At 44.8% G+C, this 142712-nt stretch overlaps 4 protein-coding genes across 9 annotated transcripts; 3 read left to right on the plus strand and 1 right to left on the minus strand.

Annotated features, from left to right (window-relative positions):
- Window positions 1–425: 425 nt before the first annotated feature.
- On the plus strand, window positions 426–5676 carry UBA52 (ubiquitin A-52 residue ribosomal protein fusion product 1). Of its 3 annotated transcripts, none has more exons than XM_007438014.3 (5): window positions 426–444; window positions 1484–1605; window positions 3227–3313; window positions 4168–4270; window positions 5442–5676. In XM_007438014.3, the coding sequence occupies exons 2-5, from the start codon at window positions 1503–1505 to the stop codon at window positions 5533–5535; spliced, it is 387 nt and encodes a 128-aa protein (XP_007438076.1). In that variant the 5' UTR covers window positions 426–444; window positions 1484–1502; the 3' UTR covers window positions 5536–5676. The 3 variants fall into 3 exon arrangements, with proteins under 3 accessions (XP_007438076.1, XP_025028828.1, XP_088005540.1); XM_025173060.1 differs by having other exon boundaries at window positions 441–464; XM_088149414.1 differs by lacking the exon at window positions 426–444 and adding an exon at window positions 478–584.
- Window positions 5677–8871: 3195 nt separating this feature from the next.
- Window positions 8872–22550, plus strand: REX1BD (required for excision 1-B domain containing). Of its 4 annotated transcripts, XM_015889800.3 has the most exons (6): window positions 8876–9031; window positions 9141–9288; window positions 14346–14429; window positions 17954–18158; window positions 19549–19637; window positions 22148–22550. In XM_015889800.3, the coding sequence occupies exons 3-6, from the start codon at window positions 14353–14355 to the stop codon at window positions 22218–22220; spliced, it is 444 nt and encodes a 147-aa protein (XP_015745286.1). In that variant the 5' UTR covers window positions 8876–9031; window positions 9141–9288; window positions 14346–14352; the 3' UTR covers window positions 22221–22550. The 4 variants fall into 4 exon arrangements, with proteins under 4 accessions (XP_007438083.1, XP_015745286.1, XP_088005541.1 ...); XM_007438021.4 differs by lacking the exon at window positions 9141–9288 and having other exon boundaries at window positions 8872–9031; XM_088149415.1 differs by lacking the exon at window positions 8876–9031 and having other exon boundaries at window positions 9052–9288.
- Window positions 22551–22552: 2 nt separating this feature from the next.
- CRLF1 (cytokine receptor like factor 1) lies at window positions 22553–66187 on the minus strand. Its single transcript, XM_007438022.4, has 8 exons — window positions 65906–66187; window positions 38598–38879; window positions 36334–36463; window positions 35660–35829; window positions 32425–32582; window positions 27902–28070; window positions 24844–25019; window positions 22553–24049 (listed from the first exon to the last, which is right to left on the minus strand). The coding sequence occupies exons 1-8, from the start codon at window positions 65955–65957 to the stop codon at window positions 24026–24028; spliced, it is 1161 nt and encodes a 386-aa protein (XP_007438084.1). The 5' UTR covers window positions 65958–66187; the 3' UTR covers window positions 22553–24025.
- Window positions 66188–95548: 29361 nt separating this feature from the next.
- Window positions 95549–135163, plus strand: TMEM59L (transmembrane protein 59 like). Its single transcript, XM_088149417.1, has 8 exons — window positions 95549–96628; window positions 110267–110372; window positions 111738–111835; window positions 122699–122845; window positions 124307–124415; window positions 127553–127670; window positions 130284–130401; window positions 132311–135163. Exons 1-8 carry the CDS (start codon window positions 96410–96412, stop codon window positions 132470–132472), a joined length of 1077 nt encoding a protein of 358 aa, XP_088005543.1. The 5' UTR covers window positions 95549–96409; the 3' UTR covers window positions 132473–135163.
- Window positions 135164–142712: the final 7549 nt, after the last annotated feature.

The following is a 142712-nucleotide window of genomic DNA, read 5'->3' on the forward strand; positions in this document are numbered from 1 at the left end:
TACATTAGGAGAAAAATCTCAGAGAAAGGCAATGCTGGGGTGAGCAGATTTGACTGGCCAGTCTCCAGGCGACCACCAGATGACAGCAAAGGGATGCAGAAAATGCCAATTATAGAATAGCATTGCGCTTTTAGATATTTGAAGATCCCCCCCCCATCCTACTTCTCTTACAAAATAAGTTCTTAGAGACCGAGATGCATAGCTTCTGTTCTTGAGAAATGAGAAACTCGCAATCCCCTTTCCAAAAGCTGCAGGGCACTTCTACATTTCATAACTCTAAGAAGCGCGTTGCTTCCGGAGGCGTGGTTGAGGCCAGGCGTTGTCGTGGCGACCAGGACAACGACTGTGACGTAACTGCAGACAGGCGGAGGTTAGAGGGAGGAGTGATTTGGCGGAAGCGTCCCTCGTTTCCGCTTCCGCCCGGGGCTCGCTCTTTTCCGTTCGGTAAGGAGAGGCTGCTGGAGGCGCGTGGAGGGTGGGTGGTCGGGCTGGGCCTTGCCTCGGAGGCCTGCTGCTTTCTCGGCCTGTTTACAAAGCGTCCTTTCGTGGCTCTACAGGGAGACAGCAAGACAACTTTAATACGTGTCTGTCTATATAAACAGATCCTTTAACTATATTAGATGGTCGAGCTCGACTTCTGGGGAGTTGGTGGACTCGATCATGTGGTTCCCCTGGCAACAGTAGGGGTGTCTTGTCGTGGCTGCCTTCTGGGAAGTTTTAGCAACTCCCTCGTCTAGACCCCGCTCCTGGGGTTTCCTGGTGGTCTCCCATCCAATTTGGGTTGGGGTCAGCCAGAGTTGTAGCTGCCACTATGTGGATGGTATATTATATAGTTATAGAGACAAGCGATGCTTAAACTGTTTTAAATACATGAAGGGATTTTGGTAGAGATATATCATGTTTATGAGGAAAGGGGAGATGTAGTTTTAGCATTATAAGTAATAGGGATATAGGTATAATGGAGAAGATATAGCAAGAAATGTGAATGTATAAGTAGTCCATTCTCACAAAATATATGTAGGAAAAGAGAATGAGAACATGGGTAATTTGTCATGCAGATAAAACTGTATTCTAAATATAGGCATACAGGTAGGGGTCTCTGTGGGTGTGTAATGCGTAGAGTGGTATTTCTCAACCTTGGCAACTTTAAGATGTGTGGACTTCAATTCCCAGAATGCTGGCTGGGGAATTCTGGGAGTTGAAGTCCACACAAGTTGCCAAGTTTGAAAAACACTAGCCTAGAGGAATATTTTTATAGATCTAAATATGGAGATGGATATGAATTTAAAAGGCATGAACAAATGTAAATATCTGTTGTAGATGTAGATAAGGAGGATTTACTAGATTAATACATAACTGTATGTGTGTTGTGTAAGTCAGAATTGCAATCTGCTTTTTTATTGCCATCAATTGCTGCCCCCTACTGGGGGAAGAGATTAAAAAAAACCCCTTGATTCACAGGTCACTTCTCTACATTCTCCAGGTAACCCTCAGCTGCCACAATGCAGATTTTTGTGAAAACCCTGACTGGCAAAACCATCACCCTTGAGGTGGAGCCTAGTGACACAATTGAAAATGTCAAGGCAAAAATTCAGGATAAGGAAGGTGAGCACTGACCCCGAGATTAAATACCATCTGACTGGATAGCTTGCATGTCTCAAGGAGACTGACAGATCGCCTGCGCTGGAGGCGTTTCAGAGCTCTGGTGCTGCCATCTGGTGAATGATGCTGTTGTGGGAGTTAATTGGGCTTCTGTATACATTTGCCAACTGAGCTGTGCTTTTCCAAATTTCTTTGAGCAAAACGGTTATTCATCCTAACCAGCATGGCCACATGGTCACAGTTGTTGTATCAAACATTGTCAGGAATACAGCCTGTTGGGGAAGGCTGGAAAGAGTCAAGACTGCTAGTGCTAAAAAAAAGCTTGACTTCTGCCTAGTTGTACTCCCTCTGAGCTGCACATTTCTCTATTCCAGAAAGGATTCTTGAAGTATTTTATTTTGTTTTTTTCTCGAATGTGGCTATTACAATGGATGAAATCCATAAGAAAGCAAACTGATTTGAAAAGGCAGCAGGAAGAGAACGATTAAACGTTGGAATTTTGAAAGGGTCAGCCTTTAAATGAGGGGATAGGCTTAAACAAGGATTCCGGAAGATAGAAAAAATAGGTGCCAAAACAAATATTTGGGGAAGAGAATCCTCTCTTATCCAGAGTGCTTCCAGAGATAAGCCCAAACCCAAACTAACCTCCCCCTTACTTCAGAGTAATGCAGATACTTCCCAACAAGGCTTTTGATAAAGTTCTTATGAAGCAGACCCACTGATTCATATGTGTACATCCTTCTGTGTATAGTGGGAAGCAAGATGCAGTTTAGAATCAGAGAGGGAAGTAGTTAATGTAGTGGCTAAGACTTTGTGTCCTCAAAATTTTAGAGTTCTCCCATCCCCACTATGGATAGCTTTCAGATTCCTCCTCCTCTCATTGTGTGGGGGTGGGGGGACACCTTTAAAAGTATTACTGTTTCAGTAGGTTTCTAAAGTGTAAATATTCTCTTGAGAGGTACAGCATGTTGAAACTAAGAGACTCCTGCCTTGGCCTTAAGCAAGCTACTCTTCTCTTTCTGTCAGGATCTGCGCAAGCTAGAAATTAAAGCTTAATTAAATGTAGACTAGTGATGCATAGTTGACAGGGTTAAATGTTATAATTGTTAATTGGAGGCCCGCTTGCTTGTTCCTGCCATCAAAGTCAGGAGAGAAGGGGGAAGAAGCCAAGCCAGGTGCTACCATTATCTCTGCAGAGGCACCAACAAGGTCAAGCAACCATGAGACCAGGAGAAAGGCGCGAGGAATTTCAAGCGGGAAAAGAAAGTAGAAGGGGGGGGAAGGGTTAAAAGGAAGAGTTTTGCTTAGAAATGCTTAGACTCAACAATCTATAGATGCTGTGCATTTCTCTCAATAAAGAAATCTTTAATGGAACTAATTAGAGTCCAGAGGATTTACTGAACTTGGGAAATGAGTGTGCAGACTCTTGACACTTTCATAGCATGGAGAAGAATAATACTAAACTTGTCTTGCATGGTTGTTAAGGTCCATCCATGATCTAGTGCAGCTTTACTTGAGAGAAGGACCTGTATGAAACCAGTTGTTGTTTTCTGAATAAAAATGGAAATTGTCCCCCATGTCTGCCTTAGATAATTGATTTCCATTCAAAATCTTTGCTTTGTAGGTATTCCTCCTGATCAGCAGCGTCTGATCTTTGCGGGAAAGCAGCTGGAAGATGGACGCACACTCTCAGACTACAATATCCAGAAAGGTACGGTGCTCTTCCTCTTCCCCACTTGGAAAAGCCCATCAGTTATTCTTGGTTTGCTATATAGGATATTGTATTTGCCAGAAGCACGATATAAAGCAGAAGTCGAACTCAAGACAGTTTCAGTGCCTCTACCCATGCCACCTGCAGCTAGTAGGAAAGAGGGGGCTTTTATTTTTAATTTAAATATTTTGAGGCCACAGCAGTCCTGATTGATTGCTTCCGAAGTATGACTAAAAATGAACCAGCGCTGTGACATCAGTAGCAAACATCTGTAACTATATAGGCCTCCAAGATGCAGTCAACTATCGAGATGGGCTTAATTTTCCACTGACTTGACTAACAGTCAGGAGTAAACCCTAGGGATGGTGACTTTGAGTTAGATCATGGTGGGGAGGGTAAATGGATACCTCCCGCTGAACTTGCTGTGTTTTCTCCTGAGAATATTTAGATGTTCCTGCTTTCCACATTGTGCTCTGTTATTCCCAACATAATGCGAGGGTAGCTGGTTAGACTGAAGGACCACAGAAAACCCCCTTCTCTGGCAGGGAGCCTGGAGAGCGACTGTCACATTTCTGTTTGTCCAGCTAGCTGCAATTCACAGTTGCTCTCCGAGGTCCTTGCCAGAGAAAGATCCTCTCCAGCCCTGAATACCTTGCCAAGCTTAATATGGAACGTTGCTATTGAAGACCATTTTGTGCTCTGTGTTCTTGGGGGGTTCAGTTTCTCCTTCCTGGTTTCTGGGGTCACCGAGCTCTGGTTTCTAGGCTGGGAGCTCCCAACCCTCCCCTCTGCCAGAGATTCTGCAAACCCCAGTGTGTGTGTTAATCTGGTTTCTGCCTTTCTCCCCGCCAAAGAGTCCACCCTTCACTTGGTGCTGCGTCTCCGTGGAGGAATCATTGAGCCTTCGCTCCGTCAGCTTGCCCAGAAGTATAACTGCGACAAGATGATCTGCCGCAAGTATGTCCCGTGGGGTGGGGGTGGCTACGAGAAAATTAGGATGTGGCCTCTTAATTACAGTGAACTGTAGGATTTCGGCTATACTGATTTACACCCAACACATCTAGGGGGCTGGAAAAGGCTTGGCTCATGATAGGGCACTTTGGTAACATCAGCTGAGATAGAAAATGATTTTTATAGCCTCTTTGCAACGGCTGTGGCTAAAGGACTGAAAGGCAATCAGTTTACTGTATTTCACTTCGGGTTCTGGACTACATCTTCATCAGTAAGATAATCTTTTCAGGCTACATTTTTCACAGCAGGTTCCTTTATACCTTTTGGTCTTGACCAACATTATGCCATCCAAGGTTAATTTCTTGCTCTTGATAGTAGGCGGACAATTGTTCTCTGGAAGATCCTAGTGGGGAGTGTGAATAACGAGGCACCCTGTGGTTTGTTTCCAGCATTTGGTTCTTGACGGTAGATTGTAGAGGTTGCACCAAGCATTTCAAATTCAAGATACCCCATTTCAAGGCCTTCCCAACCAGAATCGCTTGGAGTTGGGTAGCATATAAATTTAGATTATTATAAATAAATAAGCAAATTATTATTCCTGGAACTGCTCTGATGCTGCCTTGACATTCCTGGAAATGCACCGAAGCTGAAATGGTGTTGTTTCAAGCTTGAAACAAGGCTCTTTTGAGCTTGGGCAATTCCAGGAGGATTGGTACAATGCTGGAATACTTCCAGTGAGGTCCAGATAAGCCACTTCAGACTCAAAAAGGTTCTGTACTCCACTGAAAGATTCCTCCTGAATACGTATCTTCCATTATGTGGTGTTTTGGGTAGTCTGTACGGTCATGCAATAAACAAAGATGGTATGTGCTTAGGACAGGGGTATGGAAACTGCATCTTCCAGATACTGTCCTTTGGACTTCACCTTCTCTCAGGTCCAGCTGGATGGTCAGGTGTGGGTAGCTGAGAGTGCGTGGACCTTTCTCGGAGTGTTTCATTGATTTGTCTGTGTCACATCAAGGAGGGGGTGGCTTTTGCGACTACTGTTCAACCCCAGTGCAAAATGGAAAGTTTGAGTGCTTCAGTGTGCGCCAAGAATCCTTTGCACGAGGATTCCAGGGAGACCAGAAATGTTGGGCAGCCTCGGCTTCACCCTTGTCTTTTTTCTCCCTTCTAGATGCTATGCCCGCCTGCACCCCCGTGCCGTGAATTGTCGTAAGAAGAAATGTGGCCACACCAACAACCTGCGTCCAAAGAAGAAGGTCAAGTAAACAGCATGGCGGGAACTGCCCCCGTCCCTCTTCCTCCTACCTGGCTTTGGTGCTCCTGCAGCAACATGATTCATCTTTCCTCCTCTCCTGGGAGGCGTTTTTTCCCCTGCCAGTTGGAATAAAACATTCAGTGCACAAATAGTGTGTCTCCCTCTTCATTTTATGCCTGAATTGCAGCTATATATTACATGCAAGGCCCCCAGATTGTAAAAATGATTTGGTATTTGGGTGCAGGTCATCCTCCTTTTAGAAACACCGTGAAGCACAAACTAGCCTGATTTGGTAGTGGAAATTATCTGTATTGAACTAGAATACACTTCTCAGGAAAACCGCCCAGAGTCACTTCCTCATGAGATGGGCGGTATCTAAATTAGATAGATAGATAGATAGATAGATAGATAGATAGATAGATAGATAGATAGATAGATAGATAGATAGATAAAAAAAGAAAAAGAAAAAGAAAGAAAAAGGAAAGAAAAGAAAGAAAGAAAAGAAGAAAGAAAAGTGGTAAGATTGTGCTTTACATAATTCCAGTTCTTTCGGGTAGCATATTCCAAAGCTGCATTACAGTATTGGGATAACGGCTTCCTTACTAATATATTGTGCTTCTGCCAATCTAAATAAAATACTACTTAAGCGATTTTTCTTCATGGTAAAAAAGGCTGCTGCAGCAGCTTCCAAAGGTCAGTAATGAATGGGACGTTAAAATGCATGGGCCAAAAAGAAAAGGATTTAAAAGAAGGAAAACAGCACATCCATTATTAGAAATGCTCTAGATGTTGAGGAAGCTGGTGGTTCACCCTTCATCCACGTAGTTCTAATTCAGGTGTTGATGCCACTTGGGCCTTTTGGGATCTACCAACCTCTGTCTAATACCTGCCATTTGGGTAAGATGGTGGGGGGGACCATAAGCCGCAAAGTAAAGGCTGACTAGTTCCACTTGTTAAAATGGGTAAGGAGAATTTTTCTTGAATAATATTTGAGGAAAGCTGTCCTACAGGTTTACTTAGGAGCATTGTTTCTCAACCTTGTCCACTTTAGCACCTGTGGACTTCGTTTCCAGAATCCAAAGAATACTTGATCAAGGAAGCACTGAAAATAATAAAGCAGCAAATAACAGCCATACCCAAAGCATCACCATATATGAACCTCCAATTTCAGTCGAATCAGAAACATTTCTACCAATCCATCAATGGAGAGACTGCAATAAACCAGTCAACACCTGACAAGAAACTGCCGTTTTGGGCGCAGCTATGGAACAACCCAAAGAAATACAACAAGAATGCAGCTTGGATAAAGGAGGTGGATAAGAATAAAAAGCTGAAATGAAAGAACTTGTAATAACAGAAACGGAGAAAATGGCAAGGAAGATCAAGAATTGGCAGCATCAGGTGAAGATGAACTGCATGGTTTTTGGTTGAAACATCTGACTGCTCTGCACCCACTCATTGCCAAGTAGTTTAACAACATACTGCAAGGAAGCGAAATTGAAGATTGGTTAACATCTGGCAAAACCTACCTGATAAATGAAAGATCCAACAAAAGGGGCAGCACCAGGCAACTATAGGCCAATTACCTGCTTATCAACAACTTTCAAATTGCTAACTGGTATTGTAGCTGATGCAGTCCAACAGCATCTAGTTGAAAACAAGTTCTTTCCATCTGAGCAGAAAGGAAACTGCCCAAAGAGGAGAGGGACAAAAGATCAGCTCCTAAATGACCAGATGATTTTGTAAATCTGCAAGAGAAGGAAGACCAACTTGAATGTAGCTTGGATTAATTACAAGAAGGCATTTGACTTCCTGCCACATGACTGGATAATCAAGTGCCTAGAAACAACACGAATCAATAGAAACATCAAAGATCAATGGCAAAGATCAATGGCACAATGGAAGACCCAGTTGCTGGTCAATGGTGATAGACTAGGAGAAGTTAATATCAAGAGAGGACTCTTTCAAGGAGACTCACTATCACCACTGCTGTTTGTCATTGCAATGATTCCTCTGCCAACAATACTGAACAAGTCAGGCCATGGCTATCAAACATCAAAAACATCTGCTGGGCTATTCCACCTCCTTTACATGGACGATCTGGAGCTGTCTGGAAAAACACCATCTGAAATAGAATAGCTGCTCAACACTGTCCGAATATACAGCCAAGACATTGCAATGGAGTTTGGACTGGACAACTGTGGCACCCTTACCATCAACAGGGGAAAAATAGTGAAAACTGAAGGAATCAAGAGGCCCAATGAAAATAACATCAAGAGTCTGGATGAAAAAGATCTCTACAAATACCTGGGCATCCTTCAAGCTGACAACATCAAGCACACTGAAGTCAAGAAGAAGGTTAGGGGTAAATACATCATGAGAGTGAAGAAGAGCTTAAAGTCCAAACTCAGTGGAGGGAATACCATCAAGGCAATTAACACCTGGGCAATTCCAGTCATTAGATGCACAGCTACAGACAGCAACAGACAGCAAATGCCACCTCTGCAAAGAAGCTGAAGAAACAATGGATCGCCTAGTTAGCTGCTGCAAGATCGCAAGACTGGCTACAAACAGTGTGACATGACAAAGTAGCAACCATGGTGCATTGGAATCTCTGCAAGAAATACCATCTGCCTACAAGCAAGAACTGGTGGGACCACTAAAACAGACAAAGTAATAGGAAATGAAGAAGCAAAAGTGCTCTGGGACTTTAGAATTCAAACAGACAAGCCCCTGCCACACAACACCCCAGACTTAACAATTGTTGATAAGAAAGACAAAAAAAGTCTGGATAGTGGGCACTGGAGACAGCAGAATAGAAGAGAAAGAATTAGAGAAAATCACAAAATACAAAGAGCAGCAAATAGAAGCAGAAGCAGAACCCTAATCCTAACCCAAAAGAAAGCAAAGAGAGTCCCAATAGTCATAGGCACCTTGGGTGCAACCCAAAACATCTGGAGCACCACTTGACCACCCTCAGCCTTGATAAAATCAGCATCAGTCAATTGCGAAAGGCAGCTTTACTTGGAACAGCTTCCATCCTGCGACGATCCCTTTAACCCCATCACACAACCACATCTGCCTATCCCAGGTCCTTGGGAAGGACTCCATAGGTGGACCAAAATGCCAAACCCAGTCTAAACCTCTGGCGGACTGAGTGACCAACACTAATATATAGGATGAACCCTGGGATGCTTTTATCAATGGGTATTTCAGGTCAGTGATTGGTCCTGAGCCTGTGTGGCCGGCAGGGGGCAGCAGAGGATCCTGCTGCAAAGATTCGGGCTCAGCTGGGTGAGCCGGAAGGAAAGACAAGGCTGCCGAGGGAGACCGTAGACTTTAAGTGCAGAAGACGCCGCCACTTGTTTGCTTCATGGCTTTCAAGGCCGTTTTTTGCTTCTTTCCCGGGGAAGACAACGTTGTCCGTGGACTCAGTGGAGGGATTCCAGATTTAAAGCGATGGCGCTGAGGCTGCAGTTCAGAAAATGAGCGCTGGAAGAAGCCAGGTGCGCGGCCTTCTTCTTTTGAACGCAATTCTCATTGTCTGTGCAAACCTCCCTAGGGAAAAAAAAGGGGGCACGTGAACATTTAAGTGGGTTTCACGTCTGCTTGCAGAACTGGCTGCGGCGGAGGGCGTTACAAGGTTACAACCTTGGCGACTGGTCAAGAGTGCCTTAAAAAAAAAAGATTTGGAGAATTCAAAGTAGCCCGTTCAGTCTCTGGGCCTTGCAAAATTGGCAGTGGACTCCCCTGCAGAATTGGGGTAAGTTTCTCTGTTTTGTAATATTTAGAGAATGACAACACGGGGAGATCCTGCAGAGGGATCCGTTGCGTGATCTCCAAACTGGAAGCAGAGCTGAAGATACTTCGGTTATCTTGCAAAATTGGGACAACTCTCTCCTGTGCGATCTGGCCTATGGATTACTTTGCAAGCGCAACAGAACGGTTTGGGGATTATTTGGGGGGGGGGGGGATATCCGTTGCAGGCATCCATATATGCATTTATCCTTGCCGTGTTCCGGGCCTCCGAATCGGATCAGATGGGGTCCAACGGAGCTGGCACCGTTTGTATAAAATATTCAGCACAAAACATGTGAACGACTCACGTCTTGGAAGGGTCGCCGGGGTGGGGGGAGACTGTTGGGGCCCACTGTCACGTCTATTAAAATTCTTGAGCAGCTCGTTGAGTTAATTGCAGAGTTTTCCCTTTTTTCCCTCATTTTTATGGGGATTCACCTAATACATCAGGAAAAAGACTGCAGCCACGCCATGGCTCTAGCTAGTGTTTCTCAAACTTGGCCGCTTTAAGACGAGTGGACTTCAACTCCCAGAATTCCCCAGCCAGCAGGGCTGGCTGGGGAATTCTGGGAGTTGAAGTCCACCCGTCTTAAAGCGGCCAAGCTTGAGAAACGCTGCTCCAAGGCCTTTTGTACCTCTGTGGTTTAACCAAAGCATCTGGTCCGCCTGCTGCAATGGTGAGTGAAATGGGGGTGCTTGCACCCGAGGCTCGTAGGCAGGTAGGGGTGTGTGTTTGTGTGTGGGTGTGTTGCAACAGAGGCGCCTTCATTAGCACGAGGCGGCTGCAGCAGCTGCAGGACAGCCGTTGCAAAATCAATAAGGAGATCAATAAACCCAATGCAAGAAAAATTGGCGGAGGAGAAAAGCGAGGCGGGGGGGGAGCTCAGCGCCGCGCCGGCTAATCCCGGCCATGCCCACAAGGGGGCGCGCGAGGACCAGAGGTGACTCCTTGGGGACCTTGAGAGCCAGATGGTTGGAGGAATTCTGCAAGGTCTTCTTGGCTGGTGGACTGCAGTCCCCATCATCCCCAGCCGGCACGGTTCCCCAACTCCTCTGAAGAGGACCGGAGGGTTTAGACCTGGGAATGGCATAATGTGGGGATTAACGTGTTGGACTTGGAGGAGGGAGAGACCAAAAGGCTGCACTGAGTTCTGCAGCTCCCTGAGTCACTTTGGGTTAATCCTGCCCTCTCAGTCCAAACTACCTCACAAGGTGGTTGTTGGTGGAATAAAATGAGGGGGGGAACCTCTGAGTGACGGCATCTAGCCGCCCTTGGTTGACCGTGGCAGGACCAGGCCTGGGAAATACTCGGATGGGAGACCACCAGGAAATGCCAGGGCTAAACTGAAAAGTGGAAAACAGGAGAAAAGGCTGCCCAGAAAACTCCATGGACGTGTCCGTGAAATTGCTGGAAGTTCAGCTTGACTCAAGGGGGGACTTTATCTTTTAATAATAAGAGGAATAAGAATAAATAATATTTTGTGTGGCGTTTTTTGAGCGGAGGGAAGGATAGTCTAAAAAAGGCAGGATGATATTATTATTATTATTATTATTATTATTATTATTATTATTATTATTTTATTTATTTTATTTTGCTTGGGAGCTTCACAAAGGCATCTAGCTGTGGCAGACCAAGGGCTAAGTGGGCCCCCCAGCACATCCGAATGGCTTTTGTTTAGAGTCTGGCCTCCATGGTTTGGGCCTTTAAGCCCTCAGAGTGGATGGATGATTAGAGCCTCTCTATTTAGGGGCAGTCTGCCTTAGAATCCCCAGGGCTGGAAGACAGACAGCAAGAAGAGGGCTGCTTCAATTTATTATCAGCGAGCTGTTTCCGATCATTTATTTATTTACTGTTTTGATAGGTGGCCCAGATTCAGAGTCACTGGGCAGGTTACAATGGAGTAAAAATATAAAATACAGTAGTATCCAAGTATAAATGGTTAATTGTTCATAAAGTGATTAACAATTAACTATGATTGAAGGCTTGTAGTTAGAAGTGCAGGAGCTGGCTTCATTAGTCTGATCAGCCCGACTTTTAATGGATTACACAAGACAAATGGAGGAAATTAGGCTATTAGTCCCAATAATATCTTTGGAACTTTCTGATTCAGAGGTTGAGGAGAAAATTGAACCTCTATGTAGTGGCGCTCTGCCTTCAATCTCTACATGCTGGAGCGGTGTTTCTCAACCTCAGCACCTTGAAGATGTGTGGACTTCAACTCCCAGAATTCCCCAGCCAGCCATGGGAATTCTGGGAGTTGAAGTCCACACATCTTCAAGCTGCCAAGGTTGAGAAACACTGTGCTGGAGACACACGTGGGAAACCTATCAGATTCTGCTTGTGGCCTTCTTGGAAGAATATGGCCACTTCAGGGAGAAGGATTTTGGATTAATCTGCCTTTTGTTCAGAATTGGCAGCTTTTCTGGGAGGGGAAAAATATATGAGCTAATTGGATCCTGTGAAACTGACTTGTACTGAGCCACAGGCACAGTAACCATAGGTTTCATATTGTCTGTAAACCAAACATGGAAAATTCTTTCACGCTTATGATCATTACAGGAATCCTGTAAAGTCCAGCCTTATCATAGATGGGGCGCGCTAGGCTGAAAACCAGAGGATGCGGGAAGCGCTTTGGGGCTTGGGATACAAAGGGCAGGAGGGGGGTTTTCTGGAGGCTCCCCCCTCTTGGATTAGGGGAAGGGGCTTGGATTATTTTTCCTTCATGGTTGAAGGGTAGAGTAAACCAACGGTGAAATTTGAGTTCTGTGTGTTTCCTTTGCTGGAGCCTCAAGAAATGGATGGGGATTTTTGGCAGGGGGCCTTGGGGCCCCCCAAATGTCTCGTATTTCCTTAAGGGCTGGAAAACCACTCTTCCGACCTCATATCTTTGAGAGGCAGTCGATTAATAATGTAAGGTGGTGGATCTTTCATCTCTGGAAGGTTTTTGAGAAGAAGCCGGACAGCCCCTTCTTGTGGGTGATTGTAACTGGTTTTCCTGCCCATTGCAGTGGGTTGGACTCGATCGCCGTTTCTCACCCTTGGCAACGTTAAGATGGGTGGACTTCAGCTCCCAGAATTCCCCAGCCAGCCATCTTGCCCATGCTGGCTGGGGAATTCTGGGAGTTGAAGTCCACCCATCTTAACGTTGCCAAGGGTGAGAAACTCTGGATGATCCTTGGAGTGTCCCTTCCAACTCCTCATGTTTGATGCAGTGCATCGCTGCAGAGTGATTCATCCCAAAGACTGGATCATGCCTCAATCCTCTGCCGGCTGGATCCATAAAATCAGCCTGACCATTGAGGTTCATAATCTTGGCTCCGGTGTGTCTGAGGCCGTGTGTGAGCCTGGATGCTCCAGGTGGGGCCGGGGAGAGACGCTAACCAGCCATTAGTGAACTTCCCTTCCCATCTCACCAGCGTGCAGATTGTAGCCATGGCGGTGGTGCATCTGACGGGCCTGGAGACCACATGGATCCTGTCAATTTTATTTGTGTGAAATACTGGGGTGGGGGGAGAACTCAGCTGTTCCCGTTACTGAGGCTCCTGTTACAATGCAGGTTCTCCCCCGTGTTCAAAGTGTGCCAAAAAAACCCCGTGCATGTTGGAAAAGCCCAGGAAGATAGATACCCTTTCGGTTGCAAAGCCAGAAAGGCAGGTAATGGGTGACTTTGGGCCAGTCCCCCTCTCTCAGCCCAACTCCCCTTACAGGGTTGTTGTTGGGGAAACAGGAGGAGGAAGGAGTATGTGGTATGTTCCCCACCTTGAGTTATTTATAAAATTAAGAAAGGTGGGCTAAAAAAAAACCTTAAAAAAACTTTACAGCAGAATATCTCAGGAGAATGGGGACAAGTGACTGAGAAGCTGGCTGGAGTGGGGGCTGACAGCAGGAATGGGGGGCCCTTCAATATTGCAAGCCAGCAAGAGTGCTGTGGTTTGGCCCTCGCGTGGCTACACGTGCTGTCAAAGGGAAGGGTGCTTCACCCCCAGACTGCCAAGTTAAAGGATGCAGCTGTTGAGTATTGTATATGCACATGTGTGTGTGCAAGAGAGAGAGAGAGAATGAACGAGGGGGTGTATTTTGGAGGGGGTGTGCAAAGGGAAGCAGGAACCTCATCAACGCCACTTGCGTAGTGCAAACCCCCCGAAGTTGGCTCCAACTGGGAGGCCCCGGCGTGCCACACCATCGCACGGCCAGGATTTGCAATTAAAGGCCGGGGTTGAAAGGGCCCGGTGGAAATTCCTTACCGAGGGCGAGGAGTTGGGTCTTGGCAAAGGAGGACGTGAGGAGAAGCAGCCAAACCGGACGCTGCCCGTTCCAAGCACGCTTTTGGGGCGGGAAGGGGAGAAGAGGACGGTGGGGTTGCCAACTTCAAAGTGGGCCCCCCTTGATCAAAGTTACCCACGCAGTTGCACGTACACACGCGAGGGCAAAGAAGCACGCCTGCAGTCAGTCTCTCTCTCAAAGGCAGGGTGGCCACCAAAGAACTGTTTCCAAATTGTGAACTGTTGTTTTGATCAAAGCGGCTTCGGGATTTCAAAGGACGGGCAGGTTCGGGTTGTGGAGGAACGCTGTTTCTCATTCCCCGAAAGTGGAAAATTAAAGAAAAGCACGTACAAGCTCTCTCCCTGAGTTGGGCCAGCATTTCAAAGTCCACCAAATGCACACAAGGTGTTTTATAGTCAGTGCTTAATTCCTCTGCCTCATTCCCACTCTTTTGGCAGCTGAAGCTAGACTGCCTTGAGACACGGGGGTTCCATTTCCTACCCTGAATGACCTCCTTTTAGTAGCTCTTTCCCCCCATAAAAGGGGGCTACGTCTTCCTTTTCTTTTTAAAGGCCAATTAAATATAAAGGACTCTTGATCAAGTGTGGGTGAATGGGTATGTAAAAACTTTGGGGAATTGATGCTGGTTTAGGGTGATAGTTGCCCCACTCCGGTCCCCCCCAAGGAGTTGTTCTTGGAATCGCAAAGTTGGGCAAAAGTCTTCGATTACCTCTGACAAGCCCATCTCCTGTTTTCAGTTGCAGGATGGACGTGCAAAGTTTGGTGCACCGTTTTTACACCTTGCAGACCGAGCGGGTAGAAGCTTACCATCTCCTGGAGGAGTAAGTGTCTAAGGCCAGCACGTTGTTTTTTTCTTACAGCCTTTGCCAGTGCTTTTCTTTCGCAGTCAGGCGATGGTGGGGGATGTTGGTCATTTCAAATATGGATGGGTCAGCTACTTTGGCAGAAAATCACGACGCCCAACTTGATGAAAGAGGCATGGGCCAGTCGCATAAGCCAGTCATTTCGTGTTGTGGTTCCTGGAATGTTCCACTTTATTTCTATTTTTTGGTGGAAAGAAGACGCAAGGTAGGTGCGTGGAATCAACGGATAGGGTTGAAACACAGGCTGAGTTCACAGAACAGATTAAACCCTGACCCAGGGCAATGGAAAACAGTTGCTGTTCTCACAAAATATGCTATGGCCAAACCTGTAAATCAGATTGAGGTTTAATGTGATGAGTTGTACATGCTAAGACAGTGTTTCTCAATCTTGGCAACTTTAAGATGTCTGGACTTCAACTCCCAGAATTCCCCAGCCAGCATGCTGACTTACTGGAACGCATCCTAAAAGCTTAGCAGAATCCAACTGGTTTAGTTCTTGGATGGGGCACCACAAGGAAATCCTGAGGCTATAGACAATGCAAACTGCCATACTGTCCACGAGACCATCAGGAGCTGAAGGATGCTTCAGTGTAGTGCAGGAACCCAGCCTTATTTTATTTATTGCTTCCTGCTAAAACTTTGCAGAGGAAAAAAAAGGAAGGGTGAACATTTGGGCCTTCCCACTTCTGGTGACTTAACGGCATCGAAGCTGCAACTGCTGTGGCCCTTGGAGCAGCGTTTCTCAACCTTGGTCACTTCCAGATGTGTGGACTTCAACTCCCAGAATTCCCCAGCCAGCCATGCTGGCTGGGGAATTCTGGGAGTTGAAGTCCACACATCTTAAAGTTCCCAAGGTTGAGAAACACTGCCTTGGAGGCTTTTAATATTAGTGCACCTGTTATTACTGGGATAAAATGCCTTCTCTGCTAGAGAGCTGCTGTGAAATGGGGAGTTTCCCAGGCTAAACAAATAAGTAAAGCTCTCTTTCCATACACAACTCCTAATTTCAATCTAGTGCACCATCTCCACTTAGAACAGTGGCTCTTAAACTCTTTGACCCAATTTCCCCTTTTCCCAGTCTTGAATAATGTCATTAACCCCCCTCCCCCAAGAACAGAGTCTGTTGTCGTACACAAGCATCTCAGCCACTCCAGCCCCAAAACGGATCCTCGACTCAGAAAAAGGCAATTGCAAATTTATTTATTTATTTATTTATTAAATTTGTATGCCGCCCATCTCCCCCGAAGGCTGTCTCTGGGCAGCTCAGGGTGATCGTTTTGCTCCATTACCCCCAGAATATGCCGAAATTACCCCCTAGGGGTTAATTCCCCCCCCCCCCCCCGGTTAAGAACCACTGCCTTAGAAACTCCTCCGTTCACAAGGAGTGGAAAGGCCGGTCTCTGGGTGAGTACTTGGGCATGTGATGTTATTCAAAGGAGATGTAACTCCAGATTTGATGGGCTTAATATAAGATGCCTTACAGGTTTCCTATTAAGCACTCTGGACAAATCCTGTCTAATTGAAGCCATTCTGAGCTGCCTCTGTTGCCCAATAAAGGAGCCATGGTTACTAGCTGTGTGGGGAATGATTCCTGCTCCTGCGCCTTCCTGATGCTCTGGACCAACTCCCATCATCCCCACCACCTTGAGGCTCCAAGAGAGCAAAGGGAATAGTAGATTCCTCCTGGACCCAGTTTTGGTGGGACGCAATCGTAGGAGCAGGACGCTGCTTTCCGCCTTGACTTATGGGCTTCCCGGAGCCGTGCGATTAGTCAGGGGAGCAGAGAGAAGGCCAGACTGGAGAAGCCTTCGAGACACGGGTGGGAGACCCTCCTTCCATCATACTAGATCTCAGTGAGGTCATCTGGCGAAACTCAGTGGATGAAAGAAAAGGCTGATCCATAGAGCTAATTGGTAGAAGGTCCTTCAGCAAGGGGAGCTGTCGTTAGAGATGTGAAATGGAATTGTCTTTAAGAAAAAAGAAGAAGAATCTAAAAAGGCTGAGTTTTCTTTGCAGCAGACCGGGCTCCTACCGATGGCTCTGCAGGCATAAAATTTGCACACCACTCGGCTCAAGGGGGGCCCAGCAGGAGACCTCCTCCCGTCCTCCCGCCGCCTTCTTCGCCCCACCCAGGCTCCGGGTGCCTGATGAAAACCAGATGGGAAAAGGGGCAGCGCTGCACCCAGACACCTGTCTTCTATTTGCAGAGCAAAACTCCTTGTGGGCTGGCGTGGGGGGCGGGGCTGGTGTGCAGATAATTTACTTCTGGGGAGTGGGAATCAGATGCCTGACCCAGCAACTCCCCACAACTCCAGCCAGGCAGGCTTTTGGTGCTCCAGGAGATGGGGGCGATGGCCCTCGCTAGGCAAATGTGTCTCCGGGAGGGGAGCCATTGATGAATCAATCAAGCCTCCCGAAAACCCCGCTCGGAGAACCCTCTCCAAGGTTACATCAAGGAGAGGCTCCTTGTCTGAATGAGCGCCCAGCATCCTTAGTGGGAAGCTGACGTATTAACCGATGCGGTCATTCTACGGGGGTTCCCAAGACCCAAGCCAAATTTGTTAAAAAGGGGGGGACAAGTGAGGTCATCCAGTCTGACCCCCAGTGCTGACATGCAACTCACTGTCACCAGCATTGGCAGGGGCCACCCTTTTAGAGGATTAAAAGAAGCAGCAGCAGAAACTGCCCAGATCCTTAGTAGCAAGCTAAGTTAATAGTGGTTTACAAATCTTGAAGCCAACAAACTAAATATGAGTTCTCAGATGGTGAAAATCAACGTTCCCATAGAGGGAAAGAGACAAGAAGCTGGTTAGCTACCCATTGGGAGGGCATTTCAGAGTTTAGGCACCACTATCGGTACAGAAAACGCCCCGATTCCTACTCACATCAGGAGAGAGAGTAGCTGTGCCAAGGCTGGTCCTCTGATTACGCTCTCCAAGTTTCAGAATTGTTCCCTTCGCTTCATACTACTTTTTAAATATTTTTCAGGAACAGCAGTTGCCAGGGATCAAACCTTGGGCCTGTTGGAGATGTTGGACAGATTTTAAGAGTGGAAATGGATTTTGCCTCCAAGAATCTTAGCCATTTAGAAGATTGGTCATTTTCCGCCCCGAATTTCATTTGGGGTGCTGCAGGGAAGGGGGGGCTTGTGGCCCACGGGGTGCAGGTGGCTGACTTTAAGCTTCAAGCTATTCCTCCTCCTCCCGCACATCTTTGTATTGGTTGGGGGGGTCTACCTGTCTTCATGGAGCAGTGTTTCTCAACCTTAGCAACTTTCAGATGTGTGGACTTCAACTCCCAGAATTCCCCAGCCAGCATGGCTGGCTGGGGAATTCTGGGAGTTGAAGTCCACACATCTGGAAGTTGCTAAGGTTGAGAAACAGTGTCATGGAGACTTGGTGGCTAAAATTGCCGCTCTGTCCCCCATGCCTGTAGGAAAATCTTTCTCAATTCTCTATGAACCTCCCCCTCCCCACCAACAGGGGCCACCAGGCGTATCTCCGGAGCGCCCCTGATTACGACTTTCTCCGATATCGCCAGCTGGTGCACGAGATCACGCTGGCATTCAGTGGCATTTCCCAGGAGATCTTGCAGATCAAGGAGAAGCTGGAGGGGGCCCACGGCCGGAGAGACCTGGCTGAGCACCTGGGACGCATCCAGGAGAAGGAGCAGGAGAAACTGGAGCTGGTGAGCAGGAAGGAGCTGCCTTGACATTTGAGCCCACCCAGCAGAGTTAAATCATTTTTAAGACCCATTTTCTTGATCCCGCTTCTTGGAACAGAACTCAAGGGCTCTGCTCTGAAAACAATGGAGAAATCCCTACTTAGAAATCTAATCTTTGTAAGGTAGGGTTGGTGGTTAGGTGGAGATTTATTTTGATTTCAACCTGAAATCTCTATGCTCTTCATTCCAGTACCTCAAACTCTATGATTCGTATCGCAACATGTTCATTAAAATATAGCAGTATCAGAGGCTAACTGAGATGCCGTTGCTTGGCTGAGCTCAAAAAGCTTAACAGGATCAGGCCTGGTTAGGTCCTGGATGGGAGACCACTAGGAGATCTGAGGCCAATAGGTAATGGCAAACCGATTTTATGGCACTGCCAATAAAACTACATGGATGTTTTCCATGAACTCATCAGGAGCTGAGCTCCACTCAACAGAGACTTCACCTTTTTCCTCCCATTCTCTTTTAGAGTATTTTTCTTATTGTTGTTCTGCAAACCTTGGGTGTTTCCTGGAGCCGATAGGCACTCCCAGACCGAGCTTGGAAAATTGAGAAAAATAACATAACAAGGCAGGAGATTTTAAACTTCCTTAATAGTGTTTTTAGGGGCAGGTTTTAAATTTGCACGGGGCATCTGCAGAATCTTCATTGTACCATTATTCCTTTGTTCCTGTGAAGGGGACTTGGTTCCCAATGCCCCCAATTTTATGCTCTTTTAGAAAGGTTAAGCCAGACGTAGCTGATGGCAAAGGTGATGTGGAGAAAAGGATGTATTGAACATTACAGGGGATCTGCTCAGTTCTAGATTAATACTTTAACCCTAAGCTGATATCCTCCAGATGTGGGGAACTTCAGCTCCCCCAGTTCCTAGCCCAGCACACCTGGAGGACATCAGGTTGAGGAAATTGGCTATCGTCAGCTGTCTTCACACACACCATGCTTAGCCAGATTAAAGAGACTTAGTTTCTCTACTTGTGCAACACAGTAAGTTTGCTTTTAAGTCTTGGTGTGTTGTCCAAACCTAGTTTATTTGATTAGTTCAGTGCTTCTCAACCTTGACAACTCTAAGATGTGTGGACTTCAATTCCCAGAATTCCCCAGCCAGCCATGCTGGCTGGGGAATTCTGGGAGCTGAAGTCCACCCATCTTAAAGTGCCTAAGGTTGAGAAACACTGGATTGATTTATTGTTCAGAGTATTGCATAAAACCAGAAAACAGATTAATTCATTGACCAGGTTAAGCATCTTCCATGAATGCATCTAACGCTGAAGGAAAGGGGATCATTAACCTTATATCTTCATCCCTGTTTCTTTTTTTGAGGGGGGGTCTCACATTCTCCTTTTCCTCCCAGACAGCACAACTGCAGCTTGCTAAACAAAATGTCCAGGACCAGCCCGGGGTGGAAGCACACACACAGGAGGTGCAAGAATTGAAGCACAAGTGAGTAATCGAAGCTGCGGTGCAAATACAGGCTTTCTGGAAGCAAGGGGTTACCCTTTCACCTCTGTAAGGCATTAGCTACGTTCCCTAGTTAAGCATCACTTGTTGCAGTAAGTTTTGTTTTTTGTTGGTGTGTGTTTGTAAAGTAAGGATGCACAACTTTCTTTGGACTTAAGGCTGGATCACCGTTTAACTGGTGTGTCAGGAGGGACCAAGCTCCAGGCTAGAACAAGGCCAGAGTGTGAGGGATAGAGAAAATTTAATACGACTTTGAATTAATTCCATTATTTAACTGCTCACCCAAGCACGGTTGTAGCCGTTCCCATCCTTTCTTTTTTCAGTGGGTTTCTCCTCTGTCCTAGAATTTGGGACAGATGACTTTTTCCCGCCTCGCTTTAAGGATCTCCACTTGCAGGGGGGGGTGGCAGGAGGTGGTCAAAAAGGTCAAGATGGCAGCTGCAACGGTGTGACCACAACTCCATTGTTTTTTATGTGCATCGCGCACACCATGTGCATAAATAACAAAGCAGAGCTTTGGTCGCGCAATTCCACTGGTTGACGGCCTTTACTACCGGGAAATTCCTCCTCGTGTTTCTGCACTGGATCTGCTTCCATGCAATGTCAGCCCACTGATTCAGGTCCTGCCCTCCGAGGTGACAGAGAACAAACCCAGACCTGCTTCTACATGGTAGCCCTCCAGATATTTGAAGACAGCTGTCATGTCCCCTTTCAACCTTCTTTTTTGCGGGCTGAACATACCCAGATCCTTCACTTGGTTTCTAGGCCCCTCACCATCTTGGTAACCCTCCTCCAGTTTCTGGCTAGCCTTTCTGGACTGTGGTGTCCAGAACTGGACCCCGGACTCAAAATGGGATCTCACCAGGGTAGAGGAGAAGTACCGTAATCTTCTGCGACCTTGACTCTCTGTTCCTGTTTTGTGTGTAAGACTCTGTGTATGTGCACGCGCACGTGCATACATCTGATATTGTGACGAAGCAGCAGGACAAGGCTGGGGGGGGTGGGCTGGGGTGATGGAAATGTATTTATTTAAGCCGTTTATACAGTCGCCCTTCTCCCTGCAGCAACTCCGGTTGGCTCATGAGAAGAAAACAATGGAGCAACAATCCAAACAATTAGAAGTGACAGTCAATATGAGGCTTGCCGAGCTCCAAATAAAATCCTTCGTTTTTACCAATACCGCAAAAGCAATGGGGCTCACCTACCCACTTGGCCCTAACGCTGGAGGAATTTTCCCTCCGTGGGTGGTCATTAGGCCACAGAAACATAAGAAGGGGGGTTATAAGTGAGCCATGTGCAACCTCTTAGGCTATGTTTCTCAACCTTGGCCATTCAAAGATGTGTGGACTTCAACTCCCAGAATTCCCCAGCCAGCCATGCTGGCTGGGGAATTCTGGGAGTTGAAGTCCACACATCTTCGAGTGGCCAAGGTTGAGAAACACTGTCCTTGGGTGTCAATGGTGCACTTCAAGTGTAGGGGATCTGTAACAAGGTGAATATATCAGACCATTGAGGGGCAAAATTCCACTTTGGGGCTGTATTTGGTACAGTATCTTTAACCTGGTTGCTGTACTGTATTAATCCATGTTCTGGGTTCTCCCAACTGGGCATATGCTATTAACCCATACCTTTGGCACAACGCCCATCCCTTCCAAATAAGGCAAACCCTACCAAGCTTCGCAAGTTAGCAAGCCAGCTGCTTCAGTTTTCCTTAAGCTGGGCAGGCCTGTTGTGTGAACACGGGGGAAGAGCTGTACTAGAAGCAGTTCTGGTTTTAGGAAGAACCGGTAAGCCGAGCAACGTTTCCAAAAAGCAGGAGTCCGATTTATGATACAGTTTGGGTCCATTTTGCGCTAATGCCGTTTTCATTCCCCCTTCCTGTTTTTATTCCCCATTCCCTAAGCCCCCTCCTCCAAACTTTCCAGGAAGAGGAACCGTTCATGCATCTTGCACCCCTTTTTTCACCCACTGGGGATATTTGGGGGACAGGAAACTGGATCTCATCGCCGGCCTTCCAAAGCATCTGAGCTGAATTTCCCACAATGCTTAGCGAGCATGGCATCGTGGGAAACTCCCTTCTTGCAAAGCAAAGAAGGCCGTGGGGAAGGGACCGCTTACGGCGTCAGGGGACAAAGAGTCCCGATTTTGCCCCCAAAGGGGTCCTTTCCTCTCGCCAATCGGGGGGGGTGTAAACGCAAGCAAATTGGAAGCAAGGGTGTGGGAACATTTTCCCTGCCCTCCCTCTTTCCTTGAATGGAAGAGGCCTCGCTCAGGGTCTTCAAAGGCCACATTCTACCCGCCAGCCCCCTTTTCTGCAGATTGTTCCATGTTGGCTCTTTGAAGCCTAACCTTTACCCCAAGCCCATCCCGGCACCGGGGTTGCCTCTCTCGCAGCATTTCATAAACAAGCATCGGCTGCGAGGGGCGCGGGTGAGCGCGGCTAATCGGCTCCATATGGCGCTTTATTTATCGTTTCCATCCGGCTCACGCAGGCTAATTCAAACCATCGAAGCAATCAGCGAAATTCTTCAGGATTTCAAGTACGATTCGGAAGAAAGCAGTTGACAAGCCATCCCGCGGGAGAAGGCTGAAGAAAGGCTGGGGGGGGCAGCCGGAGACGCAAGAGCCCCCCCGGCTAAGGCTGGTTCTCGTCTGCCCGCCTCTCGCCCACCCCGGCTTCTTGCGTCGTGCCAGGCCGATGCCCGTGGGCAAGACACCGCAGGAGGTGCTGGGCTCGATGCTGGCTGGCTGCCTGCCCAACAGAGCCGGTTCTCAGAAAAGCTTCTTGGCGCTTGGTCTCGACCGCCTTTATGAGATGGGGAAAATGGCTTGTTTATGTTCTGAAATAAAGTGGGTTTTTTTTTTACCCCTTCAATAAAAAAGGCAGACTCCTTTTACTAGTCTCTTTTTTATTATCTTGACCATGCCAGACCTTTTCTTCCTTAGTTAGCCCCAGATGGGCACCCGCTGGGGGAGTTCAAAAAAGTCAAGATGGCAGCCCTGGGTCTGTAGTTGCAAACCCCATTTTTTTGGACACCCCTCCCCCCGCGGGCCTGAATCCAAACCTCCATTGCGAGGAGAGAGAGGTATTAAGAAAGGCATGCACAGACTGGGTTTGTGGGGGGGACGGGAATCACGGGGGCATTTTTAAAACCTACTTGGGTGGTCACCCTACCTATCTGAAGAGGGTATTCCAGTTCCCTCCTCCTCAATTCTGGATTGTAAACCTAAACTCTAATAACTAGCCCCAGATAAGTCCCCAGCACAGGGCTTTCCAGTTTGCTGAACTACAAAGTCCATCATCCACCACCAGGGCCACGTTGGTTGGGAGTGGCAGTATTTCTATCCGACGCTTCTGGAAGGAGTGAAGTTAGGGAGGCTGGTCTATTCTAGATGCTGTAGAAAATAGAGGATAAAATATGAGGAAAGAGGGTCTGCTCTGTCTGTCTTCGCTATGGGAGCCAAATAGAGCCTCCATGGTCAGAGGCATATAACTTTTGAACTGTTGGAAGCAACGAATAATGGGGCTGTGGCCTTTGCTCCCATCCTTTTGCCTTTGTTGGTCACAAGGATGCTGGTTTAGCCTGATTAAAAGGGGAGGCAGTGGAGTCAATTCAAAGGATGGGAGGGGCGTGGGTTTGGCTCCGGGTGCAAAACCTCACAGACTTGCAGAGGAAAAAACTAACACCCTAAATCACAGCTTCAGAAATGACACAGATATTGAGCGTTTGATATTTTTCACAAGGTAGGAAAAAAAAATGTGGAATTTCACAACCCATTTGCCCATTCTCCTCTTCCCAAATGTGGGGGTTAAATGTAAACCTTTTTTTTTTTCCTGATTCCACAGCACGCTTCTTTAGCCATTTCTGCTCTTCAATCAGCTGTTGATTCCAATTTCATTATGGAGGAGTGTAAGATGGAAATGAATTTTCTGAAGCAGCAGAACCCCCCCCCCCCCACGGCATGGGAAATGGGAAAACCTGGATGATCTCCAGCTTTTATCTTGGCACTATAAAAAAAAAATGGCACGAAAAGCTCTTCTCCCCACAAAATGCTCTCCAACGAGGGTGAACAACTCCTCCTAGAATAATTAGAGAACTTGTAGTCCAACTCGGCTGAAGAGCACCATACGGTGAGAAGCTGGTTTAGAGTTACTCTGTCTGGGGGAAGAGGCGCGGAGGGCCTTCCAGCCAGCTTCTTGCTGGTGTGCAGAAAGGGCATTTGTGGTGGTGATACAGCCTTGGCAGTGCCACACAAGCCACCTGGATTATGGCTGTCCTTGTGCTCCCTTGCTTGTATCCTTGGCAGGCCCAGATCCAGCAAGCGGGTTGGCTTTTAAGAGAAACTCCTTGTTCCACTATCCAACAAAGCTACAATTTATCGCTGGATAGGACCTGGCGAGAAAAGAGAGGGTTAAAACCAGATGTGGCCAGCAGTGGCAGCAGCAGGACACCTTATCCCGCCTCCCCCCCCCCACAATTGACAAAGCCTCAGGCCTATTTGTTTATTTGCACAATTATTGTAGACCACCCACTTCTACAAAAGTGTCTGGCTCTTCAAAGCAACGTCTGCATTTTCATTTGTTAACCACCCTTTGGTGAATCTTGGGCCAGTCTCTCTCTCTCGGCCCAGCCCACCTCACAGGGTTGTTCTGGGGAAAATAGGAGGAGGAAGGAGTATTCGGTACGTTCACCAACTTGAGTTGACCAAAATACAATTTTTTAAAAAGAGGGATAAGAATCTAATCATCATCATCTTCTGTAAAGCGGTGGGTCTTTTAACTCATAATGAAAGAATTTGCAAGTGCCTGTTTACAAACCCATCTCCTGATTCCCAAATCAGGATTTGCATGTGAAAATGGGCCACTTGTGCAGCCGTAAGCGCCAAAATGAGAGATCCGTCTACAATTTGAGCATGTCTTGTCTGCCCTCTCTTTGATGTGAGCTAAGTTCTCCATGTATCTATAAGGTTCTAGTCCTCAATAATTTTCACTAGACAGCCTGGTTGTCATTTTTACCTCATCCAGTCTCCAAAAAACCCCCCAAAACCAGTTTAATTTCAGTTTAGCAAAAATGCCTTCCAGCTTGTGAGCAGGTAAGTAATCACTTGGAGTCACTGAGTGGTTCACCCTGGACGCGGGGCTGAATGGCCCCCCGTTTTCAGTGAGAACTCAGAAGTCCTTCTCTACCTGGTTCCGGGTCTTGTGGGACTTCTGCAATGCCACCCGCCACTGATCGTACATTTTGATGCTCAAATTGGCACAGGTTCCATGTTTGCGCATCCACCCAAAGAATTGCTTGAGCTCTCGGCGTAGCGTGTTGTTATGCTCTCCGTTCTTGGGTTCGCAAACCCCCGGCGTCCGCCCTGAAGGAGACAGAGAGGGGATTGAAGATGGGCACGGGCTCTTTGGCCAGGAAAAAGGTCCACAAAAATCTCCATGCACAAACGTGACCTATCTTTGAATGCTGTAGGGTGAGGATAAAAATGATGATGACGGAGGAGGAGGAGGAGGAGGAGGAGGAGGAGGAGGAGGAGGAGGAGGAGGAGGAGGAGGAGAAGGAGAAGAAGAAGAAGAAGAAGAAGAAGAAGAAGAAGAAGAAGAAGAAGAAGAAGAAGAAGAAGAAGAAGAAGAAGAAGAAGAAGAAGAAGAAGAAGAAGAAGAAGAAGAAGAAGAAGACTTTATGACATAAGAATTGCTCTGCTGGATCAGAAACAAAGATTTATTTAGCCCAGCTTCCTTTCCATTTCCTGCAACAACCAATCAGATGCCTCTAAGAAGTCCACAGACAAAGTATAAACCAGGTTACGAACCTACTCACATTCTCTGCTCCAGCAGTACTACTACTGCTACTTCTACTACTACTACTACTACTAATAATAATAATAGAGGAGGAGGAGGAGGAGGAGGAGGAGGAGAAGAGGAAGAGGAAGGAGGAGGAGGGGGAAGAGGAGGAGGAGGAGGAGAAGAGGAAAGAGGAGAAATTTGCAGAAGTTTACTACTATCCAAGAAGAATACCACAGCTACTAGAAGTAAATTTACATACTAGGCTATATCAATTTAATCAATCAATTAATAAATAGACCCTGTAAGAACAGCCCTGCTGGATCTAAAGGTACAACTGCTACAGCTGCTTCCAGATGCTACACAGGTGCCTTTAAAAGGCGCCATGTAGACTGGCGTGCAGCTCTGCCTTCTTTTGGCTACAGGCTCGAAACTGGCATTTAGTTGCCAGCCCCCTCAAAACCATTAAAATCTGCAGGAGGGTCCACAGAAGGGCTCAGGGTGACTGCACAACTGTTTTTTACATGTGTGGAACATATTACATCCATGTAAAGCAATGTTTCTCAAACTGGGCAACTTTAAGATGGGTGGACTTCAACTCCCAGAATTCCCCAGCCAGCCATGCTGCCTGGGGAATTCTGGGAGTTGAAGTCCACCCATCTTAAAGTCGTCCAGTTTGAGAAACACTGCTGTAAAGGCAAGGCTTTCATTATCCAGTTGTGTCTACCATCTTGATTTTTCCGACCTCTCCCCAACGATGCCCTGAAAATCTGGTAAGACTGGGGGCCTGCCTGGGCCTGTGACATTACTAGCTGCCCATCCTGCTGTTCTGAGAGGCAATTTTTAAAAAATTCAGCTCTTCACCCCAGCCAAGTTATGCACCCTTGTTCTAAGGCAGTGTTGTCCAAACTTGGCCACTTTAAGATGAGTGGACTTCAACTCCCAGAATTCCCCAGCCAGCCTGGGGAATTCTGGGAGTTGAAATCCACTCATCTTAAAGTGGCCAAGTTTGGACAACACTGTTCTAAGGCATTCTTCACCAACCTGTGCCAGTCAAAAGATGCTGGACTTCACCTGCTATAATTTGAAGAAACAAAACGCTGGACTAATGTTTTGGAACTGGCAAAACAGTTCCTACATTCAGCAAAGTGGTATTTTTTAAAATGCAGCGTCTAGGTCCTGCAGGAAGCCCATTCCTTCCAAACTGTCAAGTAGCAAGACATCGGTGAAGATTTTTTAAAGAAGGCTACTCAGCAGCTGCATTCACAAAATGCTTTTAACCTGACTGTAAGGAACCTATTCCTGGGTTTGCATTATACACTGAATTATATAGTAACTGAAACACACCAAAAAACGAACAAATATTAAAATTAACCAACTTTATTACGGCGTGTAAATAGGGCATCTAGGCTTCTAACCCATCTGGGTAGTCGTGCTATGGGATAATTGCTATTTTAATTTCATACATAAATTAATGTATGCATATGCACATACATCTAATGCAGTTTTTCTCAACCTTGGCAACTTTAAGACGTGTGGAATTCAACTCCCAGAATTCCCCAGGCTGGCTGGGGAATTCTGGGAGTTGAAGTCCACACGTCTTAAAGTTGCCAAGGTTGAGAAACACTGATCTAGTGTATGGTATGTTGAAAGGCTGCTTTAAACCATTGATTTGCAAGCTGTCTTACTCACTTTCCAAGATAAATCAGGGTATATCAAAATAAAAAATAGCAAACAATTTTATGGACAACCTTGGAAACTCAACCATCATTTTCACAGGGAGAAATCCACATGTGGCTTGCCTGTTTCATTCCTTTTTAAAGAAGTTAGATTGCATGCTTTCGTTTACCTCCCCAACTTCACCCTGAAATCATCTCAATTATCTGTTCTTACACACGCGATTCATCCTCACCCCGTCCTCAGTAACTAAGTCATCCCGACAGAGATTAATCTTGTGCATGATGAAAATGGGGAATAGAATATATGTTCTCTTCAGGAAAAGTGGCGGATCGTCCCTCCTTCCTCCCCCTCCCACCATCAGGTGTCCTAAAAGCCAGGATTTGAGCAGAAGGATGTGGGAAGAATGGAGGAGTTGGTGCCGCATTTGATGTCCAAGTACTTGTGGACTTCTCAGCTGGCTTTGGAACAAGAAACCCAGGTGCAGGGCATTCCACAAGACCAGGATTTCTTCCAAGGCTCTAAACACAGCACAAGCCTACTTCTGACATATAATCAGATTCTCAGGACGTCTACTCAGATTTCTGGAAAGAGGAACGTGACAGAGGCTCTGAGCTGCGAGCTGGAAGGGTTCCCAAGAAGCTCGCCAGGAGAACGCAGGCACCTGGCGAAGCAGCAGGAACTCCGCTTGGGGGGACCTCTGGTGCTCCCCACGGTGACCAGACCACTAGCCAGCAGAACGCCGGCACATTTGCAAAGGTGGGGACAGAGGAATGGGCCTATTCACCATTCCGAGGTGTGGAGGCTGCCGTGGGATTGCTCCAGTCGCTCCAAATGCCGGCTTTCTTTGAACCGTAGATACCAACCGGATTGCAGCGGACTTGGACAAAATACACCGTCCCGGGTCTTAGGCCCGCCAGCCGGCACGAAGTCTGGTTGCTCACATTGTCGACAACCTAGCAAGAGAAAGGAAAATTTCAAGGCTTTCAAAAGAGACCTGGTCCTTCCGTCCACCCAAGTGTAGACTTTGCACGTAACTGTGTAGAAGTGAGAAGCTCTCTAGGTCAGGGAAAAAAACAATAAAACCTTTTTTGAAAGCCTGGAAACCTTATATGGACTTTTGGTTGAAAGAAGAAAAGGCTGAATGGATGATTTACGGATCTGAGGACTAAAAGGGGTTAAAAGGGAAGGAAAATGGAATTTCAAAGTAAGAGGGAAAAAAGAGGGAGGAGAAATGGTAAAATGGATAGAAAAAAGGGTGGAAGTCATCATATTTCTTTTTTTGTTTCTTTCCTTTTTCTTATTTTTTTTCTTACCTTTAATTTTTTATACTTTTATGGTATTTTAAAATTCTAAGGGGGAAAAGGTGAATTCATTCATAAAAAGTGGAAAACTCTCCCTGATGCAGAAGAGGTGAGTTTTCTCATTCCCGGGACTGCAGTATAAACGTAAAATTGTACCTGAAATCGGATTTTTGAGAGTTTAGGACTTCAAGGGACCCCAGGTGATTCTTATGATTCTTAGCCTTTTTTGCACATAAGGCGCATTGGAACCGAAGGGAGGAGAACACTTTGATCGGGGGAAAGCAATCACAACTTGGTTTGTAAAGGGGGCCTGTTTTTCTGGAGGGCAGACTTCTGCCAGAAGTTTGAAATGTGGAAATGACGGAAACTGGGAGCCGGGCTACAAAAAAGATGCAAAAAATATAAAGGATGAAAGAAAAAAAATGCAAAGAGCATAACTAAGAGAGATTTTGCTGGCTTACCCTATGTACTAAGGCAGTGTTTCTCAATCTCAGCCACTTTAAGATGGGTGGACTTCAACTCCCAGAATTCCCCAGCCAGCATGCTGGCTGGGGAATTCTGGGAGTTGAGGTCCACCCATCTTAAAGTGGCTGAGATTGAGAAACACTGCACTAACGCATGGTTTGTTTTAGCCAGCTTTGACAAACCACCGTGGAGAGTTTGCACAATATGCGAAGTCCAAGTCAAACATTATGGTTTAATGCAAAGTGTACACTCAGTCTATTTGGGGTGACCTCATAAGTATCCTGGGACTTGAAAACATGCCAGCCCCTTCTGATTGCCCCTAAAAGTCATTTACCAAAAGACATACAATTCTAGAGCGGTTACTGAATCAGAGCGGGACTGATCTGAATTCCAGAGCTCACTTTACCACTTCCCTTGGCTTTTAGGTGTCCAAAAACCTTTCGAAGAATTTCATGACTATTGTGGCTTTCCCTCTCCTTCCATTTTTGAAGCTGATCCTGGATGTTTTTTTTTAAGTTACCCCCTTGGGGCAGGATGTTTGGCTCATAAACAATTTTTAATAGATCTGGTTTTGATAGATTGCTTTTCTTTTAAACAAAACTACATTTTATTTTTGTTTATTCCCTTGTGAGGCTGACATTTCACCATTCTATTTTCAAACTCCCCCTCCTTGTTATCTTCTCGATTTTCTGGGATAATCTTCCTCAACTTTAATCTGAGTGCAAGTGAATCTGTCACATCTGCTCGGGATTGGCAATAATTTTCCTTTCCAGTCCCCTTCCCCTTTCCTTAATCTTTAGGCCAAATTGCTATGCAGCTGGGAACATACAATCTTTAACTAAAGGTCTGATGGAAGATTAGAAGCCAATATATAATTTTATCCATTCTAAGTTTTTTTTTTATTGTAAAACAGTTTACTGTTTTTAAAAGCCACTTCATTTTATGCTTTAATCCCAGTTCTACATTTTTTCCTTGTAATTACTGTATTGTTTCCATTGTATGTTTCCAATTAGCTTTCTTTCTGTAATGTGCTTTTATTTTTCTCTATTTATTTGTTTATTCCTTTTGTATCCTGCCCCTATCTCAAGACTCTGGACAGTTGACAACAGAAAACAAGGCGGAAAATATAATCAATAAAAGCATGTATTGTATCTCCTAAATGCTGAAAAATAAATACGTAAACAAAACAGATCGATAGCCTAAACCTGGCTCCTTTAACATCCTTATTATTCAAATCCCCTGTAGAACAAAATTGTTTTAACCAACATCTTAAAAATAAAAAGGGGGCAATCAGACCGCATACAGGGTGGGAATTCAAAGCAAGGAAGACTGTACTGGACAGGCAGATTTTTACTCGCAAGAGGGACTTATACAGATGTGATACATGTAAAAAAAGAGATGGGACCTCAATCATTCATTCCCCATCTTGATTTTTTTTACACTCACCCCCAGCCACCCCTGTCTAGTGCCTTTATCTCCCAAATCCAATTCCTATTTTTGCTGTGATTTAAAGAATTCTTTATACTATATTGCACTGACACTGTCTGCACAGACTATTTTCTTAATATTCTTTTTGAAAACACTCTGCTTAACAACTCCATCAGATACTCCAGCCATTTTATGGGACATGCCTGCAGTCTTTTGTCTCATTATATTGGAGTAAGTTCTATTAAATCTAGTCACGCTTACTTCTAACGGTAGGAGTTCAACTCGTAAAATGTACCAAGGTTAAAGACAGGATAATCAGTCTGCTGAAACAGGCAGTTTTAGTTTGAAAGAAAACAATTTGACTCAGAAGTATTTGTTAACCTAAACTTTGACTATATGTTGGAGCAGTGTTTCTCAACCTTGACAGATGTGTGGACTTCAACTCCCAGAATTCCCCAGCCAGCCTTGCTGGCTGGGGAATTCTGGGAGTTGAAGTCCACACATCTTCAAGTTCCCAAGGTTGAGAAACACTGAGTTGGAGGGTCTTCAAAGAAGAGACATCCAACTTACGCTTTAACGTATTCCTTCCCAATTACCTGATTTCTACCATCATCACAGTCAAAAGTAAAAATCGAAACCTTGTTCAGAAAGGCACTGTAAGACATGCCACTCTTCCTGTCCTGGAAAACATGTTCAAAGCCACCCTCGTATTCCCTTTTCCTTTACAGCTCTCTTAATCCATTCCTTTCCGGCTCCTTTTGTTCAGGACTGGCCCAATGTGGGCACCATCCTTGGGGGGAGTCAAAAAAGTCAAGATGGCACCTTCAACCTTGAAATCAAAACCCCTCCCCTTTTTCACATGTGGCATAGCACATAAAAAACACATAGGTCTCCAACTGCATGGTTAAGGCTGCCATCTTAACTTGTTTTAACTCCCCCATGAAACCCCCTGCCCCCAAACCACTTTTTTTTTTTTTTTGCGATCCCCGAAGACCCTTGGACTATGCAGTAGTAACAACATTTATTCATTTCCCGCCCCATATTTTCGGCACGGTTTTCCACCATTCTTAGGCAGAAAAGAAGAAAAATGGCTGAAGTCTTAACATGAGTGGCTGCCAACCCTTCCCGCTCTTTTCAAAATTAAATAAGGAAAGCAGTGTCAGCATAAACCCCCAACGGGAACATTACAAACTCAACCCCACCTATTTAAAAATGATGCCTTACCCCAGTGCCCCCAAAATATGCCAGCCCCTGGCGTATTCCACTATGCCATGCCCTTTGTTCCTCCAAAACTTGTTTAACAGGTAACCTGTGCCAGGGTGTTGGCACAATGCTCCTTGGAGCCTCATCAGCTTGGCCAAGGCATCGCTACTCAAGAGTTCATGGCATGGTCTATGCTGAGTCCTGTTTCCTCGACTTCTTGATCAGGTCTTAGGTCTGTCTGGCAATGTGCTGAAAATCCAGTATTATGCAACGTGTTGCACAATAACCAAACACTGAGTTGGTCCTCGAGATCTCCCACATGGCTCACGTGGACATCTGAGGGTGGATCGGTTGGGACACTTGGCCCTGTTCGTTCGACAGTCACAACTGATCCACCCTCGGTGAGCCATGTGGGAGACCTCGGGCACCAACTCAGTGTTCAGTTATTGTGCAACACATTGTCCCCACTTGGCCCTGATGTCCAACATGTCGATGAACATAAAAAGGGAGAAGGGCTTTCTATGTTTTAAGTCCACTCTTCACTGCATGCCACTGCAAGTGTTTCACTTTTAACACTCCACCCCAAATATACAGTATGATTAGGTGGGCTGTGCCACAGAAAAGAGAACAAAAACCCTGTGCCAACTTCTTGTAGCCCCTCCCTGAATTGCAAACTTCATCTGTGCCCTCCCTGAAGCCTGCAGCATGGGAAAGAAATGAGAGGTGCCAAATGGAGCATGGAAAGTCAAGAAGAGAAAGAAAACCACGGAAAAAGGGCACGGCGGGAGAATGTCTCCCAACCCCTTTGTGGCTTGCTTCAGCCCCACCACTCTGCAGTTCCTCACTGATTACTCCAGTCGATGGTTGTCCTGGTGCGGAATAAATTGCACACCCCATCAAGGAGACTCACCTTCCACTCTGAACTGTCCTCAACTCGGTACTGGATCTGATATTTGGCTTGGAAGAGAAAATCCTTCAGGGCAGGCGGCGCGCTCCACCGAACACTGAGTTGGTCCTCAAGGTCTCCCACACGGCTCACGTGGACATCCGAGGGCGGATCGGTTGTGACTGTCGAACAGACAGGGCCAAGGGGGGACATGTCAACACTTAAACACAGAATGAAGACTGGGAAACCCTTCCTAAGAAGAACTGGAGGCAAGCAAGGTGAAATAGATCCTGCAGCCTTGATCTGATTTCATACAGGGTGGTCATCTCCTGAAATGGCTGCCTTGCGTGAGTGATGGGGTAGGCGGACTTCGTTCAACATGGACTTGGTTCAGCAGTTGGGATGCTCATGGAAAGTGCTGGTCACCTCCCAGTCATTTGTTGGAGGAACTCATAATACCTTGCCTCCGAATCGGTGGACTACATAGACCATTTGCAAAAGAAGCCATGCAATGAAAGATTTGGAGATTTCTCCCCATGGGGAAAACAAGGGTGTTGTGCGTGGTGCTCACAGCGTGAACACATTGCATAAGGATCAGTGAGACGTCCCATGCACCTCCCTGGGACTAAAGGCTGCGTGTGAGCCTATAAAGCAGAGAAAGCCGGGATCCGCAAGTTTCCCCAGATGGCCCTGCTGATTTCAAATTTTAAATGATCACCCATTTTGCCACCAACTCTCACCAGATTTCAAAACTCTCTTGCAAGATCTCAGCATTCTTGGGCAAGAGGGCCAACATTGTGTGGTATTTGGCAATCTTGTGAGAGGCCAGTGATTTAATTTACATTTTAAATGATTTAAATTTGCTTTAGGAAAGCCGGGGGGGGGGGGAGGCATTTGGAGTGCAATCAAACATCTGGCATTCAGAGCCCAGACTGGTTTTGTCTGTTACATAGGAAGCCAGATGCTGGAGCTGGATTCTGATTCAGGTGACTGCAGGATGATAGGCTTTGTTCCTCCATTACCAACAAGCAGCTTGTGAGTAAACAAATGGCACAATCGTATCCAGTAGGGAGTTTATCAGCAGGCTGGGAGCCAAATAGAGCCAAGACAATGTAATGGTTAAAGGGATGGACTGGGAGCAGGGAGACCCAGGTTCTAGGGCCCCGCCCCTCAGCTGCAGAAGCTCATTGGCTGAATTTGGGCCAATCCCTCCTTCCCTCTCAGCCCAAGAGCCAATTAGGTGTAGCAGGGAAGCTGCTGGGCTAGGAGCAGGGAGACCCAGGTTCTAGGGCCCCGCCCCTCAGCTGCAGAAGCTCATTGGCTGAATTTGGGCCAATCCCACTTTCCCTCTCAGCCCATGAGCCAATTAGGTGTAGCGGGGAAGCTGCTGGGCTAGGAGCAGAGAGAACCAGGTTCTAGTCCCTGCTCAGCATGGAAACCCTCACAGGGTTGTTGTGGGAAGAAGTAGCAGGAAGGAGCAAGGACAAGGAAGGAGAGCTGTGTATGCCATCTTGAGCTCCCAAATGAGGTGGCATATAAATCTAAAATAACAATGATGGTGATGATGTATATCATATTGAGACAATATTGAGGAAGAGGGCTATACGGGGGACGTGCTCATAGCTAAGGAGTGCTGACTGCTGACAGCCCCTCTACGTCGCAACATTTTATTACAGGGGACCACTTGTCCCTAGCTGAATACTTCATTGGCAAGCGACAAATCTCTGTGCTAAGTGGGGTCCAGGCCCTGCATTCTTACAGGACTAACTGGGAATGGCTGCTGCAGGAAAACAGGGAAAACCAGAGCAATGTTTCCTAGAAGAGGACAACTGCTGTCCTCCGATTCTTGTGGGTTTTGCAGGAAGCGCCTCAAGGACTCAGCCCTAGCTGCTCCGGACGCATCGTTGGACAGAAGCAGGCTAGAAGAATAAGGCTGGCCAGGATTTGGGCCGAATCTCCCAGAGCAGCTGCATCACCGTTGCTTCTGCCGTGCAGAAAGAGCGCTGGTTGGAAGGAGCCCCAAAAGAGCAATGGATCAAGCAGAGATGCATCGGGCATCTTCCTGGATGGCAGGGGGGCTTTCAGCTCCTTGTCCCACCTTGTTACCAATTTTAGAAGAGCTGAAATTGAAGCTCTAATCCAGTGTTTCTCAGCCTTAGCCGCTTGAAGATGTGTGGACTTCAGCAAGGCTGGCTGGGGAATTCTGGGAGTTGAAGTCCACACATCTTCAAGCGGCCAAGGATGAGAAACACTGCTCTAATCTGTGCTGAGAGGTTTGATTGCACATGAAACTAAAGAGATAACTGGAACTGCCTTCTCGCCTTACACGAATCGGATCGCCTCCTTTCTACAACGCAGAACCTATATATCTATCATTGCTCCGTCCCATCTCAGCCCGTCTCCTATTAGCGGTTGGCTGGGGCTGGCGAGATTTGAACTTTCGGAAGGGCAGGCTGAAAGGGAAGGAGTTAAGAAGCAGCAGATGTCTGGAATGGAGCAAAAAGCAGTGGAAAAAAGAAAAGAAAAAAAACCCGATCCTAATTAGATTAGGAGCAATTCCACTCACATATAACCTATTTCCTGCTCTCTACTTCCTTCCTGAGATGTCACAGACCTGTTTCTCCGTATGCCTAAACTTCTACTTCTGCAAATGAATCCGTCATATCCCAGGTGAGATCACAGCACCTGGACGTGACATTGCATGCAAAGAACCGCTGTTAGGGGTGATTGGCTAGAATTTACCTCCTGCCACTCAGGGCTCAACCAGCTTCCTCCTAGTTTCTAGGGTATCTTTATTATTTAAAGCTGTTTCGCTTCACAGGTGGGAAAGACAAGTCAGCATCTTCCTCTAGAGCACAATCAAACCCAAAGTCTACATTTCTTCCCAGGAACTGATGGAGTACAGAGCCACGTTTAAATGGGACCTCCATGTTTAGGAACTCTACCCACCTGTTAGAATCAATGGCTGGAGGCTAACAATGGGGCCATGGAGGAAGATGACTGCCATCGTAAGGATTTACCCCCTCATTCTCACACAGAAGTAATATCCAAGCCTAGTTGCCCAGAGAAAACCAACTGCATTCAAAGGATACAAAAGCTGAACTTTGCACCATCTGAAATTGTTAAGGGACAAGTTAGCCTCCCTGGACCAGCCCGTGATGGCTTCATAGATGACCAGGGGAAGCATCAAACAGCTTGGCCATCCAACTGTGAACAGTTGCCATCAAGAAGTGTTGGCCAACTGCAAGGACCTTCTTACCGACGTCCACAATGTCCAGCATCACCACATCCGAGACGGCCATCCCAAGTCGATTGGATGCTTCCACCCAAATTTCGTAAGGTGTGAAAAGGGCCAAATCCTTGGGAATGTGGCAGGAATATGGGCCAGCAGTGTGATACTCTTGGCAGATGTTGTCACGACCATACCACCTACAAAAGAGGGGTTCTTTAGTCCAAAACAGTCCTGGGCGTTCTCTCCAACCCTCCAGTCGTAACTAATCTGGAGAAAAAAGAGCAGTCTATCTTGCAAAAAATCCAGCTCTAGAAGAACATGCAGACAGGAGAAGCTCGCTGAGGATTAGGCGTTACCGCATCATGGAAGGCCTCCATGTTTAGAAGCAGTCTACCTCTGAGTGCCCAACACTTAGGGCAAACAAGAGCTGAGAAGGGCTGCTGAGGTTCCTCCAAGGGCAGAGCCGCAAGGCAGCAGCTCTTAATGTAACGGGATAGGTGGACTTCTTTCTTCTAGATACTAATTCCCTAACCGGGCTCCTTCACCGCCACCCTAGCTGGGAGCGAGAATCGAACGCATCAGACTAAGCATTGTCTGAAATCCAACATGACTACAGAAATGCAGCTCAGGGTGCGTCTCGTTGTTCTAAAAGACGGATCGCCAGCTTTCCGTCCCTTCTGTGCCCGGGTCATTCAGCCTACCTGAGTTTGTATTTCAGGGTGTAATTTGTATGCAGGTACGTCTCGCCCTCTGTTCCAGGTGCCCATCTACAGGTGAGGTCTTTCAGATTCTTGGACCAGCAAGAGATGTTGGTTGGCTTTTCGGGGGGCACTGAAAGATATAAATAAATCCATATATCTCTACAGCTGGGTACGTATATTTACAGGGAAACCCAAATGCCAAAAGCTAGGAAATAGTAAAAGGACGGTTTTGTTTGCTTTTTCAAACAGCGGTGCCGCTCTCTTTTGGCACGGGTGAGAAATTTTAAACCATGGCCTGCAGTTGTCCTTTGCATAACAACAAGGCTGTTCCCCCTGAAGTTTCCATCCTTCCAAAACCCGATCTTTAAAAATAGCCTGTGATAAAAATCATACATATATTGATTTGGACAACTGTCATGGTCCAAATGGAGTGTTTTCCTCTTCCATGGCAGCTCCCAAGAGCAGAAACTTTCTCATATCGGTTAAAGGTCTCAGAAGCTAAGCTGGAAAGACAAAGAAGTGCTGAACACGTACAAAGAGCTAGTTTAAACCTGGTCAAAGGTTTAGCTTTTCACGGCATCCAATCCTGTTCAAGAAGGCCTTTTCCAGCTTTTAGTACTGTATTTAGTATTTTAGCTTAGCTTAATGGGTAGAACACCTCCTCTGCAGTCTGAAGGTGGCTAGTTTAGTACTCTGCAGCTTCAGGATCTGGTTTCAGATGATGAGAAAGGCCTGGGATCCATCACCAGTAAAGCTAAACAGTGTTGACCTGGATACCCAGTTTTTCAGCACCACAAACATGCTTTAAACCAGTGTTTCTCAACCTTGGCAACTTTAAGATGTGTGGACTTCAACTCCCCTAATCCAAGAGGCGGGAGGCTCCAGAACCCTCTCTCCTGCCCTTTGTATCCCAAGCCCCAAAGCGCTTCCCGCATCCTCTTGTTTTCAGCCCTAGCACGCCCCATCTATGATGGGGGTTCATACTACGTGACTTTACAGGATTCCTATAATGATCATAAGTGTGAAAGGATTTTCCATGTTTGGCTTACAGAAAATATGAAACTTACGGCTACTATGCCTGTGGCTCAGTACAAGTCAGTTTCACAGGATCCAGTTAGCTTATATATTTTTCCCCTCCCAGAAAAGCTGCCAATTCCAAACAAAAGGCAGATTAATCTAAAATCCTTCTCCCTGAAGTGGCCATATTTTTCCAAGAAGGCCTCAAGGAGAATTTGGTAGGTTTCCCATGTGTGTCTCCAGCACAGTGTTTCTCAACCTTGGCAGCTTTAAGACGTGTGGACTTCAACTCCCAGGGGAATTCTGGGAGTTGAAGTCCACCCGTCTTAAAGTTGCCTAGGTTGAAAAACACTGTGCTGGAGACACCCGGGAGGAACCCTGTTCTCCCTGACCGAGGGCCTGTAGAAGGCAGCAGAGGGATGCAGAAAGCAGGTTGCTGCCCTCTAGTGGTTACCTGAACTTTTACAGTCCCTAAACAGCATTGATCCACCATGTACAAGAGGAAGCCAGTGGCTTGGAATGAGACGGGCGGCTATAGACATGGCAGAAATCAATAAGTAAATAAATAAATAAATAAAATAAGCCAGTCACAGGCCCGATTACAAAAGTAAAAAGCATCTCCCTCCCTACTCACTCTCTCTGGCACACACATACATGTACACAAAGGTCAGTCAGTCAGTCAGAACTGGGTGCACTTAATGGTTATGGGACTGAGAGGGGGAAAAATAGGAGTGGGACAGAATAGGCTTTTGGAAGAATGCATGATGGACAGGCTGGCTGACAGTGGGGAGTAAATGGTGAGGCTGGCTGGCACAGGGTTGGGGGGGGTGTCGTAAAAGTGGCAAGACGATGGCTAGGACATCACCCTGTCAACCTTGCCCCTTTTGGGAATTAAGGCTGTGAAGCACTTCAGATTCAAAAGGGAAAAAAGGGCTTGGGAGAACAGGGGGATGCTTCGATAGGGTATTTTCCCGGCCTTCTGCAGCTGCAGTGCAATTCCAAGAAAAGGTGGGTTTGGTTTAAGAAGCTGCAGCAACCCCTGCTCCAGCGTGCCTTTTTGCCCTTGAACCCGAAGCATTGCACAGAAAGTCCTGCAACGGGGCACGGTTCAGCTCACCAGCTGGGACCTTAAAGGAGAGGGAATCATGATTTTTGGAAGGATTCCCTGCAGCTCCCATTTGCACATCTATATGTGACCCAGGGAATGGGGGCGGTGGGAATCCCATCTGATCAAGCCTCAGACATACGTCCTACATAGAGACACGACCCGGCCAAGATGCTTCCGCCTTCCTTGCTGTGGCACACCAGGTTATCCCCTGACTGCTGCCGCGATCCGTTCAGCTGGGAGAGGGTGACGCTCAGGGTGGTGGCCCCCAGGACCTTGTAGGTCTCAGCTGGGAGCTTCCGGCCATTCAGGGTCCAATAAAGGTCCTCGGCCTTCAGGCCTGAAGTGGCCGTGACGGAACAGTTGGCCGTGAATGAAGCGCCAATGTGGAGCGTTGCGTCTTGGGGAGCTATGATGGCTGGGTCTGCAGTGAGAGGGAAAAATAAAAAAAAAAGATCAAATCAATCTCTGCGGTTGGTTTGCTTGTTTGGTCTCTGGGTGGCATCCAAAAATAATCTCGAATATGAGATGTTATGCCTCTTGGTCAGTGTTGTCCAAACTTGGCCACTTTAAGATGAGTGGACTTCAACTTCCAGAATTCCCCAGCCAGCATGGGGAATGGCTGGGGAATTCTGGAAGTTGAAGTCCACTCATCTTAAAGTGGCCAAGTTTGGACAACACTGGTCTTGGTCATCAGCAATGGTATCAGCACCCCTTGTTTCTCCAACACAAATAGAAAACAATCATTTTCTATTGTGTCTATCCAAAGTTATAGATCAGGGACTATCTTTCTATTTATTAAATTTGCCCACTGCCTGACTCCCGACTACTCTAGCTGTGCTGGGAGGTAAATTTATTTTTGGTTTGCTTCATTCATTCTTTCCAAGTATCTTGCTGCATTTTTATGTACGTTTGTTTTAGCTGTGCCTTTTGAGAAATGCTTGTTTTATCTCAATGTGCCGGGACCGTTAACTACTTTGAGTAATCAGTACAGAGGCCAGTCCTAAATGTAGTAATAATTGAAGGCATCTGAGAAGCCAAAGCGTAAACCATCAATGCCATATCATGTTTTTCATATCATTTTTGGAGGATTCTAGTCCAGGAGAAACAGCTGGAACAAGAGAGGCATAGAAAAGGGAGAAAAGTCGCCCCAAAACACTGGTTGCACATCCATGTTCAAGAGAAGCCGCTGCTCATTCGGCTGGTAGGAATCATTTGCAGAGGAGCACTGCACTTAGTTTTTGGCAGCAAAACAACAAAGAAAGTAGGTTTACAGTTCCTACTAAATCTCAGATGGCTGGGATTACACATAACACCAAAAATAAGAAACCTATTTAAATGCCTTCCCATCAGTTAGGGTTTTTTTTAGATTTTTTTATCCCGCCTTTCTTATTTTTATAAATAACTCAAGGCGGCAAACGTACCAATATTCCTTCCTCCTATTTTCCCCACAACAACAACCCTGTGAGGTGAGCTGGGCTGAGGGACTGGCCCAAAGTCACCCAGCCGGCTTTCAGGCCTAAGGCAGGACTAGAACTCACTGTCTCCTACCCCCCCTCCAAAATTTAAAATGGTTGGAATCTCACAAGATGCAAATCTTTTTAAGATTTAGAAATGAAGCCAAACCCACCAAGATTGCCAGATTATTTTTGAAGCGATGACGGGGGTAGCCGTTTGCCTGGGATGGTCAGAGGATTCCTGCTCTGGGGAGCGGGTTGGGCCAGATGACCTCCAACGCGTCTTCCAACCCAAGGGTTCTGTGGCTGAAATCTTGCAACCCTGCCAAATCAAGATTTGGCCCTCTCCCCCTGAGATTTCAGCCTTTTAAAAAAGTAATTAAATTAAGTAGATAAAACTTCTTTTTATTACTTCTGCAACCCAGAGATGCCGCCTAAGGATATTGCTGTGTTGGGTTCAATGCAACATTTAAGCCAAATATGCATTTATTTTTTCTGGACTAACAATGGCACTTTGTCTTTGAATAATGTGCTGGGGGGGCAGTGTCGTTCTCCGAAGTATTGGGTGAGGCCAGGAAAAAAAATAATAAAACTGTTGTCATGTACATTTAGACGTAATTAAAATATGGTTGGTATAAGTGCCCTTCAGTCATGCACTTAATATTTATCTCCTGGCACAGTAACATTTGCAATTTGCTAATAGCTTTGGGGGAACATGGACAGGGGCAGAAGTGAGACCACAGGGCTAGACTAAACCAAAACACATTAGCGTCTTATGTAAATTGGTCTGGAGGTTTGCATACCATAAAAACTACAAATTTATCATGATACAGATGTCTTTGGTCCATGGCCTGCCTTGGACTGGAGGTACTGTATGGGGAAATCCCACTCTAAGATATTCTTAAAAACCTAAATAATCATTTTGCTGGGTTAGAGTGGTGTTTCTCAACCTTGGCAACTTTAAGATGGATACACTTCAACTTCCAGAATTGAGGGGAGTGGCTGGGGAATTCTGGGAGTTCATGCTGGCTGGGGAATTCTGGGAATTGAAGTCCACTAAACACTGGTTTAGTATCACAACATCAGGGTATCTGTGCCGGGTAGGGAGACATCAAAAAGTCAACACGGCAGCTACGAATCAGCAACAACTGATTCCTGCTTCCTTTTTTGCGCATCACAGGTAAACTGGTAATCCTGGTGTAATCCTGTAGTTAATTTGCATTCATAGAAGTGATGGTGATGATGATGATATTTTAGGATGTGAACAATCAATGGCCATGTTGCCTTTCCCTTAAATGATGGCCAATGAAGTGTCAATTAAAAAAAAAACAATAAATAAATACATCCTGTCATTTTCCCAGCAAAATTGGATTTAGGATCCTAAAAAATGAACGAGCAATGCACCTTTCCTGAGAATGGAAGAGAGGGGTTCCTTCTCCAAGCTTAATGCAGGCTGTAGTTATCAAGGTCTCCAACTTGTCTGTGATGGAGGATTTCTTTGGTCAAGCACCACTAGGTGTCACTCCAGACACTCTTTTTCCTGGGGGCAGGTTCAGACATTCACCTGATTTGGGCTCCATTCCCATTGTAGGATGCTGAAAGGCAGTAGGCCTTGCTGGGAGGGTTCAGTAGGGAACTTAGGAGCGGAAGGATTCCACCATCTGAAACAACAATGCTTTTGAATGCGGCGCATCATAGCATAAAAGCAGCATTTTATGGAAGTGCCCTGTAGGAGCACCTGGGTGAGACACGGATCCTATTTCAGAGGAGACAGTCTTCAATTCAAGGACAGATGTCAAACAGGAGCTCTCCTTTTGAAGATGTCCTCTTCTCAGAAGTCTATCTAGTCCAAGTGCACTTTAAAAATCAAGATCCACAGGGCAAATTGTAGCCAGATCCACACTAGTTTACCTGGAGGAGATGTTTTGCATTTCATTTTAAATTCTAATTCAGCCTAGTTCTTACCCCCCAACTAAGCCAAAATACTCTCCCTTCTTATTTTATGTAGCTTTATATTCTGCCTCTGCTCTAAAAAGTAAAGTGGGGTATTCATGGGGATCTCTTTTCACTTTATCCTCAGAACAACCACCTTGTGAGGTAGATTACCCCAAGAGACTATGAACGGTTCAGAATTACACAGGGAGCTTCTATGGCTAAGGATGGACTTGAACCCCACGCCTAGTTCACCACCTTGACCACTACACAAATGTATTTAGAAATAAATTCAGGGTCTTTGCAACATCCATCCATCCATCCATCCATCCATCCATCCATCCATCCATCCATCCTTTGGTTGAAAGGAATCAGAATTCAACCCCAAACATCTGGTCTCACTCAGGCAAAGAACAGGAGCTAAATTAATTTGGTCTGTTAAAATATCCAAGAAATGAGATCTAATATTGATTCTATAGAGCAGGGTTTCTCAACCTTGGGATCTTGAAGATGTGTGGACTTCAACCCCCAGAATTCCCCAGCCAACATGGCTGGCTAGGGAATTCTGGGAGTTGAAGTCCACACATCTTCAAGTTGCCAAGGTTGAGAAACCCTGCTATAGAGTTTTCTCTCAAGGCAGCTCAAGAAATGATAAAAGGGGCAGGTTCAAGTTGTATTTATGTTCTTATATTATTAATCGTACATCCAGGGGAAGCCATGTAGCGAGTCAAAAAAGTGAAGAGGGGGAGTCTGCAACCACACCCAATTGCAGCTGCTGTTTGCACATTTTTGACCCAGTACAATTTCCTAAATCGAATCAAATCAAAACAAATGCAATAAATAATACAATATAAACAACTAGCTATTAAAATCCAGTTCCAGGCAGCACAGAATCATTCCCCAAAGACCCCCGCACCCCAGCAGAGGACAGTCTTCACTACCTGTGATGGAATGGAATTATGAAGGCCAAGCTCAGGGAGATAAGCATTTTCCTAACTCGCTGCAGGAACGTGGGAGGAACAAGAGGATGAGACTGGCACCTCCCTGAGGAATTCACACTGTTGTGGCTGGAGGACTTTGGGAACTGGGGTTTGAGTCTGGGAAGATTCTTGCTAGAGGTTGTAGCTAATAAACATAACTGGACTGAATTTGCACTGTCTCTTGGAGTTCCTTGGGCTAGGCCTGACACTACCTTCCCAAAAGCCATCTCCAAGCAGGTCAGCCTAACTTCTAAAAGGAAGCTGTTTCTGAATACCGGCACCATGATTGGCAGGTAGGGTTTCTTCAGCACCCCCAGTTCAAGAAACTGGAAACGACAAACAGCTTTTCCCAGGAAGATCTCCTTGGATGGGTCACCTGTGGTTGGAGTAGGTCATCCTGAAGGACCAAGGTGCTAAACTGTCATGGCTTTGTAAGTCAAAATGAGCACATTGGATTGTATCTGGAAACCAGTGCAGAGCCAGCAAAGTAGGAATAACATGACTATAGTGACTGCATTTGAACCAACTATAGTCTCATGTAGAGAGCATTGCAGAAATTTAACTCTGTGGTGATAAAGGTATGAGCCGTTCTAGCCAGGTCCTTCCACCTGAGAAAGACCGTAACTGGTGCACCATCCAAAGATGGGAAAATGGGCTCCTGACTGCAATCTCCATCAGCAGTGGCCATGGGGTGGTCAGAAAGGTTATGATGGAAGCTGTGACTACATGGCAGAAGCCCCATTCCTTTTTCATGCATGTCCATGAACTACATGGTCATATTCGCCACCTTGACTATTCTGACCACCACTGCAGATGTTCCTGCCCCAACTCATGGAGCTGCTCCCAGCCTTTTCCACAAGAAGCATCTTTAGAGCTGGAAGAGAACCTTGATGAACAAGTAGCTTCCTTTGCCTCTTGCTTTAATTTCAGAGCTCATCTTGATCTTCACCAAAGCTCTGCAAAAATGACCCCCATTAGCAGAGAGATAGGAGTATCAAGGTAGGGTGGGGGGAACGGAGATGAAAGAGTGGAACAGGACATCTTTAGAAAGGCAGATTTCGTGCCTTTTTTTTTAATCATGGATCAAACAGGTCTTGTACATTGTTCAGGTCCAAACAAATCATTTTTCAAAATGTATGGTCTAGGCCAGAAAACACACACACACACACAACACACACACACACACCTGGCCCTACCCAAACACTTTTTCTGTACTAACTTATGAACCACCATCCTATTATGACATTATAACTTTTCCCCATAGACCAGTATTTCCCAACCTCAGCAACTTGAAGATGTGTGGACTTGAACTCCCAGAATTCCCCAGCCATCATCCCCCTAACTGGGGAATCCCCAGCATGCTGGCTGGGGAATTCTGGGAGTTGAAGTCCACACATCTTCAAGTTGCTGAGGTTGGGAAACACTGTTCTAGACAATGCCAAGCGATGATATTCAGCAAATGTCACGATGCTGAGACATGTTTTACCAAGCAGTGAGCTATATATGGAAGGGGAAAACACAATGCTGTACGCTATTCCTCTTTCTGCATTTAAGTTACCCACTCAGTTGCCAGTTTAGCCCCAGGCAAAAGACAAAAGAGAATTACATTGCCCTCCTCCTGGCCACAGTTTCTAAAACACAATGATTCATCTCCATCCAAACATTTTTATACTGGGTGATGCACAAAATGTCTTGCAGAAAAAGGGGTGTTCCGGATGGTGGAACCAAACAAAGAATGGCTACAGTAAGAAAATCCAACCCAACAATTAGCATACCGAGGGGAGGTCACGTTTATGTCTGCTTTCCAGCAGGGCCCCAAAAAGACCACAAAGTTTGCCGGTGGTACCTGACGATGCAGGCCAAATTTCCGGATTTAGAGTTGGGCACTCCTCCAGAGCGAAACTGATGTAAAGACAGGACGCCTTTACTGCAGGCTCTCAAACTTCAGAAAGTGGGTTTTCTGAACAAACAGCTGATTGTAATCAGCTGATGGGATTCCATAAAAAGCCTTTTTCTCCCCAAGCAACTGGCCTTCCCTTCCTCTACACCAGTGTTTCTTAACCTTGGCGACTTGAAGATGTCTGGACTTCAACTCCCAGAATTCCCCAGCCAGCGTTGCTGGCTGAGGAATTCTAGGAATTGAAGTCCAGACATCTTCAAGTTGCCAAGGTTGAGAAACAGTGCTCTACACAGATGCGGAGTAGAACGTGTATTTTGAAAGGGAAGGGTGTGAACGCTTCAAATTGGAGAGAAAAGACTTGGTGGAAGGGCAGGGAGAAGGGAAAGAGAAAGAGATGCCCAAGATGTGGAATATTTATACCTCCCAATGTAGTAAAAATACTCCATTTTTATGGGATATTTGGTGGGGCCCAGGAGGAGAGCCTTCTCTGCCGTTGCTCCCACCCTTTGGAATATTCTCCCCCCAGAGGTCCGGCGGGCCCTACCCGACTCGCCTTCCGTAAAAAATTGAAGACCCGGCTCTGCCAGCTTGTGTGGGGGGATAACAACTCTACCCAATCCTGGGGGTGGCTAGCGCCTCGATGACACTCTCTGTGTCATCGCCAATTACTTTGGATCTTTTTATTTTGTCTTTGTTATTGAAATATTGTAATTGTAATTGATTTTAATTGTTTTGTAAACTGCCCAAGTTGTTTAACAAGATGGGCGGCGACAAATCTGATAAATAAATAAATGAATGAATGAATGAATGAATGAATGAATGAATGAATGAATGAATAAGTCTTGTAATATATTTTATGGCTTCTTCTTCTTCTTTTTTTAAGATATTTAATGGCCAGGTGTTAAGTGACATTGGAAGGCGAATTCCGTTTTCCAAGCAGCCAGAAAGATTCTTCCTTCAAGTGGCTGGATTTTATTGGATTCCTTATTATGGGTTCTTTAAGCAGCTGGAGAAGGCGATAGCAATGAGAATTTGATAAAAACGATTGGAATGGTACGTTTTTCCACCCTCTCAACTCCAGTAAGCATTTAAACCGAAAGGGCAATAATGATTTCCTAGGAAATGCTAGGTATTTAGCTGAATTAGCTCAACTTGGTACCCAGTTCAGCTGTAGACCCTCAAATGATGGCGTCGATACCAGCAATCTTCTGCTTATATTATTTGGGACTGAAAAGAGGTCAGCATAATGTGTGCAGAACAAACCCAAGGCATGTCCATCGAGGGAGGGCATCTGCTGAACCTTATTTATAAATTGCTAGTGATTATGACTCTAAAACCGAACAAGTCAATGTATGATTAAATGGATGCAGAATTTAGATGCAATAATAGATATGCAACAATGGGAATTTCAGTGGAAGAAGCATATTGAATTTACACTAAACATTATGCTTTAAAGAACAGTGTTATAAGATGTTATAACATTGGTATATTAGCCCAGTCCTGATTGTTAAAATAGATAGTTTATTTCTAAATATTGCTGGAAAGGCAATGATCAAGTCAGATCACTCTTTTGCATCTGGTGGTAATATTGTGAAACTCAAGAGTTTTGGAAAATGCTGGTGCGACAGTTTGTATCAGTCATAAGTACGAGTATAGGTTGTAAAGCACTTTTTCCAAGGCCGTTGTGACTTTGAGCTATTTTTAAATGAATGGTCATTAAGCGAGGACCTATGCTATGCTGATGACCCTACCATGATAGCTGAAAATGCAAAGGATCTGCAAGCCCTAGTACTAAAAGTCAAAAAGCACAGTGGAAAAAAAGGGGACTAAAATTCAATATAAAGAGGACCACATTAATGACAACAGGTAGAACAACCAGCCTCAGAATTGACAATGAAGATATCAAAGTGGTGGAGAGCTTCTGCCTTTTTGGATCAACCATCAACAGTAAAGGAACAAGCAGTCAAGAAATATGCCACAGACTAGCACTCAGTAGAGCAGCCATGAAGGTCTTAGAAAAGATATTCAAATGCTGTGATGTGTCTACACCTACAAAGATCAGCATCGTGCAAGCCATGGTCTTCCCTGTGACCATCTATGGAAGTGAAAGTTGGAGCTTGAAGAACCAGGATAGGAAGAGTATTGACACTTTTGAACTTTGGTGTTGGAGAAGAATCCCAAGAATACCTTGTTACCAGCCAAGAAAACAAACCAACAGATCATCAAACAAATCAACCCAGAGTTCTCACTTGAGGCACGAATGACCAGGCTCAAATTATCCTACTTTGGACACATTATGCAAAGACCCAGCTCTCTGGAGAAGTCCATAATGCTGGGAAAGGTGGAAGGAAAGAGAAGAAGAGGACAACCAGCAGCAAGGGGGATGGACTCAGCTACAGAGGCGATGGAGGCACCATTAGGAGATATGAAAGACCACGTTAGGGACAGATCCTCCTGGAGAAAATCTATCTACGTGGTCTCTAGGAGTCGAAAATGACTTGATGGCACATAATCAATCAAAAATAATGTTTCTGACTCATTTGTTTAATTGAGTTCTCTTTAGCTAGTTTTAGAACTGGTGTGGAGAACAGATTGCATTTTAGGTCATACTGATGCAGAAATATTGAAAATTCCAAAGGGTTCACAAGCTTTAAAGCACCGCTGTATAAAACATTGAAATAATAAACAAAATAGGAATCCACTCCTTTTAAGCACATTGATCATCCGTTGGATATATCAGCTAGGAAATTGTGGAAGCTGGTTCCATTATCTGGAAGGTGGAAAAGCTGAATTCAAGGAGAATATTTGGGTAGGTTTCATACAAGTGTCTGAGGCCAGGCAATGCCCTTTCTAATCATTCAACATTCACACTACGATTCATAAACTAACATCTCCTCATTGACCTTGATTCCTGGTGACTGCAAGGATGCATCGCTGTAGATTTCTTGGCCAAAATATGGAAGTGACTTGCCATTGCCTTCTTCCAAGACACATTTTTACTTCCCAATCTGAGCCTGCATTGAATCATGGAATGTATGAGTTGGAAGGTTTAGAGGTCATCCAGTATAAATCCTCCATTCAGTGCAGGAATTGACTAAGTCATTCTGACAAGGGGCCATCCAGTCCCATAGGAGTGAGATTGCGTCCCCCAATGCTCTAGGCCAGTGTTTCTCAACCTTGGCAACTTTAAGATGCGTGGACTTCAACTCCCATGGCTGGCTGGGGACTTCTGGGAGTTGAAGTCCACGCATCTTAAAGTTGCCAAGGTTGAGAAACACTGGCCTAGAGCAGTTGCTAAGCTTGAGAAACACTGCTCTAGGCAGACAGTTCCACTGTTCAACACCTCTTAACACCTCTTAACATCAGGAAATTCCTTCCAATATCCAGCCTGAAACTATTTTCTTTTAATTTTATCCCATAGGCTCTTGTCCTGCTCTCAGCTTCAACAGAGAACGGATCTGTCCTATCTTTTACACAACAGCCTTTTTGATGTGTCTCCTTACAGACCTGAGATATCCTAGTGGTCTCCCATCTAAGCATTTATCAAGGGCAACTCTGTCTTTCAAAGATTAACCAAGGTAGGCTCCGTGTTGCCACTCCCCCCGATGGCTAATCAATATTGGCTAAGAATAGTTTAAGTATTGTTTTTGCTGCCCCACTGCACACTTTTACTTTATGAAACAAAGACAGAGGCCAGCGAATCAGACAAGAATTTTCATCGGCTTCCCACCCATAGTAAACTCTGAACCTGCTAAGCAGACTCACTCCATCAACCGTAATACTTTCTTAAAGCAATTCAGCCAACGTGTCCAATCCCCAAACGACTCATGCTTGTTTGCTCTGCCTGTCAATGCTTATCTACCACAAGGCAAAGATCCAGATGGTTCAACTGCTCTGTCTATGTCACATCATAGCCGGCCTGCACTGCATTTGGCTGCCTGACCTCCCGCACAGGATTTTTACTCCAAAATCCGCCAAGAAACTAGACTGAGATTGCATGCAATGCTGTAGCTGTATAACAGAAATCACAGAGTTGATATCTGGGGCCATCAAGTCCACACACACACACATGCGCCCTGCTCAGGGCAGGAATTTCATTAAATTAAAGCAACTTTGAGATGCTTGGACTTCAACTCCCAGAATTCCCCAGCCAGCATGTGTGGACTTCGATCAATCAAATCTTTATTACGGTCATAGACCAGCATGTGTGGACTTCAACTTCCAGAATTCCCCAGCCAGCATTCATGGACTTCAATTCCCAGAATTCCCCAGCCAGTATGCTGGCTGGGGAATTCTGGGAGTTGAAGTCCACACATCTTAAAGTTGCCAAGGTTGAAAAACACTGAATTAAAGCATACCAGACAGACGCCTGCGCAGCCTCTGCAGGAACACAATCAGCAAAGGAAGCTATTTCTAACATTAAGTCAGAATCTGCCTTCCTTTAACTTAAATCCATTATTCTGTGCCCTGCCTCTTGGAACGATGGAGAAGAGCTTTTGATCTTCTCCCACATGACATCCTTTCCTATATCTGAAGTGAGCTACTATGTCCCCCTCACACTTCCCTTCTTAAGGCTCAAGATATCCAGCTCTTTCCAGCTCCTTTCACGGGACTTATTATTTATTAATATTATTTATTAAAGGTACAGTAGTCCTCACTTAATGACGGTTCATTTAATGAAGGTTCAAAGTTACGATGGCCTCAGAACAAGTGCTTTACAACCTATACTCTCACGACCATTGCAAACCATTGCACCACCCCTGAGGTCACATGATCACAATTTGGGCACTTGGCAACCAGCTTGCATCTATGACGAGTTGCAACATCCTACGGTCACGTGATTGTGATTTGCAACCTTTTTTGCCAGTTTCCAGCAAAAAAGTCCATTCGGGATGCTGAATTCACTTAATGACCATGTGATTTGCTTAACAACCATGGTGATCTGCTTTACGACCATCATAAAAATGGTCGTAAAATCAGGTCTGGTCATGTGGTAACTTGCTTAATGACCACCCCACTTAACAACCAATTTTCCTGTCCCTATTCTGGTCATTAAGCAAAGACTACCTGTATAGGCTGCCCAGCTCCATCACAATTCGGGGCTGTGCTTAGTATACATTTAGTACAATATAAACAATACAAAAAGAGACATCCAGAAAAAAAAATAACACAAATGTTAGCAAACCAATCGTTTGTCACCCACTCCAGCCCAAGGTCTGGGGGAAAAACCAAATTTTAAGGGCTTTAAATAAGGTCAGGATGAAGCCATGGGAATCTCTGGGGAGGTGTTCTGGCAGGCAGGTGCTATAAGAGAGGGCCCACTTCCTGAGTCCTATCAGATGACACTGTTTAATCAATGGGACCTATGCCAAGTCTGATGGATGCCCTATGCCAACGGGAAACATGCCAAGTCTGTTGGGTCATATGAGTTAGGGTTAGGGGATGGGACAGGTGGAAATTATGGAAGACAAACAGTCCCTCAGGTAACCAGACCTATGCCATGAATGGCTTTATAGATAATAACCAGCATCTTGAGTTGCACCCAGAAGCTTATTGGTAACCAGTGCAGCTCATACAGCAGAATTGTCCATAACTGCCCATGTCCATAACTGCCCATGCTGCTGTGTTCTGGACCACAGAAACTTCCAAGAAGTCTTCAAGGGCAGCCCCATGTAGAGCGCACTGCAGTAGTCCAAACAACAGGGACCAAAGCATGAGCGGCTATCTTAAGAGTCTCCTGGTACAAGCATGGATGCAATTGGCACATTATATGAATTTGTGTGAAGGTCTTCCTGGCCACAGCTGCCACCTGTGGCCAGGAGCAGGAGCTGAGAGTCCAAGAAGACCCCCAAACTGGGGACCTAAATCCCAAAGGGGGAAGTGCCCTCCCCATTTTAAAGTTTAAAAGAACTGCATATGTCTCCTGGCATAATAATCATGGCTCCTGGGTATTTGAAGTCATTAATCTATATCTCCTCTATCATTATTAGAGAGTCATCAGCATACGTTCTCCTTTCTTTCTGGAATTACTGTATTTTCAGCAGTATAGCCCCAGTAATCTGTTGAACTAAAACAAAGCAAAGCATTTCTGGCACCTGAAAGATTAGCCCATTGATTACAGCATGTAAAGGAATATTCTAGGTTGGAGAAGGAATATAAGATATCTTGATCATGTCTCCCAAAAAGAAAGACCAATGACTGCCCTTGGCTTTGAATTCTGGTTTCGGGAGAGGACAGGCGATCATGCCAAACTGAAGACAAAAGAGAACTCTGACGATTTGCAGGAATGAATTCGTAACATGTACAATTTACAAATCTCTTCTCCTTTTCCTCCTCCCCCCCTTAAAAAAATGAACAGGACTCTGTCTTGTCACGTCGTTTTAACTTTCGGAAGCTACTTAAACCCTGGAAGGGTGACTGAGAAAGACTCCTTTAGATTAATGAATTGATGAATGAGCAGCAGAGCGCACGGTGCAATTGCTAGTCATAATAAATATATATTTAACTCTGTGTTTATTTAAAATGGAAACATTGCCTAATCCCCGGACATTTACAGTTCTGTAAAACCTAATGGACATCCTTAGCTTTTCTCAGATATATTTTTATGTTTGAGTTATCCTTTAAAAAAGAACAAGGAAAAGCAAAGACATATGGGGGGGGGGGAGGGAAATATGAACAAGCTGGGAGAGTGGAAAGAATTAAGATGGGAGTTGATGCCAAAATCATAACAACTGGTGCTGTGCATTTTTTAAAACCATGCATTTTGTTTATTGTATCGATGTACGGGTAATGTATATGAGAATGTGTGTCTGGACAGAATAAAATGACAAGGTGTCCTATTTTACAGAGGATTGCGATTCTTTTGGAGGAAAGTGGAATAAAGGATTTTTTTTCTTCGAGAGCATCCTCTATTTTGGAAATCCACGGTCTGAAGCCTCAGATTCACACACGTAGTTGGGGCTGTTGGTGGAGGGGTCCAAAAAGTCAAAATGGCGGCTGCTTCTGTGCAAGCAAAACCCTGCCCCCTTTTTTGCATGCCTTCAGTCCCAAATCCCAGATGCCACTTCCATTCTCCCAACGGATGGCCTGGCGTTATTCCCGAATCTTGCCTACGGGTTTTAGGTGTAATTCTCAAAGCCCGTCTAAAAAGTATTGAGTGAAGTGTCATTGTTGATGTGACCGGAAGGGGGAATGATTAAATATATGGAGGGTAATCCTATCAACTGTAGAACAAGACCATTGAGCAGGGGTTTTCAAACGGTTTCAAGCTGCAGAACCTCTAACGATAAAAAATTAGCTTTGCTTGATTGAACTTTTCTTTGGCCCCTAATCCAGTGTTTCTCAACCTTGGCAGCTTGAAGATGGGTGGACTTCAACTCCCAGAATTCCCCAGTCAGCATAGCTGGCTGGGGAATTCTGGGAGTTGAAGTCCACCTATCTTCAAGCTGCCAAGGTTGAGAAACACTGCCCTAATCTCTGAAGAAACCCCACCAGGCTTTCAGGGTGGAATCCCAGGTTGTGGGGAATACAGTTGGCAAAACCCCACCGTGGAGTTCAGTTGTCTATCTGGGCTAGGTGACAGAAGATTCAGAAAATCTGTCTGTCCTCTGTCACCTCCCCTTGTTTGTTGTCAAAGAGGGGCTCATCTGGGCCACATACACCCATGGCATTTTGGATTGGGCCCAGAAACAGACTAGAAGGTGGCAAAGATGACAAACTATTGGCATCATATTTTGATTATGGCAGCCCCATAATCTTTTGATTATTGCATCCTTGCGTACAGGATGTAATCCATATACATTAAAAGAAACTACAGGCAGTCCTCGCTTAATGACGGTAACCTCTGGCGACAGAGATACAGAAAATCTAACTCTTTCCTGACATTTGGGCAGGGCTTCTCAACCTTGGCAGCTTGAAGATGCGTGGACTTCAACTCCCAGAATTCCCCAGCCAGCCATGCTGGCTAGGAAATTCTGGGAGTTGAAGTCCACGCATCTTCAAGTTGCTAAGGTTGAGAAAGACTAATCTAGGGGATATCTAGAGGTTTGCAGCTCAGATATGGCAACCCCGAAAGGCTGTATTTGTTTGATTCCTTGTTTATGACTTTACATGCCTTATCTGCTGTTCCAGCCAGCGAGACTCTGAGCAATTTAAATTTCCTTCTTACAGGGAAAGCCTTAAAATACAACAATAAACAGTATAATAAAAGGACAGCAAGAAATCACAAACTGTCGCTAAAAAGAAATGAAGAGTGCTGAGAACAAACATATCCAAACTCCACCCGGGGAGGGGGTTATACCAGAGCCCCTCCTAGGGGTTGCTTAAAAAGCCAGGTTAACAACTCCCCTAAAACAGGGGCAGGCTAGTCCGATCTCGGGCAGGAAGCAATTCCACAGAAGCGGGGCTGCAAGAATCAAAATAGGAGGCCAAGAGTTTGGCATCTTTGCTCCCTGCCAAGCTGTTTCTGGGCCCAATCCAAAGGGTCATGGAGGCATATGACCCACATGAGCCCTTCTTGCACGAAAAGCAAGTGATAGATGGTAATTGGGACCGGGAATTCCATTGCTAAGCGACATGGTCATAAAGCATGATGTCATGTGACTGCGCCAACTTATGACGGCAGTTCCAGCAGTTCCAGTTGCTGTCACTGGGCAAATCCCGCACAGTCATTAGGTGCAACGTCATGTGACTGTGACTTGCGACCTCCTGCCGGCTTCCCCATTGACTTTGCTTGCGGAAGCTGGCAGGGAAGGTTGCAAATGGCGATCCTGTGACCGCGGGGACACTGCTATGGCCACAACTTTGAGGCCATGAATCTCCTCGTTCAGCACTGTTGTAACTTTGAACAGTTGCTGAACGAGTGGTTGCTGAACAAGGACTATCTGTCAAAGTTACACATAAGTGATGCTTACGGCATTCAGTCAAGAAGCATAGGTTTGTCAATGTACCCCTAAACAAAGAGCTTATATCTTAAACCAGTGTCTCCCAACCTTGGCAGCTTGAAGATGAATGGAATTCTGGGAGTTGAAGTCCACACATCTTAAAGTTGCTGAGATTGAGAAACATGTTCTAGGAGAAAGATCTGCAAACAAGTCTCTTAATTCATCTACACGTCTATCGATTGTGTTAGAACTGGAGGAGCCAAGATGGCAAGGAGTTGCCTAAGTGCTCTTAAAGTTCTTTTTAACTGAATTTTATCCTGTTTTATCTTATTTTATTTTATGATTTTATAATTTCTTTCGACCAAAGATATTAGGACAGGCTGCCTAGGTTCATGTTCAATAGTGAACACTTTTTTCAGAGTCACGTTCTGTGAGATGGGCAGCTACAGAAATGTGAGGAAGAAATAAAATAAATAAAGCACTTTGTGGAGCAAGTAAGAGAATGGGGAAAATCAAAAAGCGACATAGAATAAATTGAGCAATGACTGTCAGTTCAAAGGTTCCAAAGCAACTGAAAATCATTGACTGTTGAGCACTGAAGAATGACCTAAATAATAATAGTAACATCAGTAATAGAAGAAACTTTACTTGCATGAATTGACATATCTAAAAGCAAGACCTCCTCCAAGTGACTTAGTAGGTTACGCTAACAGGTAGTGACTAGCCCAGATCATCCTATAAGATTTTAAACCTGAGTCCCCCCCAATATTAAATTCAGTACAACAAATCTGTCTAGCTACTGTTGGGATTTTAGATCAGACGGAGCCCGGGATGGAATAAAACTACATATATTCTTCCTTCTTGTCTTCCTGGTTCAAGGCAACTCACTTTTCTTTTTTATTTAAATGATCAAGAGTGAGAGCATGGAATGGAAAAGTATTGTGCCTGTGATTCTTGCAGGACAGCAAGGATGTATTCACCCATAGCTGACCCTTTTAGGTTAGCCTACATCTAACCTTGGTAACCTATTAACCGTATTCACCTGTAGTTGACATCTTTTGAGAAAACAAAAGATATGGGGATGGGTCCACTGCACAGGAGAGATCAAAGGGAAATCCCAGTTAAGGTGATGAAGAACTTCTTGTAATCTCTAAATGTTATATCTCCTTGAAGCAAAATGTATAAAAACCCTGATCTTTTTGTGTTTGGGAAGCCTCTTTAGATAGAGGTATCCCCTTTACTGCTGCACACCAATAAAGGAATTTTGCTCTAAAGAGTTTCTCATGTCCGGCGAAGTTATTGGCAGTCGTCTCCGGGCTAAGAACCCCATTTTGGGTGGTCCAACAAGAGGTTTGCCTCTGAGAAACAGCCTGATTCTAGACTGCGGAGAATCATTGCCCACCAGCGCCATTGACGTCTGTGAGCATGCTGGCAACGTTTTAACAGGCAAAATTTCCCTCTCTTGTCTCTTCCAGATCCTGCTATGAACCCAAAGAATTGCAATACCTGAGACAGCTTGATTTAACTGGGGAATTGGCCAAGTCTGCTAATTGGGGCCTTATGACCTCAATAAATAGAAGGAATTCGCTCAAACTAATCCAGGTGTTCAGAATCCAGTCCTTGGGAGGTTCGTGGAAATGCAGAATGGAAAAGCGAATACTTTGGCGGTCTTGGATTCCCGTCTACCAACAAACTGTAACACAGCCAAGGAATGCTGCATCGAGCTATAAAATGGCAGGCTTGCTATAACGACGTCTTTGTGCTGTTTTACACAAGGCGTTCCACATGTGGGAAAAGCAGACTTTTCTTTGGAGGTGCCCGATTGGTGGAAACAAAGCATTCATCAATTGACATGCAGGTTTGCCGCACGCTGAAAAGATGTTTATTCGCCTTGTTGTTTGAGCCTGGGGATACCCCCTTGCTTCTCCACTTCTAATAACTGCTATTGTCTGCATCAGCTCCAATACAGTATGTTTTAAATTTTTTGGCCTTTTGGTATGCTTGGTATTTGGTATTTTTTGGTATGCTGGCTGGGGAATTCTGGGAGTTGAAGTCCACCCGTCTTAAAGTTGCCAAGCTTGAGAAACATTGATCTATTCTAAGGTCATGCACTGCTTGCAGACACGTGACAGAAACATTTCAAAGGTATAAATTCATGCTGGCACCCATTACATCAAAACACAGGCCTGCACAGGTGGGGGTCAAAAAAATCAAGATGGTTGGCCACTTGTGCAATGCATATGAAAGAGGGGCAAGAGTTCACTTGCACAGTTGTGGCTACCACATTGACTTACAGCAGTGTTGTCCAAACTTGGCCACTTTAAGATGAGTGGACTTTAACTCCCAGAATTCCCCAGCCAGCATGGCTGGCTGGGGAATTCTGGGAGTTGAAGTCCACTCATCTTAAAGTGGCCAAGTTTGGACAACACTGACTTACAGACACACAGACCTCCCCCGTGGACATTCCTGCATCAAAAGTTTTGTGTTTTGGGTTAATTTGTTTTAACTGTTTTAACACGTTTGTAATGGTTTTTGTTACTGTTGTTTTTGGTTATTTATTTATGTGAGGGGTTTTTTTTTGTCTTTTTAACTTCATTAAGTATAACAAAATTTATTAGTATAGTATAGTATAGAACAAAGTTTGTCTTTAAGTATAATAAAGCTTGTATTTATAACTTTGTAAGTATAACAACCAGAGGATATGATGAAGTACAACCGAAAATATAACCATGCTAATAAAATCAGAAAAGTCTTTTTAACTTTATGAGTCACCAAGAGTCACACATGTGAGATGGGCGGCTGTATACATTGAATAATGTTCTTCTCAGCCAAATAATTGTTTTTTCCCCTTATACGCTTCTTGTTGAAGATTTTCAGCAATTAATGAACACAAACTTCCATAATGCATTGATTTACAGTTCCTTGAAAAAGGCAACTATTTTATTACTATAGAAATCTGAGAGGAAAGCCAGATTTTAGCATCCAGGAATGGAAGAGGGCCAAGCACAATTGAGTTGCCCATCATGCAGCTCCCCCCATTGTCCTATTCTCATTCATCTGTACTTTCTGAATGATTTGGGGGTGATTCTTGAGGGCAGACACAAGAAAATTCCTTCTCCTGGGATAGGAAAAAGGAGTGGTAGAATTTATATCACACGTCCTTCTATACTGCCCTTTCTATAGCAATATAGAACATCTTAAGACTCCCAATCTATTGGCAATTCCTATTTTTTTGGATGCCAAGCATTTATTTGAGGATCCACCTGCCTAAAATATTATATTATAAGGGGTAAAGTTATTCCTGCCAACCTCCTGGATGAGATGTTGTACAAAGGAGAAGGAAGATGCTCTAACCATCAGGAGAGTAGAATTTGAGCATCTCAGTATCTCAGTATCCTAGTAATCTAATGTTCTAGTATTTAAATAATTTAGTATTTTAATAGTCTTTCCCTTTGATGCCTATTTAGACACACTGGCTTCAGCCTTGGCCAACGCCTTCTCTTCCCACTCCTTCAAGAAGCGTCCATATTTGTCTGCATTTAAGTATTTCACCTCTTTGATGGCCCTTGTTTGGGTGCTTCCTATCAATGCCAATCACTCTAGCAGTATACTGCAGAGCACACATTCAGGGTCCCGGGACTGAAGTATGAATCTTTGAATTCTGCACATATTATGCCGAGGCAAAAGATGCTTGGAATGTGCTGTTGAGTCATTAACATTCAGAGAATGCCAGAATCTCTGCTTTCTAGCTCCGAGTCTCCCTTTTCTGAAATGATGCTCGCAGGCATCTCGCCATCGCCCACTGAAATCTCAAAAGCCACTGTGGTTGGGTGCTCGGGAATAATAGGACGTTGCTATCGTTGCTCCCTCTCTGTGACAATACGTGAAATAACAAGACTATGGCTAAACTTCCGTCTGTGACTAGAAGACTGGCAAGTTAAGAAAAATCTCCCTGTTGTGCTGCGTTTTTTTCCCATTTACAGGAAATTCTAGGTTTGTCGGTCGGGAGCTACCACCTACGTGGGGTATAAACTATGGTTTGTTTGGCCGGTTCAGGATTATACTAAGTATAATTATATACTAATATACTTAGTAATATACTAGTAATAAAAATATACTAATTTTTAGACCCAACAGCTATATCGATTTGATACCATTTAATTTTTTTTCACAGTGCCAAGCAAGGAGTCCTATTCAACCTTCTCCACGGTTTCTCCCACTTTGGGGCGAATTCCCAGCATCTTAATTGCATACAAAAAGAAAGAAAAGAAAAGAAACAGAAAGGTCGTATTATTCATTCATTCATTCATTCATTCATTCATTCATTCATTCATCATTCATTCATTCATTTGTCCTTTTTCCCAGAACACCTCTGGCCCATATAAAAAGACAGTAGCTATAATCATATTCTGGTGTTACATTCCACATTAAAAAGAAATCATTCTGGGACTGGTTTATTTGTAAATGTGGACCAGGCGACCAGCTTAGCTTATATTTAAATTTTTAAATAATGATTCTTTCCTGCTGTGTTCGCAAGTGCTTTCCTACAACTACGCAAAGCAGTAGCTTAGACTGAACCGGGTAAAACAAAATAAATCCAAAAAACAAATTCACACCAAGCCATTCACCCTACACAAGCAGAACCTAAACCACCACCTCCTGCTTCAAAATCCTCAAACAATAAAGAGAATAAAAGAGAAATCCACCCTTCAGCGTCGGGAAATGGAAATAGCTCGAAGATGCAGCCAGACAGTTTGATTGGCTGGGGTGGAGAAATCAAGCCATGCTTTCAGGGTCCTCTACATGGAAGGGGAGGGGGGGTTTAAAAAGTCAAAATGGCCTTTTTGATGTGCACACCCCACAGATGGCCCAGCGTAGTCTTGTGCTCATCTCTTACCTCTCAATCAGCAGAGCAGGCATCCAAAACGCAGCCAGGTTAATAACCCCAAGAACACCAACCAGGACACGAGTTAGGGCGCTGCAAAGTTTAACGCTTTGGGGGGGTGTCCTCCTCCTTGTACAGTATTTTAGGGAGGGGGTGAATGGTTTTGTGGCTGGGGATGCAGAAGCTGAAATAAAGATGCAAAGTAGATACAGTGTCTCATGCACAGGAAAATGCCAAGATTTTGCACGTTTTCCTGGCTTTGGTGGGTGACGATTGTTTTTTTCTTTATCCATTCAGCTATGCTAAGCTCCTTTTAGGACATACCTTCCAGCTTTATCTGTTTCCTTTTGTCTGTTGGATGTGTCATCCCCGTCCACCAAATTGTTTCCTTCCTGGTTTAGAATAGAGGAGGGATCACCTGGTGTCCTCCTTTTCATTTCTATCCTGCTCCAGTTATGTACGCAAAAGGGTTAAGCCTGGAATAATCAAGGCCACTCCCTTTGAGATGAACCATGCTAATTACCCACAGTATTATTTCCAGGGACTGGAAAGCCTTGTGCCCTTTTGATATATAGATAATGTAAATTCTTGCCTGTTGTTCATGTCTTTCACTCTCCCTGCTTGCCTTTATCCTTGTTTTGCCAGTGAATTGCTTTTGATGTTTGCTGCTAATGTATAAAGGAGCCTCAAGCTATATTTTTGCTAGCTAATCTGAATGGGGTATGTGCACTGGCTCTGATCTGAAGCGTGCTGAGTGCCAGTTGATCTGGAAATTACCCACGGTAATTTTCCAAAACTTGCCACAAAACGGGGAGGGGACTCATTTTTAGCACGGGGTCAGAGAGAATTTAATAGGGCTCCCAAAAGTCAGGTAACCAAGTTGGGTTGCAAACCTCTGCGTGACTACGAGATAGCAGCAAAGAGATGGGGAGAGGGCTCTTTGTCCCCCTCTAAGTAGTGGTGTGGGTATCTGCGAGACAAATAAAGGCAGGATAAAAATCAAACATATAATGAATAAAATGTGGCTCCCAGCTCTATGTAGCCTTAAAGCTTCAGGCGATGCTCGCATGTTATAGCACGTTCTGCACTAATTCACGCCCGTGCAAAAATCGTCAGCCAGCTTGCTACGTTTGGGGAATGGCTGGACGCCTCTAACAAAGCAGATTATCCTATAGCAACATGGCTTCCTCTTCAGGCTGCCCCCAGGCCCTTTGCTTCCCCCCACCCAGAAATGGGAAATATATAAAAAGTGAATAAAGATGGTGGCAGAAGATAAAAAGAAGAGGCTCCAGTGAGTCACCTGCACACCATGGCCTTCTGGATGGATGGATGGATGGATGGATGGATGGATGGATGGATGGATGGATGGATGGATGGATGGGTAATGCCCCAAACGAGGGAAAAAAACCTGCTCTGGGTTGGCACTGCAAAGCAGAAGAAGAGGTAATGGTCTTAACAAGCATGAGAATGACCTTCGGCTGAATATTAGGAGCATCTTTCAAATTAATCTTCCCCAATTTGGCTTCCTCGCAGTGTGCTAGAATCGGGTTGGGCCAGAGCCAGGATCTTCTGGAGACTGAACAGAGGTGCCTTGCTGCTCTTCTGAGTCTAGATCAGCATTTCTCAACCTTGGCAACTTTGAGATAGGTGGACTTCAACTCCCAGAATTCTCCAGCTGGCTGGGAAATTCTGGGAGTTGAAGTCCACCTATCTTAAAATTGCCAAGGTTGAGAAACGCTGATCTAGAAGGCAAAAACAACTGCAACCAGATTTGTTTTTGCGTTAATCATCTCAAGGTCTGGCTTTTGGTTGGCCGCTAAATTGCGAGTTTTAATGAGAGAGAGAGAGAAGAAAAAAAGGAAAATTGGATTTGATATCTGGGGAGTGATGAGAAGTCATCTTAGGGACTATATATAATTCGTGAAATCAAATCAATATTAGTTTAGTTTTTTTGTCCTGCAGGCCCCATTTCAGGAGGAGAGGTCTTTCAACCCCCAGCCTCCAAAATGTTGCCTAGTCCAGGGTTCCTCAACCTTAGCGACTTGAAGATGTGTGGACTTCAACTCCCAGATTCCCCAGCCAGCATGGGAATTCTGGGAGTTGAAGTCCACGCATCTTCAAGTTGCCAAAGTTGAGGAACCCTGGCCTAGTCCTGCCTCACTATCGCAACCCCTACATGTGAGTGACACAGACGGGGCAGTTCGAACACATAACCTGGCCTTGGTCACGTCCTCTCATCTCCAGTGATCTTTAAAGAATGTCATCTGGACAGAATGGGGTGCAAAGAGAACATGAGAAAGAGTTGGAAACGAACCCAGGATCTCAAAATAAAGGGTTCCCCCTTACAGCTTTGGGGAGGGTCAGAATACAGATTGAAAAGCAAAAAGAAATGAAATGAAAGAATTACTCCACCTATTTTAGCAGTACAATTCAATAATAGGTACATATTTAACCAATTTCCTATCTTTTCGTTCATGCATATGAAGGGAAAGAAACCCTAAGTTGGAGCCCAGGAGATTAAGCGGGTGGGGGGCCTTTGGTTGCAAATCTCCACGACGGGGCCCAGCCGCACAATGAACATCCCGAGCGCAAAAGTGGGCTTTTTTTTTCTCCTGAGCCAATCCTGTTCAGAGCCTATTCTAGAAAGTTTCCTTCCAGACTCTTCCTCTTAAGAGCAAAGGAAATGCTTTACCAAGAGAAACTTTTTAGCCTGGGGGAGGGGGGCAGTGCCAGGCCCCCCAACCACAGCCAGAATTTTGTTGGCCTGCTTGAGGCAGAGCACTCAGTGTGTGTGTCTGTGTGTGTGTTTAGCTCAGTGTTTCTCAACCTTAGCAACTTTAAGATGGGTGGACTTCAACTCCCAGAATTCCCCAGCCAGCCATGCTGGCTGGGGAATTCTGGGGGTTGAAGTCCACCCATCTTAAAGTTGCCAAGGTTGAGAAACACTGGTAGCTTCTCTTCCCCAATCATCCCTCCTGTCTTTGGGCATCAGTAACATTTGCTCCAGAAAAAAAATGCCTAATATTGCATTTACAAGACTCCGGAGCATACAGTGAAGAATTGGTGGACATCCACTTGTGGTGGCCGGTATGCACAGGCATGCCTCTACGAAAGGACCGAGGATTCCCTTCTTGCAAAATTCCAAGATGCCAGATGTGTTCGGTGTTTTGTTTTTTTTCAAAAATATCACCCGGCACTCTGTTTTGTTTCATTCTTGTCTCTTTTGACTGAACCCCCAATGAAACCAAGGGCCCCCCCAGAGGAATACCAGCAAAGGCCTGGGGCGTGGATGGGAAAGGGAGGGAGTTAATTTCTCTCCCCCCCCCCCCAGCAAATAAGGCGTTAAGTTTTTCCAAACCAGCAACTCCATTTTAGTTTAGCCTAGGGAAGAGTTGTTGTTTTCTGTTTGCCTTATGCTACCATTTCAAGGCGGGTCCCTCTCTCACACACGCACACGCACACGCACGCACACTTTCAGCCGCAGCAAAATTGGGGCTCCATCTTCGCTGTCGTAAATCACCCCGTTCTGGGGGCAGAGATTTCTCTCGTCTTTCTACTCCGGTCAAAACTGCCCCGAGTCACCCCACAGTGAGATGGGCAGTGACAAATTTGAAATATAAATAAAAATAAAATAAGGAACTACCGTGTGTAAAGGGATGGCTCCATATAAATAGATGGGTGGGGAAGTGAGGTAATGGAGTGCAATAAAAGGGAATCCGACTCTCGATGGGGATTCGTACATTTACGACGGTCATCTTATTTACAGCTGCCTTTTCTAGGCTGATAGGCCAGGGCAAACGGTGCAAAACTGGTCGTTCGAGGGCTTCCCAGTTTCAAAGACTGTCACCACGCCATAGATAGTATTGGAACAGAAGGGGAAATGATTCCGTTACAGCTGTGCAACGTTTTGGAAATAATTCGGAAAAGTTGCTTGGGAGCACAAATTTCTGGGATCGCGGAGCTACCCTCCGCAGCGGCGACAGGATGCCGGGAAAAGATGCAGTTGCTTTAAAGAGTTGCTTCGTTTGTACATCCCTCAGCAACAAAGAACGTACCTTTTGGGAACGTACGCAGAAGCGTTTGCATGGCCCTGCGTTAAAAACGTGGGAACATCATATGAACTGCATTGAATTAATGGCTTGTTAAGTGACAGGACATTTAATCAAATTCCCATTCCCTTGGAATACAGCCTCTGGGTGCTGTTCAGAGGCCTGGTTGCAGCCCCCATCCCCAAATCAGTTACAGGCAGGGAAGGACAAAAGCTGAAAGACGTGCGGAAGACACCTCTTTTGGGAAACGTGGGGATGTGTAGAGAGCCGGAAGGGTGGGGAAGTCATCTCATCCTCAGGCAACTAAGGGGAATTGTATAATCCGTGTCCTCTGCACAATGACATCCACCACACGGCTGCTAGCAGATGTCTGTGCTGGGAAGGCCACTCCGCGGGGTAGGATATACGTTCCCTGAATGCCCTTAGGAGCAAAAGAGGTAATTTATCTATTGCCTATGCAGAAGTGGATCACGGGAGGCCTCAGAGGTTTGTGGACTGCATCTCCCATCATCCTGTGCCATTAGTTTTCTGACTACAGCAGATGAAAATTAGAGATCGTATGTGGCCTTTTGCTATTCCATAGGATAGGTTTCCCTAAACTCTCTATCTAAAATAGTGTTGCGGATTGTCTACGTCATTGTTTCTCAACCTTGGGAACTTTAAGATGTGTGGACTGGGGAATTCTGGGAGTTGAAGTCTGGCTAGCTGGGGAATTCTGGGAGTTGAAGTCCACACATCTTAAAGTTCCCAAGGTTGAGAAACGCTGGTCTACATTCTTCAAAAGAGAAGAAGAAAAAGAACAAGAACCTTTTACTGAAGTCTTGCATGGAATGGACTACTGTGCTGACCACGACTCGTTTTTTAAAAACAGACGTGCAAACCAGGATCGGGAGGGGGGAAATACACAAAGGCAGAGGGAAACACAAGTTGAAGCTTTTATTCCATAACATGCCTGGATAATTATTTGTTTTTTTATGTGTTTATTCTTCTTAATTGTTGTATGCCACTCAGAGTCCCTTTTATGTAAGATGGGCGGCTATATAAATACAATAAATAAATTAAAAAAACACACAGGGTCTGTGCAGTGGGATTTAAACTGTTAGGAATCAGAGGGGTCGAGGGGTGCTTCACCAGCGTCCCTTTTAGAGAAATCGATCTGCAAACCCTTTCTATAGCAATCATTTCCCCCTTTTCGGAGAGGAAAAGATAGCACAGATATAATAGCCCACAATTTAAAAGTTAAATTTCTTGCATTCATTTTGGCGCAGTTCTGTTTTCTTGCAGAAATCATTTATTCCTGCTGTCTCTTGTTTTGATATGGGAGTTAGGTTATTATTCGGGCGGATAATAAACAGAAGATTCACTATTTCTGACCACACTCTGTGGAAAATGGCATTTCTGTGTCCAATCCCTGCCCCCCCATTTCAAGATAGCTTCATACATCATGCTTCGTCAGAAAAGACCTAACCAAGGTTTATAGGTGACCTGGTTAAGCATGGAACCTAGTCCTGGGTCATCCTTTTTGCTACGGATTAGTGCTGGCCAGCCTTACAAGGCATAACATTGGGGCTGGGGGTGGGGGGAGAAAAAGATGAAGAAGGAAAATTAATTCTTTCTAAGATTGGCCTGCAGTGAAAAAGTTTGCTTAAAACCAGAGAGTGAAAAATTTCCAATGGCTAAAAATGGAACAACCGTACAAAAATCCTAGATTTAATATTCCTAGATTTAATGCATTAGAGGAGATTTAGGGTTAATTTAGAGTCTCCCAATTAAAACACAGAGAGAAGGAAATTTGAATTTTTTCTCCCCGGTTAGTACATCCACACATTTAATTCAATAAATGCAGAGCCTCCATTTGAGAAGGAGGAACAAGCTTTCTCTTCCAATTTTCACAATTTGTCTTCTACACATCACAAATCTTTTTGTCTAAAATAGCCTTTGGGTGGTAGCCTTGAATCTTTCCTACCTCCTTAAATAAGTAGCTTGTTACTCACAATACTCTCCCCCTCCCTGGCCTGGCACAGAGACATCACCAACAATAATTCAAGAGAAGGACATTGTGTTTTTCTACTATCAGCTCAGAGCAAACTTTCTAAAAAAGAAGACAAGAGGATGTGTACAAGTCTCCCCCCACATATTTTGGGTTTTGCTAGATGCCCTTTTTTTCCAACTTCTGACACATTGAATGAATTATATATATATAATTATATATATATATATAATTAATTGAAGGAGGAGAACATTCATGTCAGCCAAAAGTACAGGACATTTCCAGCTGTAATCTGGAAGTGCACTGAAGAAGAAAGAATTTTTCTGTACAAGTGAACACTTGAAGATGGAGATATATGTCAAATAGGATTCTCTCGGGGGATGTTGGGGCATGAACAGTAAAAGAGGACACCTAGCATTTGAATGCCTTCCCTTAAGCAAAAAAACCCAAAAAACCCACACCATTTTCAGATCTAAAATTAAAACATTCCTGTCCCCCCCTTCCTTAATTTGTAGACAGACAGATTGTGTGTGTGCATGTGTGTGCGTGCATGTGCGTGGTTAGGCAGTTCTATTCCTTTCCACCCCCTCCCTAAGGAACTCCTCTCCCTATACCCACAGATGTAAAGGGGCTTTCCAAACTTTTTTTTAAAAAAAACCCTTGCAACACACACACACACACCTTGGAGACAGCTTATAATTTAGAAAGAAGGGAGAACTCAGATCTGGAGGAAGGGTGAGGAAGGATTAAATTAATCCCTAGAGGCATTTTTTAAAAAAAGATAACCAACGAATTAGCAATGGAAGGGAGGACGATTGAGAGGAAAAGGGGGGAGCCCAACTCTGAAAGAAAGTTGGTGGCGGAGAGAGGATTGGTTTCTTTTCCGCTTTTAAAATGGAACAGCTACGGTTCAGCGCCGGTTCCTTTCTTTAAAAAAAGATTTACTCCTATTATTATTACTGCGGTTACTGGTATTATTATTACTCCACAGTGACATGTGCCAATGTTGGAGCCCGAACTGTACGGTTAGAACAGCCTTGAAAGAAAGGAGGAATCGCTCCCCGTATTAAACCCAAACTAACGATCTTTGCGTTTCGTTTTCAGGTGGGTAATGTGGACGACGGGGGGGCGGGTATTTAGGAAACCAGAGCTCGCCCCCGCCTGGCATCTTCCCGGGGGACCCCTCCCGTCCGATCGCCTCCACGCGCCCGCTGCTCCCGAGCCCCCTCCCCGCTTTCCGCCCGCCCTGCTCCCATCCCTCGGATGCCCCGCCGTCTGCCACCACCTTCGTCCTCCGCTTCGAAAAGCGGCCGCTTCCACGGGAGAGCAGCCCGAAGGAGCGAGCCGGAGCCGCCGAGCGCGCCGCCGTACTTACAGATCAGGGCATCCGCTTGCAGGACGAGCAGCCAGAGGGGCAGAAGGTTCATCCTTGCGCAAAAACGGGGCTGGGGGGGGGGCGAAGAGATTGTTTTAATATCTGTCTATCTTGGGGGACAGAGACGGTTCCCCCTTTTTTCCAAGGACCTTCTTGGGGCCCCCAAAGTTTTCTTTAAGGTTAATCAAGGGGGGGGGTAGTTTTTTTCCTTCTACCCCAATTTTTTTTTTTTTTTTTTTTGCTCTTTCTTTCCTACTCCCCCTTCCCCAGGCCAATACTCTCATCGAGAGACAAACAAGGGTTTATCCGAAGCCAGTCTGAGCAGTTCGAACTTGACAAGTCCTCTAATATGCCTTTTTCACTCCCCGCCCCACCCCGCCCTTCCCCGCCCCGTGGGCTTTTGGTGGAGCGGGGTGTGTGTGTGTGTGTGTGTGTGTGTGGAAATGAACTTGGAATTAACAAACCCTTGCTAAACATCTCATCCCCCTCCCCCCCCAACTCCTTGCTATATAGAAAGCCAGCCTGCTCCTTTCTGATTTGCAGGAGGAGAGGCGGAGGGGTTAAGAACCGAGCCCCCCTCCAAAAAAAATGCCCATCTTCCAGCTCATTTTCCCCTTTTCTTCTTCGTTTGACCTCCTTTTGCCTCTTACTCAACCAGCAGCTGCAAAGAGCGTTTCTGAGTCAGTGGAAGAAATATCTACCCCGGTTGTTGGCTTGGATGGTGATTTCTTTGCTGGGTGTGATATTTTCCTGCCCCCCTCCCATTCCCGCTCTCTTTCTGCTTATTTTTGACTGCTGATGCTCTTCTTCAGCATGCACCCCCCAAAAGTGGCCTTTCCCCCCCCCCCACAACTGTTCTCTGGGCGCAAGGACGGACAGGTACCTTAAAAAAAAGTGCCCTCTAGTCCCGCAATTGTCTCACCTCACCTCACCACCACCACCACCATCATCACATCTGAACGGCTGGCTTCACAAAGACCCCTCCCAGCCAATTCATTTCAAAGGTCCTTTATGGTCATGATAATGTCGCCTAAGCTGAAGTATAAACTTTTGGTGGGCATATTCAGCGGTGCCAGCTTTGAAGTAACACAGGATGCCACAACGGAGACTGCCCAAGAGTTCTGTGTAAGTCAAAAGCTTCCACCTTGATCCTTCCTTCCTTCCTTCCTTCCTTCCTTCCTTCCTTCCTTCCTTCCTTCCTTCCTTCCTTCCTTCCTTCCTTCCTTCTCTTTCCTTTAAACTCTTCTCCTTTTACAGCAACTGCCAATCTATAGAACTATTTATCTATATATAGATCTACCTTTGACAAAAGCATAAGGAAATAAAGAAATAGCAGTGATTTGCCATTCCCTTTTGGGATGATTTTCAACTTCCCAGGCTAGTCTACAGCCTTGGAATTTCCTTGTGGTCTTTCATCCAATAACAATCATCATTGCCAATCCCCTCTTGGAAATACTTTTAAGCGGCTTGCTATAAGGAAACTGCAACTTCTTAAAAGATATTTTCTAAGAAGAAATGGGCAACAATCATAACTATCAAGAAATAATATTTATCAGATGTATAAGACTTCTGAGTGTTTGAAGCAGTTTCCTTTTTCCTTTTTTTGCACAATCAGGAAAAAAGCCCTGTGAATTGGGTTCTCCAGATTGTGCATTTTTCAAACCGAAATCAAGCAGTTTTTGAAGCAAAATTCAATTGCCTGTTGATCCCACGCTACCCCCTCCTGCCCTGTGAGAGAAAATAAAAGCTCATATTGGCTGAGAGAATCAGAAAAGAGGATTTTTGAAAGGGTGCCATCGTTTGGGAAAAAATCTCTGCTAGCTGTGGAACAATTATTATACCCTACACACACACACACACACACACACACACACACCTATCTAGGAAAAAAAAATAGAACCTCCGCTCCATCTTACACAAAAGGATTACATGTACAGTGAGCAAAATTAAGGATTTCCTGCATTGGAAAAGGATAATTGCTGTTTGTCTGGCTTCACTAAATATGCTTAGATTATGTAGCAGAGATTCATCCAGGGTTCAGAGAGGAAACTCTTCTGAGTCATGATGGAATACTTCTATCAACATAGAAATTGTGTTCACACAATATATATATCCTGAATTAACCCATTTTCTGGCTTTGCACAATGCACCAAACTATATACTAGCCAAAGAGGCTGGGTACACAGGACACCCTAAGCTACAGGGGGGGGGGGGGGGGAACTAGTGGACTTTAACTTTAATCAGGCTTCACAGATTGGACAAATGTAGCTTTTAGGTTTTTAACAGACGGGGTCCAGTGTGTTCTGCGAACACCATGAAAAAATGATGACCACATCTCAGGAATGTACATACCAAGGCAGCTTAGTGCATAAGGGTGGTCTGGATGACCTTTGAGGGATCCTTTGTGGTTCTAAGTGTGCATTTATTATGTGTAATGCTATTTCACCATTTCCCAATATAACTGGCACTCATTCTTCTGGACTTCCAAGGGTGGGCTGGAGATGACAAACAGGAAGGACAATTGTCTTCTTAAAGGCATCTAGCTGGCTAAATTGATAGGGCTTGTTGGATCATTGATCAGATCCTGCTTGCCTTCTCTCCTTTACCTCCTGAACAGCCCTGCAAGGAAGCTAAGCCCGAGAGAGGGGCATTTTCAAAGACTTCTAGACAAGGAGATGGCTAAGTCTAAGTTGAATGGTTGAAGGTCATTCCGTGCTGATCTCTCTGGGGTTGCACCCTCTCCACCACCATGGCGTTTGTAGAACCTGACCCTAAGGGGCTTCCAAACTCATCCCATGCAAAGACAGAGGGTTGAGGAGAGGTTGAAGAGGAGAAAAACACGTGTGCTGGTTTAACTGCATGTAGTTATTCCTTTCGGAGCCAGTTTGGTGTAGTGGGGAAGGCACCAGGCTAGAAACCTGGAGGCTGTGAGTTCTAGTCCTGCCTTAGGCACAAAGGCAGCTGGGTGACCTTGGGCCAGTCACCCTCTCTCAGCCCTAGGAAGCAGGCAAGGGCAAACCACTTCTGAAAATCCTGCCAAGAAAACTGCAGGGACTTGAAAGCACCTAAAAAAAAACAAAAACCCACCCTCTCCCCCACACGCAGATTATTCCACCATCCCTGGGCCCCAGAAACAGAAACAGAATATGTTTCGATTCAGCTACGCATAGGTAGTATTTTTCTTCTATTGTTGTGCCTTCAAGGAGGTCTTGACTTCTGATGACTGCCTGGACAAACCCCTGCAATTCTATTGGCAAGATTTTCAGAAGTGGGTTTCCCTTCCGTTCTTCCTCGGCTGAGAGAGAGGGACTGGCCCAAGGTCACCCAGCTGGCTCTGCGCCTAAGGTGGGACCAGAACTCACGGTCTCTGGGTTTCCAGCCTGGTGGCTTCACCACGATGCCGAACTGGCTTAGAAAGGTAGCTCTCAGAGAGGGCTTAAGAACGGGAAATTGTGCCAGGGGTTTCAGGGAAAAAGTGGGTTTGGGATCAGATGACAGCTAGCACAGTGGGAGGACAAGAGTGAAATCCTAGTGACCTGGGGTGGCAAGTCAGAGCAGTGAGTCATAGAGAAGGGGGGGTCAGGCAGTTTCCTCTGCCAAATCGACAATTCTCCTGTCTCTAGGTGAGAAGCTGTTGAAGGATCCCGTCATTGTCAATGTCATTATTCCAGGAAAGGGTAAAAGAAATCTAGCTTGAAGCAGGGACCTGTGCAAAATTGCAACCAGGAAACTCCTTAAACTTTGGAGACTTTGAGCTTGAAGAAATAACTGGAGGGTTCAGTCACACCCTCCTTGAAAAAATAAAGCAGAAACATTTCCTCCTCCTCACCATAAAGGCCACTCCAGAATAAGGACTTATTCAGAACCTCCTTGGTGACAGCATCTCTTCAGTTCCTTAAGACTTTCAGTGTTTTATTATTATTATTATTATTATTTCCAATTATGGGGTCACCATTTCTTGGGAATCCAGGCTAGTGTGGGAATTATTCGATGAAAGTCTTGAAGTTAGGTTTCATGTGGCAGAAGAACACAGAAATGATCTTGGAGAACAGCCATATCTCTTTATTGCTGTCGAAGACAAAACTCCATGGTACAAAACTTTAAGTACAAAATTAAGATGTAGTACAAAATTTGAAGTCATAGTAAACTTTGATAGTATAAAAAATAAAATAGTCAAACTTAAATAGAATAAAGTGTTAAGTGTGGACTTCAACTCCCAGAATTCCCCAGCCAGCATGCTCAGTAGGGAATTCTGGGAGTTGAAGTCCACACATCCTAAAGTAGCTGAGGTTGAGAAACGCTGCTATAAAGGAACAAATTGCAAAATTAAGTAGGCATATCAATCAGTTGGCTGTGCATTTTGCATATTGAGATACCGCCCAGAGTCACTTTTTCGTGAGGTGGGCGGTATCTAAATTTGAAATATAAATAAATAAAATATTTATTTTAATTTTTTTTGTGTGACATAGCAAAATTTAGCTATATTTAGGGTAACAGAGTCAGGAATATTTGAGAGAAAAAATTGTAACTGAGGGAGGGAGGGAAAAAGAAATATTGTCAGGCTTTCAAGATTCTCTTATTATATCTATCTGTAAAACAGAGTTCTAGTATTTCCTGTGATATTCGTTTTCTGATCTGGCCTACCTCGAAGGGTTGACCTCAGCAGAAATTGACCTGTTTTGTTTTATCTATCAGTATCAGCTCTGAGAAGGCACAGACATCAAGAGAAATAGAGGGGAGCAGAATAAATGGGAAGATGGATGTGAGAAAAGAGATAAGAAAACTGGGTATTTAACAGAGGCTCCATTCACACAACTGTAGTATTAGATTCCTGAACTGCACAGATTGGACTAGACAAGTGTTTCTCAACCTTGGCAACTTTAAGATGAGTGGACTTCAACTCCCAGAATTCCCCAGCCAGCCATGCATGGCTGGCTGGGGAATTCTGGGAGTTGAAGTCCACTCATCTTAAAGTTGCCAAGGTTGAGAAACACTGGACTAGATTATCTCTAAAGTCACTTCCAGTCCTTACACACCATGATTCTATTAATATGCAACACAGTTACTGAATTAAAGCATTTTCTGAATTTAGACAATACACTGACATATACATTATTCAAGCAGACCAACCAAGATATGCCAGCTTAGTATTGTGTGAATGCAGCCACTCGATTTTCAGTCTAACTCTCCATTCAGTTTCCCCGTCTCTCAGTGGTGAGCTAATCCAGACATTCTCAATCCGGTCCTTGCCAAAGACACACAGGGGACGATGGGATTTGTAATGCAACATAGCTGAAGGATGCCACGTTGGGGAAGATCTGGCGTAGAATAGACAGTGAGATGGGCAGTGACAAATTTGAAATATAAATAAATATAAATAAAATAAACAGCATAGCTAAAATCAGCTCGTGAGTCCGTCTCCGAGATAAATCTCAAACTTTTCTACGTGCCCCAAATTCTGATGTAGCTTTTATTTGAATTGGGAACTGCAAACTTGTGGGGGTTTATCTTCTGAGCCCATGCAGAGCTGTCTCACTGTCTTTGCTGAGCAATTACCAGGGAACTCTCCACAATGTGATTTGTGTGTTGGCACCTTCATAAACTTGCTCACCCTTTTTTTAAAAAAAACGATCCATTGTCCACAGGCAGGCCAACATCCGGGGAGAGGGGAGATTAAAAGGTTGGTGGGCCGGGAGACAACAATTGCTGGTGACATCAACTGTTCCTCCAACACCTCCCATGTGGTGGAATCGGGACATCTTGTCCCTTCCATGGGCACTGAGTCACCAGAGCTGCCGGGAATCCGAAGCAATGGTTATGTCCTTTTCCTTTCGAACTTTTGCAGGATGAATCACCCAGCCCACGGACCGGGTGGCTCACTCAAACCGCCGGCTTAGCAGGGAAAAAAGGAAGAGAAGAAAGTTTCAGAGGGAAGGTTGTGGCCAAAAGTTGTCCTGCTTTTCTCCAGGATCCAGGGAGGCTTCCAGTCCCGCAGATGGCTTCTCTTGGCATCACCCATTTTTGCATCTTTCCCCGCTATCCAGGTCCGGGTTAAAATCCACATGAAGGGCCGTAGGATTTGGGAAGAACACCTGTTTGTGTGTAAAGGAGGGGAGGCCAGATTTTACTGGCATCACCTCCAAGTAAGATCAGATCGGACCCTTGGGTGAGATCTTGAAGATCCAGCGGCTGTCTTCACACAACTCAGATCGAGACCTAGCAGATGTTTTCTGGAGCTTGATAAGTGTTGATCTTAGTTACGTTTTCTATCACTCTGAATGGCAGATAAGTCCAGCCCATCTGGCTGGTATATGGTTTGATATCTTGTGCGAATTCAGGAAATGAGATAACTCAGGAACAGGCTTCATTAGATTGCGGGGACGTGGCTTGAGTCAGTCAGCAGAGTCTGGGGATCGGTCCAAGAGAGATCTAAAAACTGTTGTAAATCTCTGTACAAGTTGCAGGAAATTGGAGAAAGCCTCAAAACTCCAGGGGTTTCCTTGTAGGAACCAAAAGATTCCCTCTCGGTTAAGGACATCCAAGCTTTTTAGGCTGGTTCTGAATGTTGAGAGCACACTCACAAAATGGTTGCCATAATGGGCTAGGTCATCACATCCACAAAAAAAATTTTCATGTGAGGTTGCGCCTCTGCTATCTTCTCCAAACTCCTGAAATGTTGCACATCACTTCAATTTACCTTGATCTTAGGGATCAAGGCAGTGGGAACACTTCCAATCTGGGGTCCAGAAGCTTTCTTAGAGATATTATGCTTAAATTTTTATTTTTTTTTGCAGCCTGCCATCTTCCCATTTACTTTCTTTCTAATGAAAGGACTCTAAAAAAATTAAAATAAACTCTGGAGGGGCATAAACTCTGGCATAGGAGAAGTTTCTGCTTACCGTGGATCCATGGGCACAATTCTGAAGATCCAAGCGGGGGGGGGGGGGGCAAATGCTGCAACTTCAGTATGTTCTTGTGCCAGATGTTGGGGTGCAAATCCATAAGGACAGCATATGGTCATGATGTCACCACACGCATTGTTTTGGCATCATCAGCGTTTGCAGCCAATGCAGCTGGACCCAACTTTAAATTATTCACCTAAAACTAAGCTTCAATTTTCCAAGCTTCCCTTAACTAAGGTGCCTTCCATATATGCAGAACTTCAACTCCCAGAATTCTCAGCAATGGCCATGTCTGCTGGGGAATTCTGGGAATTGGTCCATACAACTGGAAGGTTCCCAGCCTGGAGAAGGCAAGGATGGCTGGCTATGTTCCATTACCTAAAAACCTCTAGAGCAGTGTTTTTCAACCTCAGCAATGTTAAGATGTGTGGAATTCAACTCCCAAAATTCCCCAGCCAGCATGGGAATTCTGGGAGTTGAAGTCCATGCATGCTGGCTGGAGAATTCTGGGAGTTGAAGTCCACACATCTTAAAGTTGCTGAGATTGAGAAACCCTGCTCTAGTGAATAAAAGTTCTGAAACAATCTTTTCCACTACTGGCATAACTCACATTCTTAAGAAGTTGTTGCTGATATTTTACCAAATAATTGAACGGGGTGTCCTCCAAAACACATTGAGTTAAGGAGGACGAGAAGCAGTTTCTCTTTGCACTACTCAGCACAGTTTTTCATTTTAGTGGTTATGTTAAGCCTGTACATTTACTCAAGAGTAAGCCCTGGTGATCTGACACACTCCCGAATGTAGGATTGCAGCCTTCTTCAAATTCCCTATGTTTTAAGCTACAAATGTCCTTGGCCGGAGGTAAGATCTGACTGCGGCATGACTCTTTGCCTATTATGGGCTGTGTTCTTTAAAAAAGGACTGCTGGGAAAAATAAAAAGATTAGAAATGTGAAGAATCTCACCATCCAGCCTTCCCCATTCCAAAGCTTTGCTCACTATGCGGTTAGATTAATGTGCATTAACCTCATCTTCTACATTGGTCATTTGGTTCCTATTTCTCCAGAAAAACAGGATTAAAATATAGAATATTAAGAGTAAGGAGGACGGCTAAAGACCATCTAGTCCAACCCCAACGTAGGGCAGGAAACTCGCTTCTACAAGTTTCCCTGACAAATTTCCACTTAAATACTTCCAGCGGAGGGGAACACGCCACCTTCTTATATTCCACATCTCCAATATTCTATTGACTAGCTCTTACTATTAAAAGTTTATCAATATTATTTAGCTGGAATTCGCTTCCCTGCCATTTCCACCTATTGATTCCAATCCTACCCTCTAAAGCAGCGTTTCTTAAACTTTTTTCTCTCAGGACTCCTTCCCACTTTTTAAAAATTATGGAGGACCCCAAAAGAGTTTTTTTGTTTGTAGGGGTTATATGTATTGAACTTTACCATTAAAAATTAAAATGGATGCATTCGTTGCTGCTACCGCTTCTCACAAGTGTTTGTTGGGATTTTAATATTGTATTACTTTTCAACTAGGCTTGCAAATAATTTTGATTTCGTGGACCCCTGAGGACCACCCTTTAAGAAACCCTGCTCTCAAGCATCACAGAACGTATCTTCTCCAACGGCTGTCCAATGGCCCTTTGAATATTGGAAGATGGCTATTTATGTCTGCAACTCTGGAACATGATCCAACCAAGATTAAGAGGTTTATGTGTCCTGATCTAGCTAAAATTAGTCTTGGTTATGCATGGTGGAAGCGATGCAATTTAAGTAAAACAGGTTGGAGAAGGAAGGCACAGGTCTTTCCCCAGATGCTGAATGGCATCATGCTGAAGAGAATCTCCACGTCCAGAAATAATCTGGAAATTAACAATGGAAATATACTATAAATATCTGAAAGTATTTTCCTTCAGGCAGCTTGGCAGGTGCAGGACTAACAGTATAGTTTGGGCTATTTTATCAAAACTCCTTTGAAAGGCATAGGCTTGGAAGCAGTTGGCCTCCCATATCAAGCGCCAGCTTATGATTTTCAGGGACCTTGAGGTTGCCCCAAATTAGAAATAAAATGCTGAATTGTTGTAAACAATATGGCCTGTGTGATATAGTGGCAAAGGTGCTGGCCTAGGAGTAGGGAGACCCGGGTTCTAGTCTTCCCTTAGCCGTGGAGCCAACAAGATTGGACTAACATTCTGTTGGCATTCCGTGGCCCAGCAGAACCGTCTCCCAAAAGGAGAAGCCGAGCCCGTCGGTGGCTTTGTTTGCTAATCAAAAGACAGAGGTATGGCAAAACACCTGATCCCTTTTAAGACATTTCAAGAGCTTTTACCGTGTTTGTAGTCTTTGCCTGCTATTTTGCTGCAGACCTAAGTGGTTTCCCCCAGTTGTTGCAACAAGTTGAATTAAGCTCGGCTGTTGGGTGGGGTTTGGAGACTGGCCCAGGAAAGCATGGAAAAGCAAATACCTGGGCAGATTACGATTGTTTTTTCCCCCACTCCTTTGTATTTTTTCTTTTCACTGTAGAACTTAAGATGTCTTTGGAGACATGGAGAAGTTTTGGTCCTTCAAAAACATCAGTGTAGGATGCAAGATCTAGGTTTCATAGAACAAATCAAATCAGAGTTCTTACTAAGGGGGCACAAATAGTCAGGCCTGAATTATCATATTTAGACACACTGAATGAATATCTAGCACTCTGGAGAAGTGCATAATGCTGGGAAAGGTGGAAGGAGAGAGGACAACCGGCAGCAAGGGGGATGGACTCAGTGAAGGTGGCCATGGGGACACCGTTGGAAGACCTGAAGGACCAGTTCGGGATAATTTGTCTTGGAGAAAATCCATCTATGCGGTTGCTAAGAGTCGACACTGACTTACGGCACATAATCAGTCCATCAATCAGTGAAGTACAATAATAATTGAGCATACAAAAGCAAAATAAGTTAAATCAGAAAATGACTAAAGCATGAAAAAGCCAGCAAACGCTGAAAAAGAAAGGAGGAATTGAAAAAAGTAAGCAGTTAATTCATATTGGAACAATGAAATATACAATGGCAACAACTCTGAGAACATGGAATCATATGGATAAGATTTCCCAGAGCATCTCTAGAAAGTCAGTACAGAGCTGGAAAGGGTAATCATGTCTTGCAACTAGGACAGTGCTTCTCAACCTTGGCAACTTTAAGACAAGTGGAGTTCAGCTCCCAGAATTCCCCAGCCAGCATGCTGGCTGGGGAATTCTGGGAGCTGAAGTCCACATGTCTTAAAGTTGCCAAGGTTGAGAAACACTGATCTAGGATCTGAAGTAGAGTCTTCCTAGTGGGAACAATCTTAGCTCCTGTCCATGCATGATAAATCCAAAGTTCATCATATTTTGACGAGTTCCAGTTCTTTGGCATAAAATTCAACATTCCCATCTTTGATTGTCACTTCTTTTCCAAGCACCTTATTTACAACCCTGTGAACATTAAACCAAAATGATGTTGATGTATAGGGCAGAGCACTCCCAACAGACAGGAATTGAAAGCCAGCCTTTACTATACCTCCTCTGAGGGGTTCAACCCCATCCAAGTATTAATCAGGTTTAATAGTTTTGGGGAGAATAGTCAAGTTTGGTTACCTGCAGCCCCTTGGGGTGTCGATAATTAGGGTTGGATCTGGTTAATAACAGGATGGGAGATCAGGGCTATAGGGCAGATTGACAAGTCCAAAAAGCTTATTGGGAGAAAGCAATGGCAAACGATTTCCATGATGTTGCCAAGAAAACCGCATGGATGCTTTCATCAGGAGTTAAGCTTGACTTGAAGATGCCTTTACCATCATTTACTAATTTTTTTAACCAACAATTTTTTTAACCAGTATTTTTTTTAACCAGCAATGGACACTGGAGCTGGGACTCTCCAGGAAAGTAGACATTTAGTCACAAAACATTCTGATGAGATGAACTGTTGATCCTACATATTGGTGCTGTCCAGCATCCAGTTCCAAGGCGCTTCAACTGGAAACCCCATGGAGATAACCAAGATTCTTTGCTCCTCTCCTAGAGCAACGATCTCCTTTAACTGGAGGCCTCATTTACCAAATACTACAATTACTATGACTATTGTCACAGGACCATCGGGGGTCAAAAAAGTCAAGATGGTGGCAGAGATTGTGTGATCCAAGCCTTGCCCCTTTCTGTGTGTGCCAGGTGCAACCTGTGTAAAAAGGGGGAGGGTTTCAATCCCAGGGTATGGCTGCCATCTTGACCCCCGTGGATGCCTCTGTGTAACCTGACTTTTTTTTCAACAGCACTCAATATTCGAATATCTGTTCTCCCAGCATCAGCCCTTCAGAGGTCTGCTCTCAAATTGTTCACCATCAACAAGTGTGCAATATCTGGTTGATAGCCCTTGTGCATAAGTTACTGGTTTACACCACATGGGAATTTATTCTTGATGCTTTTTTTAACCATGGCCCTGTCTCTTGGCCTTGGCTGAGAGAAGCAAATATCTGATAGAATGCCTAGGACACATATTGTGCCAAGCCATGGTTTATTTAACCTGGTTTACTGAATAAACCACAATTGGCTGGATTTGCAAAAGACTAAGACCACATTGAATTTGAGGGCACTTTAGCTAATATATGTGGTCATGTTCTTTCTTATACCCTTTTTGGAGTAATGTTATACAATATGTCGACAGAATTATTGAGAAAAGTGGTTTTTAAAGAGATGTATATCGTACTGAATTATATATACTGGCTACTTGGAATGTAACATGTTCAGAACAAAGGAGGTTTTTTGTACTCAAACAATAGTAAAAAGAGTAATCCTTAGGAGATGGAAACATACTATAAATCCAGATATAAAGGATTGGATTTCAGAGATGTGTGATTTAGCCATTTCTGAGAAAATTATATGCTTGGTTAATCAGAAAATGTCACATTATCTCTCCGCTTGGGAAAAAAAATTTGAACAGCTTGGTCAACGTTAAAAGCTTAGCTTTTCTTTTTAAAGATTTACAAAATCAGATGAACTTGGGATATAGTTGTAATTACAGTTTATGTTTGCGTGTTCTTTTTATGTATTTCCTTGGGTAAAGTTCTTCTGGTTTATATGTGTGGCAGATTGTTTATTTTTATTTTAGATTATTTTATGCATGTCTGTTTGAAAATGGATCATTGAAAGGATTTGTTGTTTTTTTAGAAGACCACATTGGAACCGCACTATGGCTTAGCACATGTGTATCCAAAGCTATTATATCTATTGTTATTTTTCTTTCCTTGATATCATGAACTACTTTTCCTTCTTCTATCTGTTGAAGGAATGATTTTAATACTATTTTTCTGTGATTTTTTTTTTTAATGCTGGGGGCAAGAGTGTTGGCAGGAGGGCTTAAAAATGTCAAGATGACGGTTGCAGCTGCATGATCAAAGCTCTGCCCCTTTTCACCTGTGACACACGCATTAAAGAGGAGCAGGGCTTCCAATGCACAGTTACAGCGGGCATCTTCACTTTTCTGACCTGCCCCCAATGGATACCTCTGCTGGAGAATGAATTATTTAAAAACCCAAATTGTAGAGACAGAAAATGAAATGGGAAATTTCAGAAGGTATCCCTGTATGCGTAAATCTGCAACTGTCCCCCGCTTTCCCTTCCCCTGTTCCTATAGTCCCCTATTGTTTTGTCTTGTTCTGACCACCAACCAGTCTGTTTCTCTGCTTCTTCAAACAGCCTAGATTTGCCAGAAATGTAATCAAAGGAGGATCACCTGCCAACAGTGATTTGAGCTGCTTCCAGGGGTGTCTACAGGCTATGGTCAAAAAAGTCAAAATGACAGCTGTGCAACTGAAGCTCCGACTGTTTGTTATCAGACATGGGGGCTGCATTTGCAGAATGTACTTCGCTTGCTTACTGAATGAATTCATTTGCACACCGGAAAAGATGTGTTTGGTTTAAGAGTTTCCAATAGATGCATCCAATTTGTATTTGGCATCTCCAATCCAGACAGAGTGCCTGCAGGGAGGGGGGAAATCAAAAAAGTCAAGATGCCACCCCCCACGATCATAGCCCGGTCCCTGTTTTATGAGCGTCCAGATCACTGCCCAACCCTAAAATCTATGCAAATATAAAACTGAATTGAGCGTATTAGTCAAACGCAGCTGCTCTCTTTTTAACTGACCTGTTGAAGCATGTCATGCGAACCCCGCCGTTTGGTCAAAGGGAAGGGGAAAAAAAAATAAAACCTGACATCTGTTTAGCAGTGACTAACAGAATTCATTAATGCTGGATAAATCTTCAGTCTGCATTTTCTCAGTTTCTCGTGTTTCGATACTAAATTCATTCTTTCTTATTTTTGCTGGGGGAAAGAGAAAGTTTAGATTTCCTTTTGAAAAAGCAACAAGATACAAATGGGTGTGCAAAGGTTTGTGATCTCCCCCCCCCCCCGGCCGCCATTATACTCATGTTTAACTCATAAGCACATGTTATCTTAACAGAATCATAGTCAAGGTGCTGAGGTACGGGCACTTGATTAAATTTGCTTTGGGAAGAAGAATCTGCCAAGCTTGTAATTCAATTATAGAAGTCATAAAATGATACAGTACTATCCATTTATTCAATAGGTGGGAGATTTAACTGGCAAATCGAATTGCTGTCAACTGATGGCCAAGTATAAGGTCCAGGAGGGAAAAAAAAGTGAATATTAAATCCTGCGGGTTGGGAGTATATGATAAATAAATGAACCTAGATGGTCATATTAAGGTTCTAACAAAATTAGACTGTAGATCAGGGATGGGTCAGCCCCCTTTTTTGGCTCCCCATAGCCCCTACGCCCCACCCCCAGATCACATTGTTGAAATCAGACCCTGCAGACTTTTGGAAAGATGGTTAAGACTTGGGCCTTTGAGCAGAATTCCCAGTTATAATGTATTTTAGTTTAGATAACCATTTTGTTGTCTTCGTAGATTTAAAAGGTGGGCGTTGAGGGTCTTTTTGTATTTCTTAATTGCTGATTTTTTTTTCCTTTGTGTACACTGCCCAGAGTCCCGTTATCTTAGTCGGGAGCCTGTATAAATGCTTCCACTAAACAAAGCAATTTTTAGGAGTGCATTTTCTCTCCCTCTTTGGAGAGGATTCTCTATATAGGTGCAGACAAACCGGACAAGATGGAAGAACATGTTCTAGAAGTGGAAGCCGCCAGGACTTTTCTGGTTTATTGATTTCTTTGATTCGCCACAATCTCTGGGCTGCCAGCAACGTATGAGAAAACATCAGTAAAAGGGGAAAATCCACCCATCAAATGAAAATGTAATAAATAGAATGATTAAAAAATATATCAATAGCTGCCATCAGACAAGTCCGAATGCTCTCTTAAAGTGGACTGGTTTTATCATCTCTCAGAACATCATCAAGGTAGTAGCACTGCTTATCTTGGGGAGGACATTGCTCTAGGACAGGGCTACTATTGTGTAAACCAATGTTTCTCAACCTTGGCAGCTTGAAGACGTGTGGACTTCAACTCCCAGAATTCCCCAGCCAGCATGGAATTCTGGGAGTTGAAGTCCACCCATCTTAAAGTTGCTGAGGTTGAGGAACCCTGCAACAGAAGACCTGCTCCTTTTTTACACGGCACACATAAAAAGGGTGAAGCATCCATTGTACAGCCCCCACCCCCATCTTGCCTTTTTTGACCCCAGCCCCACCCCGCAGATATCCCTGCTCCCGGGAGCAGCTTCTGTTTTTGTTTTCAAGCACACTGAGCTGGTTTTAGACTTCACACCACAGTCTGCATCTGAGAAGGGCAGGAACCATGTAGTGGATTAAAAATGAGGCTGTGAAAAGAAACTTGGGGAGGACCACGTGCCCGTTCCTTCGCCCATGACATGTTAATACGTTTCGTAAACAAGCCCAGATTAGACATGGATCTTCCCCAAAGAACATGCAACTGTGTTTAAACCACCATGGCTGAGCGGATGGGAGCTAAGGAGGTTTCATTTACTGAAACAATGAAGAGCTTCCAATGCATGAGTTAATCACCACTTAGCACTTAATGCTTTAAACTAGAGACAAATTGGTTGCAGAAATGCACAAACCCCCCTGCCTCACTTTCTCCTGTGTGTAAAAAGAGACACATCCCCCCGCTCCAACCCTCAGGACTGGATTCCATGAGAATTGCACAAGAGAGCTGCACGAACCCCAACCCCTCCCCATTTTGTCAATCGCTTGCACCAGCTCCAATTTGCTGAACCTTCATATGTTCCCCATTACGCTGTTGGCACGCTTTGGGGGTGAGTGTGCACACTTGGCAATAAATTACCTTAATGAGTATTGGTGCAGAAAGATCGGAATCCACCAGGGGGGCAGGCAGGAGGTGCGGGGGAGATGAAAAGGAAAGTGGGGCTGAGGGAGAGGACGCAGGGGAAGGGGGGGCAGAGCAGGTGGGGAGAGAGATGGGTCTGCGGTGCTGTAAAACCGGAGCTATAAATCGTACATTTCTGAGAATGGTGATGGTGGTGGTGGAAAACCTCGGAAAAAGTCAAGGTTTAGCTCAGGGAGTCCCTTGGATTGAGTCTCGGCTCCTTGGGGGCCTCTCCTGTTTTTAACTCCTGAAAACTACAGTTTCCTTGAGTGATGGGAATCCCACAGAACGGGGCTGGAAAGCTGGAGCGAAGGCTTAGTAGATGAAAGGTAGAGCTCGTCGGATAGAGATGGAGCTAAGTGGCAACGCCTTTGATGTATTTATTACTGGAATCATTAGCTATATTTATAGCCTGCCCTGTAACGGTTTCTCACTGTGGTTTCCAAAAGGGAATAAAGCAAATTATTGCCTCGGTACAGCTGTGCTAAAGATTGGCTCAGATGCCCAGAATCCATCGAGGGAAGAGACAATCGTCCTTGTAGAGGTTGTTGTGCCGGAATGAAAGGAGCTTGTGTGTCACCCCAGCATCCACTCATTAGTCCTGTTCACACTTAACTCAGCAAGCCACCAACCCAGCTACGGTGCTTTGTCAGTTTTACAGCCACGCATAATCGCACAGCGGAGTCAAAAACTGCCACTTTCCCTGTTCCTTTTTCCTGAAGGATCCGATATCTCCTGAGCCAGGAAATTTACTTGCAAAGTTTTATGACTTCACTTAAACCCCTTCTCCACTGCTCAGACAGGCAGCATGGGCATCGATTAAGGCTGCATCGATTAAGGCTTGAGAGAGAAACTGTGGGGCTGCTAGGGTCCTACCAGTGAGTTCTGAAACAGAGAGGCGTCTTTTTCAGCCATGCTGTATCTCCGACTCTATTTTCTGGAGGACTGATTAGGCAGAGCTTTGCAGCTTACAATTTTGGACTGTTCTAGCGCTTGTACAACACCACTGATGGGATGAAGGTAGTTCAACATAAAGAATACCTGAGGCCATGGTGGATTAAAAGTACTCCTTTCCCACTGCTGATTGGGTTACAGGTAGTCCTCATTTAACAACTCCATTGCTAAGTGATGCAGTTGCTAAGTGAAACACCACGTGGCTGCACCCAACTGATGACATCAGTTCCTCTGAGGTCATTAAGCAAATTGCCTGCGGTCCTTGACCACAACGTCACTTGACCGTGACTCACGGGATGCTGCAACCTGTAAATGTGCACTGGTTGCCAAGCACCGGAATCACAATCATGTGACTGCAGGGATGCTGCGATGGCCACAAGTTTGAGGACCGGTCATAAATCTACTTTTTCAGTGCCGTTGTAAGTTTGAGTGGTCATTGAATGAGGCAGTCGTTAACCAAGGACTACCTATATTGTGTTTGTACGATATGTTAATCTTGCCCTGAATACAGTTAAACTTGTTATGTGAACTCAGCCATTGGGTAAATGGGGAATGTAATCCATCTCTTGATGTCAGTGCATGGCCCTCCCCACTTCCTGTGATGACGGGATAACAAGACTGGACTGACAAGTTCTATAAATACAAAAGAAAGTCAGATATATGGAAACTACAAACAAACATGGTTTGTAGAGAAGATCTTAGCTATTGTTTGTCACTTCCTCTTCCATCAGAATTTCAGGTTCAGCCCTTCCAATATATTCTCATTCCACAGATACTGAGGGGTCTCAGTCCCAAATGGTTAGCAATACATTCCCCAATCCCAAATATTTCCCCTACCTTAAGATTCCCTACACTTTGGCAAACATGGCTTTCCCTTAAATCTGCTGATTTGATTAGGGTTCCTCAATCTGGCCTGCAAAAATCCAGATGACCCCCCTAGATGTCAATCAAGAAGTTCTATGTATCTCTTTGCTGCCACCTAGTGGCTGACCGGCGTTTTGCAGCCCAGATCTGCTAACCTTAGGGGTAAAGCCATCTTCTTGCGCAATGGTCTGTGGGAATGAACTTGGAAGACAGGAGGAAGAGCCGCAGCCTGGACAACCGGTGGGTAAAAGGTATCTCAGCCCACAGAAGGAGGGAGGGCATGGGAAGCGTCTCCGAAGGGACCCTCCAGTTTTCTGGAAAGTAAAAAGAAAGGAGGGGAGAAATACTTTCAGTCTTACAAGATTCTGTTAATGGAACCTTACAATAAAGATAGAGCTAGGACTTCTGGATGTGCTTCTGGTCTGGACTAGGACTAACAATTTGGCTATTGCTGTCTTGGTGGCATAACCCACCCACTGGCTTGGCCTTGGAAAGAGAGTGTGTGACTGCTCTTTGGCAAAGAAGCGCTTCCCACTTGCAATGTCTCTGTGGGTGTCAGTTGCGACTTCTTCCTTTCAATGTCTTTACTTCATCCCTTCCATCCTGTAATAGGAATATTCAATGGTGGAGGATGCAGAGATGTGACAAATGACCTGGCCGCACAGGGGGAGTTCCCTTTATCTCTTAACCCAGCTATTTCCCCTGCTGGGTCTGCACACTTTTTGCATTGAACGAGAGCAGTTTTACTTCTGCAGGAATTATGGATCTCTGTTTCTTTGCTTTGGTACGTTGCTTATCGGTGAGTCACAGGAGTCACGGTTGCTGCATTTTTTTATTAGTTTTTATTAAAAAAATTTACATATATAAAGATTTTACATATATAATAAGAAGTACATTCAAAGAAAGAAATATAGTAAATGTGAAAGGAAAAAAAGAAAGGAAAGGGAAAAAAGACAACAAAAAAAGGAGATAGAAAAAAGAAAAAGAAAATAAAAGAACAGAAAATATGAAAAGAATTATAAAGAAATGGCTTCCGATCTTCCTCTCGGCTGTTATACATGCAATTCTAATTAAACCTCTCTCTCTAAGATTACATCATAATTCCCTTCTTTCCATAACCTATTCTTTCTAATCATTGAAACCATAAGTCACAAAATCATTTTCTTTTTTATGTAGAAAGTCCATACGGGGTTTCCAGTCATTGATAAATGTCAATAATGACCTTTCTCTAATCAAAGAGGTCAGTTTGGCCATCTCAGTAAGTTTTGCCAATTTCACCAACCATTCCTCCATGGTGGGTACTGCTGAATCTTTCCATCTTAATAATCTCAACGCAGTAATCATATATTGAAATAATCTTCCATGATTCTTTTCATCAGTCCTAAAAGTTCTGGCTTCAATTGAATATTAATCTTTAAAATCCTCTGTACCAATGTGTGTATTTGAATCCAATTTTTTTTAGCTTTTTTACATGTCCACCAAGCATGATAGAATGTCCCTTCATCTTGTTCACATTTCCAACATACATTTGGAATGCCTTTATATATTTTAGGTAATTTCCCTGGCGTCATGTACCAATGACACATCATTTTATAAAAATTCTCTTTAAGATCATAACAATGTAAATTTCAACTCCTTTGACCACGTATTTTCCCATTGATCTATCTGTACATTATAACCAAAATTCTTAGCCCACTTTATCATACATTCTTTAACCTGTTCTTCTTCCATTTCAAATTTCAACAAAAGTTTATACATTTTAGCAATTACACGTTCATCATCGGTACACAATTGCAATTCAAATTCTGTCTTTCTTTGCTTCATACCATAGGTCTTTTTATCCATTTTACATCTTTCTGATAACTGTAAATGGGAAAACCATTAACAACTATATCCTTCTGCCATTAGTTGTTCTCTTGATTTAATTTTATATTCCCCTTGGTGATTCTCCAATAATTCCTGGTTACGTTAACCATTTATCTTTGCCTGTTATTTCTCTTTTGTAAAATGCTTCCTGTTCTGAGATCCATAGAGGTGTTTTCGGGCAGAGCCTGGGTTTATATCTATTCCATATTCTCAATGTGGCACATCTAATAAAATGATTTTTAAAATCCACATTAAGTTTAACTTTATCATCCCATAAATATCCATGCCATCCAAACCTTAGGTCATGCTGTTCTAATTCTAAAAGTCTATTATTTCTCAGCAACACCCATTCTTTCATCCAAACCAAACAAGAAGCTGCAAAATACAATTTCAAATCTGGTAAACCAGTCCCCCTCTTTCCTTTGTATCTTGTAACACTTTGTATTTAACTCATGGTTTTTTCCTTTGCTATACAAATTTAGATATATCTGTCATTGCTTGAATGTTACATCGGTTGTCAAAACAAGTATTGTCTGAAACAAAAACCTCATTCTAGGGAAAACATTCATTTATCATAGAAATTCTCTCCAACAGTGACAATTTTAATTTCTCCCATCTTAATATGTCCTTCTTAATTTCGTTCCACGTCTTAACATAATTATTTTGAAAAAACATACCATTCATATTTGTCATAATAATACCCAAGTATTTTACTTTTTTCTCAATCTTAAAACCAGTTTTCTCCATCAGTTCTATTTGATCTTCTATTTTTATATTTTTTGTTAACATCTTTGTCTTCTGATTATTAATCTTAAAACCTGCTAGCATACCAAAGTCCTTTAATTTTCCCATTAATGTTTCTACTCCCTCTAACAGATCCTCTGAAACTACCACCAGGTCATCAGCAAATGCCCTTAACTTTTTTCATCTTTACTCCCATGATCCTCTCATCTTGTCTTATGTTTCTATTCAAGAACTAAAATGAACAAGAATGGAGACAGCAAGTATCCTTGTCTTGTCCCTTTTTGAATCTCACAAGGTTTTGTTAATTCTCCATTAACAATTATATGTCCTTTCTGTGAGGTTTAAATTGATCTCACCCATTTAATAAAATTCATATCTTCCAGAACTCTAAACAAGAAAATCCAGATCAAATTATCAAAGGCCTTCTCTGCATCTAAGAAGATCAGTGCTGCTTGCTTTTCACTGTGCTGCTCCAAATACTCCAGAATGTCCAATTTCTAATATTATCTTGTAATTGTCTTTAAGGTAAAAATCCACATTGATCTTAATGAATAAAGTAAAATGTAAAATTATTTTCAACCTTTTAGCCAAAATAATTGTAAACAACTTATAGTCATTATTCAGTAAAGATATTGGTCGATAATTTCTTGTTAAAGTCAGGTCCTGGGCCTCTTGAGGAACTAATGCTATATTGGCCTCTTTCCAATCCATTCTGTAAAATAACATTCATCATTTCTTGTAAAGGTTGTAAAACTTCATCCTCAAAACATTTATAATAAGAGGCCAGCAGACCATCTGGACCAGGTAGCTTTCCTGTTTTAGTCTTTTTACAGGTGGTCAGCTTACGACTGTTTGTTCAGTGACTGTTCGAAGTTAAAATGGCACTGAATGAATGGTGGTTATGACCAGTCCTTGAAGTTCCAGCCATCCCAGCAACCCCATGGTCACATGATTGCGATCTGAGCGCTTGGCAACCCATTTGTGCTTACGACCGGTTGCCAAGTGCCTGCGATCACATGATTGCCATTTGCAACCTTCCAGGCCGGTTTCCCCAGAAAGTCAAAGGGGAAGCTGCCAGGGAAGATTGCAAGTCACTGGGGTAAGTCTCCCCCACCCTCACACCCTCCCCCAGCCCCTCTGGGCTCGCACTGGGATAAAACACACACCCACGCACCATCCCTGGCCCACCCTGCATACCTGCGGACCCTCCCTGACCTGTGTGGCACTTCTCGCAGACCCCCATGTACTCTCCCCGACCCACATAGCGCCTCTCACTCACCCTGCGCACCTTCCCTGACCTGTGTGGTACCTCTAGTGCACCCTCGCACACACTTCCTGACCCATGGCGCCTCTCATGCACCCTTTAACAATATTTTCTCTGATATCTTCCCCATGATCTTCTGGAATTGCTCTAAATCCTAAACAAAATTCTTTTTCACTCAGTTCCAGTAATGCCAGGTTATCCAAATCTTTCTTCTGTCTTACTTTCCAAAACATCCACTTTGTCATTAATTGTCCTACAGATTCTTCAGTCTTCTTCTTTCATATCCTTTTTTATCCCTGCAAATCCTTCTTCCATTTCCTTTTTAAAATCATCCAAAATATTGACAACTGTTTCAGTCATCCTCTTGCCAAATTCCTCAAACATTTTCTGCAATAAATCTGGCATGATGCCCTTATCTGTTTCATTTCTGAATGGGTCCTGTGGTTTGGTCTTACCTCTCTCTCCAATGGGGAGGCAAGGAAGTTAGGATGATTCATGTAGCAGTGCAGTTGATTGATTGATTGATGATGTGCTATCAAGTCAATATCGACTTTTAGCAACTACATAGGTAGATTTCCTCCAGGACAATCTGTCCCTAACCTGGTCTTTCAAATCTCCTAACGGTGCACTCACTGCCACTGTAATTGAGTCCATCCCCCTGGCTGCTGGTCATCCTCTTCTTCTCTTTCCTTCCACCTTTCCCATCATCAGAGCCTTCTCCAGAGAGCTGGGTTTTCACATGTGTCCGAAGTAGGATGATTTGAGCCTGGTCATTTGTCCTTGGAGTGAGAACTCTGGGTTGATTCATTTGATGAGCCATCAGTTTGTTTTCTTGGCTGGCTATGGTATTCTCAGGAGTCTTCTCCAACACCAAAGTTCAAAAGTGTCCATACTCTTCCTATCCTGCTTCATTGAAGCCTATATGTATAAACTTCATACATAGACTTACAGTATACAGCAGCTCAGAAAGAAATCTTGCATTGCTGAAATGCCACAGTTGCTTTCTAAAATCACTTCTCCTCCCAAGAACACCCCACTTCCTTCTGCTGGGCAGTCAGTGTCCAAAGCCTTAGGCGTCACTCAGTTAAGGTTTAATGACTTTTGCTCAGCTGGACGTAAGAACTCATGAGGACGCTGTTAAAAGGACAGGTGGGAGATGAATTGGGAACCAGTTGTAAAAAGAATAGGAGCCAAATGGCTATTGGGTTTGACATCTCTCCTTCTTCGATAGTGTGGGGGAGATAAATGGCCCATTCTCAACCCCATTTACTCCAAAAGGAACCCCTTTGTCTCAGGGGGGATTTACAATGCATGGTAAGAGTTACAGTGAAAAAAAAAAGAGGAAAGCTGCAATTGGGCAATTAGATCACATTTCCTGACCTTTTCCTGTGTGGGAAAATTATTATTAATTAAAGGACCGACCACAGAAACCAAAGAATTGGCAACTGTGGTTTCTACACAGCTGACATCTCTTTTCTTAGGTGGCATCTGCAGCACCCCAATGTTGAATAAATTTTCATTATTTTTGTTTTTTAGCTAATGGCCCAAAGCTCATGAGATTGCCAAATCCCCCAAGATGTGTTTTGGGTGATTTCGTCCAAATCTTACAGGATTTTAAGCAAATCTCTGGTGATTAGAAGGTTTTAGGGTTTTTTAAAAAATATTTTTATTTTGGCACCTATAATGACCACCACTTGTAGTACCCTTGTGAGTCATGCATAACCCTGGGCTATGAGTTGGAAACCACTGATCTAGGTTTCAGGGGAAAAATTGGACCACCTTAAGCACATCAAAGTGTGGAGCTATCCGTGATGAATTGAACAAAGTTCCCCATCTAGTCCAGCATACAGGCAGGAATTCCTTATCTGAATGTATCTAGCATCTGGGCTGTTGGGATAGTCCACCTTTAGACAGGAGGGTGCATTTAATTGTTGCTCTACCTTGTTTCCCATTGTTAGCCTAGATCAGTGTTTCTCAACCGTGTCAACTTTAAGATGCGTGGACTTCAACTCCCAGAATTCCTCAGCCAGCATGGCTGGCTGGAGAATTCTGGGAGTTGAAGTCCACGCATCTTAAAGTTGACACGGTTGAGAAACACTGGCCTAGATTAATGTTCCTTTTAAGAGTAACTCCTGGACTCTCACCTCCAATCTTCAGCTTCCATAAGGGCCAGGCTGCCCCAAGAACTCCTGTTCAGTTCACCCATTTTGTCTGTATGGATTTTATGAAATCATATCTTAAAATAAAATAGTAAAGTATTTGTCTTCCAAATGCGATAGAAGGATGCTACACGCAGAGCAAGGAAGACTCCATGGCAGAGAAACTGGGGCTTTCAGAGCCATGGGTGCTGGCTGAAAGGGGCCAAGGGGGATAGATTTGTCACCCCTGCCCCAATTTGGCCTTTTAAAATACTTGGCAACAGCTGGAAAAGGGCCACTTTGGCCATGGAATCCAACACCCCACTGTTGGAGCTGTGAAGGGTCCTTGGGATTGTGGCAGGATATAAAATATATCATGTTTATTTATTTATTTAGATTTATATGGCTGTCCCTCTCGCCAAAGTGACTCTGGGCAGCAGAGAGTTTGAAATTAAATCAACAATGCAATAACTATAAAAACACAGCATATAATCAAAGAAAAAAAGAAATGGAAGCCACTGACAAAAAATCTCAGAGGAAGAATAAACTACCTGTTTTCAGGTAGAAAGGAAGAAAGGGGGGGGAGGGAGAGAGGGGTGAGGGAGGGACATGGCTGGGTAAATGGGTGGGTGGATGGATGGATGGATGGATGGATGGACGGACGGACGGACAGACAGACAGACAGTTGGGTGAATGGATGGATGGATGAATGGATGGATGCAAGGATGGACAGACAGATGGAGGGATAGAGTTAGGGTTAGGGTGCTTAGATTCAGCTGAGTCTTTTTCCAGGGCCTTATCTTTACTGCCTGGTTTTTAAGAATTTGGAGAGATTACAGGTAGCCTTCGACTTATGACCACATAAGGACCAGAACTTCCATCACTAAGCGATGCGGTCATTAAATGAGTTGTACCCGATTTTTACAACCTTTTTTGCCACAGTTATTAAGCGAATCACATGGTCATTAAGCGAATCCATGACTTTGCTTGTTGGAAGCCTCCTGGGAAGGTCGCAAATGGCAATCATGTGATCCTGGGACACTGCAACCATCATAAATACATGCCAGTTGCCAAGCACCCGAATTTTGATCACGTGATTGCAGGGATGCTGCAACAGTCATAAGTGCAAGGACCAGTCTTAAGTCACTTTTTCAGTGCCGTTGTAACTTCAAACGGTTGTTAAACAGATAGTCGTAAATCAAGAACTACCTGTATGGAACAAGGAGGAGAGGGAGTTAACAGCAATTTTATTTTATTTTTTAAAAACTGCACTCCCTTCCCTCCCCACACACTGTGACTCTCACAGTCTCTTCTATCCCTGTAGAGATAAATATTTCTGTTCCTAATTGTCCCACCCACCGTGCCCAAACTGCTGCTGCCATTTCAATCTGGCAGCACCTTTTGCAGGGAATCTGCCCCCCCCAAATTTCCAGGGGTAAGACACAATTTTAAGGGCTCAGATTGTTAATCTCTGCCTTAAGGGAGTACGGATGGAAAATTCTGGCAACAGCCAGAGCCACCAGTGTGCGCGGCTATCCCTTTTTCTCTCTTTCAGACACCACCTTTTCTTTTCAATCCTTTTCTCCCTTCCCTGCCGCCTACCCCCCCCCCCCGCATGTTGGTAGGAGGGAGAGAAATTCTCTAAACAAACAGCTAAAGATCATCAGTGTAGCATCAGGGTTACAAACGGAACGCCCAACCTCCATTAAGAAAATCTCGCCTCAATTCTGAGCCTCTTTGTTCATCGTTAGCGCATCATTCCTTGTCTTCCTGCTGCAAATTCCCTTATTACGCTGAAAAATGTGGCATCTGCCATAAAATCAGGTTTAAGCCACGGGCTCCGTGGGGGGAGGGTTTACATCTGCTTGATGTCCTTGCAGGCCAAGTGTGGAAGTGGATGGGATGGCACCAGGGTGGCGCAGACGTGGGAGGCCGACACAACCCCCCACAGGTTGGTGCTTAAGCAGACTGGGGGCCTGCTGGGGACCCAAATGGGAATGCTGAAGCCTCCCGCTGGTTTTTGCCTTGCGGTATGGAGATCGTTGGCATATTGAACAGATGTTGATGATCGGGTGCCGAATCCCAAGCATTCCTGGGTGATTATGCCACACTTTTCAAAGGTCCTCGGGCCACCCCGAAAGACAGACGAGGCGTGCAGAGAATGCCAAGTTGTCATTCCTGTCCTGGGCCAAATGAAAAATGAAGGAGAAGCTTGTGATGACTTCATGGTCCAGAAGCTGACATGCCTGGCGCCCCGAGTGACACAGGTGTGACATCACCGACAGTGAATTGGAAGCCATGTCCAGAGCCCTACAGCGTTGGAGGCATTTTGACCAACCAAGCTGAGAACAGGGTTTGCGCAACAGCAGAGGAACGAGAGATGTGCACATACATGAAACTCTGGAAAGGGAGTCACAGTATTCCCAATATGAATGTGCGAATGCTCTGTATTTTAATCAATTCTTTTTTTAAAGAAAGGTTTAAGATTTGGGGCCTGGATTCTGTTCCAGTGCCTGGGGGAAGAATCAGGTCTTCAAGCTGTTCTAAAGTCTGGCAGGGTTTGGGTCATCTGAATTTCAAGGACAATTCCACAGACAGGTGTGGGGCCAGAAAAGGCACACCTCCTGGGTCCCAGAAGATCAGTCTGCTTAATTCAGGGTTCTTCAACCTTGGCAACTTTAAGACGGGTGGACTTCAACTCCCAGAATTCCCCAGCCAGCCTGGCTGGGGAATTCTGGGAGTTGAAGTCCACCCATCTTAAAGTTGCCAAGGTTGAGGAACCCTGGCTTAATTGATAGGAATCAGAGCATGGCACTCATGTTGTGTATCTTGTCAAACGAGCGGCTATATTCCTGGTTTTCCAGCCAAAATGGCTTGGTTTGCACAACATGCAGTGCCAAAATGAAACAAGCCACTTTAGCAAATCGAAGGTTTGTTAACTTTAAGCTTGCATAATGTTTGGCTTTGGGGAATTCTGGGCGTTGAAGTTCATACATCTTAAAGTTGCTATGGTTGAGAAAGACTGGTGTAAAGGTTGAATGAACATTCTTGAATTCTCTGGAACAGTAAGTTTATGCATAGACATATTAATCTGGTTTAAAAAAATCATTTTGGGAATGTAGCATCTCCATCTACTTTCTCCAGAAAGTAACTACAGGTAGTCCTCATTTAGCAACTGCCTCGTTTAGCGACCGTTTGCAGTTACAACACTGATGAAAAAGTAACTACGTGACCAATCCTTGCATTTGCGACCTTCACAGGTCAGTAAAGTAAAGGGAAGCTGAAGGAAGATCATAAGCATAGTCGCAGTTTCACTTAACAACCACTTTGCTTAAAGACCAAGTTGCTGATCCCAATTGTGGTTGCTAAAGGAGGACTTCCTGTAGTATCCTATCATCTTTTGCCACAGGAGAGTAAGTGATAAGGCTTCATTAGCCCCTTTCCTATTGGCTAAGTATGCTGGAATAGCTGTGATTTGACCACTGCAGCCAATCAGCATTGTGCTCCACACTGACCTGCCTTGGCAGTGAATTCTGTGCAGGAGAGGCTTGCTTTTTCGACCCCTCTTTCTCTTCAGCTCTATTTCTTGGAGGACTAGGTATGCCATATGAGCCAACGGACTGGATTTAGGTGTTCTATGGCACAGCTCAACTGGGTGGATTTAGTTTGACCTTGCACGTAGCTGGATCTATCGGGGGTTAAATTTTATCCCAGGGAATTAATGGATCTATTAATCCCTTTTTTGTGTCCTTACCTCATGCTATCCCCTTCTCCTCCCCATCCACATGGTTAACCATGTTGTCATAACAGGGTTTGTATGTGAAAAAAAGGGGAATGCCTTTGCCAAGATGATACCCCATATCTATGCTAACAGAGGCATCTGTGTGCGTGCATAAAAAAGTCAAGATGGCAATCGCAGTCACATGACTGAAGCCCCACCTTTCAATTGTGCAGTTATAACCAGCATCTTGCTTTTTGGACAGGCGCCCCTGTAAAAAAATCTACGAGCAGATACATTTTTGGTTAGAACAACTGCTTTTGTTTCCTTCATATGCAGCTATTTATTTAGATTTGTCTGCTGTCAAGCCCCCAAGTTTTTCTGGCACCTCCTTCTATTTACATTCCATTTTTCTGTTATAAACTATTCAAGGTGGCTCAGAAACCATAAAACCCAGAGCGAATCTGAGAAAACTGAAACAGGCGAAGAAAGAAAAGCCTCCCAAATTAACTAAAGGCAAACAGGAGGCCCAACAATAAAATCAAATCCATCCATCACCCTTAAAAAATAAAGAAAAAAAGCAGGAGTGCATTATTCCATGCCAAAAATATAACAACACTTTTTATTCAGTCAAAAGACTGATGCCTAGATTTATTTATTTAGGGGGAATACTGCATAGCAGTTAGGTTATGGATCAAAGAAGTAGGCAGCCAGAATTCAAGACCCCGACCTGCTCCGAAGCTCATAGGAGTTCATAGTTCTCAGCCTACTCTACCTCGCAGGGTTGTTGTGAAGATGAAAGGGGAGAAGGTTGACCACGTGTGCCCTCTTAACTTGCAGATTAGGATTAGAACTGTCCTACCATTCAATAAATTGTCACTTAATTGCAGGAATGGCTGATTAATTGCTGAATGAAATAATAATTGGGCTATACGGCAATTTAACAATACTAGCTGATACTCCATACTAAAAAGACTCTCAAAGCAGCTAACAACCATTATGAAATCTCAGTAAATAAAACAAAAAATTAAGGGTTGCAATGGAGTTCATAGAATACACATGCTTTTTAACCTTATCCTCTGCTTTCCAGATGTGTTGGACCAACCAAAATTTCCAGGTAGTGTGGCCAAATTGGAGAAGGCTGGATTATTCAGCCAATTAATCAATCCAAATCTATATAATTAATCAACAGAAATGGGGTGACAGCCTTAATTGTAACAGAGGATCCAGATAGCTTTGATCTTCCTCATAGTGCCTTTTTAAGGCACTCTCGATAACCCAAAATATGTTATCCAGATGTGCCTGAAAAATCGCCTCCAAGATAAAATGACATTTCCAGAAATTATTTGCTTCCTAGACCTCCAACACTTTTCATCAGGCGGGGGGCTGCAAAACAGGGAGCCAGCCTCCCTTCCCAATACCCAGCGAGAAGACCATCAGGAAAAGAGTGAGCTGGAGAGTTGTTGGCAATGGAAGAACGTTATCTCATGATAGCTCATTAATATATTTATTCTGGACTCAGTGTGATGTTGTGTTTAAGGTCTTGGACTAAGAATGGGGAGACCCCAGGTTCTAATCCCCCCTCGGCCACAGAAGCTCCCCAGGAGGCTTTGGGTTAATTACTATCTCTCTACCTCTTGAAAGGAGAGTTTGAGTTCTTATGAATAATATGAATAAGTGAATTTGGGGGGTGCACTTAATATTTTTACAAGACCCAGAGACCTCAGTGGGGGAGATATATCACACATTTAAGTGAACATTTTTTTTCTGTTTTTTTGACAGTTTTGGTGGGTTCCTCTGTTCTTTAAGCTCTGAAGTCTGTTTTAGGGGCTTTTGGCTATATTTATACAGCACATTTAACTGAGTCAAAGTCCTACGCAACATAGAAAACTTAATTAGCATTCATCCCAGGTTTTTGTTTTGTTCTGCTTTATTTGTGTGTGTGAGGACATGCCCATTTGTTGAGTTTATGGTTCGATGGATTGTGTGAAGTTCCCAAAATGAATTAATTCAGTCCCCGGGTTGCACGTGTTGAACTTCTCCACTTTTGCTGTTGTGCATGGCTCCAGAATTAGGGCTGTGTTTGCAAGGCTGAAACTCCAGAACTGTTGCAAAGAGTTTTCCAAAAGAAACGCTGAAGCCTGAAGGCAGGAGATTCCCATTGTCAGGAATTTTCACCTCCTTCCCCCTCCTGGATCTTTAGCTCTCCCTGTTGGTAAAAGGCTATGGGGTTAACATACAATTGAAACCAGAGACATCTCTTTTGGGGTTGATGGATAAACAATTGGAAAAATCTCATGGGCCTTTGTTTTTATATATGATAACTGCAGCGAGACTTTTATATGCTCAAAGGTGGAAGAACTCGATTACCTAGGAGGGGAGAATGGATTGTAAGGTTGATGGAGCTAGTTGAGATGGCAAAACTGACAGCTTTGATTAGAGAAGACATTGGTAATTTCAACGCGAATTGGAAGCCCCTTATGGACTTTGTGTGGGAAACAGGAAAAAAAGTGAAATTATGATATATGGATTTGATTAGAAATTAATATAGAAAAAAAGGGTGCTAAGTTGAAAGAGTAAGAGCTGAATGTATGTTTTACTTATATTTGCTGTCAAAGTAGTCAGAAGTCACTTTTTTGCATTTCTGCTTTTTTCTTTTTTGGCACTTTTGCTTTCTTTCTTTTTCTATTTTTTCTTGATTAGTTCTCGTTAGTTTTTATCTTTCCGTTTTTTAAAAATCTAATAAAGCTATTATAAAAAAAAGATAAAAGGCTATGGGTCCACACCATCATTTCGTGGCTTTGAAAGGGAGGGGGGTGTTTTCCTGCTCCCTCGTGAGGGTTGCTCCTTCTTTCCTCTGCGTTTTTACTGCTTTTTTGACCTTCCTTCCTCCCCGGCGGGGAGCGCCGGCCTGTGCCCGCAGAGGCCTCCGCGTGTCAAGATCCGCCGCGGGCGGGCCAGGGCGAGGCGGCCGGAGGCGCTGAAGGCGCGCAAGCAGCGGCCGCGTGGAAGGGAAAGGAAGCAGCCCGGTGGCTTTCAGGGCCGGCTGTCCGACGGGGGTCTGCAGCTGCGCCAGATGTGTGGCAGAGGCGCCGCTGCGCGCGGCCACAAGCCCCGGCTCGGTTCGCCCGCGCCCATCGCCCATCGCCGCCCGGCTTCCGTGCCAGCCCCCGCCGGCGCCCATCCGCCTGCGCTCCAGCCCCCACCGCGCCTTCCGCAGCGCGCCCTCCCCGGCCCGCCCCACGGCCCGGCCAGCCCTCGACCTCCCTCCCGTTGAGCCCCGCGGCGGGCCGGGCCAGGCCAGCCGCCCCGCGCCTCTCCTCCCGCGCGCCTGGCACTTCTCGGCCGGCCTCTCCCCCGCGGCGCCGCCTCGCCCTGCCGGCTCGCCCTCCTGAGCCCCAGCCATCCGCGCCCGGGCGCCCCTTCGCGCCGCCTCTCTCGCCGTGCGCCGCCGCCTCCGCCGCGCTCTGCCCCGCCAGCCCCGTTCCCGGGCGGGCACGGCGGCCTCCCTCCCCGCTTCCCTCCCCCCCTCCGCCGCTCCCAGGCTGCTCCGCTGCTCGCCCGGCGCGCCCCCGACGCCGCTCCGCTCCGCTCCTCCTGCGCCCGCTTTGCCTGCCGTCGCCGGCTCGCCCGCTCCTCCTCTCTGCCGCCGCCGCCCAGCGCAGGAGGCCCCAGCGCGATCCCCTCTCCCGGCACCCTCCGGCCGGGGCGATGGCAGCGAGCGCCGCGCTCTTGCGGCTGCTGGCCGCGGCGGTGGCCCTCGCGTGCCTGGCCGTGGCGGCCCCTTCCTCCGCGCCGCCGCCGCCGCCGCCGCCGCCTCCCGAAGACGCCGATCCCTTCGCCGCTCAGCTGGGCAACATCTCCGCTTGCCAAGCCCGCTGCGCCCAGAGCCTCCGGCAGAGCCCCGCCGCAGCCCCCGCCGCCGCCAAGGTAGCCGTTGCCGCGGGGAGCGGGGCGGGGGGAGGCTCGCGGGGGGCTTTGGGGAGCTAAATAAAAAAGCCAAACGGTCGACTAAGGGGAGAGACCATCATACAAAGCAGCCCCCCGGGGGGATCTGCCTCCGCCCCGGCTGTTTTCCTTCATTCCAAGTGAAAAATAATTGTTTTCTAGGCGTCCATATTTCTGGATCTGTATTTCTGGTCCCAGCATCCATATTTCTGGGATCTGCAGATTTGCAGCTACCTGGATCTGTGGCGGGGCGATGCGCGCAGAGAATGCAAGGGGAAAACCTCAGCTGCATGATAATGATGAAGCTCTCTGCAAGCATGGGGGGCGGGGGAGAACATCACCAGGCTCCCTTTTGCTTTTAGCCACAGAAAGTGGGACGGATGAGAGCGACCATTTTTCCCGAGCTGAGGAAAGCGAGCCAGCCCTTGAGATAGATTTACAAAAATTGGGATTAAAAAAAAAACCCACCCACACATTTTCCTTTATAATTTGGAATAGTTATTTTACCGAGAGTATCATTCCTGTGGCCTGTTTTTATTCTAGCTTGCTTTTTTGCACAAACCTGATTCAGCTTATCTTCTGCCTCTTTGGCTTGGTGGAGGTGTCAGTCTGACACCTGCCCCCCCTTTGGTGGACACCCATTTTATACAGTAACGAAATTCTGCATTGCTGCGTTTGAATTCAATCTTTTATGAATGCCGCCCCACCTCAGAACGCTACTTGGCATGTGCTTGAGTTTGCAATTACATTTCCACTTACCTGGGAGTAAATCCTATTGAACTTGTTGGAGATTATTAATACTCTACCTGTATTGCCCTTCGAAACTGTGCTGAAAGTGCCCAAATTACCTCTCCAGATCTGTGCATGCTGACTTGGAAGCAATTATGAACTGCATTCAGCACCATTTACTCTTAGGTAAAACTGGGCTGAGCTTTTGGGCTTTTCGGTACTCATTTCTGCAGTGAAATAAAAATGATAAAACCTGTCCTCAGTGCCAGCATTCAAATGAAGTTTGTTCCCATACAGGGTGGAGGGTCTTAAATCAGTTTATCCTCTGCAGTAGATACGAAGGGATTTCCTCTGTCTCTCTCTCTCGCCAAAACGCATCCGTCATGGCTCAAATAATGTCATGTTATCCTGAAGGAATTGATAATATGAGATGTAGGCGTTTTTTGAAATAAACAAGCTAAGGTCCTGGGGCACGCTACATTTCTTTTTTTCTTTTTTTAATGGCTGGCATACCTTATTGGAGAGATCTAAAAGTTCATCTGATACTGTTCAAATTCCAACGTGATGTTGTCCAAATTCTGTTTCCTGTTTGGAAGCTTGTAGGTCAGGCAGCACGGAGAAAACTATTTTTCTCTGACCTGCCCCTGACTTATTTATTTCATTTACTGCACCTGCTTTTAAGCCAATGAAATCATCATGACTCTAAGCAGCTCCCAAGCCAGAGTTACAGTACAATAACTTGAATACTGTGTCAAAAATTCAATAACAGAAACTAACCATCCTCATTAAACTTATCCCAGCAAAATTAAAACAAAAATCAGAAAAGATACTACCACATATCAGAAATCATGAGTACTGTAGTAAGAGGTACACATCCAGGGATCTCTGACTACTCACACCTCAGGCCCTGAATGCATCTTGAAAAAGCAATATTTTCAGGTCTTTTCTGAATATTAGTCACTTGTTCAGTGAGATGGGCAGCATATATAAATTTGAAAATAAAATAAAAACATTAGAAATGAGGGCACAGATCTTGTATTTGTCAGGAGGGATCCATTGCACCTTGTGAGATCTGAGGACTCTTAACAAAAACTCTCATGACCTGGGTGGAAAGATCCTGCTTGGAGTAAGTGGTCTCATAAACAACCAGGTCCCAAGCTATGTAGGACTTTAAAGGTTATAACCAGCACCCAGCAAACCAGAAACTAGGACAGCTCATGAGTGCTGGTGGTGTAGGAGATTACTGGTTTGTCTGTATTAGTACATAGCCTGCTACATTTTGTACCAGTTGCAGCTTCCAGATAATCTTCAGGGGCAATCCCATGTAGGACATGTTGCAGTAGTCCATACATGAGGTGACAAGGCCATGAGTGAATGTTGCCAATGCCTCTTTTTCCAGAAAAAATAGCAGTTGGTACACCAGTTTCCATCTGCTGTTCCAGGAGGAGCTGAGAGTCCAGGAGTACCAGCACAACCCCATCTGAAGCTAATCTAGTCCTGGAATTAGTTGGCTTCTGATCCCACAGTGACTCCATCTTGCTGAGATTAAGTTGTCCCCTCTTTCCATCCAGTTCCTTACAGCCTTCAGGTCATGACTTCTACCACAACCCCTGGATGATTTGGGGCTGAGATGGACAGCTGGGTATCACCAGCATCCTGATGATTCCAAACCCCACACCAGAGATAAACTCCCCCAGTAGCTTCATGTAGATGTTAAATAAGAGACAGGAGAAGATGGAGCCCTTTGTCCCAAATACCTGGTGGTCAGAGATATGCTGCCCTTAAAGATAGCATCTCCTTTATTAGGTGCTGCTGTGAATAGGCATGTCATAAAAACATCCCCTGCCTTGCAGGTCCAACCCAGAGCAAGGGGGTTGACATGCAGGAGGGACCAGTTATTCTTGCAACACCATCAGTTAGCAATTTAATTTGATTTCAGGACGTGCAGCACAATGGAATCTTTCACTGGACTGAAATCTTCAGGCTAGTTATGGGTTTGTACAGTAGGATGTAGGCTGTGGGGCATCTATAGCGCCATCTTACAAGAGATGTACATATTGTGGGTCATGTTGCAGATACCTTGTGATCAGGCCCGTCCTGCCTTCAAATACTCTTCCAACCGCGTGGGGAGGTTCACAAAATACCTTGGTTAAAACCTAGCAATTATACAACATACAACGTGCAAGACTTGCTTAGTTTTTAAACTTGGTTAGTTTTTTGTGGGCTAAGAGTGTGGTGTGCACCCACTCTTTGATTCGTGGATGGTTCCATGTATTGTGCAAAGCAGAAACTGGATTAATTCAATTAAAAATTTAAGAGGAAACGCAAACTTGAATTCTATCCTGTGAAATTTGCTGGAACAGACCAGAGTCAGCATGGTGAGGCACGTGCTTTCCCAGTTTGATTGCCATCGAGATGTAAAGTCTTCTACTCCCAGAATTCTTATCAGTTGCCAACCTGGGAATTCTGGGAATTGAAGTTCTTCCATCTGGAAGGTACCCCGGTTACTGGGAGGTGGCTGGTGAAGTGGTTGGGATGTTCAACCACTACCAGATGGACGGCTTCAAATCCTCACTCAGCTGTGGGAGCTCTCTGAGTCAGTGTGGACCAGTCTCTCTCAGCCCAACCTACCTTACAGGGTTGTTGTTGATGGCATGAAAGAACTGAGAGAGGAGTGCTACGTATAGTACGTCAATTTGGGCTTTAGATATAAGGGAAAAATAATAAAAATTTACCATCACATTTCCAATAATGACTAACCAGCTACTTCTCCGTCTCCAGCAGAGGATTACAGCACCAATGTTTACCCTTAGCCACTGATTCTCAGAGGTTGATTGCCTCTTTATGGGGAGGCCCTGTTTCACCTGGTTGCAGGGGCATCCACAGAGAAGGGGTGGTGTCAAAAATCAAGATGGGGGTCACCAACCATGTGATCAAAGCAGCATTTCTCAGCCTTGGCAACTTTAAGATGTGTGGACTTCAACTCCCAGGATTCCCTAACCATCATCTCCCTGGCTGGGGAATCCCCAGCTTGCTGGATGGAGAGTTCTGGGAGTTGAAGTCCACACATCTTAAAGTTGCCAAGGTTGAGAAACACTGGATTAAAGCCTCACACTTTTTTTGCACATGTTGCACAGGGTCAGGGTTTTGATGTCCCGGTCACTTTCTTTTTTGACCCCCCCCCCCATAGTCCCCTGCATGTTTATCTGTGTCAGTGGTGGGGGCAGGGTGCTGTATGAATAAGCTAACCCAGTCAGTATTGTGGCAAGGAGGGGATCAGTTTTAACTTGAAATTGTACTGGGAGAACTTTGACCCAAACTATCTGATTGACCCTGGGTCCATGCCCCGTCCAGTCAGTCCTCCAAGAAATAGAGATACAGGTGCAGAGCGGCTGAAAAAAGCAAAGTATTTCAGAACTCATGGTCAAGTCTGGAAGCTTCAAGACAGAGTCCTCAAAAATTGGCCCTGTTCCCATGACCCAAGGAATCCAGTCAACATGCAACTCGGAAGGCTGGATCTATGATGCATCTTTTTAGTCTTCCCAATTGCTGCATAATTGGGCAGCTCTCCCTTCCTCCTCTGCTTTTTTTCCCTTATTTTTTTCCAAGCAAAAGCAAAAAAAAAAAAAGAGAAGAAAACCCAAGATCCACATAACATCAGAATTGAAGAAAGGTGTAGGGGGTTGTACCTCCCACCCATTTCTGTCATTTTGCACTCCCCCCCCCCCCGCTTTGCAGAATTCAGGGCTTGGTAGTGGTGATGAAACCAGAAGCATCCATAGAGATAGACAGCTAGAGAGGTCCTGGTTTCTTTTGCAGGGCCTCTCTAGCATTTTTATTCCACTATCAGCTGTTCACACAGAGTGACTGATAGGGTGGGTTGGGCTGAGAACTTGCCTTTCTGATTATTTAAGCTAAATGCCAGTTTTTTTAAAAGGAAGGGCAACTATTGACCCAGCTGGATTATGCACTATCAGAACATGAGAAATTGGATTATGCAAAGAGACCACTATGCCCTTAATGTAGTGTTTCTTAATCTTGGCAACTTTAAGATGTGTGGACTTCAATTCCCAGAATTCTGGGAATTAAAGTCCACACATCTTAAAATTGCTAAGGTTGAGAAACACTGCCTTAATGTAACTCTGTCTGTAACCATAATACAAATTCTTCTATGCTCTTAATGGCAGCCCTGTGCTGCAGGGCCTTCCATGTAGGGGGAGGGATGTGGTCAGTAAAGTCAAGATGGAGGCTACGAGTGCAGAATTGAATCCCTGCCCCTTTTAAATGCAATGCATGTTAAAAAGTGATGGGCCTTCGATCACGCTCATTAGTGTGACTTTTTTTTTACATTCCCTCCACGGACACTCCTGCTTTGCTGGATTCGTGCGATGGTTTGCTAAGATAAGAGGTATCCTAGGTTAGCAGTTCAGTGAGTTAAATACATTATGTGAACCAGGGCTTTTAAGTGTCTTGGTGTGTAGAACCCTGAGAGACCACTTTAAAAGCATACAAAATATGAACTCCTGTTACTTCTTTGGAACAGACCTAGCATCCTTTTAGCCCAGCTGGTTGTTTCCAACAGGGATCATCCAAATGTTCTTGCAGATTTCAGATGGGTGACAAAGGTAAGACCACTAAGGCTTTTCCATCTCAACTGGCTGATTCAGGATTGCTTCTGGAAACCATAAATGAGATGTGACTGCTGGCAGTGTGTGTATTTCCCTCCCACTTTGGATTATCATGTCCTCCTATTTATTTTAATGATGTTGTTTTGAATTTTTGTCTTTGTTGGGCTGTTGTTGTCAAGCAACTTGAGAATATGAACGACGTGAAAGAGGGCTGTAAATGTTAGTAATGTGTAAATAACCCATATAAATAAAATATATGTTTTGTTTCCGAACAGTTGCTAGGGGTTGGAAGAATTTTAAAACTGCTTCCTAGATCGGAATAAAAACATTTCCAGACGTATCAGCTGAATTGGATTCACACAGCCAGCTAAGCCACCATTTGTTTAACTATGGAAATAAACACAGTGGCTGGATTCCCAATATGTTAGGCCAGAACCAACCTGAATGTGTGATGGCTTAAGATCATGAGAAATGAGTTCCATGAGATTCTATCCTGGTCAGATTGGACAGGTCGTGCGTTGGGCCCTATCGAAAGTGGAGCAGATTAGTTTTCTGCTGTTGTGGATGATAGGACTTAAACTTTTGTTTGAAATGATAAGAAAGGGGATTTTGATTTGGAAGAAATATCTGATGGTACAAATTTGTGGAATCCAGAAGGAGATGGATTCTCCTTCACAGTTCTTAAATAGTGACTGGAGGGTCACATCATGGGTGATATAACATTATATTTACTTCATCAACCAGGGGTTAGAGTAGATGACTTTGAAACCCTTCTGATACTGTGGCTCTGTGATCATCAGTGGGCAGGACAACATTCTTCAGATGCTCACCAAGAGAAGTTCATTTTTCCAGCATCACTTTCATGTCTCCTGTTTTCAGTACTGAAATCACAGGCTCCTTGGAGCAGGGACTGTATTGTTTCCAACGTAGATCTGTACACAAAGTTCTGTACATCATTGATGCCTTAGAAACAACTTCACTCATTGTTACTAGAACCAAGACCTCAATGTTGGCAACTAATATTGGCCAGGATCAAGGACAAGGGGGGGAAAGGGAAAAGGTTATGCTGAGAGATATTGCAAGTGCACTTAACTTAGATTTAACTATAAAGTGAAGGTAAGATGGATGGAAGAGAAGGCCATCCACAAAGAAGAGCCATGATGGTTAGATTTTCCACGATCAGAAGCAGTCTGCTTCTATGTACCAAAAAGGGAAGGTTTGTAGTTCACTGACAAAGCCTGTTTTTCATGCAGAAGGTCTCTAATGCAGTGTTTGATATTACCAGGCAAAACTAGAACGCTTTGGAGACTTTTTGGAGACTGTGAGCCTAATCTGCTTACCAGTGGCCACATACGAGCTGCAGGGTTTCAGCTGAGACTTATCTCCTCACCCAAATTCCTACCACTTCTTAATGAAATGAGCCTTGAAATAGCTTTTCGCTGGGCTTCCCCATCCATGCCTGTGCCATATCTAGGCTGCACATATGTGGTCCACCACTAGATGGCAGTAAACAGAGGCTTCTGTATCTATTTGCTGCCATCCTGTGGTATTCCAGATACTTGCAGTCCAGATATTATACATCCAGTCAGGAAAATTGTGGGGCAGGCAAAGCTATCTCCAAACATCCTAATGTGTGGAAGCCTGTCCTCCTTGGATGTCAACCAACGTCTGAAGGAAGGGAAGAGTTTTGGGTTTGGACTCAAACACTTTGAGAAACACTGGCCTAGACTATAGGTGGGACAGTGAACATGTCCCAAGGACCTCTGAGCCTAATCTGCTTACCGGTGGCCACATATGAGCTGCAGGGCTTCAGCTGAGACTGATCTGCTCCCTGAAATTCCTACCACTTCTTAGTGAAATTAGCCTTGATACAGCCATGTTATCTTTTGGCCCATGATGGTGCTGAGAGGATGAAGTAGTCCTTGGGACATGTTCACTGCCTCACCTACAGTCTAGGCCAGTATTTCTCAAAGTGTAGTCCGAGGACCCCTGGAGGTCCCCCAAAACCCTCTCAGGGGTCTGTGAAGTCAGAATTATTTGTCAGCCTCTGTTGAAAAATAATAGAGTATTAAAATCCCATCAAACAATGGTGAGAAGTGGTAGTGGCAGTGAATGTGTCCATTTGAATTTTTAATGTGGTAAATACCAATAAATATAACTCATACAAACAAAAGCTTTTTTGGGATCCTCCATAATTTTTAAAAGTGGGAAGGGGTCCTGAGAGAAAAAAGTTTAAGAAACACTGCTCTAGGGAGTACTGAGCCAGATAGACTAATGGTCATCTCGATATAAGTCTTTGTCAGTAAGGTACCAAGAAGAGTGACTAACAGTCTCATTGATTGCGTTCAAGCAGAGGATAGGCAACAATCTGTGAAGGATGCTTTAATGTAGATCAGTGTTTCTCAAGCTTGGCAACTTTAAGACATGTGAACTTCAACTCCCAGAATGGGGATATATGGGCATAGGGCAAATTCCTACCACCAGGTTCATAAGCTTTACCACTTCTTTGTTAGAGCTAAGGAATTTATTTTCTAATTCTTTATATTATTAATTCTGGCTTGCAAGTAAACTGTTGCCAGAGCTTATGCATTGCGGTTAGCTGGAGGGTATGGGAGTTGTAAACCAACACATCTGGAGGACACCGGTCAAGGGACAGCTGGTGTAAGCAGCTGGGGATGAACGGACAGGCAATTAGTATGTGTGTATAGCTCATGAAAGGTTCTGCCTCTTAATAAAATTTGTTAGTCAGAAGAGGTGCTTGCAGACTGCTTTATAAGAAAGTTGCAGTATTGGGAGGTTTATTTTCAATCTAATTCCGAATGATTGTGAACATGGAGTTTGCTGCATTATTCTTAAGAAGATCCTCCTCATTCCTCCTCCTCCTGCTAGCCTGGGAAGCCAAAGTGAACTCTGTCTCTTGAGGCTTCTCAGCATGGTGGCAATTTTGTCAGATGTTTGCTATATCCCACCTAAGGGTCTGTCACAGACCTCAAGGTCTTTTCCCCGGTTCATTTCAGACAGCTCAGATCACATTGGTGTAGATATGATGTTGGGTTTCTGATGTTGGTGTGCATCATTTTACCCCTATTTCAAGTGGAAGAATAACTGGTTAAGAACATAAGAACCTAAGCAGTGCCCTGCTGGATTGGACCCCTGGCCCATCTAGTCTATTCTCACAGTGGCCCACCAACTGCCCAAGGAAGCCCACTAGTCTCCCAGCAGATGGCCTTCAGAGGCAGTCCCATGCCATCAAGGCTAATAGGCCTTGATCCCCAGGACTTCCATGAATTGGTCCAACCCTTTTTTGAAGCCAGCCAAGCTGGAAGCCAGCACCACATCTCACAGTCGCTTTGGAACCGAATTATGTCCTGTGTAAAAAAACATGTCCTTTTGACCTGATTCTTCTAGGATTCAATTTCAATGGGTGACTTCTGGTTCTAGTATTTGGGGAAGGGGAAGGTAGTTCTTCCTTGTCTACTTTATCTACCCCATGCATAATTTTGCACACCTCAGTCATGTCCCCTCTCGTTCGCCTCCTTTCTAGACTAAAAAGCCCCAAACCTTTCTTCATAGGGTAGTTCTAGCCCCTTGATCTTCTTAGCTGCCCTCCTCTGAACCTTCTCCGGCTCCACTATATCTGTTTTGAGGTGCGGCGACCAGAACTGCACGCAATATTCCAGATGTGGTCGCACCATTGATTTAGATAATGGTGTTATGACATTGGCATCTCTATTGTCAGTACTGTTTCTTATTGTCCCTAACAGGCTGTTGGCCTTTTTTACAGTGGATGCACTCTGTTTACCATTACTCCAAGATCTCTCTCCTCATCAGTCACTGCTAGCTCTGATCCCATTAGTTTATATGGGTACAAAACCAGTGTTGAGTTAGCAACACTGTTATTTAAAAAATATATGGCTAAATAAATAAAGACCCGTTGAGGCTAAAAATTGGTGATGGAGATAAAAAAGCCAAAATGTACAGCTCAAAGACAACCTCCCAGATGACTTGGACCACAAAGCCCATCATTTCCCTGATTGTTTTCCTGTTGTTGTTTTGGCTTTCGAGTCTGTCTTGACTCCTGGTGACTATCTGGACAAATCCGTGGAGTTTTCTTGGTGCCATTTTTGGAAATGCCTTCCTCTTGCCTTCTTCCTCAAGGTGAGAGGGAGGGACTGTCCCAAGGTCACATGGTTGGCTTTCGTACCTAAGGCAGGACTAGAACAAACAGCCTCCTGGCGTCTAGACCAGCGCTATTAACCACTACACCAAACGGGTTTTCTCATTTCCCCAATAGCAGTGATGGTTATGAGGATGATGGCAGTTGTAGTCCAACATTTCTGGAGAGCTCTGAATTGGAAAGTGCATCTCTAGAGAAGAAAGGAGTGGTGGGAGAGAATGAAGCCCACAGTGCTAATACTGTAGATCCGTGTTTCTCAACCTCAGCAACTTCAAGATGTGTGGACTTCAGCTCCCAGAATTCCCCATCCTGGCTGGGGAATTCTGGGAGTTGAAGTCCACACATTTTAAAGTTGCTGAGGTTGAGAAACATGGATCTAGATTACCCTGAGCCATAGAAACTCAGTAGGGTACTTTGGACCAATCCCTTTTTGCCAGCCCAATCTTGGGAATCTTGAGTTCTTGAATGAAAGATAGGATACTAATCTAACCTATTTATTTAATATATCAGCCTTCCCTAACCTAGCATTCTCCATCTATATTGGACTACAACTGCATAGTTCCAGTCAGCATGGGAGTTGTAATTTAACACCTATTTGAGCGACAAGGTTGAGAAAGTTGCTGTGAGTACACTTAGCTTGGAGGAAGCGCCTTTAAATTTGGGGGGGGGGTTACTTCTGCGTAATGCATAGGCTTGTGTTATAAATGTCTTTTTAATCCACCACTTAATATTGTGGAATCCTGGGGTGGAAAACAAGGGGGATGATTAGCTGTCTTGACCATACTTGGTCAATCTCTTCCCAGAGCAACATCCATAGCACAATTTGCACATTTTTTACGCCAACAAATGTTGCTCCAAGAGTTGCTCAACTGTGAATTGTTTGGGGGCAGAGCTAAGAATAATAACAACAACAGTTGTACAGTTATTTGAAAGATGTGGTGCATTTTTTCCATGAGCTCTTAACACTGATATAGCCTAATCCTGAGGGTATGATAAGCTTTAAATTCTTATATAAGGATGTTTTGCCAGGGCTCTCAGTTCACTGGAAATACAGTATTTTGACTGGATTCACACAATGCACCAAGATGTAATGGGCTGTGAGAATAATCTTAGACTACTGCAATGCACTCTACATGGGGCTGCCCTTGAAGAGTATCTGGAAATTTTAGCTAGTGCAGAATGCAGCAGCATGAGCAGTTATGTGTGTTTCTGGTAGAACACATGTTACACCTCTGCTTCACAAGCTGTGTTGGTTACCAGCTTGTTTCTGGGTCCAATTCAAGGTGTTGGTGTTGACCTTTAAAGCCCTTCATGACATGGGAACGGGTTATTTGAGGGACCGCCTCTCCTCAATTTCATCTGCCCATCCTACTAGATCCAGCAGAGAGGGCATGTTATGGGTTCTGTCGCCTAGGGAGCTACATTTGGCAGGCCCTGGGCCAGGGTTGGCAACTTTAAGATGTGTGGACTTCAACTCCCAGAATTCCCCAGCCAGCATATGGGGAATTCTGGGAGTTGAAGGCCACATGTCTTAAAGTTGCCAAGGTTGCCCTAGCCAGTGGACCTTTTCTGTTGTGGTGCCCATGCTGTGGGATCTTCTCCCCCCTGAGGTGAGGTTGGCCTCATCACTGTTGAACTTCCAGAGGTCCTTCAAGACCTGGTTATGCCAGCAGGCCTGGGGACCCCAGGGGACGGGTAAACTAGTGAGGTGGCTCCATTATTTTTAACATTCCTTCGTCTATTATTTTTTGTTTTAATTTGGTTTTTATATCTTTTAATGTATTTGTTGACTGTTTTATCCCTGTTGTACGCCGCCCAGTGTCGCTTGCTTGTGAGATGGGCAGCTATATAAATTGTATAAGCAAATAAATAAATAAATCCGTCCATCCATCCTTGAGGAACAGGAGGAAGAGCCATAACCAAGAGAACGGTCAGAGAAGAGAAATCGGAGTCCAAAGCAGGCATGTAATTTGAGAAAGCGTCTTAGGCTTGACCCTCCCTAGTTCTCTTGAATGTAAAGGCAGGGAAGGGAGAGGCGCATTCAGACTTGTGAGATTTTGTTACGGTCACCTTACGATAAAAGTAGTATTAGCATTCACAAGTTTGGTTTCCTGGTCTGGACTACCGCGAAGGACTGACACAAAGTGGAGTTGGCTAGTTGGTGGTCAGCATTTTGTGAGCACCTGGCCATTGTCTTAGCATGTTATTATATATTAAATGGTTTATTGGGAGGCGGGGGAGGCCTATCTATCTATCTATCTATCTATCTATCTATCTATCTATCTATCTATCTATCTATCTATCTATCTATCATATTTATATAGCCGCCCATCTCACACAAAGTTCTCATTATGCGAATAGAGAAATTCTTCATTCTTAATCTGCGTTTGGGCTTCACCATATTGTAGGAACCCACCTTGCATGGCCCAGTGCTTTCTTTACCACGAGCCTGTAAGGTAGACTGGTTCGATTTCCTTTCTAAAGCAGAAGCTGATTTAACCTTGGCTAAGACTGAGCTTGAGGGATGGACTTTGTTGTTCTAGTTTGTAAACTGTAGTTTATGTCAGTGATACATATAAATTAAGCCACCATAGCTTGTTCCACAAACCATAGTTAAATAGAGTGACTTGTTCTCAGGTTTCAGATTACCTTGTGAGTTGTTGTTGTTGTTGTTGTTGTTATTATTATTATTATTATTATTATTATTATTATTTTATGTCCCATCATCTGTCAAACTATGCAGAACAGTTCTGGGTCTTGCTATTTTTGTTACGCTAGAAAACCAGGAATCTGGCTGTGTGCGTATGAATCAGACTGACCTTTTGGTGATACAGGCATATGTTTAATATTTTCCTGGTAGCAAGAGTTAGGATGGATAAAGCTATGATGCTAAACTGGCAGGGATAGTGCTAACCTGATTCAACATATTGTATGAATGCAACTGCAGGTTTTTAGCTGGCCCAAGTGAGTGTGCTGTTTCAACATACTACCATTTGCAGCTAGGAATTTTCTGTTTTTTAATATGGTGTTTTTGGAGGGGTTGGTGTGATTTTTCTTCTGTTTCTTTAAAGCTCATGAAGCTTATTTGAAAGCTTACATTACCATTTTAAAGCTACATTATTTTATTCTTTTGCTAGTTTAAAGCTTACATTCCTCTTTCTTTAAAGTTTGCTAAGCCTACTTTAGTACTTACATCGCCGTTTCGATGTGCTTCCTGCTTCAGAATAAGATATTAGATCAGGACCCAGGTTCAATTCCACCCTTAACTGTGAAAAGTCACAGGATGACTTTGGGCCAGGTTCTTTCTTTGACCCAACCTATCTAACAATCGTTGAAGGGAAAAAGGAGAGGAGGGAATCCTGTCTCTATCGCCTGAAGGAAAGTTAGGATATAAATCCGAGAAATAAATAGGTTTTTTTTAAAATTGCAGGGAACCATGCCATCAATTTCCAGCAAGTGTGTGCCAAAATTTGAGGGCCAAACATGGTCTGGGAGCCACAGGTTCCTCATGTCTTATTGTATATCATAGCTATTTTCAAATATTTAAAGCAGGGTTTCTCAACCTTAGTGACTTTAACATTTGTGGACTTCAATTCTGAGAATTGAACTCCACATGTCATAAAATTGCCAGGGTTGAGAAACACAAAGTTAAGGGACTGTTGAGCAGAAGATGGAACAGATCTGTATTTGGGGGCTGCAGAAGCAACTACCAGAACCGAAGGCGGAAATTTCAAGGAAAACGTTAGGAGAAATGTCTTAGCCCCAAGTGCTCTTTGGCAAGGGAAGAGCTGCCTCTGCAAGGGACAGGGTTTCCTTTGCTGTTAAAAAAATGACAGGACAACTCTCTATTCAGATTGTTGCCATTGCAACTGGCCATGTAGATCCTGCCCTCAGCAGCGGGTTTAGTCTAAATGACCTCCAGAGCACCTCCCGGTTCTATGATTCTGTGCACTGGTGTCAAAAAATAGAGCCGCGGGAGAGCGTGTTTCACGGACCCTTGTGCTGTGTTAAGTTTGGAGAAATACGACTGCAGTTGTATCATCTCAATTCTCCCTCCCACCCTTCAATTTCCTTTGCCTCCCCCAGGATGCTATTCTCAACGCCTGTTACCGGGGCTGCCGGCTGTTTTCCATCTGTCATTTTGTGGATGCCACCGCTGAGCTGAATGCAACCAGAGCCGAGTGCGAATCGGGTAAGGCAGTGACTGTGTAGCCCTCCTCCCGGTTTTTCTTCCTCCCCCTCCCCTCCTTTATCAGCACCCCCCTCCCCCCTCCCCTCCTTTACATTATCCAGAACCTTCCCCCCACTTAGGAGGGTCATCTCTCTTTCTTCTTTTGGAGCTTCTGCAACACATTCCCACCAACAGCCTAGGATAATGGAAAGTGCAGGTGGGAATGGACCCGCTTCCTCCCCCAGCCTAAATCTGTCAAAGCCAAAAGAAGAGACGTTATTTCAAAAGGCTTGCTTTGCATACACGGATGGTTTTGATAACTCTTTGGGGGCCTGGGTGAAAAACGGAGTGCCCGGTCTTTAAAATGAAACAAATTCCATCCCATCTGGAAAGTGAGGCTTGTTGGACCTCCAGTTCCTACATTCCCAAGAGTGACTAGATTAATAGGAGCCCTGCGGGACAGGACCGTCTGCGCATCTGCCCTGCAACCTGTTTCCAACCACAGAGGCCGACCACATTCTTCTGGAGTTCCAGCAGCTGGTTCTTCGGATGTAGACTGCCTTTGAAAATTGAGCACCATCTAGCTGTCACGAGGTGCTGATATATTTATTAGAGAACCTAGGAAATCATCTTCTGTTATCGGACTGAAGGTCTGTCAACTTGTCTGAGCCCAGTACTGTGTCTCTGGGAAGCAGAACATAAAGGAAATGATCATTACTTGTCTCTACTGTCTTCTTTCCAGATGTAGGCTGCTGCCTCTAAGCATGGAGGCTCCATTAACTACCCCAACCAATTGCTTGATGATATAAACATAGATTCCATGAACTTGCTGAATTCCCTTTTAATGTCATCAAAGCTAAGTGAACATTACCTCCTCTTGTAACAGTGAGTTCCATAAATGTAACTAGAGAGCCAGTGTGGTGAAGGTGCTGGTCTAGGAGTAGGCAGGCCCAGGTTCAAGTCCCCACTCAGCCACATAAGGTCTCTGGAAGACTCTGAGCCAGCCCCTCTTTCAGCCTGACCTACGTCACAGGGCTGTTGTGGGAATAAAATGAAGAGAGGTCCCCATGTCAACCACCTTAAGCTCCTGGAGGAAAAGTAGGATATAAATCTAACAAATAATTACGTAAATAAGTAAAACAGATTGCAGGATGAAGAAATGTGCTGTGTGCTAAATAGGGATTGTAGGAGTTGAAATCCAACACATTTTAGGGTCTTAGGCTCAAGAAAGCAATTATGGCTATTGCTGGAGCCACAATTTTGTGTTTGGTTGGCACTTTTGGACTAGATTTGAGGTTCAGGTGGCAACAGAATCGATTTCTGAAGCCTGAGTTTTGCCCCATATGTGCTGAATTGTTCCTTTCTTCTCTCTCTTGGATACCGTAGCCTGTATGGAAGCCTACATTGGTGGGGAGGAGCAGTTTGGCTGTACAACTGGATGTAAGACACAGCTGCCGGAAATGGAAAGCAGAGGAGAAAAGATGGTAACTCTGGCTTTTAAACCCAGAATGTCAAGAAGACCAGAGAAAGAGAGATTATTATTAAATATTATGTCATCATCTAACGACAGGGCTTTAACCAGCTTAAAAGCTCCTCTTTCTAACTGAGAGTTGGGGGAGTGGGATTGAATAGGGTTCTGATGTTGATGAAGGAAATGTACACTTTGGGTCAGGGGTGTTGTGAGAAACATAGGAGGAGGAAAGAGTATTAGGTATGTTCGCCACCCTGAGATACTTATAAAAAATAATAAAGGCGGGATAAAAAAAAAGCACACTTTACTGGATCAGAAGAGAAATAGGGGCTATCTGTGCAAAGCCGCCTATCTCCCTCCTGACCCAGTAAAAAGGGGTGGAGAGAATGAACATATGGAAAAACAAATTTCTCAGTTGAAGTCCTCACTGCCAAAGTGTGACCCCACAGAACATCTTCCCCAAACACTAGCTAACGATGCCATGAAATTTTGCAGTTCTTTCCTGGTTCCTGCAAAAGCTCATGGAAACTAGATATTTCCTAGAAAAAGGGGGTGACTCTGTATTCCCCAAATAGTGATTTATGTCCCAGGTAGCGTCATTCTGTGTTGCCAATTATCAATAAGGTTATATGACTAGATGGGTGCTAACTGAGATAAGTTTGTTGTAGGAACAAGGCCTGAAAATAATTTGGCAAATGGCAAAGCTGCCCTAAAACCAGGAATTGAATTAGAAGAAAACTTCACTAGAAGACCAATCTAAATTAGGGCATAAAGATAGATAGATTTATAAACATTTATACAAAGAGGGAGAGGGACCTGTATGGGTTAAGAAACAGTATCAGGGACATCAGATTGCAATGATCTGTGAAATGACCTTGGGAGATGGGAGGGAGAGCCACAGACTGGGCAACTGTCATTGAAAAGCTATCTCAGCCCACAGAAGGAAAAGGGGTGTGAGAAATGTCTCAGAAGGGACCCTCCCTTGTTTTCCGGACAGTAAAAGGAAAGGAGGGGAGAAATACTTTCCGACTTGCAAGATTCTGTTAACGGAACCTTACAATAAAGATAGGGGTAGTACTTCTGGTTGTGCTTCTTCTCTGGACTACCTCGCAGGGCTGACACTGATGCCTTGGTCAATTAATTTTATGGTTTTGATGTATACATTGGTCCTGTTCCTGCAGTATCTTAACTGGGTCAGTAAGGACTTCCTGTGTTGCAGCAATACCAGTTAACCCCGTCAAGCAACCCCTGGGGGGTTAAATTTAATTCAAAATAGACTCAATCATTTATAGCAGGGTTCCTCAACCTCAGCAACTTTAAGATGGGTGGACTTCAACTCCCAGAATTCCCCAGCCAGCATTCCCCAGTCCACCCATCTTAAAGTTGCTGAGGTTGAGGAACCCTGATTTATAGGGTTGAAACTAACTTCATAGAGTCACTGGTGCCATAAGATCACCGATTCACCCCTTTCAAATCTATAGTCCTCTGAGAAAAAAAGTTGGAGGGAAAGAATGGCCACAAGGAAGCCTCTCTAGTACAGAACTTGCTGCCAAGGCTTGGCAGCACCGAACACACCTCCCAAGCTCTGATTGGCTCCAGTGGGCAAGCCGAATCTGCCACTGGCTGGTTGGCTGGCCGGTGGGACGGGCTAGTGGCCTAACGAAGCTTTGCTAATGTTCTTCTGGTGCAAGGGCTTATGGGACAGCAGGTTCGTCCTGGAGGCATGAGTGGGGTCTATTCCCCAAATGGTCATTTTTGTCTCAGTTAGTGTGAATTACCAATAAGGAAATCAGGATCAGTGGCTAACTGCATTAAATATGTTAAAGAAACAGGGCTACTGAATACATTAAATTTACATACTGTAGGCTTAGGATCGCTCCAAACACCAAGAATATGCTTTCCCCCCTATTTTACAATATATTCTATGGCAGACACCATTTAAGAAATGGCATTTCATGCTTTGGGAAAATGAGGAACGCCTCTTAGATGTTTTTGCCAGCTACATTTTTCAGAAATACTTCGCATAAAAAAAGAAAAAAGCCAAATTCATCCATAAACAGAATAAATACGTAGGTAGTGAACCTAGTGTGTTCCACACACAGAGCTGAAGCCCTAATCCAGTGTTTCTTAACTGTGGCAACTTTAAGATGGGTAGACTTCAATTCCCAGAATTCCCCAGCCAGGGGGGATGATGGCTGGGGAATTCTGGGAGTTAGTCCACCCGTCTTAAAGTTGCCAAGGTTGAGAAACACTGCCCTAACCCTTTTGAACATGAATGAGTGTTGCACATGAGTACCACAGAGGTGGGCCTTCAGTCACAGTGCTATTCCTGCTGTCGTGCAGGTTTTGACCTCGCACAGATGCCCTGAAGAAGACCTTCCCTATGGGGCCTCATTCATAGCAATGCCTTCCCTAAGATAGGCCACCTGGTGACTGCATTAATATCTTTTTGGCAACGACATTCCTGTTCCTTCATTTACTGACTTATTTAAATGGTGACATTATACTGGAGAAGTGGCTTCCGGGTGTGTGCTTTCCTGTCTGGCTTATTAATTTACTGGTGTTTTTTTTTAATGTTTACTGTTTTTTATTGTAATCTGCCAAAGCAGTTATTGGGTGGATGAAAAGCATCGGTACAGACCAAGTAAAATAATAAGGCTTTTTTGTTATCTGGATCCAGGCCCTGCAGACCTTTCTGTTTACGCTGTAATTATTCAGCCTGATGGATACACATTACTAAGCCGGCAGCTGTCAGGACTGGTTTCAAAATTTGGTATCAGTGTTTGCTGGGTCGGGTAGGAAACAGCCGTTTTATTAAGCTGATAAAGACACGTGGGGGACAGAATTGGAGAGCTACGGTCTGCCTGCCTGAGGACTCTGGCTTTACCTCTGGTGCTGAAGAATATCGAGAAAGCCGTGCTGGACAGCCACAGGCCTCTAGCCCAGCATTTTTTTTTCCTGCAATGGCCTCCAGGAATCCCACAAGTAGAAGCTAAATGCCTTGCAGGCAGGAAGAGAGCAAATAACTGGCTGGGATTAGGAGAATTTGGCCTGCCTGTGACTCATTTTGCACCTGTTGCTGCGGACAAAGTGGGTGGAAGCAGGCTGCTAGAACCTCTCAGATTATAACTGCTATCCAGAGGCAGTGGGGGGAGAACGAGGGCGGGGGGAGGCTGAAGCACATAAATACTCAAAACATCACTTCTGTCAGGCTAGCCTTGGGCTCAGTTGTGTTTTGTCTGATAAGCTGTGCAATCTGTGGCCCGTTCCATTTAAGATACAGGGTAGGATAGAATCTAAATCTCTTTGTGATTTGCAGAAGATCAACAAGGATGTTATCAGACTATCCCTGATCTTTATCTTAAGTAACGATTACCCAGGAATTTACTACTTCTGGGAGGGGAACTTGTAGATAATCTAGTCCAGTATTTCTTAAAGTATGGTCTGAGGACCCCTGGGGGTCCCCCAAGATCCTCTCAGGGGTCCACGAAATCAAAATTATTTGCTAGTCTATGTTGAAAAGTAATACAATATCCCAACAAACAATCAGGAGAAGCGATAGTGGCAGCAAATGCATCAATTTAAATTTTAATACAGTAAATACAGGTAGTCCTTGGTTAACAACCACTCATTCAGCGACTGAAGTTATGACAGCACTGAATGAGTGGTGGTTACAACCAGTCCTTGGAGTTCTGTCCATCCCAGCACCCCCATGGTCATGTGATTGCGATCTGGGCACTTGACAACCAGCTCACATTTGCAACAGTTGCAGTGTCCCACGGTCATGTGATTGTGATTTGCGGCCTTCCCTGCTGGCTTCCCATAAGCAAAGTCATTGGGGAAGCTGGCGGGGAAGATCACAAGTTGCTTGGGTAAGTCTCTCACACCCATGCACCCTCCCCGAGCCTCGCTGTGCTCGTGCTACGCCTCCTTGGCCATTTGCACATCCTCCCTGGACTCTCGCGCACCCTCCCCCACACAAACCACCTTGTTCCCTCTCCCACCTGGCAGCAGACACTTACCTGCCTGCCAGCTTACTTGTGAGCTGCCTGGGATTTGCAACTTCCTGCCGGCTTCCCCACTGACTTTGGTTGTTGCAAGTCGGCTGGAAGTTGTGAGGAGGTGCTCACTTAAAGACCCACGATCCTTGCTTAATGATAGCAATGGAGACTGCCAGGATTGCCATGGCTAAGTGATGCAGTCACATGACATTGTGCTTTACAACCGCGTTGCTTAGCGACAGAAATTCCAGTCCCAGTTGCCTTCGTAACTCGAGGACTACCTGTATGTTAAATATAACCCATACAAACAAAAGCTATTTTGGGGTCCTCCATAATTTTTAGAAGTGGGAAGGGGTCCTGAGAGAAAAACATGCCCAGTACAGAAGTCTGCCATTACAGCATGATTGATGGCCATTCAGCTTCTGCTTCAGCTCCTCTAGTGAAGGAAAGTCCCCCACCTCCTAAGCCAATTCCGTCATTGAACATGTTCCTCTATTCACTGTTGAAATTTTTCCTCGATATTCAACTGATATTCACTTCCTTTGGAAGTGACTGAGATATGTCTGAGCCCTGTTATCTGGGAGGAGTTTGAGCTGGTTGATCCTGAGGAAGTGGATAGGGTTCTTGTGGCTGTGAATTTGGCCACCTGTGTTTTTCACCCATGCCCCTCCTGGTTGGTTAAGGCCTCCCAGGATGTGACATGTGGTTGGGTCCAAGCGGTGGTTAATAATGTACAATTATCCAGCCTGTAGATAGAGGGGGAGGTACTTCCTGCCTTGAAGGAGGCAGTGGTGCCCCCTCTTCTCAAGAGGTCATCCTTGGACCCAACTGTGTGAGACAACTTACATCCAGTCTCCAACCTTCCCTTCTTGGGGAAGGTTTTTGAGAAGGTGGTTGGTGCTCAGCTTCAGGGCAACCTAGATGAAGCGGCTTATCTAGACTCTGGAGTCTGTGAGGGTCTGGATGGGGAGAAACTGTCTGATTCAACCCTGCCACAATAGAGTGGCTTTGGGGTTTTGGCCCCCCAGAGTCTGATGATATGTCATCTTTGACTCTGGACAGAGTTGCACTTCCACACACTGAGCTGGGGCTCAATTTGGGGTGCAATCCTCCTGGACTCATGGCTCCTGCTCAATGAGCAGGTGGCAGCTGGGGCTAGGGGGGCCTTTGCGCAGATTTGTCTTCCGCCCTTGCCTGGTCCGGGAGACCTTGCTCACAGTCATTTATGCCTTAGCCACTTCTGGTTTGGATTACTGCAGTGCACTTTACATAGGGCTGCCCTTGAAGGCCACTCAGAAGCTAGAGCTGGGCCACAATGCAGCAGCACGCACAGTGCTGGGTCCTTCTAGGTTCATCCACGTTACACCTCAGTTGCTCAAGCTGCACTGGCTCCCACTTTCCTTCTGGGTGCAATTCAAGGTTGTGGTTATCATCTTTAAAGCCCTACATGGCATGGGACCTGGTTATTTGCAGGACTGCCTCTCCCTGAGAATATCTGCCATCTTACCAGATCAGATAGGGTAGTCACACTCCAGGTCCCTTCCCTGAAATCTTAGGGAAGGGTCCTAAGATCTAGTGGGACCTTGGAAGCATGCCTTTTCTGTGACTGCCCCCACCTTATGGAACACCGCCCCCCCCCCCGGCAATCTGGCAATCTTTTAGCCTTCCCGGAGGCCATCAAGACCTGGCTTTTTACCCAGGCACTGGGGTAGAGTGAGGGTGTTTTGGGTTGGTGGTTGGAGCACCCCAGGGGGATGACCGAAGTGGTGGGTTTTGGTTTTATGGTTTTTATATTTTGGGGGGTTTATTGTTATTGTGAGCTGCCCAGAGTTGTGGTTTAAGATGGGCAGCCATACAAATCTTTTAAATAAAATAAGTAAATAGCACCGAAATCCAGTTCCCGGTAATGTAAACCTGTTATTTCTTCTCTTGTCTTTTGGGGCAACTCTGAGCAATTCTGCTCCGTCATCTGCAGCCCTTCAGACTCTTGAGGACAGGTGATCAAGTCTCTTCAGTCTTCTCTTTTCCAGACTAAACATATTTAAAGCCTGTATCAGTGCCTCATAAGTTTTTGCTAACAAGCCCCTTATCATCTTGGTTTCTCTTCTGGTTTATCTGTGTCTCTCCTAAAATATGATCCTCAGAACTGGATGTGGCCTGATCAACACAGAATAGAGGGGAACAAGGGTTTCTTTTGAATTTGATGCTATACTTCTGCAGATACCACCTATGATTGCATTTCCTCTCTTCTTTTGGAGATACAGGTAGTCCTCGTTTAGTGACTGCCTTGTTTAGCAACCTTCACAGTTAGGACAGTGATGAAAAAGTAACTCACATTTATGACCTTTGCAGATCTGCAAAGCAAACGAAAGCTGAAGTAAGATCATAAGCATGATTGTGGTTTCACTTAGCGACTGCTTCACTTAACAATCAAGATGCTGGTTCCAGTTGTGTCACTAAACGAGGACACTAAACATCTCACTGTTGCATCCTGTTCAGGTTTTAATCCACCAAGACACCCAGATCCTTTTTGTATGTACTGACGTCTAGTATAGTTCCCCCAACCCACCATCCTGTACTCATGCCTTTGTTTTTCCTAGTCAGATGTACAGATGTTATGGGGAAAATATAAAGGAGCTTAGCTCCTCCAAAGGAGTGTGTCCCTGTAATAACCATAATATAGAGTCAATGGAGCATATACTCTATTTTAGCTTTTATCTTAGTTCATGTAATGATCTGGTTACTCCTATTTTAACATTTTTTCCTGGACATGCAAATCAATGTTAAGTTAAATCCCTTTCTGTGATCCAATTCCTAAGGTGACTTTAGCAGTGGCAATGTTTCTAACGGGTGCTATTAGAATGAGGAAGCCGTTTGATTTTTATTGGGACGCTGAAGGATTTGATTAAGAAAGTTATACAGTTCTGGATATTTCAAAATAATATTGTTATTTTGTTTTGCTACGTGGCCTGTTTAAATAAACTTACTGACTACAGTACTCAGACTGTGAAATCTAGCCTGCAGACTGGATAATTGTATTTTCTGTCTCCTTAGTCAAGTCATTTAATGGAAGGCCTAGAATGGACCCAGTTCTGTATCTATCTAGCCGTAGCGTAGTCCAGCTAATGTTTGGCCATCCTGTACTCAGTGTTAGGATTTCATGAAATATTTTGTCGAACGCTTTGATGAAGTCAAGGTGCCCTGTGTTCACCACATTCCCACAGCCAACTAAACCATCTGACAGAAAAGGAGATCAGTGTGGTAGACCCATGATGGCTTCTGGCTAGCAATGCGTTAGTTTCAAATTATTCGTAAACCAACCACTTCATAAACTGTTCCAGAGTTTTGTCTGGTATCAGCATCCGGTTTGTTAATTACTGAGGTCTATTTTTCTTCTGCTTTCGAAGAAAGGAACAACCTTTGCCCTTTTCCTATTATTGGGAACTGTGTCTGTCCTCCAGAGAGGGGCTTCAGGATTCTTAGATGGAATTGGTCTGGCTCTGGGGGCTTAAACTCATTCATAGTAGCTAAGTGCTGCCTATCTCTTTATTTACCTTGGGTTGACCTGCCAGTTGTTCTGCTTAGACCAGTGTTTCTCAACCTTGGCAGCTTGAAGATGTGCAGACTTCAACTCCCAGAATTCCCCAGCCAGGGGAATTCTTGGAGTTGAAGTCTGCACATCTTCAAGCTGCCAAGGTTGAGAAACACTGGTTTAGACTAATTTACATTGTTCCCATTTGGGAAGAAGACCAGAGCAAAGTAGTACCATCCTACCATCTTCTCCAAATAAGGAGTTCACCTTTTCCTTTTTCTACTGAGATAGGACTTATCTATATTGTTGTGGTACAAAGACACCCTAATCATTTGTTGTAATGGTCCGCGAGAATGTCCTGTGAGAGACAAGAGAAGCAGCAGCAACAGCCGCAGACTAGGCAACGGTCAGATAAGCGGTGGCTGAGCCCACAGAAGGAATGGGGGCGTGGTGAACGTCTCAGAAGGGACCATTCCCACCTTTCTTGAACTGTAAAGGTGAGGAGGGAAAGATGTACTTTCAGACTTGCAGGACTGATGTCAGCCCTTTGAGGTAGTCCAGACAAGCGCCCAGATTATGAGTATTAACTCCACCTTTATTGTGAAGTTACAGTAACAGATTCTTGCAAGTCTGTGATTTCAAGCTCCGGAAGAAGAGAAGCAGCTATAATAGCATGAGAGCCTCTCAGTAGGAAGGATGGGGAAGTCTTGATACATGGAGCTGTTTTTTCACAGCCCAGCCTTGCAAGAAAAATTGTGCAGAGAGACTGAGCATTTGCTTCCCAGGTGCAGAATTCCACTGAAGGGTAAATGTCTGGATGGGGCGGGGGGGAGCCCACTAAAGCTGCTTCTTTCTCTCTTTTAAAATATGATTGTCGTTTATAATTGGCCTTTTCCTCAGGGACAAGGAAGGCAGGAGAGGGAAGAATTACCCAAAGAGCAAGGTGGTCTGCTCCAAAGCAGGCCACCCTCGCAGCGTGGCACCCTTGCGCATGAAGTGTAGGGCTTGTCAGTTCAGAGGCTGTAGGCTCCCTGCATTTTGGCTCGGCCTTCTTTCTAGCTGTGTGGTATCCGGGCAAAATCGCAGGTGGGCCAGTGTTTCAGAGGGCGTAGGAGCCCCTGGTTCTCTTTTAATCAGGGAAGCCAAATTCTCCAGGGGTTGGTGGAGCAGGGAGAGGGTGAAGTGGTGGAAAATTGTGCTCAAAACAAAACTATTCAGAAAGTGTTTCAGTCCTGTATCTATCAAAATGTATGGCAAGAGATCTAGGGTGTGGAGGGAGGGAGGGAGGGAGGGAGGAAAAGGAAGAGGGAGGGAGGGAAGGAAGGAAGGAGGGAGGGAGGGAGAGAGGGAGGAAAAGGAAGAGGGAGGGAAGGAAGGAAGGAAGGAAGGAAGGAAGGAAGGAAGGAAGGAAGGAAGGAAGGAAGGAAAAGAAAGAGGAAGGAAGGTTTATGATGTGTGCTAGCTTGTGGTTACTCAGGAGCAAATCCAAGCACAGAGGCAGCGAAATTGAGGATTGGGATCCCGCAGACTAGCTTCGCCCCAACTCCTTTCAGCGGGAGCAACGGGCAGCTTGGTGGGTGATCTCTTCGCATGACCTGCCTTTGGGGCAGTACAGTAAAAAGCCAAAATTCTAGCCCCCGTGTGTTAGCGAAGTAATTAAAGTGGGGTCTTTGAGAGCCATTTGGACCTCTTTTTCTCAGCATGCAGGACTGCAGGGCTAACTTTTCGCAGAGAAGAGTCCCGTTCTAAGTGTTGAGAACAAATTTCCAAGCTGAAACATGATTAAATAGTTCCAGCAGCTACAGGGCAGGAATAACAAAATGCAAGGTGATGGTCACAGCAGCTTGATTGAAACCCTGTCCGTTTGTATGTATTCACATGTATAAAGGGGCGCGGTTTCAGTAGTATGGCCACAACCACCATCTTGCCTTTTTTGACCCCTTCCCCCCCCTTTGTGGATGCCAGGGGACAGGAATTTCTCAACTTTATTCCCAATAGAAAGAGCAGGAAGTGATCTGGTCACAAAGCAGAGGTCAAGAGACAGAGGCAGTGGACACAGAGCACGTTCAGAGAGTTGGGGAGCAAGATTTGGCCGAGCACTCAGAGGTGTCTGCAGGGAGGATCAAAAGAGTCAAGATGATGGCTGCAACCATGGAGTCGAAGCCCAGCCTCTTTTTTATGTCCACCGCATGTAAAATGTTACAGGGTTTAGATTGTGCTGTTGTGGCTGCCATCCTGACTTTTTTGACCCCCCTTCCCATGGGTGCTCCTGTAAAGGAACTCAGTTGTTGGGGTTCAAGCCTCAGGAAGGTTAAGAGGCCAGGTTGATGCTACTATCATTCCAGCTTCCTAGTCCCCACCGAAGCTCATACTGGTTATCTTGAAGCACAGTGCAGGACAGTGTGGGGCACCCAGGGAGAGGGTTCTTCTCCCAGTGCAGACCCTTCCTTGAAATCTGCTGTTCCCCCATCTCTTTGCCCTTTGAAACTCTCAGAGGAACATCATTTCATCAGGATTGTGGTTCAGAATCAGCAGGGCAAGGATGATGGGGCTTGGTTTGGCCACGAGTTCTGGCCTTGTCCCTGCCTCTTTAGGACTAGACCCAGCAAGCTTTAACCCTCTTCCCACAACTCTCTTAACCCAGTGAGCGACTATCCCAGTCAGATCTCTTGTCGATGGTTCTGGCAACAATAGTATTAACTGGCCCAGAAGACTCTATTTTGGGAATGCAAAGTCTCCGCCCACTTTCTCCAAGAAATGCCTGTTATCCCCTGAGCCGGGCACCAGCAGAGTACTGGCATGGCTTCATGACACCATGGCTTGGCTGCTGTAGCCCATCAGCTGTTCAGAGGTATGCTTTGTGGTGCCAGACTTTGCCAGTGAGCTTTCAAATGGCATTCTTTATTAGATACTTTCTCTCCAATTCTTTTCCTTCTAAAACTGGTAAGAAAAAGGGATCCGTTGATGAGGAGTACCTATTTTGATAGCACAGCTACTTGGATGGAGCAAATTAGATCTCACCCCCTTGGGATGGTTGACCAAGTCTATTGACCCCTCCTCTTCGGTGTTCTTCCTATTGAGCCAGTTAAGTGTGTTGTGCCAACTAAAGTACTCTGACTCGTCCTCCTCACTTGCAAATTTGTCCCAGAATATCATGGCAGAGACAGAGGCTAAGTTTTAACTTTTTCCACCTACTGGGGCCACATTTTCCAAATCTGGTTGCCTGGATCCTATTTAGACTCACCAAAGGCAAACGTTTAAGTGGCTGTTTTCAATTTAATTCACCCGAGTGGGAAGGAAGGAATGAGTTCAAGAGTGCTAATTTCATTTTGTAATTTAATAGATTCAAGATCAGAAAGCGGCCTCGTTCTCCGTCTTTGACCTGGTCTCCAGTTTTTGCAACGATATCGTCAGCTCTGCTCAGAGTTTTATTTCTTCCACGTGGACCTTCTATCTGCAGGCAGATGATGGAAAAGTAGTAGTGTTTCAGGTAAGTAATGGCAAAAGTGGGGTGGGGGAGATTTAGAGAAGAAATAGTAAATGAGAAACTTAACTCTGAAAGAAATTAATGGGAGGGGGCTCTTTCTAAATAATTAGAATTCTGTTCTGAATTTGCATAACACTATATTTAGTTACTGATTTAAGCCACATTATGAGTTAGCACAGAACATTGAGCCATAAGCTAACTAACTAAATGGTCTTGATTTCTGCAACATGTTAAGCCAGGAAAAAAAAAACCTAACTCAAGATTAACAAGCTGAGTTTGTTGTACAAATGCAGGCATTCACACAACATTATTTTATCTGGTTAAGCGTGTTGTGTGAACCTAGCCTATTCGGATCTCTGCCAAGAGTGATTTCACCCTTCCTTAGCAGAAGTTGCATTAGTCTATCTTTATTTTCACCCTGAGCAGAATCTATTTTGGGTAAGGAATTGAATTCCTCCACCCACCCTCCAACCCACTTTTTGAATAAATAAACTATAATTGAAACTTTAATTCACAGCAGTTACAACTCATCAAATAGAAGCATATTTATGTAAAAATGCAAGCCATACGACTAGGTGGGAGCATATTTTGAAAGCTTAATTTATATTTTACATATTCTCCCCACAAGCTCAAGATGGGATATGCAATACTTGCCCTTCCAGTTTCTCCCACAACAACATCCCTGTGAAGTAGGTTGGGCTGAAGGTTAGTGGCCTCAAGTCACCCAGACGGCTTCTATGGCTGTGGGTGGACTTAGTCTTAGTACAACACCTTAACCATTCCATCACTCTGGCTCTCTATAGCACTTTTGGGGGAAATGTTAAGGAATAAGTTTACCTCTGCTTCTTCAGGGATTTTTTTCCCAACTTTCCAGTCTAGCCTACAACCCTAGAATTTCCTAGTGGTCTCTCATCCATTACAAACCAGGTCCAACCCTGCGTAGTTCTCAAGATCATCCAACATTGGTTCGGTGCTGCCACCTGCTGTGACCAAAGCAGATTAAAATCAAAATAATTAATTAATTTAAAAGTTGTCTTTGAGCCAAGCTCCAATCCTGGTGACTCTTAGACCTTCCTTTTATGGCCCAAAGAGTGAGTGCAGCAAAAAATGCAGCCCCCTTTCCCCCCTTGGTGTTGTGGGATTTCAAGAGGCAGAAGGAGCACCTTTAGACGGCAGATCTAACTTCATTGCCTGGTGGACTCTTACTTTGCCCACTCTTTGAGTGCAACCTGCAGGACACCACCCTAAGCCTAAGGCATCCTTTCAGCCAAATAAAGTTGCCCATCTCAGGTTTAAGCCTCCACAAGACATGTTCCTTGAAGCTGCAGGAACATGGCATATGTGAAATATTTGCATGGATTCCCTTGTCAGAAGGTCAGCTCTCGTTAAACAGGATGGAGCAGATTTGGAAGATCTTCAGAACCTTCCTGAATGCTCAACAGCCTCTTTACGTTTTTTGGACAGTCACAACCAGAGGTGGAGTATCCAGTTCCAGAGGTCCAGGCACCCAAGTCAGAGGTTTTGGAGAAAGCCTGGACAGTCTCTGCCTCCAACACCTTGAAGCCACACACAGGTAATGCAAGGATTCAGGATGGGTCTGAGGCTACCTGCAGCATCAGATGAAAAGTGCAAGATGAGGGATTTCGGCTAAAAATTTGGAAAAGCTTTCTCATGCAGCTCTTTTGCTGGCAGTTGAACTAGCTGCCTCTGCAGGCAATGGGCTTTCCTTTTTAAAAATATAGAGAATAGGAGGACGAATTTGTATTTAGTTAGCACAGTATAGGCAAGAGAAGCTATAGAAACCACCAGCAGGGGATGTTATAGCAATGGATTTGGAGCATTCATCAGAAATCTGGACTCAGCTGCCTTTGAGGTCCCCTCCAGTTCTCGGATTTGATAAAATCTGTGATGTGGTCAAGTCTGGAATGTTATGAATGCTCATGGTTGCCCCAAACTTTACCCTAAGTATTCCTCATTATACAACCTGCCAGTACAGCCTCATTGATTCAAGACCATCTGCCCAGATACCTAGCCTTAAAAGAAACTTTTCCCAACTGGAAGAAAGAAAGGGAGGAGAAATGAAAGGAGGAAAAATCACCATTAAGAATGAAAGGGGAAGGAAGGCAGGGAGGGAGGGAGGGAGGAGATGGGAAGAAGGAAGGAAGGAAGGAAGGAAGGAAGGAAGGAAGGAAGGAAGGAAGGAAGGAAGGAAGGAAGGAAGGAAGGAAGGAAGGAAGGAAGGAAGGAAGGAAGGACAGACAGTGTTTTGTGGACAATGGTTTGAACGTATATGCTGAAGCTGAATGCTAGGCTCAGCTGGTTGTACCTGGCTGAAGAGACTTTATGTGTGATGGGAGAGAGTGGTTCTCAGCCAGAGATGGCAGTTGGGAAAACATGCAGCAACTGTCTGGCTTGAAAGCCACCAAGGGTCCATTAATTCATGAGAAGATCAGGGGAAAGAAACAGCAAGTTTAAATCACCATGATAATTGCAGTCATTTGCACCACCTCACTGGCAGTGGACTATCAGTTGCTTTATACAGTTTCATTCGTGCCTGCATTAAGGTTTTTTCTCTAGTCAAGCCCGGTCAGTGAAGCTTCTGCCAAGCTAGCTAAGGGGCTGATCTAAGCAATAAAGAGTTAGAAGTATCTCGTGTTTGCCCTGGCTGACAGCTGGAATCAGAAGTACCAGTGGTTTGAACTAGGACCCTGACTTGAGTGGAGAGCCAGAGAAGAGCCTTACAATTAACAAAGCACAATATTTATTTATTGTTCTTGCTTTTGAGGTGTAAGCCACGTGGAGTTGTATAAAATGGGGTGCCTCTAAAATTTACATGTATCTATCTATTAAATCAAATCAAATCAAATCTTTATTATGCTCATAGACCAGCATAAGGAGAGTGGGGTATAGTCATTGAAAATAGAGGATACGTCAGAGTAAAAATAAAAATCTAAAAAAAATATGAAAAGCTAGAAGATATAAAAGATACATGAATTAAAAACCAGAAAGTATATATATATATTTTATTATTATTAAATTTCTCCCCCGCCCATCTCCCCCCAATGGGGGACTCTGGGCGACTCACACAAAACATTAAAACCATAAATACATATAAATACATATAAATACATAAAACATCAAAATTTAAAAAACATTACTAAAAAGAGGAAAAGGAGAGTCCAAGAAGATGAAGAATCTGGGGCTGAAGACAGCAGGCCTCTATGGGGCTAGCCATCCCCATGCTTGAGGTATTCCCTCCCCGCCCCAGGCCAAGTGGCAGAACCAGGTCTTCAAGGCCCTTCAGAAGGCCAGGAGTGAGGGGGCCAATCGCACCTCCGGGGGCAGGATGTTCCAAAGAGCGGGGTCAGTGTAAAGGTGCACAGAGATGACTTTGGGGAAGTTACGCGGAGGCCATTAGTAAAACATGAGCTGAGCCAGGGAGAACAAAAAAACATAAGAAAGAAATTAACAATTGCACCGCTTTGATTCTCTTTGGTAGAAAAGGGAGGGAAGGGGAAACACTGTCAGACTTTAAAGATATTGTTATTATCGCCTATATCAATATAGTACTTGCATAGCGACCGTTCGCAGTTACGATGGTGATGAAAAAGTAACTTTATGACCAGTCCTCGCATTTACAACCTTAGCAGCATCTCTCTTCCTGTCATGTGTTCACCATTACAGTCAGTCAGTACATGTCGTCCTGTGTAAAATTGTAAGCACAGTCGCAGTCACATGATTTTTCACTTAGCGACCACTTTGCTTAACAACAAAGATGCCAGTCCCCATTGCAGTCACTCAACAAAGACTACCTGTAGAGTTCCAGCATTTCTTGTGTTTTCAGCTTCCAGCCTGGCCTACTGCAAAGGGCTGACAACAGGCCTCCAAATACCAGTTGCCGGGCAACAGCAGTGAGAGAGGGGTATGCTTCCATCTCCTGCTTGCATCTGGTTGACCACTGGAAGAAGCCAAATGCTGGACTAAGATGGACTTTAGCCTGATCCAGCAAGGCTAGTTTTAGGGCCTTAGGAGGTATACAAAATAATGGAGACATGGCTAGAGAGAAGTCTTCTTGCACACAGCATTAGGTAGCACTCAGGGTCTCATATTAAAACTAAAGGCAGGGAGACTGAGGACTGACAGGAGAAAGTCCTTGGCAAAGGCAGATTTAAACCGTGGCATGTGCTGCCATCAAATGTGATGATGGGCGCCAATTTAAACTCTCTCAAAAGCAGAGTGGACACAGTTATGGAGATCTCAGTGATTTCTATTAGTCTTGGTGGTTATTGGCTCTCTGTTGCAGGGTTCCTCAACCTCAGCAACTTTAAGATGGGTGGACTTCAATTCCCAGAATTCCCCAGCCAGCATGAATTCTGGGAGTTGAAGTCCACCCATCTTAAAGTTGCTGAGGTTGAGGAACCCTGCTCTGTTGAATCCATGCCAGCATCCATTAAATTTTTGCTGCCAGGGAGCAACAGCAGAAGAGGATGATCACGGTCCTATCCAAGGCTGCCTGAAGTTCTCCAGTTGGCCACGGAAGGACACAGCGTGCTGGGACAATTCAGCGCAGCTCTTCCCATTCTTACAACCTTGGGTGCTCCAAGGAACTTGCCAGTGCTTGCCCTGAGCTCCTTGTAACCTGCTTCTCTTGTTTCCTGACTCCTATGTTCACTGTTTCTGTCTCAAACAGCCTCTTTGTTGTCTTTTCAGGCCTTCAGGAGAAATTGGAGAAGCCACCCATTGAAGAGCCAAAGAGTCCAGCGCCAGCCCAGCCCGTGGTGGAGTCTCAGATGCCTCTGGAACACGATTTCCTGGGCTGCATGTCCAAGTAATACAGCTGTGGGTTTTTATCTTGCGGTTTAGAGATTAGGAAGAGAGGGAAATTGAGGATGTTGGAGAAAGTGGGAATGAGACTGTATTTGGATTGGATCAGATGCAAGACAAACTGTGGGTGAAGCAGCTCCTTGGGGCAGGGTAATCTAAACATCTGCATTTGGCTTGAGGAAAATGCTGGCTTCCCTTCTTTCCTTCCTTCCCCCCCCCCCCCCTAAGTTAAGTTCATAGCCCTCAGGAGTGCATCTCTGTGCTCCAAATGGTGCAACTGTCCCTTTAAATCTCTGAAGCTAGAAGGATGGTTGAATAATATCTGTAGGTAGTTAGGTAAGCAGCTGCTAGTGAAACCGTGCTATGTGCAAGCTAATTTATTTTGCTTTTACATGTACTTGGAATTTGGTTTTCTGAGAATCCTAGCTCCCATTTAAATTTTTAATGTTGTTCTTTAACTACACATCTTTAGCTCTGATGAAGCTACTGTACAGAGCTGACAGGCAGGGAGGTGGGTTGAGGATCCTGAACATGGATGAGCAATATTTGTAGGCACCTCAGAAATCAGATGGGGTATATGGAATAAAATTTCCAACAATGCTGGAATTGTTCTGCTTGGGGTTTTTTCCCCCCCTTAAGGATTTTTTTTATTTCTACCAATCTTGGGGCTGTTGCTGATGTTGCTCTGACCCTTGTGGTATTTTGACTCTGTAAGCCTTGATGCTCATATTTACACATTAGAAGTAGCAAGAATGAGGGCACAATTATTTGTTTTTGTTCAGTTAGCATAATTTGCTGAACCTCCAGAATCCAGCTTTTCTTCATAGACCATTTAGATTGCTTAAGTGCAAAATCTGAGGGTAAAAAAAATCTTAGAGTGGCCTACACGCTCTTCTATGAAAGGCAGTGGGAAATATGCAGGATGTGATTTCTGGTTTCTTTTAACAGTAATAGCATGAAATAAGAAATAGTCTAGACTGGTGTTTTTCAACCTCGGCAACTTTAAGATGTGTGGACTTCAACTCCCAGAATCCCTAGCCTGGCTAGGGATTCTGGGAGTTCAAGTCCACACATCTTAAAGTTGCCGAGGTTGAAAAACACTGGTCTAGAAAGCTAGACAGGGGCACAGAACTAGTTAGGCCATGTCTTGGAGAAGCAATTTGGATGTAGCCTCTAAGAGAAACTTTCCAAAAAATGAGAAACCGAGCTAATTTGATGATTGGGGGAGGACTGTTGGGGGGTGGGCTGCCTGGAATAATAGGTGGGACTAACCAGGTTAGAGGTGGGGCCTTCAAAGAGGAGGAAGAATGAGCTTTCTAAAGGCCCACGTTGCAGAATACACACATCAGGCCAGCCTATTTCCTCCTGTGTCCTAGCTCCCATCTCTAGCTTCTTCATCTGCCCTAGCCTGCCTGCCTGCCTGCCTGCCTGCCTGCCTGCCTGCCTTCCTGCCTTCCTTCCTCCTTCCTTCCTTCCTTCCTTCCTTCCTTCCTTCCTTCCTTCCTTCCTTCCTTCCTTCCTTCCTTCCTTCCTTCCTTCCTTCCTTCCTTCCTTCCTTCTGTATATTGGTGAGTTCCATGGAACATCTGGCAGTTAACAGTGTCATATCCAGGGGTGTCCGCAGGGTATGGTCAAAAAAGTCATTTTCATGAAAAAAAAGCAGTGTTTCTCTTTGGCATAGATTTCATGAGATTTTACAACAGTAGAGCAGTGTCATTGTGTTAATTTTTCCTACTTAATGATAACTGTATTGTAAGGTATTATTGCAAACTAGTGATTTATAGATGTTTAATATATGAAATACAAGGGGCATAATTAGATGCTTAGTTGTACTGGATCAAGGGAATGGCCCTGAAGGACAGGAGGAAGAGCCGCTACCAAGACAATGTTCAGATAAAAGAAACCTGAGTTGGGGGCAGAACTGTAACCTGAGAAAACGTCTCAGACAAGACCCTCCCTACTTCTCATGAAGATAAAGGGAAGGAGAGGGGAGGCACATTCAGACTTACAAGATTCTGTTACTATAACTTTAAAATAAAAATAATATTGACCTGCAGGACTTTGGTTTCCTAGCCTGGTCTACTTTGAAGGGCTGACATCACTAATTTCTTTCTTTTGGGGTCTTTTTTTCTTTTTTCTCTGTTTAGATTTTTTTTCATTTATTAGTTCCTTGTATTTCCATTGTTTGTTTGTCCTTTGTAATTTTGTTATCTTTTGTAGTCTTGTTATAAAATATTTTTTTAAAAAAGTCAAGTTGATAGCTGCAACAGTGTGACTGAAGCCCCAGCTGTTTTTTTTAATGTAAATCAACACAGATTTTAAAAAATGGTGGAACTTCGATTCCACTGTTGTGGCCACCAGCTTCACTTTTCTGACCATCCCCTTCCGTCACCCCTGGTCAGATCCCCAGCTGAACGATAAAAACCTCTATGGAATGTCAGACAATAAAGAATACAACATGGTGGCAGTAAGAATAAACGAGAAATCGACAGATAACAAGCAGAGCAAAAATTTTCATCCATGTATATGTGGATACTGTGAAACCCCCTCCTCTCAGGTCCATGGTAATCTTGTGGCCTCTCTTGGGTGGGTGGGGGGCTGCTTCTGGGTGTTACAGGCGTTCAGGGCTGCCCCGTTGGATTCTGGCTGCTTGTCTCTTCCTTTCCATCATGGTGATGCTCTGGCTGAGTTGCGCCAGTTTGGTGACTGCGCCGGATCAACATGTCAAGACTCAGGTAGGGAAAGATGAATAAGAAGTGGGTCCTCTCTGTATATGGGTTTTTTTTTTTTCAGGACTGTTGAGGAACTTGGATTGCATGAACTTGATGTATAACTTGGGATTCTGGAGAGCAGGAAGACGAGTAAGAAGGTTGCTTTGGCCCCTGACTTTTTCCAAAATACATTTGTCAACCTTCAAGTACCCAAAGATTCTCTGTTGTTTTCTTTGGCAATAGGTTAACGTGTCAGTCCCTTTGGGTATTAAAGTGTTTGATGCATTCAGAAGGAATTAGGCACTTTTTCTTATCAATTTTTAATAATCAGTGCATTTTGATATAACAGTTTTCCTCTCTCATTTATGGGTAGTCCTTGGGTTATGACCATTCATTCAGCAACCGTTAAGACAGTGGTGAATGAATGGTACTTACAATGGATCCTCATAGTTCTGGCCATTGCAGTGTCCCCACATGATCATGTTCCAGGCACCCGGCTCACAATTTCAATGTCTCAGCAAGCCATGGTCACATGATCATGATTTCCACCCTTCCCTGCCGGCTTCCCACAAGCAAAGTCAGTGAGGAAGCCAGCAGGAAGTTGGAAGTTGCAGTCCTGCCAGCAGCCCCTCACTTAACAACCCATACGATCCTCGTTTAACAGTGGCAACTGGGACTGCTGGAATTGCCATTGCTAAGCGATGCGGACACATGACATTGCATTTTACAACCCAATAGCTGTTCTAAGCTGAGGACTACCTGTACCTCCTATCTTTCTTTCAAAAAGCTCAGTGATTTTGTCCCCCCACCCCGCCACCAATTTTATTATCACAGCAACCCTGCACAGTTGACTTGGGCCAAGAGACAGCCACTGGCCCGAAGTCTGCAGTGAGAACAGTGGCCCTGTGGATAGTTGAATATAGGTCCTGATGGAACGCTTTAATCCAGGGTTCCTCAACCTTGGCGACTTGAAGATGTGTGGACTACAACTCCCAGCATTCCCCAGCCAGCATGCTGGTTGGGGAATTCTGGGAGTTGAAGTCCACACATCTTCAAGTCGCCAAGGTTGAGGAACCCTGCTTTGATCCATCCTTCCCTACCTTCCTATTCTCAAAGGATAAGCACTATTCTCACCCAAGATGTTTTCAGACTTCACCCAGGCTGATACGCGCTGGAAGACTCACAGCCAGAGATTCAAGGACAAGGGTCTGATAAGATACTTTTATTACAGATAAAGAAAAGCTCTTAATACTGAAGAAAACAAGCTACTGAACAAGTCATCTCTCTGTCTCTCAATCCCCAGGTTCAGATCCTATATCTGAGTGGCTCTCAGTCTGCTAGTTTCTTGCTGGGAAAAGTAGTTGGCCCTTGTGTGTTGTTACTGCAGCGGGAAAGACTAGCTTCTGACTCAGCCAGCTCTTGCAATTGCATTGGGGCATCCCAGTTGGGTCTGGATATTCTTGTAAGCCTGCCAGTCATCAAGACCTATGAGTTTGTTGTTTTCTTATGTTGGAATAGCAACTCCCAGAATTTTCAGAAGGTGCTTGAGGGTGGCAGGGAATTCGGGGAAGCTGTAGACCAGGGTTTCCCAACCTCAGCAACTTTAAGACGTGTGGACTTCAACTCCCAGAATTCCCTAGCCAGGAGGAATTAAAGTTGCTGAGGTTGAGAAACCCTGCTATAGACAGAATGCAGCCAGGAGGTACTGTATTGGAGAAGGCTGTCTAGCCACTCTTGATCACACAATGATGGAGTTGGAAGGGACTGCATGGGTCATCTAGTCCAGCCTTCTGCAACGTGCAGGAAAACCAATTAAACCATCCTTGAGAGGCAACTGTCCAGCCTTTTCTAAAACGCCCACGATGGACAACTCTGTGCTGACTTTCAATGATAGCTTAGCATTGGTTGTAATACTCTCTATCCTTCCTTCCAGCCACTGAGCATCAATGGAGACAAGGAATACCTTGACGACCTGGATGGACCTATGCCTTATTCCTTACGCCCGGTCATTGCTGTTGCCCTGTGCCCAGCGGATGAGAACAAGGAAGCAGGCCTTCTGCCGGTCAAGGTGGATTTAGACAAGACTGCCCTCTAAGAGCCTGCCCCTGCCCCACCCCTGCCCCCCGCCCTCTTAATGCCCCATCAACCTCTCCCCTCCTCTTGAGTTCCTTTGAACAACCACACAACAGTCTTTCCGGGATTCTTCCCAGCCCCTCCCATAGCACGTTTTGTCACTGCTCTTTCATCCAGGAAGGTATTGAGGAGCCCAGCGCTTTCCTGCAAGGCTGTGCTGGAACCCCCAGGTTTTTTCTTTTCACCAGCAACAACACTTTGGTTGCTGAGGAACAGTGGGATAGCGAGACCCTTGCTTTCAAATGCCGCCACTGCTTTTGTGAATTTCGAAATGAATGAGCCATGGTTGTCCCTAGCATAAGATCCTGAAGTTGGCCAAGGGGACCTTGGGGAATTTCTTCCCTTGACTGAACAAGGCTGGGTGATTCTCTGTCCCTCTGCCTCACTGCCAACAGGGAGCTGCTGCTTATCCTGGTCTTCTTTTGTCTTAAAAAATTGGTAACAAGTGGCACAATGGCTGCTTTTTATTTGAGCCCTGTCAGGAATACTACGGGATGCTTCCAGACCAGTGTTTCTTGGCAACTTTAAGACCTGTGGACTTCAACTCCCAGAATTCCCCAGCCAGAAAGGAATAGCTGGGGAGTTCTGGGAGTCAGAGTCCACAGGTCTTAAAGCTGCCAAGGTTGAAAAACAGTGTTCCAGGGAGAAAAGTCAAGGGTTGCCGATCAAGATAACTCCGCTGTTATTCTATGGCCTTGTTTGCCTGACAAACTAGGACATGGTTCACTTAACCATGATTTACTGAGTAAGCCACAGTTGCCTAGGTTGACACACTGCATGAAGCCATGGTTTGCACATTTGAACGGCTGAGTTTATTTAATATTTATTTAATAAATTTATATGGCCGCCCATCTCATTGAACATGACTCTGGGCGGCGTACAACCAACACTTAAAATATTGTAGCTGTTAAAAAAACGTAAAAATATAAATAAAAGCAGGATTGCAGAAGAAAACATCCATCTAAACACAATATTGGGCAGGCTGCCCATGGGATCCCCAAGGTTGCTGGAAAAGCCACATTTTCAGGGCCTTCCAAAAGACTAACAGGGATGGGGCCAAGCTCACCTCAATCGGCATGATGTTCCAGAGGGCAGGAGCCACAGCAGAAAAGGCACGCCTTTTCTGTTCATCCCATATGCTAAGCCACAGTCAAACAAACCATCTTACGTCTTAGCATGTGGTGTGATCCAGCCTGTATTCCCTCCTTTCTGTTCTGCCCCCTACAAAACAAGAGTATGTTACAGACAGGATACAAAGGGGAGACAGTATCCTCTAGATGACTGAGTGACACCTAGAATGTCAATATCCTGGTTTGGCTTCTGGCCACGTGGAATCTAGCCAGTTCAACAGCAGTCTGCTTCCTCTGTCAAGGTGAGAACTTCCCAGTCCCCCGTAGAGCATCTTATCTGCCTTCAGGATTCAGTCCTTGTAAAAATACTTAACCATGTTTGTTGAGCAAGGTACACTTGGCTGGGCTTACACAAGTTGCTCAGCTTTAAAGAGTGGTTTATAAAGTGTGATGTGTGAATCCAGACTTGGCCCTGCCTGACACCAGAGAGTTTGGAATAGCCACTGGGGGAGCTAGATCAGCGCCTGGCAGCTTCATACTTGTCGGGGGGCGGGGGGGGGGGGGAGCACCAGCAACTGATCTCATTCTTTGCAAGAAGGAGAGGTTAGTTTCCATTATTAGTATCTGCAGGTAAAATGATCTCGGGTCGCCAGGCTGGAAAGATCTGTGCAGCACTCCTGCTCATTGATGCAGAAGGCCTCATGGTCAGACCCAGGACTGGGCTGTTTTATATGTGCAGAGGGAGGAAGAGCAGCAAAAGGACCTGGGTCTTTCCATCTAAATTTCAGGGAAACCCCTGGATGGGTATTTGCTAAATTCCTCAAGAAAGCCACGTTTGGACACCTTGCTAAGGCCAAACAGTCAGGAGCAAGAGAAGCAATTTGAAATGTCTTTTTTTCCCAATTGCTTCCACTACCTGCCACCCCGAAATCTACAGAACCACACAAATGAGGGGGGAACACAGGCATCCAGAAACGCATAAGTTCATGAAAATGGTGCAGTGGAGGAATCTTTCTTCCTCCCAAGACAGAGAAAGGGAATCTGATGCTTTGGTGCTTTTTTTTTTCTCTCTCTCTTTTCATCTTATGCTTGCTTGAGAGGAGGGCGTCTTTCTGTTGTTTCCAACCCAACAGAACACGGAAAGATATTAAAAGGATCAGGGCTTTGTCTGGCCGACAGCAAAAACAGAACAGAAGGGGACCAAATTTGGTATAGGGGGAGAAGCCAGCAGAAGAAGGATTGAGCTTGAAGATGGGCAGGATCTGGTTGGGGGCTGTGGGAAAAAAAGACCACCACCCCCATTTCACCCAACGGAGAGACAGTGGGGCATCGGCTCAGGATGCTGCCGCGTCCTCCATTCTAAACCCCTTGATCACGTGACCCAGAACGGACCTTATGCAGCCTCTCCCGTGTTTCCCAGTGCGCTCAGACACAAATAGTGCAACACGAACAGAGAGCAGAAACACACAACACATTGCTTCAGCACACAGAAGAACTAAGCCCCTACGGCTACTGCTTGGAAAGAATTCCAGAAGCCGTTCTCTGCCGGCTCTCCCTGTTTTCTTTTTCTCCTGCGACAGGAGGCCTCTTCCTTTGCTTCTGCGGTTTTGGGGCCTGGGGCCGAGTCGGGTCACAAGCTAGTCTAGGAGTGTGCTGGCCCCCGGTAAGCTGCAGCAAGGGCCTGGTCTTTGGGGCTGGGCATTTCTTTCTTGGGTACCACAGTGCCAATGTTCCTGCCCCCCCCCCCAGGTTAGATAAGGAACTATTAGCTGCATTCACACAACATGCTCCGCTTGGTTAGGATTAGCCTCGGTTCAGTTCTCCGTGGTTTAGTTTTTTGGTTTCCTCCTGCAAATCCAGAACAATGGGTTACCTCAGTAATCACGTGAAGCGTGTTACAAGGAGCAGCCTGTGTGCAGTGTGTCTAAACCAGTGTTGTCCAAACTTGGCCACTTTAAGATGAGTGGACTTCAACTCCCAGAATTCCCCAGCCAGCATGGCTGGCTGGGGAATTCTGGGAGTTGAAGTCCACTCATCTTAAAGTGGCCAAGTTTGGACAACACTGGGGGTCAGAGTCTGAGGTTCTCCCCCAAAGCAGCACTGCCTTTCTTATCTGACAAGTCCAACATGGTTGGGAAACGTTGAGGAAGAATCGGTTTAGGAGCAAAGGGGCGCAGGGCTTGCTTCCTCAGGATGCCTCAAGCAAAGAGAAATTTGCTCTGAAGTAATTCTCAACCTATCGACTGCCCTGATTTGATTCAGAAACTCCTCTGAGTCTAACGGGGATGCGTTGTTGTAGTTGTTACTGTTGTTGTTACTATTATTATTATTATTATTATTATTATTAATATGCCCTTGATGAATGCAGGGCACCTCGCGATCCCAGTGTGTGTTTATGAGAAATGCCCATCCTTCAACTTTCTCCCCTCTGGAACCTCATCGTGTACAGTAGTACAAAAAGTGCAAAAGCTTCTTCCCTCTCAAACTGGTATAATTTTTTTCGCTTGCTTGTACAGTCGGCCGAACAGTTGTTTCTCTGTACATAGATTTAACTTATTTCCACGCCCCCGTTTGGCTCCCTGACTCCCTTCCCCGTGTATCAGGTGTCTGCGTGTGAAAAAAGATGGCGTCTGTGATCATGCAAACCGACCCGCACACATAAAAAAAGGGGTGGGTCTTTGATCATGTTGTTGTGGCGCCATCTTGACTTTTTTGACACCCCCTCTGCAGAGACTCCTGCTGCATATTCTTAGTTGGAAATACTGCTTTAAAGTGTTTGGAGGAAGAGGTAGCACCGCCTTCCCCAACCTGGTGCCCTCCAGGTGTATCAGGACTGTAAATCCCAGAACGGGATGTCAGCAACGTAGCTGGAGGGCACCAGGTGGGCGGAGGGTGGGCGAAGCCACACCGGAGCCCTTAGTTTGGCTAAAAGGAGCTTGCTTTGCATTCAGTAACCTTTTGATCTTTGAAACACTTCTCTCTTAAATATATTCTGGCATACTTCGTATGGGAAGAATACTGGGCTGGTTATATATATTTTATGTATCTTTGAGGTTCATTCACTTTTCATCAAAGTTTCTGCATCTGATTATTTGTGTGAAAAAAATAAGCTATCTTCATGGCACTTCATTGTTCTGCCTGGCTTCTTTTAATTCCCTTAAAATGTCCTTTCTCCCCCTCTTCCCACACTCTTTTTTTTTATTGTATTTTATTTTGGGGGGAGAGTTACAAAAACATAAGACCTCGGTTGAACTGAGGTGAGACTTGTTGAAGACCTGTTCCTGTCTAACTATATCTGTATCTTTAATAACCCCTTCTGTCTGTCCCAGAAATCCGGAGGAGAAGTTGTTTATTTAGTTTATTAATTTAAATTTTAAAAAAAAGATACAATAAAATCAAAGCTGTGAAAAGGAACTGGCATTTTTATTTTTATTTTTGTTTGAAAGTGATTTTTCTTTCTTTCTAAGACTTCCCACCAACAACCAATGCTTGTGTGCTCATTGCAAGAAAAAGATTGGGAGATTCAGGCCTGAGTATCTTCATGCTTATTACAGATACACCTTTACAGAAATGTTTCAGGACTCTCACCTGATTAAAGAAATCTCATTTACAAGATTGTGTGAGGTCCATTGTAGTTGATGCACTCTGCATATATTTGCATAATTTTGCATATGTTTGCACACAATAAGTGGAATGGAAGAACAAAGCATGCTTCCTTTGTCTTTACAGCAGTGTTTCTCAACCTTGGCAACTTTAAGATGTGTGGACTTCAACTCCCAGAATCCCCTAGGCCGCAAGGCTGGCTAAGGGATTCTGGGAGTTGAAGTCCACACATCTTAAAGTTGCCAAGGTTGAGAAACACTGCTTTAGAGGATCCATTTATGCATCATACAGTGTTAGAAGAAGCATCCCATTGTCTGGGAAAGTAAAGTAATAATGCCTCTTCTTAATTAGAGGTGCACCTTCTGAGCTTCCAGGCTGTATGGGCTGCAAAACCTTGGATTGGCTCTTTAAAAGTTCCCATGGAATAACACTTTTGATGGGACAGATGAGAAAGTTATTTAATACCTGGGGATTCTGTTAGCTGACTTTATTTAATTACATTTGACTATATCTTGCCACCCCAAGACATCTGGGGAAAAGTTGCAATTTGAGGAGTGGATTATTGACCCCTGGACATGGGGAAGGGCTCATTCTAAAGGCTTTCTGGAAAACAAGACTAGCCCTGATGGATCAAGCTAAGGACCATCTTAGTCCAGCATTTTTCTCATAGTAGCCAACCAGATTTATGTCCTGATTTTATTCACATCATCTATAGCCCAGCTGATTCTAAAATGCCTCTGGGGTACTCACAAGTGGGAAATTGTGGGTACCTATCCCTTCACACACTCTTATTCCCCTGCAACTCGTATTTGGGGGCCTGCTACCTCTGGTGATAATACTAAGTCTTGCAGACTGATAGCCTGTCCTGATACACGTGTCCTGTGTGAATTTACTGAGTCCCCATTTAAAGCCATACAATGTAATGGCCATCACCATATCTTCTGGTAATGCATTCCACTGGTTAATTATAAAGAGGTGTTCTTTTGCTTTACTAAAACTCCTTCCAGTCATCTTCGCTGGATGATCTATGGTCCTACTATTTGAAGAGAGGAAGAAATATTTCTCCCCATCCATTTTCTCCATGCTGTGTGATTTTATAGTCCTCAGTCATGTCATGTCCCCCTTCAGTCACTTTTTTGAAAGCTAAAGAATCCCTTTCTAGTCTTGTAGGAAAGAGGTATAAACCCTCTGATCATTTCATTTTCTGAGCCAGAACTGTACACAGTATTCCAGATGCAGATGTACCAGGGAGGGAGGGAGGGAGGAAAGAGAAGAGGGAGGGAGGTTGGTTGGTCGTTGGATAGAAGAAGGGGCAAATGAGGTTTGGCCAGAGGATTATAACATGTAAAAAACTAAGGTCACAACACAGGACTGAGTTCATAACAATTAGGCTGGAAGGAAAGTTGTTGTTGTTATATTAGCCACCCAACTCCAAAGGACTCTGAATGGCATACAGAACTAGAAAAACTGTACAAACAACTAAAAACATTAAATCAGATGGACAGCCCAGACTAAAATGGTCTAATAAACAAGGGGCCTTAGACAAATCATAGACATGAACCCCAGGCTTGGAGGCCAAGCCAGCTTTTCAAAGCTTTCCAGAACCCTAGGTGAGAGAGCACCATCTTTATCCCCGGGGGGTTGCTATTCAGAGGGTGGGGCCGCAACAGAGAAGGCACGCTTCCTAGGTCCCACAAGATGATAACGCTTAATGGAGGGGACCCGGAGCGCACCTGCTCTGCTACAATGTGCTGGATGGACCAAAATGATTGGAGACGAGCAGCCCCTCAGATATTCTGGCCCTATGCCATACTCAGCTCGAGTTTTGAAAAGGATGAGAATTTTTGGCAGGCTCTGGGAACACCCAGGAACACTTGGTTTGCACCACACGCTTTACTGGATCAAGAGAGGGCATTTAGCCTGTCGTGCAAAGACCCTTATTCAGACGGTTAATTCCGAATAACTAACCTGTAACGGATTTGTTTTCTCCCAAACAGCCAGGGGAGCTTTCAAGGGCTAAAATAAGCCTCTCTGGTTAACGAGGCCATATGAACTGCTTACTGGGGGAGATAATTCTGTGTTCCTTCCAGAACAGCCCTAAATAAACTTTCCCAAAAGGGCTTTCTCTTAGCCCTCCACACATTTCCACTTCCCCACCCTGTGACCACACAGAGTTGTGTGAGAAAGAAGGAAGGAAGGGGTGTGGGTGGTAACCCCCTCTCAACTCTGTCTGTGGTGGCACTGATTCTGACGATGCCACCCATTTTTTAAAATCTGTTCTCTCTTTCCTCTGTGCACATCTGAAGTGACAGCTTTACAGCAGCTGAGAGCTGATGGACTAATCCCTGATCCTGTCATAGAGACCAGGATAGAATATCTCTTCTCACAAAAAAACCTGCTTTCTACCAAGCATTTATCGGAAAATAAAGCAAACCCCCCAAATGTCTCTGAAAACAGAAAACTAGTGCAAAAGGGAGACTGTTGGGTAAACCCATGAGCCAGTAGTTCTCTTTGTGGCAGGGAAAGTTTCTGAATATAGGAGGGAAGATGTTAGGGCCATGCCTTCTTCCTTGCAATCCAAAAGAACAGAAATCAACATTCAACACTTTCTGCAGTGAGTAGATTTTCTTTCACTGCCTTTGTCTAGCTCAGTGTTTCTCAACCTCGGCAACTTTAAGATGTATGGACTTCAGCTCCCAGAATTCCCCAGCCAGCCATGGCTGGCTGGGGAATTCTGGGAGCTGAAGTCCATACATCTTAAAATTGCCGAGGTTGAGAAACACTGCTTTAGATATTTTGGACCCACATCATCACATCTAATAGCATTGGCATCCATAGGCGGCATCAAAATCTGCAAGATGGTGAGGCTTCACTTGTAACATCACACCTACCCTCTTGCAAATTTCGATACACACACACACACACACACACAGATGCCCATGGCAAATGATCAGGAATTGTCATCCCAAATGACTGGAAGGCTCAAGATTTAAACATAAGAAAAGCAATATGAGGATATGTTTTGGTTGCTGTGTCAAAAATGAACTCTCGGTTTCCAAGTGGAGAAATTATTTCCCCAACCACATACATTTTCCCAGCTTAAATCTGGCACTGTACATTCTTCCAGAGGACAAACATTTTCATGAGGTTTTTTTTGCTGCTGTTGTTTTGATTGGCATCCTGCCTTTTGTTCAGGAGCTCCAGGTGCTCCCTCCTCTTGGTTTTCCCAACAATTTTGAAGTCGGCTGGGGTGAGAAAGAGTCCTCCAAGGAGCTTCTCCGTGGCTGGTTGGGGACTAGAATGTGGGTCTCCCCACACCTAGTCCAGCACCTTCCGTGCTATACCTGATTGGCTCTTGGGCTGAGAGGGAGGGACCGGCCCAAAGTCAGCCAATGAGTTTCTGTGGCTGAGGGGGGACTAGAACCCTGGTCTCCCAACTCCTACTCCAGCATCTTCCCCACTAGGCCTGATTGGCTCTTGGGCTGAGAGGGAGGGACCGGCCCAAAGTCAGCCAATGGGTTTCAGTGGCTGAGGGGGGACTAGAACCCTGGTCTCCCAACTCCTACTCCAGCATCTTCCCCACTAGGCCTGATTGGCTCTTGGGCTGAGAGGGAGGGACCGGCCCAAAGTCAGCCAATGAGTTTCTGTGGCTGAGGGGGGACTAGAACCCTGGTCTCCCAATTCCTACTCCAGCATCTTCCCCACTAGGCCTGATTGGCTCTTGGGCTGAGAGGGAGGGACCGGCCCAAAGTCAGCCAATGAGTTTCAGTGGCTGAGGGGGGACTAGAACCCTGGTCTCCCAACTCCTACTCCAGCATCTTCCCCACTAGGCCTGATTGGCTCTTGGGCTGAGAGGGAGGGACCGGCCCAAAGTCAGCCAATGAGTTTCAGTGGCTGAGGGGGGACTAGAACCCTGGTCTCCCAACTCCTACTCCAGCATCTTCCCCACTAGGCCTGATTGGCTCTTGGGCTGAGAGGGAGGGACCGGCCCAAAGTCAGCCAATGAGTTTCAGTGGCTGAGGGGGGACTAGAACCCTGGTTTCCCAATTCCTACTCCAGCATCTTCCCCACTAGGCCTGATTGGCTCTTGGGCTGAGAGGGAGGGACCGGCCCAAAGTCAGCCAATGAGTTTCAGTGGCTGAGGGGGGACTAGAACCCTGGTCTCCCAACTCCTACTCCAGCATCTTCCCCACTAGGCCTGATTGGCTCTTGGGCTGAGAGGGAGGGACCGGCCCAAAGTCAGCCAATGAGTTTCAGTGGCTGAGGGGGGACTAGAACCCTGGTCTCCCAACTCCTACTCCAGCACTTTCCCCATTACACCACACTGGCTCTCTGTTGCAAAAACTAGCCACAGAGAAAACCTGCTCTGGTAGGTGAGGCGTATTAGCTTCAGCCTAGTGAAAGAAGCACCCACACACAGAAGCGACTGTATTATCCAAACACCATCAGGGATGAAGAGCAACAAAACAAAGCAAATGAAGGAGATCTCTCTCACCCCCCACTTTCTGGCATTTGTTTGCTGTCAGATGGGAATTCATGTGACTGCCTACACTCACTTTGACGCCTGCACGTTATGAGACCAACGCAGCGCTGCCAATCCCGTATTTGCAATGTAATGAATAAAGCAGGGAGGGTGTGCTTGTGGGGGGGTGGGGGAGGTTTGCAACAGAAGCTGTGAGAAGAACTTACTACATATGTAAAAAAACATTGTTATGTGCATACAGTTAGAGGCTCCCAGAGTAGCCTACCCTGATTACTAATAAAACAGTGATTGATTATGTGCCATCGAGTGAGTGTCGACTCTCAGCAACCACAGAGATAGATTTTCTCCAGATGATCTGTTCCCAAGCGAGTTCTTCAGGTATGCCCATCGCTGCTGTAATTGAGACCATCCGCCTGCTGCTGGTTCTCCTCTTTCCTTCCACCTTTCCCAGCATCTGAACCTTCTCCAAAGAGCTGTGTCTTCACATCATGTGTCCAAAGTTGGATAATTTGAGCCTGGTCATTTATGCCTCGAGTGAGAACTCTGGGTTGATTTGCTCGATGATCCATTTGTTTGTTCAATGTTCAGTTTAAATTTTGGGAGTCTTCTCCAACATTAAAGTTCAAAAGGAAGCCCACTCTGTGCCACACCTGCATTTATACAACATGCTGAACCTGATTACCAAATTAACGCATTTTCTGGGTCTGCACAATACACTGAACCATAAATGGGCTGGGTTTGCTCAATGCACTATGCCACAATAAAAAAACCAAGGTTAAATCTAATTAAGCTTAGCATGTTGTAGAAATACTTCTGTTGAGTCTGGGCCTCAGCTGGATAAGCCTGTTGGGTGAGCAGAGATGGGGTTTTATCTCCAGAAGCTGTTTGTTGCACCAGGCCAGGATTGTCTGATACAGATCAAAATGTTCATGATCAAAAACCAGTTATTGTTCCAGTCTCTGGCTTTTCTGGCTCAAATCAAACCTTTTCTTTTCAAAATCTTATTGTTACACCATGCCTAAGCATAAGTGCAGTAAAAGCATCGT

Source organism: Python bivittatus, unplaced genomic scaffold (assembly GCF_059951505.1).
Source record: "Python bivittatus isolate LINGU-HERP-01145 unplaced genomic scaffold, Pbiv_v1 ctg000580_np1212, whole genome shotgun sequence".
Lineage (NCBI taxonomy): Eukaryota > Metazoa > Chordata > Lepidosauria > Squamata > Pythonidae > Python > Python bivittatus.

What these genes read in the sequence shown, in the direction of transcription:
- UBA52 (XM_007438014.3), top strand. Translation starts at nt 1,503, where the DNA reads ATGCAGATTTTTGTGAAAACCCTGACTGGCAAAACCATCACCCTTGAG. An exon ending in AGACTACAATATCCAGAAAG is followed by an intron (nt 3,314 to 4,167) that starts GTACGGTGCTCT and finishes TCCCCGCCAAAG; the next exon opens with AGTCCACCCTTCACTTGGTG. An exon ending in GACAAGATGATCTGCCGCAA is followed by an intron (nt 4,271 to 5,441) that starts GTATGTCCCGTG and finishes TCTCCCTTCTAG; the next exon opens with ATGCTATGCCCGCCTGCACC.
- REX1BD (XM_007438021.4), top strand. Translation starts at nt 14,353, where the DNA reads ATGGACGTGCAAAGTTTGGTGCACCGTTTTTACACCTTGCAGACCGAG. An exon ending in AGCAGGAGAAACTGGAGCTG is followed by an intron (nt 18,159 to 19,548) that starts GTGAGCAGGAAG and finishes TTTTCCTCCCAG; the next exon opens with ACAGCACAACTGCAGCTTGC. An exon ending in GTGCAAGAATTGAAGCACAA is followed by an intron (nt 19,638 to 22,147) that starts GTGAGTAATCGA and finishes CGGCTCACGCAG; the next exon opens with GCTAATTCAAACCATCGAAG.
- CRLF1 (XM_007438022.4), bottom strand. Translation starts at nt 65,957, where the DNA reads ATGAACCTTCTGCCCCTCTGGCTGCTCGTCCTGCAAGCGGATGCCCTG. An exon ending in GCAAGCGGATGCCCTGATCT is followed by an intron (nt 38,880 to 65,905) that starts GTAAGTACGGCG and finishes CTCTCACTGCAG; the next exon opens with ACCCAGCCATCATAGCTCCC. An exon ending in AGCCTCCACACCTCGGAATG is followed by an intron (nt 25,020 to 27,901) that starts GTGAATAGGCCC and finishes TGTCTCCTTCAG; the next exon opens with GGCGGACGCCGGGGGTTTGC.
- TMEM59L (XM_088149417.1), top strand. Translation starts at nt 96,410, where the DNA reads ATGGCAGCGAGCGCCGCGCTCTTGCGGCTGCTGGCCGCGGCGGTGGCC. An exon ending in GAAAAGTAGTAGTGTTTCAG is followed by an intron (nt 122,846 to 124,306) that starts GTAAGTAATGGC and finishes TTTTTTGGACAG; the next exon opens with TCACAACCAGAGGTGGAGTA. An exon ending in ATCAACATGTCAAGACTCAG is followed by an intron (nt 130,402 to 132,310) that starts GTAGGGAAAGAT and finishes CCTTCCTTCCAG; the next exon opens with CCACTGAGCATCAATGGAGA.